Source organism: Rattus norvegicus, chromosome 16 (assembly GCF_021556685.1).
Source record: "Rattus norvegicus strain SHRSP/BbbUtx chromosome 16, alternate assembly SHRSP_T2T, whole genome shotgun sequence".
Taxonomy (NCBI): domain Eukaryota; kingdom Metazoa; phylum Chordata; class Mammalia; order Rodentia; family Muridae; genus Rattus; species Rattus norvegicus.
In genome coordinates, this window is record NC_141549.1 from 16,563,314 (window position 1) to 16,707,492 (window position 144,179).

A 144,179-nucleotide genomic window follows, 5' to 3' on the forward strand; every position below is an offset into this window, starting at 1 on the left:
CATCATGAAATCCTCATCAGAATATCTAGAATGAAACTTAACAGGAAGAATGGGTGGCAAGGCTGGGCAGTGAGGAGTACCGGGCGTCACCACCGCATCTTCATTATGCCGTTGGGCTGTATCAGGAGCTGTGGTTTGAATTGGTAGCTGCTCTGTCTTAACGTGGAAATACCAACTGTAAACTGGAGACCCAAAACTCAGCGCACACCAGTGTCATTCTCATATTCAGATCAGAACTTTTCCATTGGGGAATATGGATTTGCTCTTTTCTGCAAGCAGTCATTGACCCATAGAAAATGATAAGTCACCGAGATAAAAAAGTTGAACAGCCTCGTGTTTTACCCAAACACAATACATTAGAGGATTATTTTTCCTGTCTCTCTTTAATATAAAATATCCACAGCCTCCCCTCACCTTGGTCTTAATCCCTCATAAACTGAGTTTGATCTCCTGTCAAACTTTTAAGGGAAACAAAGCCAGAAGTGGTTGCAATAGTCGGGGGGCAGCCTAATAAAGGGAAATGACTATACAAAGAACTATGGCTATATCCTCTGTATGGGATAAGTTTGTTTGCATCATAAAAACCCCAGGCAAGGGTGCTGTAAGTGAAGACTTCTTTGGTAGAAAATCGATCTTTCCTTAAGCAGTAAAACTTTCCAAGCTCTTCCGGTAGGCAACTCATTCTTCTGAGCTCTGTTTCCTTGGGAAACTTCCAAGTTTCTCTACCCATTTTTTAAAAGCTCTAGGCACAGAAAAGCTATCTCACACCACTCCTTCATATATTAACAACTCTAAGAAATCAGGGAATAATCCCACAACAAACATATTTATCACAAAGGCAAGGGATACAGTTTCAAATAATGATCTTAAATTCTTTGATTCCAAACCAGCACTCTGGAGATGGCCCCGTGTCCTTTTTCTTTACTATTCCTTAACGAGGATTTCATTTGAGTCACTTCTGTTGGCCTGCCTATGAGGATGGGATATAGGGCTTGAACCAGGTCTGGCGACTGCCAGAGCAGAATTGAATGTTTTTGGTTGCTAGGTTACCGGCAAGGCTCTGCAGGTATGAACCGGTCCAGCAGTGAGCTGTTGCTGTCCAGTGCATCGTGAGGACTAGGGAGACTTTTCTCACTATTCCAATTCTATGGCAGTTCCTGTCTGCCTGCACCACACACACTATATGGTCCCTAACTAACAGTCTGGGCTGGTGGCTGACAGACGCTTAGTTCCTTGTGTTTTCAAAGATGTATTCCAGGTGTTGCCTCAGCCTTCATCTGACCTTGAGCACCTGGACCTCTTAGGTGTTCCTGTCTCAAAAATTCTGGGTTTCCCATTGCTCTCTCAAGACATGAGAAACTGCTCCCCAACCCCCAGGTATAGAAAAGTGGTGGATCTCTGCCTGGGTTCTAAGGACAGATAGCTTCATTGTGTTGATAACACTAGCATTCTGGCAGGTGAGTGGATTGCAGGTTTCTGCTGGCTTTATCTGTCTGCAATGTCACCAGGAAAGAGCTAGTAAGAGACAACAGACTTATAACTGAGGTGTGCAGCATTTCTTAACAGCTACACCACTCAGTATTTGGCTTCAGAATTGATGTTTGTTTCTGCCATGTCCTTTCTGTGAAGTTCTGTAGCGATCACCTCCTCCTGGCACATTCTATCCTGAGTAAGAGTAAGAAATCACTTTTTCAGAATCTGTTGTCACTATTTAGGCAAGAGGAAAGATACTTTAAGAGAGATACTTGGGGCTGGAGAGATGGCTCTGCGGTTAAGAGCACTGACTGCTCTTCCAGAGGTCCTGAGTTCAATTCCCGGCAACCACATGGTGGCTCACAACCTTCTGTAATGAGATCCAATGCCCTTTTCTGGTGTGTCTGAAGACAGTTACAGTGTACTTATATACAATAAATAACTTTTAAAAAAGAGAGATACTTTAATGTGTGTGCTTTTCTATTGTCATCAAACATATGAAAAATGGTCACAAAGAAATAAAAATTTCCATGGAAGGTGGACCAAGAGGGGATAAAGTCTAGATTGTTTAAAAGAAAAGAATAAATAATTTAAAAAAAAGAAATAACAATTTCCCCTGAAATTATGCTAGGCAAAGGACAAAGCTAAAGTTATAAAATTGTTGCAGATGTCCTCACGAGAAATTGGAACCTAGACAATGATGACTCAATGACTGGGGCTACGCCTTGGCCACAAGGGTCACACCTTGGCCATATCTATTTAGTTGAGCATTCTTCTCACCTGCTATTTAAATCTAAGCTCCATGTCAGAACTTCATGATAGACTTGGAGTGTGGAGGGTCACTAGACACTTTCATTGACAGGTGATGTACATCTGTACAATACACAAGGTATTCTCTGTACACAAGAGTCTAGCACTGGGGACTTGTTTAGTGACCCACTACTCCTAGGAATAGAATTATCTGTCCGGGCAGGCTGTCTCTTCTTGTATCTTTTCTTTTCTTCAAATGTGTACAAAGCTGTAACTCTCCTTTTGTTTTCCATCCATCTCCCTGTCCCTTTCATTTCTTCAATCCTCGACTTCTCCATCTCATTCACTGCTGCTTTAAACCTTGCCGCCTTCAGTATTCCCTGTCTCAAAATCAAAAAAAAGAAAAAAAAGAAAAAAAAAACCTAGAGAAGAGATGAACAAAATATAATGTATAACAAAGTAAAATGCTGCTGCCATCTTTGCTATTTTAAAGACCAAAATACTTACCTAGGTGGCAGTGTAGACCATTAAGCTTTCTTCAGTATGCCATTTTATGTCAAAACACCTCAAAAATATCTACATATTGGTGAGTATGGGTATACACTTGTGTTTGCTGAATTATCCCTAACACAGCTTCAAGTTGAGACTTGTTATTTAGTTTTCAGCTTGGAGCTGTTGACTTGGAGGTCTGCATCCCCATATTTTACCTTTATGACTGAGAGAAAGGACAGCTACAACATTTCTTTCCACAATTGTTTAATACCTATTCTCCTATTTTTCAGGGTTTCTTGGGTTTGGTTTGAATGATTTGTTGTTATTTTCTTTATTTTTGCTTTGTTCCATTTGAGACAGTGTCATATACGGTATCCCAGTCTGGCCAGAAACTCATGCCAATCCTCCTGATTCAGCCTCCCAGGTACTGAGATCACAGCTGTAAGCCAACATGCTAATCACCCCATTATTTCCTGTGTTGGTGCATAATGATGATGCTGCATCTGCTTCCTACCTGAAAATGATACCAGGTATCCCAAGTGTAGACATAGAAAAATATGTATGCTTTCCAAGTATGTGTGTGTACTAATATACCATTGTGCAAGTCACATTTTAAATTAACAATGTCTGAGGAATGTCTATGGTATTTTCAATTACATAGAATCCTATTTCTGTGAGAAGAAACCTTTTTAATTTCTTGCTGTAACAAAGAATATAATGAACATTGTTTAAAAACTCTTCCTAGGGCAGAGAGATACCCCAAGTATGTTAGGCCATGTGCTGCTTTTGCAGAGGACCAAAATTCAAAGTCATATTAGGCAGCTCATAGTGTCTCTAAACTCTAGCCCCAGGGATTTAATACTATCTCCTGGGACTTTTACTGGGAACTGTGCACATAACCCCACAGAAATACACCAGCATGCATGAAATTAATAACAAAATAAACACTTTGTTTCTAAAAAGTTCTTCATAGTTCTTACTGTGGTAACACTATGTTATGATACAACTCTAAAGATTTAAAATGAATGAGGTAACCGGCTGTTTTAACCTACTTAAGAAAATACAGAGGCCTAGTACATTATATTACAGCATAATTATAATTCCTACTTTGTTACATATTTGGAACAATAACTGATCTATGTGCTTTTGACTCTACGTAGAATGATAATACTTTTAGATGAGAATAAATTGGGGGGAGATTTTGTCCTAAGGTAAAGGATTATTCCAAATTGGAAATAGATAGGGGAAATCAAAATGTGTGTTGTAAAGAATTCGTAAGAATAAAGCTTAAGGGAAGATAACGCGGGCGTAAGTCAGTTAACTATAATTAAAGCTGATTAAATTCCTAATGCCAAAATGCAATTCTCTGAGACAGAATTGTCTGATTTTTCAGTTTATAACAATGAAGTTTTCTAGAAGATGGATCTGCTCTAACTGGTTCAAACAACAAGGAGTCTCTGTTTTATATATTTCTGCAGAAGTGTTTTGAGACTTGTTAATTAAATTTTATCCAAATTCTGTTAATATTTTTCAAAAAAAATCGCTTGCCAAATAACCACTGCTGTAACAGTAGGAAGAATTATTCCTATTTGGAGCACTCCTTTGAAATTACAATGTTTGAGAGACAGGAGAGAAATAAAAATCTTTGTTAGAAGGCAAGCATTTTCTTTGAAACAGTCCCCTTTACTCTCCTGCCCTTTCCTCTCTTCTTGTGGTCTCCTTCCTTTCTTTCCTTTTTTTTTTTCAGGATTGATCTTCCCACTTTAATTACAAGTTTTTGGTACTATTCATCTTTTTTTATTGGTTATTTATTTACATTTCAAATGTTCCCTGTTTCCCCTCAAACCCCATATGCCTTCCCCTCCCCCTGCTTCTATGAGGGTGCTCCCCACCCACCCACTCCTGCCTCACTGCCCTTGCATTCGCCTATGCTGGGACATCTAGCCTCCACAGGACCAAGAGGCTCCCCTCCCACTGATGCCAGATAAGGCCATCCTCTGGTACATATGCAGATGAAGCCATGGGTCCCTCCATGTGTACTGTTTGGTTCTTGGTTTAGTCCCTGCAAACTTTGGGGGTTCTGGTTAGTCAATATTGTTGCTCTTCCTATGGGGTTGAAAACCCCTTCAGCTCCTTTAGTCCTTTCCCTAATTCCTCCCTTGGAGTTCCCATGCTTAGTCCGATGGCTGTCTGCAAGCATCCACATCTGTATTTGTCAGGCTCTGGCAGAGCCTCTCAGGGAACAGCTATGCCAGGCTCCTGTCAGCAAGGACTTCTTGGCATTAGCAATAGTGTCTGGGTTTGGTGTCTGCAGATGGGATGGATTCCCAGGTGAGGCAGTCTCTGGATGGCCTTTCCTTCAGTCTCTGCTCCACTCTTTGTCCCTGCATTTCCTTCTGACAATTGTGGGTTAATATTTTTTTAAATGGGAGTCTATTTGTAAAATTTGACCTATTATATAAAATGAATGTGTGTGTGTGTGTTTATAGTCCTCAGTCTTCTAGATTGATGAATAAATAGACCAATGACACTAATTGTCAAAATTCTCTAAAGCTTTCAATTTCCTTAGGCTAGGACACTCCCTTAGGTTTTCTAAATCTAAGATCTTTCCCTTTTGAAAAAAATCTATTATCTTCTAATCAAAAGAAATATTAATTATCCTATAAAAGTTAAGTAAGACCTTTGTGAGCCATCTCTATAAAGAAAAGCATGTACTATTATTGTAAGTGAGTTTAAAATGTAGTCATTAAAAATCTACAATTGCTTATACAGTATTTCCACAATGAGTTTCCAAGGGGAAAACAAACCTAGAGAAATAAAAATGCAAAACAATTAAATTCATTTACTGGGAAAAACATCCCATCAAAGGCATTCCTCAACCTAAGGAGAAAGGTTGAGTCAGGAACTCCTAATCATGCCTAACTCAAGAGACAAACTCTTGGCTTCATATTTCTCACCTGCCTTCCACCAATTTCTTCTGACAACACATTCTCGAGGACTTCAGGAAAGCTGCATGATAGTCATCTTTAACTGCAATGACAAAGGGGTACCTCAAGTAACTAAACTCGAACTCCTCTCACATTTGCCACTCTCGTTTCTTTAATGTTTAAGTTGTTTTATATTTAAATACTTTGAATTTTTATTTAAATAATGCTTACCTGATTTCAAGGATGACCTATATTTAATCTCCAGATTCCACATAGAGAGCCAGAGTTCCACAAGTGTTCCTCTGATCTTCATACATAGACTGGTATTCACATGTGTGTGTATGCATGTAAACATATACACATACATATAGGGAAAGAGTGTGAGAGACAGAGAGAGACAGAGAGAGAATATCTTGGTTTCCATAAGATTAGGATGATGCCTTACGTTTACATTAATCATATTTTGTTATATGTTTTCCTAGCTGTTGCAAAACCCAATTATCACTACTCAAATTGGCCCAGCGGCAGCTACATATTCCTCCCTATCTGCCCCAATGTCCTAGGTTCCTTAATAAAAGACACACTCACAGCCTTATACTTTAATATTCCTTAAACAACTCAATGGCTGGGCCACTCCCAAACCTCCCTGTGGCTAACACCTCCTCTCCGATATTCCTGAGTTATTACTTACGAAAATCTATATTCCATCATTGTTGCCCTAGATGCAGTCAGGGGCCCCCTGGGGCCACTCTTCCCTGGCTCTCACATACTGGTTGTCTCTCTGTGTCTTTAATTCTCAGGCATGGCAATTACTCCTTTCCTGGCAGTATGGCCAACTCCCTTCCTCTTGTCCAGGAATCCTAAAAGTCCTGCCTCTGTCTCCCTGCCCAGCCATTGGCCACTGGTAACTTTATTTACCAATCAAAACCATCTAGAGACAGGGACCCTCAGCATCTTACTAGCAGACATGCAATTTTGGGGATCCAATTAGCATAATAAAAGTAGCATTTAGGCCACATCCTCAACACCTACCTACCCAAAGCTCCAGCCTCACATAAGCCAGGTTTTCATTTGTAAAAAGGTTCTGTAGACATAGCAGGGGGGAAATGTGTAATCAGCCTGGTTAGGAATATTAGGATACATGCCGAGGATATTTGGAAAATCAGAATGCCCACTGCTTTCATCTGCTGCCTTTCATTTAACATCTTTTTAAATTCTTATTTATTTGTTGTTAATGTGGATGTAAGGGGTTGACTATATCACAGTGCGAACGTGGAAGGCCAAGGACAGCTTTCAGGAATTGGTTCTTGTTTTCAAACCTGTGGGGTCCGGGGGTTAAACTGAGGTCATCGCGCTTGCTGTTATGCAGTAAATTATCTCACTACACCTTCTAACTTCACCTCTATATACAGTGGTTTTGTTTTCTTAAATTGAAAATAGTTTTTTTTTCCATATACTAAATGCTGACTGTGGTTTCCCCTCCCTTTACCCCTCTCGTTCCCACCCTTCCTCCTGGATCCATCTGGATCCATATCCTTTCATGTTTCTCAACAGAAAATAAACATGCTATTAAGGAATATAAATTAACAATGTAATAAGACAACAAGAGACAAATCAGAATACAATAAAACAAACCGAAGGAAAAAAGCTGCCCCCTTTTTTCCAACATTCTCTGTCTCTTCCCTTTGGGTTCCCTAAGAGAAGAGATGTGTGCCCTAAGAGGAGGTATTTGGTGGAGACATCCTGTTTAGTGCGAAGCGCTCTAGGTATCTCACCCATTGCGTATTATCTGCTGTGGGTCCGTGTGCTCATTCTCTTCTGCTGCAGGAGAAAGCTCTTCTGATGACGGTCGAGTAAGGCACTGATCCATGAGAACAGAAGAATGTCATTAGGAGTCAGTCATTTAATTGCTACTTTTTGTTTGTTTGGGTTTTGTTTGTTGTTTGTTTGTTTGTTTGTTTGTTTGTTTAGAAGCATCTTCTTTGGTTTTCCCCTAGGGTCCTGGTACATCTAACCTAATCAGTGTCAAGTACAAGTTCCATGTTGTAGAGTAGGACTTAAGTCAAATCAGATGTTGGTTGGTTGCTCCCACAAGCTTTGTGTCACCGTTGCCTTGGCATAGCTTGTAGACAGCACACCATTGTAGATGATGGTTTCGGGGCTAGGTTGGTGTTTATATTGTACAAAAATGCTAGCACATAGGCATGAAAGCCCTATGTAGTTACCAACTAGACTTCTCCACGCTCAATAACTTCCATAGGTGTTGTCTTCAGCAATAGGGCCCAGTTGTCGGTTTGTGGAGAGCAACCTGTAGCATTGGCTATAACCTGGGTTGTTTAAGGGTTCCATGGCTCCCCTTTAGCCACCAACTCAATTAGACATAACTTAGTCTTATTTTCTTACGGAAAGCTTCATTTGATGACAAGAGATGTCAAGTTGGGACTCTGTCTCTTCTATTATTTGACAGGTTCATTTAGATCACTGTGGTAGTTTGAATAAAAATGGTCCCCAAAGGGAGTGCCACTATTCTGAGGGATGGCCTTGTTTCAGTAGGTGCTGCCTACCAACCTCAGCTCCTTCACATCCCCATGTTTGTCTGCCCATTGGCATATTTTGTACCATGACAATAATTGACTAAAACATTGAATTATAAGCCATCCCAATTCAATGTTTCCCTTTATAAGAGTTGCTGTGGTCCTTGTGTCTCTTCACAGAAATAAAATGCATACACACACACAAACACACACACACACACATTATATATATATATATATATATATATATATATATATATATATATATATATATATATAAACTTTAACTGTAGTAGGCTTCCATACTACCACTCAAATGGCTCTTAGTTTTAGTATTTCCCTCTATTCCATCTCTCCTTCCCTTGTACCCCCTTATCTCCATCTACAATCACTCTCCTCATTAGATCCTTCCATTCCCGTCTAGTACCCTAATCCCATCTATCTATAACCATGTATTCTATTTCCCCCAAACATCTAAGTAGAATCTATCTGCCCAACCCATTCCTTACTCTGCACCTGGTTCTACAAAATGTAGTATGGTTTCCACTGACTAAACAGCTAATATTCACATATAAATTACATGCCATATTTGAGATATGGATTTCCTCACTCGAGGTATTTTTATATTGCCAATCATATACCTGTGAATTCCACATTTCAATTTATTAATGCCTGAGTAATATTCTATTCTTTAAATGTACCACATTTCCTTATCTACTTATGTGTTAACAAAGATCAAGGTTGTTTCCAATTCCTGAGTATATTGAAGAGTGGAAATAAACATGGTTGAGCAAATGTCTCTGGTGTAGGATAAGACATCCTTCAGTTATATGGTGAAGACTGGTATTGCTGGATCTTGGAATAGATCTAATTCCAACTTCCTGAAGAATTGCCACACTGATTTCAATAGTGGCTGAAGAACTTTGCATTCTCAACAGCAATGGATGACTTTTTCCTTTACTCCACATCCTCATCAACACGAGCTGTCTTTTGTTTTATTGAGCTCAGCCAATTTCATGAGTATAAGATAAACTGTCAAAGTAATTTTAATTAGCAATTTCCTGATGACTAAGAATGTTGAACAATTATTTTAAGTGTTTTTCAGCCATTTGAGTTTCCTCTATTACAAAGTGTCTATTTAGATCTGTACCCCAATTCAATAATTTGTTGTTTTGATATCCAAGTTTTGAATTATTCATATATTTTGAATATTAGCCTTCTATCAGATGTGTAATTGATAAAAATCTTTTCTCATTCTGTAGGCTTCTTCATTGCCCAAATGATGGTGTCCTTTGCTGTGAAGAAGTTTCTCAGTTTCATGAGGTTCCAAGCATTAATTGTTGATCTTGGTGCCCGCACTAATGGCATTCTGCTCAGAAAGCCTTCTCTTGTGCCAATGCATTCAAGGATATTCCCTACTTTCTCTTCTGTCAAATTTACTGTATCTCATTTTATGTTGAGGTCTTTGTTGGTTTTTCAAGTTGAGTTTAGTACAAGGTGATTCTTCTAAATGTCATTTAGTTTTATCAGCAACATTTGTTAAAGATGCTGTCTTTTTCCCCATGTGTATTTCTGGCGGCTTTGTCAAAAAATCAGGTACCTATGGGTATAAGGATGTATGTATTTTTCTTCAGTTTTATTCCCTTGTTTAACTTGTCTGTTTTCACGCCAACAACATGCTGTTTGAATTACTAATAACTCTGTAGTACTGCTTGAGGTCAGGATGGTGATATCTCCAACAGTTCTATTATTATTCAAGATTGTTTCAGCTATCCTGGTGTGTGTGTGTTTTTGTGTGTGTGTGTGTGTGTGTGTGTGTGTGTGTGTGTGTGTGTGTGTGTGTCCACATGAAGCTAAAATTGTCCTTTCAGGTTCTGTTGGAATTTTAATGAGTATTTCATTGGTTAGAATGGCAGGTTTTACAAATAATCCTGATCCATTAGCATGAAAGGTCACTCTGTCTTCTGAAATCTTCAATTTCTTTCTTCAATGTCTGAAAGGTTTTATCATGCAAGACTGTCACTTGCTTGGTTAGAGTTTGTCATTTGCTTGGTTAGAGTTAACACCAAGAGATTTTATATTTATTGAGGCTATTGTAAAGGGTTTCCCTGATTTCTTTCTCAGTCCATTTGTCTTTTGTATATAAGAGGGCTATTGATTTTGTGTTAATTTTGTATTTATCTACTTTGCTGAAAGTTTTTATTAACTGTAGGGTTTCCCAATGTAATTTTTTTTAGTTCACTTATATATACTGTCATATCATCTGCAAATAAAGTACTTTGATTTCCTTCTTTCCAATTTTTATCCTCTTGGTCTCCTTCAGTGGTCTTAGTGCTCTAACTAAGACTTCATGTATTATATTAAATAGATATGAAGAAAGTAGACAACCCTTTGTTCCTGATTTTAACGGAATTGCTTTAAGTGGTCTTTCCACTTAAATTGATATTGACTGGGAGCTTATTATAACCTGCCTTTACTATGGTGAGTTATGTTCCTTGTATCTCTAATCTGTCCTGGAGGTTCAGCATGAATAAGTGTTGGATTTTGTCAAAGTTTTTTTCTGCATCTAATAACATGATTATGTGATTATTTTGTCTTCTAATTTGTTTATGTCATAGATTACATTTTTGATATATGTATATATGTTGAACCACTCCTCCATCTCTGGTATGAAGCCTACTTAATTGTAATGGATGATTCTTTTTAACATTTTTTTTATTCAGTTTGCAAGTATTTTATTGAGAATTTTTACATCTATGTTCATAAGGGAAAGTATTTTTATTTCCTTGTTGGACCTGTACGTGGTTTAGAAATAAGAGTATGTATGGCCCCATTAAACAAATTGGGAAATATTCTTTCTGATTCTATTTTGTAGTATATTTTGAAGAGTATTAGCATTAGCTTTTCTTCAAAGTCTAGTAGAAGTCTATGCAAAACCCATCTGGCCCTGTGCTTCTTCATTTTTTTTTCTTAGTAGATTTTTAAGAACTGCTTCTATTCACAGGTCTGTTTAAATTGCTTATCTGATCTTGATTTAATTTTGGCAAGCGATATGTATTAAGAAAATTATCCGGGGAGAGGGTGGCATCTTTATGATGTGTCAGAGACCTAGGATAGAGGGTAGGGAGGCCCCAGTATGTCTACAGAAGTGACTCCAGCTGAGACTCCCAGCAATTGGGGATACAGGTTCTATAGTGGCTACTTCCTCTAATAGGCAGGATTCTCAGTAAAGGGATAAGGAAACCTACCCACAAAACCTTTCACCTTCAAGATGTGCAGGAACAAAGACAACCAACACAAAGAAAAAGAGAATAGCCAACCAAAAACTGGCCCAACTTCAGACCCATCTCATGGACCAGACCTATCCCTGACACTACTAATGATACTGTTACGCTTGCAGACAGTAGCCTAGCATAATTGTCCTCTGAGAGGCTCTACCCAGCCGGCAGTGGAAACACATGCAGAGATCCATAGCCAAACATTAGACGGAGCTAGGAAAATCTTGTGGGAAAGTTGTGGGAAGGATTGAGGGACCAAAGAAGACAGAAACTCCACAGGAAGACCAACAGAGTCAACTAACCTGGAACCTTTGGGGCTCCTAGAGACTGAAGCACCAAGCAGCAAACAAGCATGGGCTGGACCTAGGCTTGCACATATGTAGCAAATGTGCAGCTTTGTCTACTTGAGGAGTCCCCAACAGCTTGAGCCAGGGATGTCCCTGAATCTCTTGCCTGCTTGTGGAGTCTATTTCCATAACTGGGCTGCATTGTCTGGTCTCAGTGGAAGAGGAAGCACCTAGTCCTTCTATGACCTCATGTGCTAGGAGAGGTGATACCTGGGAATTTTCCCCTTCTCAGAGGAGAAGGGGAGGAAGGAGTGGAGGGAGGATCTGTATGAGAGGGGCTAATATTGGGATGTATGTAAAGGGAATAAATAAATTAATATTAAAAGTAAAAAAATTATCTATTGTATACAAATCTCAAAACCTCCTTCGCTATCAACCAGTGGCAGAGGCCTCTGGTTATAGCTTCCCCAAGAACTTATATGATAACTATGTGCTGCTTTTTCCAAAGCCTGGCCAAAAAGCCCCCTTTCTTTTTCCCTCTGTCTCCTTTTCCTCCCGGGACTCATAAGTCCCATGTGTGCCTTCTTCTCAACAATTGGCTTCAGGCCTCCTTTACTGAACAAAACAAGAACCAATTAGGAAACCAGACCTTAGTCTCAGTACCTCCCCCTACAAGTTATTTCAATTTTCTTGTCTCTCTTGAAACTTGTGGTCAATTTGGAGACCTTCCATGAGCTATGGAGAAGGTTTTGTGTTTGGATGAAATGTTCTGTAAACATGTTTGGTCCATTTGGTTTATAATATCAGTTAGCTACATTTCTCTGTTTAATTTTTGTCTGGATGACCTGACTTTTGATGAGAGTTTGGTATTGAAGTCTCCCACTATCATTGTATGAGGGTCAATATGAGAATTGAGGTGTAGTAGTTTTTCTCTTATAAATGTGGTGCCCTTATTTTGATATATAGCTATTTAGGATTACAATATCATTTTTGGTGGAGTTTTTTGATGAGTATGGAATGTCCTTCCCTATATCTTCTGATTAGTATCAGTTTGAAGGCTAATTTGTCAGATATGAAATGGCTATATCATCATGATTTTAATCATAATTTTCTTGGAATACATTTTTCCATCCTTTTATGCTCAGGTGATGTCTATCTTGGATGTTACAGGTATGTTTCCTGGATGTACAGAAGGAAGGATCCTATTTTCACATCCACTCTGTTAATCTGTGTTTGTTTATTAGGGGGTGAGACCATTGATGTTAAGAGTGTCAGTGAGCCCTAATTGTTGATTATTGTTATTTTGTGGTAGTGATGTGGTTTCCTTTTCCTTTTCTTTTGATTTGCTGTTCTGAAATTACTTATCCCTCTTGTTTTCTTGGGTGTGGTTAGCCTTTTTAGTTTGGAGTTTTCCTTCTAGCACCTTCTGTATATAGTGCTTAAATTTGGCTTTCTATAGATAGTGCTTAAATTTGACTTTATCATCTTATTTTCTCCATGTATATTGATTGAAAGTTTTGATGGATATAGTAGCCTTGGCTGGCATCTGTGGTCTCTTAGAGTTTGTAGCTCATATGTCCAGGACCTTATGGCTTTTAGAATCTCCATTGAGAAGTCAGGTTATTATAACAAGTCTGTCCTTATGTTACTTGCTTTTCCTTGCAGCTTTTAATGTTGTCTTTGTGCTGCACTCTCAGCATGTTGATTATTGTATACAAAGAGGACTTTCTTTTCTGGTCTAGTCCACTTATTGTTCTGTATGCTTCATGTACCTTAATAAGCACCCCTTCTTTAGATTAGAAATGTTTTTCTTCTAAAAGTTAGAAAAATATTGGAAAATATTTTTCTGTTCCTTTTATCTGGGTTTCTTCTTCTTCCTTTATTACTAATAGTCATATGTTTGGTATTTTCATAGTGTCCTCAATTTCCTGACTTTTACTGGGTGTATATGCAATAAGCTTTACAGATTTAACATTTCTTTTGTCCAATGCATTTATTTCTTGTATCTTATCTTCAGGGTCTGAGATTCTCTCTCCCATCCCTTGTATTCTGATAGCAAGGCTTGCTTCCTGAGGTTCCTGTCGAAGTTTCTAAATTTTTCATTTTCAGATTCAGTTTAGGTTTTCTTCATTGATTTTATTTCCACTTTCAGGTCTTATTCACTTATTCTTCATGGTTTTATTTACTTCCGTGTACTATTAATTTGTGCTTTTATAGATTTCTTTAATAGGTTTTTTCCTTTTCTCTTCAAGGACTTCTATTTTAATCTGAACGGCTATTTTTCATTTTACATCCAGATTAGTACCCAACTCCTCTTGCCGTCCCCCATCATACAGTCCCTCACCCATTCCTCCATTCCCTTCTCCTCTAAGAGGGTAATGCCTCTCTCTCTCTCTCTCTCTCTCTCTCTCTCTCTCTCTCTCACACACACACACACACACACACACACACACACACACACACACACACCATATTCTCTGATCCTGGCCGATCAAGTCTCTGCAGGGCTAGGTGAATCCTCTCCCACAGAGGCCAGACAAGACAGCTCAGACAGGGGAATAGATTCCATAGACAATCAACAACTTTAGGGACAACCCTACTCCAGTTGTTGGAGAACCCACATGAAGACCTAACTGCACATCTGCTACTTATGTGTGAAGTAGGGGTAGTTGCCTAGTCCAGTCCATGTATGCTCTTTGGTTGGTAGTTCAGTCTCTGAGAGTCACCAAAGGTCCAAGTTAGTAGACTCTGTTACTTCATGTAGAGTTCCTATCCCTCCAGGGCCCTCAGTCCTTCCTCCAACTTTTCCAAGGACCCTCTGTGCTCTGTCCAATGTTTGCCTATGGGTCTCTACGTCTGTTTCAGTCAGCTGGATATGGAGGGGAATGAGAGAGGTTGAGGATCAGGTGTGAGGAGAGTGAGAAGAGAGAGCCAGACAGCTAGGAGAATGAATGGAAATTGATGGCTAGCGTAGGGGGAGTGAAGGCATCTCTAGAATGTGCCAGAGACCTGAGATTGGGGAGGCTCCCAAGAGTCTATAAGGGTGATTTTAGCTGAGACTCCTAATGGTGGGAATATGGAATCTGAAGTGGCCACCTCCTGTAACCAGGCAAGAAGCCCAGTGGAGAGATAAGGACCCTATCCTACCCACAAAACTTTGGCCCAAAATTTATCCCATCTACAAGAAATGCAGGGACAAAGATGGCAAAGAATGAGAGAATGACCCAACAATAACTACCCCAATTGAGACCCATCCCATGGGCAAGCCCCAAACCCTGACACCATTAATGATACTTTGTTATGCTTGCTGAAGAAGCATAGCCTAAGTGCTATTGCTACTTTAAGATCCTTATTTGTGTTTTAGCTATGTTCCATTTTTCAAGGTCTACTAAAGTAGGGCTTCTAGGTTCTAGTAAACATTATCCAGGCTGTTACTAACTGTCCTTTCATGCTGGCATCTGGGCATCTGAGTTTGAAATGGTTGTAATTCTAGGTGCTGATGTCTGTTCTTTGTTGTTTTGGGGGTGGTTGCTTTGTTCCTTGGTTTATTTTGCCCTCTCTAATTCTTAGGAGAATATGGCAGCTATGTGCTACCTGATACAGAATCTTTCTGGGATTCTTCCAAGTATGGCCACTAGGGGTTCTGGATACAATGTGCTTCTCGGTATTAGGAGCTAGTATTTAGGGATAGGGTAGGCCAAAAAGAATGGGGTGAGGGAGTGAACAGGGTGTTTCAACCAGGATCTGCTTAGCCACCTGAAAATGAGGGCAGAGAGTCAGGAGAGGTCATGTGGGCAGTCTGGTATAGAGTTGGGGATTAAGTTAAAGAGCTAGATTTGGGAGAAAGCAAAGAGAGAGAGAGAGTAAGGATCTGAAGCTAGTTTTGCTGGCCTACTTGCTTTTCTGGTAGGCTTGACCAGTGGGTTCCCAGAGAATGCATGCTGGAGTTGAAGGCTGAAATAAAGTGATGAGTCAAGAGGTGGAAAGAGAAGAGCTGTGTGATCCACTGGAAATGGGAGCAGAAAGGGAGGGAGACCACAGAAGATGGTTTATTACAGAGGTGGGGATGATACTAGGGCATTGGATTTGGTGGAGATGGGGTAGAATATGTTCTTAGTTTTTACTTTAAATATAATGTTCCTTTTATATATTTCATGTAAGTGTTGTGTCATATTGGACAGTGGGGAAAAAAAGAGAAACCCAGGCTCAGATCATGATGATTATTATATTTCATATGGTCCAGAGATTTCTTCTTTAGTGGATTTAGCAACTATTTCTGTCTCCTAAAGATGGCTTTCTGCTCTCCTGCCTATTTTGGCTGATTTATTTAGACCAGATTCTTGGAGTCTTCTTAGCATCATGAGACAGAAATCAGAATTTGGTCTGTGCACTCATCGAATGTGAAGCTTGGCCAAAAAGAACTTGTGGCGCACATACAATTCCTCAGTCTCTACAATATTTTCAGTCTAATGAAAACCTCTGTGATTTTGACGACCTAGAATATTATGGGATGGGAACCACGACACATTTCTGTGTGTGACTTAACATTCTTATGGATATATATATGTATATATGTGTGTGTGTGTGTGTGTGTGTGTGTGTGTGTGTGTGTGTGTCCTATTATGCTGACAAATATTGAACAGTCCAATACAATATCTAAAGTGTTCTCTAGGGAACAGATTCAATGACAATTCTGAATAACAGCTATTCAGCCTCAGAGACCCAAGTACTGCCAGCCTTCACTCCTTTTGTCTACGATACCTGTCTTTTATCTAGTTCTCTTGCTTACTCTTCATCTTCTTCCTCTTAATAAGCTTATGTCATTAATTTCTTACAGAATCTAAGAAATGTAATTACAAAGTGTCCTCCACCCATAAGATCAGCACAACAGACCATCATAAAACTCCAGACCCCTGAACCACCAGACTGGGTTGTTTTGTAAATGTTCTTCATTGGGGTCCCCAAGATTTATGATAGGCTTGGGTATAGAAGAGACTCCTTCTGCCTTACTCAGTTCTACACCCCTACTCAGTGCAAAGCAGTTCCAAGAAAACTGACCTTCTGCTTTCAGCTTTCCTATCCAATTTGGGAAAAGTATCTCAGAAGGATTTAGAGAAAGCAAGCATAGGGAATGGCTTCGGTATCTGGGGCTCCACCAGGTTTAGGCTATGCCTACACTCCCCTAGTAAAAATACATAGGTGGCCTGATACCCTTGCCAGTACTTACTCTGCTCATAAGCCACTGCCAAACAAACACCTTGCAACTTGTTAGCAACCTAGAACCCTCACCTGCTTTGATCTGCACACATACCCCACTATGCATAATACAACAAAGCTCTCCTCCCTTAATGACCATAAAGCTTAGACCAGTTCTATAAACTTACACTCCAGTTATTTCCAGGAACAAGAGCATCCAGACTGATTAGCCAGAAGTGATTTGGACTGCATGTGCAATAAGTCAAACTATGTTCTCCGAATGAGATTTCTATTACTCTCATGCCTAAGCAGAGTTGGCTGTGCATATGATTAAAACTCAGATTCCTTATGGGATAGGACTTGGACAGTAGGAAAACCTTGATATAACTTGACTTGTCAGTCAAATGAAAGACTACCATCCCCAGGCCCTTAACAACCTTTTTTCTTCTCTGAACCCCCAATAAGAAAGCTCCTGAGAGTAATCAAGGCCATGGAGTATGTTCATTCATGTGGCCTGCCATCATACTTAATCCTTCATAATTCTTTAATCTGCTCTTAAACTTTGTTTTTAATAAAGTTGTCTTCTTCTCCTCCTCCTCCTCCTCCTCCTCCTCCTCCTCCTCTTCCTCCTCCTCCTCCTCCTCCTCCTCCTCCTCCTCCTCCTTCTTCTTCTTCTGAATTCCATGCAAGTTTTAATTTAATTATCTGAATAAGAGGCAAGGTACCTGAAAACCCAGGCCCAGACACAGACCACCAGTAACTTGCTTTTATCTATGTATAATTTTTGTTTTGAGGATGGTAGCCAAGCCTAGCTTTGTAGGGCTTCCAAGGCCCAGGCTTTAATTCTAACAATTCCAAGCACATTTCACTCTTTGGAATGTGCCACATATGGCTCCATGGGACCTGAATCAAATCTGGAAAGGATAGAACCTGGTAGTGAATGTGGCCTTTCCTTCCTTTGGATGAGAAGCATGTGGTCTTCCTGATATACATATTATGTGAAAAAGTTGAACCCCTTTTACTTTTGCATATAAATTCAAATGTGATTCTATTACAGTGATAAAATTTTTTCCACTTTTTCCATAAGTGAAACTAAAACAAAGCAAAAACCTGTGAGTTTGTGCTCCATAATCAATTCTAAACTTTTCTAGAACTTTCCTTAATACAATCTAAAAGTCTCCAGAAAACGGCCGAAGATTGTTAGAGAATTTTCAAGTATGTCTCTAATTCCATTGGATTGCTAAGCTTGTCATTTATGTCATTGTTAGGAAATCTGATAATTTAATACAAGCACAATGGGTAAAGAGCAAAATAGATCAGTGAACAATTCCTCCTGCTTATGTATCTGTGTGAGCAACTGGACTCCTCTCATCCTTGTCTGTGTCTTTATTGAGCCAAAAATAAGTTGCCATGAACTTGATGTGCTACCGTGCTATGAAACAGAAGCATGTTCCCTTCACCTGACTGAGGTTTACATGGATCTTACTACTATAGCAGGGTTCTGTGTCTATGGCTAGTTAAAAACAAACAAACAAACAAACAAACAAACCCTCAAAAAATGTTTTCTTTTTTTTTGGTTTTATAATACTCTTTTTTATTATTAATTTTTTGAGAATGTTTATAACAAACTACTATATTTATATAATTCCTTTCCTTATCTCTCCCCCTTCAAAAATGTTTTCTTACTGCCAAACTTTTCAGTCTTTTATATTCTATTCCCAGCTTTTTTCAGAGTTTAAAAAATGTGCTGGAACATTCTCACATGTAAGTCTTGATTTATTGTTTTTTAATTGTCTGTGTGTGTGTGTGTGTGTGTGTGTGTGTGTGTGTGTGTGTGTGTGTGTGTTTCTTATATGCATGTGAGTGGAAGTGCCTAAGAAAGCTTGAAGAAAACACTGGATCAACTGGAGCTAGATTTACAGACAGTTATAAGATGCTTGACTTGGGTACCGAGAATTAAACTCAAGTCCTCTGCAAGAGCAGTGTGTGCTGCGTCTCTCCAGCAAATCCCTGTGTAAGTGCATGACTGTATCAAGAGATCAAGGTATATGTGTCTATTCATGTATGTGCATGTACATGTGTGTCTGTGCATGTCCATGGGTATATACATATGTACATATGTTTGTGTGGGTCTATGTGAGTACAAATATGTTTGTGTGCATGTATCTGCATGTATATATAGATGTACATGTGTGTTAGTATACCTGTATGTGAAAACATGTTTATATGTGTTTCTTCATGTGTATGTGCAAATGGATGGATGTAGATGTGCATAAATATGTGTTTATATGTGTCTATGTACATGGGTGTGTACATACATATACATAGGTAGAAGGGGTGTAGTGTGTCTGTGGATATGTGGATTATGTATTGTGTATGTTTCAGAAGTATTTAAGGCACTTCATCTTTCTACTGGGTTAATCTAGTTAAAAAATTCTTTATTTTTTTTAAGAAGTTGGGACTTATTTCTATAAGCAGCAGTATTCTACCTACTTTGCCATTTGTCTTCTAACATTGTTCATGAGTTTGGTTCATATTCATAAATATTAATATGAATGTAGCAAACTTAGTAATCACTTTTATGATTTTTTAATTTCATACCATGTCTTAAAAAGAGCTTTTCCCTCTCAATTTGTATTTTAAGAGTGACTAAGCTGTTATATATAATAAAATAAATTCTATGCAACTGTCAAAAACTGAGATGAATATGTGCTATCATATGAAAAAATCTCTAATATACTAAATTTTTAATCATTTGTTATTTAATTGAATTCCAGGAAAGTTTGATAAAGCTGGCATTTTTCTACACAGCTGATAACAGTGGAGCTGAGCTGCAAAGAGTTAAGTACCTTTTTAATTTAAATTTAATAATGAATGAAGGGGCCAGCATTTAGCCTAGTTTGAATGACACTGAAGTACATCATTAACCAAATCATTTGAGCTTATATTAGTCTTTGTTGTTGTTATTGTTGCTGCTGCTATAATTAAATAACAGACAAAATTTATTAAAACAAAAAAGAGAGAATTTTATTTAACTTGTACTTTTGGAGACTGAATGTCAAACAATACAAAGTTAGCTCTTGTGAGGGTCCCGTGGCCATTGGCAAATTGTGAGATAGAGGTAAAAAGACTCATATCTTAAAGAGAAAACCCAAGTGTTATGTTTGCTAGAACCAGAATGTTACAGCAGCCCTCTTGAGAACCATGAAGGATTTCCTGAAAAATCCTTGCATCCCTTCCAAAGTCAATGCTCCCAGTTGACACAAGGATATTAGATCCCATCTCTCTCTTTTTTTTAATATTTTTATTTCTTGTCTTTGCACCTGTGGTGTATATCCTTAGCTCTTTCTTTATGACCTTAGGTTAATGGTTTTTTTTTTATTAACTTGAGTATTTCTTATATACATTTCGAGTGTTATTCCCTTTCCCGGTATCCGGGCAAACATCCCCCTCCCCCCTCCCCTTCCTTATGGGTGTTCCCCTCCCAACCCTCCCCCCATTGCCGCCCTCCCCCCACCAGTCTAGTTCACTGGGGGTTCAGTCTTAGCAGGACCCAGGGCTTCCCTTCCACTGGTGCTCTTACTAGGATATTCATTGCTACCTAAGAGGTCAGAATCCAGGGTCAGTCCATGTATAGTCTTTGGGTAGTGGCTTAGTCCCTGGAAGCTCTGGTTGCTTGGCATTGTTGTACTTTTGGGGTCTCGAGCCCCTTCAAGCTCTTCCAGTTCTTTCTCTGATTCCTTCAACGGGGGACCTATTCTCAGTTCAGTGGTTTGCTGCTGGCATTCGCCTCTGTATTTGCTGTATTCTGGCTGTGTCTCTCAGGAGCGATCTACATCTGGCTCCTGTCAGTCTGCACTTCTTTGCTTCATCCATCTTGTCTAATTGGGTGGCTGTATATGTATGGGCCACATGTGGGGCAGACTCTGAATGGGTGTTCCATCAGTCTCTGTTTTAATCTTTGCCTCTCTCTTCCCTGCCAAGGGTATTCTTGTTCCCCTTTTAAAGAAGGAGTGAAGCATTCACATTTTGATCATCCGTCTTGAGTTTCATTTGTTCTAGGCATCTAGGGTAATTCAAGCATTTGGGCTAATAGCCACTTATCAATGAGTGCATACCATGTATGTCTTTCTGTGATTGGGTTAGCTCACTCAGGATGATGTTTTCCAGTTCCAACCATTTGCCTACGAATTTCATAAAGTCGTTGTTTTTGATAGCTGAGTAATATTCCATTGTGTAGATGTACCACATTTTCTGTATCCATTCCTCTGTTGAAGGGCATCTGGGTTCTTTCCAGCTTCTGGCTATTATAAATAAGGCTGCAATGAACATAGTGGAGCACGTGTCTTTTTTATATGTTGGGGCATCTTTTGGGTATATGCCCAAGAGAGGTATAGCTGGATCCTCAGGCAGTTCAATGTCCAATTTTCTGAGTAGATCCCATCTCTTAAAAGTTCAACATCCCATCTCAATGCCAGCACCCTAGGGACCATGCTTTCAGCACATCATTGATAAGAGAACAGATACAATCCAAGTCATATAGAACATGAAGGACCTTGTGTGGATTTCTCCAGCTGTCTCCTGGTTTTTAGAAGATTTGACAATTGCAGAGGAACTGTAAAGAGACTGAAGTCTTGTTACAATGTACACAGAAGACTCTTGTTCATGAATGGACATTTCCAGTGTTACTGCAGTACCCACATTAGTAATTTGTAATTTATAATGTATTTTTAATTCATCAGATCTCAAAAGTATCCAGGTAGGTCAGTGTTAAAAAGTATTCTCCAATCTTCTTTGAACTTGAAAGACAGGTTAGGATAGAATTTTGAAGAATTGGTACTCTTCTGAGAAAAAAAATGGGGACAAGGAAGAGAAATGAGGAGGGAAAAATCCATGAATGCACTATGGTATAATAGGTAATAGACATTAGTTTGTCATTCAATTGCAAACTAGGTGTCTCAGACACTGTTCTATTTTTGTGATGAGATACCATGACTTGGCAACTCTTGAAAGAAAAAAAAGCATTTCATTGTGTGCTTGCTTGTAATTTCAGGAGTTAGTCCATTATCACCATGGTGGGTAACATGGTGGCATGGAGGAAAACACAGTGCTAGAAAAGTAGCTGAGAGTTCTACATCCTGATCTTTATTTGGGGCAAGGAGGAGGGCAGGGGGTCTTGCATTGTTTTGTAAGGTTGAAACCTCAGTGGTTATGTCCCTAATACACTTCCTCCAATAAGAGCACACCTCCTAATTCTCTAATCCTTTCAAATAGTGTCATTCCATGGTCACTAAGCATTCAAATATATGAGCCTATAGGGGAAAGGCCTTCTTATTCAAACCACCCCATTCCACTCCCTGGCATCTATAGACTTGTAGCCATATGATAATGCAAAAATGCATTCAGTCCAATTTCAAAAGTCCTCATAGTCTATCATAGCTCTTGCACTGTTTTAAAGTCCAGAATGTCTCTTCTGTTCCTGGAAATCTCTTAACTATAGCCCCATGAAAATAAAAAAAGACAAATCACATACGTCCAACATACAATGACAAAAATATAGTTATTCTAAAAGGAAGGAAATGGAGCATTGTAAGAAAATCCCAGACCAAACCAAGTCTGAAACCCAGAAGAGCAAACTCCAAATTCTCCGTCTCCCTATCTGATGTCAAGGGGCTCCTCATAGTTCCAACCCCTTTAAACTTTGTTGCTGCAACCCACTTCTCTCGTAAACTGGTTCCACAGCCAGTCTGTAACTTTCTCTGGCAGATATCCCACAGCTCCAGCATCTCCAACATCTTGGAGTCTCCAATACAAATCAAGCTTCACTTTCATAGCTTCATGCAATACTGGGCTCCCATGCAGGTGTAAGAGTAACTTTTATTCAACTGATACAACTCTTACCTCAGAAGTTTACTGCCTATGTCTGCTAACCAAGAACTAGTCCTGGAAGTTTCTATCCTCCACACAATTTAATCCAGGCGTAGAATGTTTTCAGCTTCTGAGACATGCTGCTGAATAAGCTCAACCCTTCACAGTTCTTTCTGATCTGTGGTTGCTGATTCTACCCAGCTCTTCTGGCTCTGACTCCTCTCCAAGCTGACTGATTCAATCTGGCTTCTCTCAGCTTCTGAATTGCTCTGCTTGGCCTCATACTAATTCATGCAATCTGTTTTAATCTTTTGGCCCCTCTCATTCTCTGGATCATTCTGTTTTCATCTGTGTCTATATTGTTCTCTCTCTGCAACTGGTCACTGAGCCATACCACGCAAGAAACAGGTTTTTTTCCAGTAAATTACACAATCACATGATTTACAGTGTGATCAAATATCCTGCAACATATAGGGACTCCCTGCCACATGCCTGGCCTCAGTGACTTTCCTTAGGCAAAGAAGGAGATTCCATAACCCCTTTCTTGTATCATTCACTCTAAAACCAGAACCACAGGTCAGAAACTGTCAAGTTCTGATGCTTGATATGGATCATGTCAGGGAGCATGGCAGCATGAATGGCCCTGAAGCAGTAGCTGAGAGTTACGTCCTAATCCATGGTAGAAAGAAAGAAGATCTGAGACTGCTTGGGCTTTTGAAACTTAAAAATCAACTCCCAGTAATATACTTTCTCCAAACATGCTACACCTACTCCAACAAGGTCACACTTTTTAATCCTTCTAATCCTTTCAAATACTGCCACTACCTAATAACTAAGCATTCAAATATATGGGCTTATGGTACCAATGTACTCCTTTTTAACAGTTTAAAGTTTTTTCTATGTTTCATTTAAAATAATAAATATTTAAAGAGTTAGACATGTTACTTAGACTCAAATATCAGATAATACATGTAAAAACAACACATAATTGCCTCTGAAATGTATATCACTTTTGCATGTCAGTTAAGAGTAAATAATAAATAGCATATCAGAAAAAAGAGCAGCAGCATTTTCTTTCCCAGTTTCTTTCAAAAGAATACATGAGCTGTATTACCACACTCATTTCCTCAGAAAATAATGCCAACTTCATTTCTTTTAAGGATATAATATATATTTGAATTAATATTTGACTTTGTCCTTTCACCTCCACCTAAAAAGCAAAAGCCTCATTGTTTCTTTAATTTACTTTTGAAAGTGAGTTATGTTTTCTGAATTTTCATGGCATTCTTATTTAAGCAGTTAAGAGAGTTCTTGTTTCAATTCCAAGCTCCAAGTTATACAGTTTGCAAGGACCACTAATTCTTCTACTGATAATCTGTGTTTTTTATTAATGCATGCCACTGTGGGCAAGGTCCTTCATTCTCCATGAGTATTCCTCCTAAATTTTCTCCCAATTTTCACTTCCACTAACTACTACAAAAGTGTTTATAAGAACAAAATCCAGAGTGGAGGTTAATTACAAGGCAAATGGCTCCCTCAGTGCAGTCTGAACACCCTAAAGATCTTTATGGTTGGGCATGCAAGTCTAGGCCCTGGGGCTTTTTGCAGAAGCTTGTTCATCTGCATAGATCAAAACCCACAGAATTAGATTTGTTTCAAGGTTACTAAGTTCAATGATAAGTTTCCATGTGAACATTCACATTTTTTTCTACTATGTATTTCATTTCATCTTTTTCCTCAAATTTGTCAGAGTCATATTTCTGCGTCCTGCCTGGAGCTAAGACAATTCACAGAAGAATTATGTGAAAGCCAAACTCTCAAAGCAATTCCAAAAATGAGTACTGTAGAAAATCCCATGCTATTAATTTTTTCATTAAATCATTAAGATCTACTACTATAGGATAAGATTCTGGAGTGTTTCAAATAATAAAAATAACACTGTTTGAAAAGAGAGGTGTATTAGAATCTAATGTAGACCCAAAGTCCTGTAGCATGTTTCAGGTTAAGTATCCCTCCCTCATCCAGAGGGTTTGATAGCTAAAGAGATTTTTAATTTATAACTTCATTGAATTTTAGAATCTCCTCACCTACATGAACTGACTCAGGGATGAGACACAAACCCAAATACAGAATCCATTAGTGCCTGACCTTAAACGGTCCCATGAAGTCATTTCTGGAATTGTCTCCTTGCTGTATCTCTGTCATGTCTGTGTTCAATAGGTATACATTTTAGGGTTAAAAGATTATTTACTGGATAGTGCCATATAGTGTGTTTTGATCACATTTACCTCCCCCTCCTCCAACTCTTGTGGGATCTAACCTCACTTCCCTGTCACAACCCAACCCCACCTTGTATCCTCCTTTTTGTTTTCACCCATCAAGTCCAATTTCTGATGAGCGCAAACACATGGATGTATGGATTTCCATTGGAAAGTGGTTGACCCACCCAACACTGGTTGACCCAACTCTTTCAAAGCATCAATTGCTGGTAGGTCCTCTATGAGGAGTAGAGTTGTTGCTCATCTACCCTACATGATTGGATTTGATATCCTGTTCAGATAAAGGACAATGAGTATAATAATTGAAATTTAAACCAAAATCCATGGAACTCAGGAGACAGAATGAGATATAGATATAGACATAGATATAGATATACATATACATATACATATACATCATATACATATACATATACATATACATATAGAGATAGAGATGATATAGATGATATAGATATAGATATAGATACAGATACAGATACAGATACAGATACAGATACAGATACAGATATAGATATAGATACAGATACAGATACAGATACAGATACAGATACAGATATAGATATAGATATAGATATAGATACACACACACACGTGTGTGTATAAGAACTGAGCAGAAAATCTTTCTTTCATTCATTACCCAAGCTTCTGCTAAAGACTTCACTATCAATACTGTCAGTCTTTTTATTCATTTAGACTCAGGGGCAATTCTCATTGCGTTTTCTATCACAAGCAATGTGTGACTGCATACAAGAATATAGTTACATGTCTTAAACCTAAGAGCTTTGAGGTGAAATCTAGCACATTTTCATATGGAAATCTTATGTTCACAGAGACTAGTTCATGTCCATGCAGCTGGCACAGATGTGGCTGAAATCAGAAGCTGACTTTCTCACTAGGGGTCCTTAGATTATATGCATTAATCACTTTAATAGGAGTATCCCAGGGTGTCGGACTGGGAGGACATAAAATATGTCACAGGAAAACACCTCACGGGCTAGTTTTCTCTATTCTCAAGTATTTCAATGTAGGTATAGTCCCAAGATAGATGAGGTAGCTTCCTGTATATATACATATTCATATGGAAAACTATTTTTAATGCTGCAACCTAGTACTATTTCATAGAGAGATAATTTCCCAAATGATTGGAAAAGTCCAGCTGCTGATTATAATGTCAGTCAATGGGATTCTTCATGACCATGATTTATTCCAGCTCTTTGCTGGTCTCATCTAAGACCTAGACACCGGGCTTCACAGCATACACCTGGGGACAAAGAACTTACCTGTATCTTGCATTCAATGTTCTGCTTCTCCTTTCTTTTACATACATCATAGTATAGTATCCTTTGAGTTCGCATTTCAATTGGCCTGCATTAAAAAATGGTGTAGGCACGATTTAAGTAACTGTCTTAAAGAGGAAAAGAAATAAATGAAGGTAATGAAAATTACAACTGCACACTAAGACAAATGAGTCACTCAGGAAAAAACTGCCATTTTATAGCAGCATAGCAGGTGTCCATGATTATCTTGGCACTTACCCAACATCAAAATAAGCCCCTCCAAAGGCTAAAAGATAATATCACTGCTAAAACCTCAACAGCGACAATAATAATTATGATGATTTATTGAACATCTCCATTCTGCTTTAATCATCTATTACCTCATAACAAATTATCCAAAGATTCTGCAGTCTTAACACCTATTTCTTCACAGTTTCTGAAGAACAGAAATTCAGAAGCAGCTTGTTCATGCGTGGGGTCTTTGGAGGTCATAGTCAAAATGTCATCCTGTCATCCCAGTCACCTTTAGAGTTGATTGAAGCTAAAGGCTCCACTTCAAGATAATGCATCAACATTGCTATTGGCTAGAGGTGACAGTTCTCACCATGGTCCTCTCCCCAATTATTGGATATACTACAGCTTCCCTGCCAAGTGATACAAAAGAGGAAGACAGAAGATTAATTGACATTTATGGTGTAGATTCAAGAGTTATAGTCATCAACTCTACTAACTCTGAGAGAAGATAGGAATAAGAGGGTGCCCATTGGAGTGACCATGCAACCGCCTACCATATCTACTTAACATGTCCCAGAACTGTGTCTTTTCAACTCATTTTAGCCCCTCAGGATAAGACTGCTTCATTAGTGACTATTTATGAGCATATGGTACCCATAAATAGATAATAACCATCCATAAATGTGGGAATTAATTCTTAGATCTTGAAAGTGAGCTGAAATGGAAGCTTCTCGATGATAACTGAGCAAGACACTGATCTAGAGAACTTTGCTGAAGAAGGGAAGGAAGATGGTAAGAGCCAGGGGGTGTGGAAGACTCCAAGGAAACAGTGCCTTCCAGACATAAAAAGTACTGATACACAAATGAACTCAACAGAGACTCTGGCAGCATGCACACAGGGCCTGCGTAAGCCTAAGCCAGATGGGGATGCTGAGAAGAGGAAGTTGACATGTTCTCCCATCCCTAACCAAGAAACTCTCCAATCAGCATCCATTTTCAAAGGAAAAGTTAGTTTTCTCCAGTGGAGTCTAACTGGGTATCTAAGCCACTTAAGAGCAGGCCCTACACCCAAAAGTGGGTGGCTAACTCAAAACAAATTCAGCAGTACTTTTGGAGACATATCTTGATTGTTTCTTGATGCTTTGTCAGAGCAGTTTTGCATTATTGAAGTTTTCCTTCTATAATATAGTTTATAATTTTGTGGTTTTGGGGATTTCTGTATGTGCATATGTCTCTTAGTGTGTTATGTGCTTGTCATGCTTTTTCTTTGGTTTTGGTTTTGTTGCTGTCTTCTTGTTTTGATTTTCTCTGTTGGTTTGTTTTGTTTATATTCTGATTTTATTATTATTATTATTACTATTAGCCTGTTTCCCTGTTTGTTTTCAAGAGAAAGAACAAAAGGAAAGAAGGAAGGAAGGAAGGAAGGAAGGAAGGAAGGAAGGAAGGAAGGAAGGAAGGAAGGAAAGGAGGGAGGGAGAAAGGAAGAGAGAAGGCTTAGAATTGGATGGGTGAAGAGATGGAAAGAATCTAGGAGGAGATAGGAGAGAGGAAACTAAGCTCATAACATACTGTACTTAAAAATTTGTTTTTAATGAAAAGAAAAGAAAATTATCCCAAAGTTGACACATAATGTATGTTGAAAAAAGTATTCTCATTTGAGTATTTTGCATGTGTGTGTGCATGCCTGCTTGCATGTATGTATGTATGTATGTATGTATGTATGTATGTATGTATGTATGTGAGAGAAAGGAAGAGAGAGAGAGAGAGAGAGAGAGAGAGAGAGAGAGAGAGAGAGCTCCAAGTACCCGTGGAGGCCAGAGGGCCAGAGGGCCAAAGGAGTATGTCAAATCCCCTGGAGCTGTAATTTCAGGCAGTTGCAGGCCTCTCAAGTAGATTCAAGCAACCAAACTTGGGTCCTCTGAAAGAGCAGCAAGTGCTCTTAACCACTGAGTTATCATTTCAAGCTCCCATCTTTACACTTTGCTGAGGGCTTTCAGTCATGACGGATATAAATCTAGAAAGACAGGTATCACTCTCGAGAAGCAAATTTCTGGTGTGTGGTGCTGCAGAGTAAGCATGGGGTCTGCGCTTGCATGAGTGTTGAGTAGAGAAGAGAGGCAAGGCAAGGGCAGATGAAGGGAGCTTCATCATGGCTATAAAGGAGGACAGAGCATTCATTAGTGAAATGGCCCCCTGGCTCGCCCATTTTCTTGCAACAGTGACTTTATTAATTACCTGGAATCCAGATCACTTGGCTCCAACTACTATCTGCTTTTCCAGGAAGAGCTACTTTCCAGAAAATATCCCTTGGGATGATGGACTTATGTGTTCTGGAACCCACAAAAGGATTCTCCATTGTACGCTAATACATCGAAAACATTCACAATTCTCTGTCTTAGCATGGTCCACATTTGATTGCACACATCTAAGGAAAAGATCTTGCTGATGGCAGGCTTGTGAAATGGCTCAGTGTGTAAAGGTACCTGACCCCAAGATTACCTCCTGAATTCGACCCCTAGAATTCACACAGTGGAAGGAGAGAACCCACTCCCACAAGTTGTCTTCTGAACTATATAGATGCATTATGTCACATGTGCACACGTACAAAAATATAATAAATAAGTGAACAATCAAAATATAATTTTAAATAAATGCTTATATAACTAAAGAGCTCGTTTGTTGTTTGCCAAAGGTCCCTCTGTAAATCTGCCATGAGATTCTAAAGTAAAGAGAGCTAGCTCTAGACAGGAGCTCATGCCCAGGCACTCCAAACTGATGTTTCTGACTTCATAGACAACAGTACTTCTACTCCCAAACCAGAGAATGATGCCCACATCAGAGATTGTGGAGGAAAAAAATGCTCTATTCAAAGACCAAGTAGGCAATCTCCCAGGAGCAATTCTCTCTTATCTGAGCCTATTAAAGAAAATTTACTTTTGAAAAGTAGTTACAATTTCCAAAATCCAGTGTGGCTTTGCAACCTAATCTCTGTCACTTTATAAATAATAGCCAAGCAAGTATGATACAGATGCAAATTAAATGGCAGGAAGGACTAGTGGCTAGAGGGGAAGAGATCCTGAAAGAATTGGTTTATCTCCTAGGTGATGGAGATAATGGACTAGCAGGCATGCTAGTTTGTTCTCTCTTGTGCCGTGGGGAGAGATATGGTGAGCAGCCAGGACACAGCTGTGAACTGCATCCTGCGGCCCATCTATGTGTGTAACCATGGTTGCTCTCCAGATTCCTTGCAGTAGCATTTGCTGACTCTGGGATCGATGACTAGTTCTGTTCCTATTCCCTAGGATGCTGCCAAAGGATGTGTCATCAACTTTCAACTGCTGCCAAGCCTTTCTACGTGACTATCATGTTCTCTAAAAACAACGTTCAAGTTCAAGATCCACAAAAGTAGGGCTATAGTGACGATCTGGATTTTCACAGCGACTCCTCACTGAACATCTTCAATCATGTCAAGGAAGCAGCTGCAGTGTTGCTGGCAGGAACTACAGAATTTGCTACACCATATCGCAAGACACAGCACCAAGACTCATACCATATATACATATCTTGATGGAGAAGGAACATCAGCGCTCTGGGCATGTCTAAATCATAGTAGCAGCAGAACTACTATGATATCGACAATGTTGAACAGGCAATGCTTCATAGGAAAAATTTGTACATAGTACTCTCATCCCGTCCACAAAAATTCACCCAAGAGCCAGTAATAGTTCATTCACGATGTATCTTAGAAAGAAAATGTATTAACATAAATTTATGTCAACAACTGGGGTGAAAGGGTTTAGTAGTGCTGACTGCCTATGAGACATCTGTGACGCGAATATGTGCATTCACCTGAACTCTAGGCTATGCTCTGTAACTTCAAGTTGCCCAGGGTAGTGATGGTGAAGTACGAACTTCCTTCCCCTTCACTCTTTTATCCACGTAGAAGCAGCTTCAGTAGGATCTTTCATATTAACATTCTTCTGTTTCCGCAAGTCCTGAAATATATTTTCTTGTATGCCCTCATGGGTTAGCTGGATGTATGACACTAATTCAGTTGTTTTTTTTTTCCTTTCTTTATCCTTTTGTATCTAGTGTTATGGGCAAGAATTCTAATGTTCTTCAATGGGACTTAACAAAAGACTGGGAAATTTAATTACACAAAGAATTGAAACAAAAGTGTTAATGGGAAGATTTGTATTGCTTTATATTTGTGATGGTTTTTTTTTTAATGTCTGTGTTAATAAAAAGACAGCTGTTGCTGCACTGGATCTGCATCGATCTCACACCTCCTGCAGCCTGTGGAAAATTCCACTGGGCGTTCATGAGATAATGACAGCAAAGAGGCAAAGACTATGCTATCACCACAGAAAATGTTTTACACTCTCCACACTCCCTGAAATAGTCTTGAGGAGCCCCAGAGATCCCTAGATCATTCTTTGAGCACTGTCAAAAAAAGCTTCTGAAACCAGGGAGAAGCAATGTTATTTTAAGAACAATGTTGAACAGGAAAAGGTAATAGCCCTTATGTAACCACCGTTTTACAGCACAAATCCCAGCTCTACCCGTTCCAACAAGCTAGGCTTAGCTGCCTATCCCAAATTGCCAATTAAGAGATGGTTATTGGAAGCTATGGAGATGGCTCTCTAGATAAGAAGCATTCGGTGCACAGGCATAAGGAAATGAGTTCAAATCCCTAGCACCTACATAAACAGTAAGTCATGCCCCTGTGGCTATCATCCCAGTACTGTGAGGAGTAGAGATAGGAGATGGTTGAAGCATGCCGGTTGCCAGTCTAGCTGCAAGTTCAGTAAAACACTGTGGCTGAAGAGAATAGGTGATAGATCAGGACATATTATGTTCTCCTATTGCCCCTGTGTATGCTTATAGGAACATGCATCCTCCTATACACATGAACACACACACACACACACACACACACACACACACTGAAAGAAAAATTGTGGTGAAAGAGATAGGAGATTAGTATAACTAAGCAGTCATGGTCAAGATGTGGTCCCACCAATTATTGGCTGAGCTCTGGCTCTGCAGGATGCAGTAAGAAGTTGTCAGAGAAGTCACCGCCCGAAAGGGCAAATCTACTTCCTCCAAGATGAGGTCTGTGTTGCATCACAGATACCTGTCTTCAACAGGACTGGGTAGGGATCCTGTACTACAAGGCTTGATTGTTCCTGGAATCAAATCAAAGGTGACTTCAGATTTTAGACAATGAGGTCCTTTTGCCTTTATCCTTAAAGGGGTGTGATATGAGTTAGGTAGACACTAGTAAGTGGTCCGATGATACATACTAATTCAGTGACTATTTTGCCTTTGCTGAGTTAACCAAGAGTGCAATCCAAAGTGAAGGAGACACACACACAAACCGAAGCCAAAGATGCTAGAGTTTTGTTTTGTTTTGTTTTTCAGCTTTTAGCAACCTTGTGGGCCCATGGGAGGTGTCAATGCCATTTTCTGAGTGCCTACTACACGTATATGTGTGAAGCAATCCCTAAGCTTGTGAAAGAAAATCCTCAAGTCACAGTTAGGCGTTACTTATTAAACGTGTTTCAAAGCTTACGCAAAAGTTTGAACATTGAGTTTATAGACAGTGCTGTGGGAAAACCCTCCAGCGCTTCAGCATTCAGAATGTGACTTCTCAACAGTGTCCTCAGGGCTGGAAGGATGGGGAGAGTGTACACTGCTCTTGCAGAGGACCTGAGTTTAGTTCCTACTACTCATTTGAAGTAGCTCACAGTTACTATAACTCTAACTACAGCTACAGAGGAATCTGATCACCTCATCAGGTCACTTCAGGCACCTACATGCATGTGTACATAGCCACATGTAGGCCCACATACACAAATGCATATAATTAAAAATAAAATAAACATCTAAACAACATTTTCATCCATGGGAAACCAGGAGTATGCAATAAATAGCAGAGTTCCAGTCTGCAGCAGAAGTGAGCAAGATGAGTCTTGACAAATGTGAGAATGAAAATGTTGAAAAGTATTACTTCGTTCCTAAAGGGATCAAGAGTATAATGAGGTTACCACATATGGTACAATTCCAACATCAATAAGAGTAATAACTCCAATGAATTAAAAGTTTTTAAATTATTTAAATATTATATATTATATATTATGATAGCAATAATAACAAAAATTGATCAGCTATGAGAGATTTGAAACATAGTCAATAAATGGAAGTTAAAACAGCTATCCCTGGCTTTTTATAAGATCTATACTAACTTGTCACCAAACAGAAAAGAAAGACAATTTTCTATTTATAAAAGAACTTCAGATAGTAAGTTCAAGAATAAGCAAATTCTACCACTGTCTAAGTCCAAGGAATTAGCCATTCTAATTGTCAATGACAGTTGATGTGACCAATGGAGGAATAAACATATCTCTTGTACAATCTGACATACAAACCCACTCACTTATGAAGTGCCTCTGGAGGGGAAAAATACTTAATCAAACTGAATATTAAATTTGAGTACCTACTTGTGCAGTTGGCAAGAAATATTTATTTCACAGAGTCAGAAAGTTTCAAAGCTCATGTGCCCCCTACACCAGACTTCCTTACCATGAATACTCCTAACCAGGCAGACTTCTGATTTCAGGGGTTGTCCATTAACACACCTGCAATGGAATTTGACCCAATTATTTGTCTTCCCTTTAACCAGAACAATCCCTTTGACAAAGAGAACTACAAGAATGCTGCTTAACCACTCACTTCCTTATATGTGTTCAGATAAGAGGACATATGAAAATGTCACAAAGGAGTGGTGATATACTGAAAGATCACAAATATAAATCAGGCAAATGACTAAAAAGTGTGTGTCAGAAATTTTGTGTAAGAGCTTCCTAAATTTTGGATTTGATAGCAAAACAATTAATGGAAAACCATTAAATGTTCAATAATGCTACGGAGAAGAAAAAATCCTTGTAATAACTGTATTCTCTGGTGTATACAAACACAGTGATATGGTCCGTCTGTATAAGAAGCAACGAATGACAGATTACTTCAAAATTATTTAATAAAAGATGGTGACTTCCATTTTTAGTGAATCATACTCTCTGTATATGCCTCTCCCCAGACCCTTTCTCTCTCCTTCACCTCCTCCCTTGTCTGTTTCTTCCTTCTTTGCATCTAAGAGCCCATCCTACCTTTACAGAGGAGCAGTCTTCCATTCTCAGTACCTATACTGGATGGCTCACATCTGACTGTAAATCTAACTTTGTAGGATCCAGTGCCCTTTCCTAGTTTCCATGGGAACCTGGACATACGTGACATACATTCACAAAGACACATACACACATAAATGAAAATAAATGTATTACTTTCTAAAAAAAACATAACTCATAGAAATTTATCTAGGGAATTTTGCTTCCAGGTCCCTCTCAAGGTTATAGATAAGCTGTTTGTCAAGGTTGTAGCCATCTCTACATACGTCCTGATCAATCTATTTCAAAGCCCACTCATGCACTTGGCTGATAGGTCATCATTCCTCCTTGAAAATTGTTTAAAGACTTTAATTTCTTTTCTGTGTAGACTTCTCTATAAGGCTACTCACAATATAAAATGGGGAAACACACACACACACACACACACACACACACACACACACACACACACACACACGAGGAAAAAGAAACAGCAGCATCTGAGCCAAATGGAACTTCTTTTTCGCACTGAACGGTATTATTGTCCAATAGCAGATCTGTAAGTGCAGTAAAATGGGGCTGGAGCTTTTCTCAGTCTAATTGAGGAGTCCTAAGGAGAAAGAAAATCTGTTAATATAATATAAAGATGGATGATGAGGATGAAAAATATAAAAATGGATCAAAATGAGTTATGTGATCATTCACCTCTCAGACCCAAAAATATAAAGAAAAGTGGGCACAGAGAAAAAAAGACACAACCAAAAAAATAAAAGGATTAGACTATGGCAGTAGGTGAGGGAAGAAGGAGAGGAAAAAAGTAAAACAAATTAATTAGAAACTGTGGTACTTTGGCGTGGGACGATAACCCTGCATGTCTTGACATGATGTGCTGACTTTTGTTCAAGCTTATGATGGTTTTGGTTTTGTTTTGTTTTGTTTTGTTTTGTTTTGTTTTGTTTTGTTTTGTTTTGTTTTGTTTTACCATATGAAGTACCAAGAGTGACAAGTACCTTAACCTGAAGGTAAGATCCGAAACTGGCAGTGCTTGTTTGTTTCCTGGCTTGAGACTGTAGTGGAGTGGCATGAGACTCTAAAAATGGTATTCTAAATTAGAAACCACGGAAGAACTTTAAATCTCAATCAAGTTCCCAGGCCTGGGAATGCCTTCAGGCTCCCGAAAAATTGAGTGCTTTGGGGGCCTCGGATTTCTGGATCCCTTTCCAAAACATCAAATTCTCTTTGGAAACAGGTCTGGAGGCATCTTGAAGGCTGCTAATTAAGTACAATTTGGGTCACATTCTGAAATGATGTTTCATTGGTGCAACACAAAACCGCTGCTATTAGCCACGTTTATGTCTTATTAACCATACAAAAGCATCAAGGTGACTTGCCGCGGCAGCCAGTGTACTGCTAGCCTCTGTTGCCCATATTAATTACAACACCATCCTTGAAAGGGCAGTATGATAGCTTGGCTGACGTTGAATAGAAACTGGGGCTGTTTTTCTCTTTCTCTCAGTCCATTCTTCATTGAAATCCATTCGGGATGATGCTTGGGTAAATGATGTTCAAGAGTCTCCATTTCTAATGCCCTTAATGAGGCCATTAAAACCCAAAAGGGAGAACCTGTACCTGTTACAGAAAGGAGGCCAGAAGGAATGAATGGCTCATGCCGAGTGAAAAAAATTAAACCCCCAGTGCTTGCTTGGGAAGCCAGGTGTGAGGAAAAGAATCAGCATCCATCTGGACACTTAAATCTTCAAACAGTGTGGAGTGAGACTTCATAGAACTAAAATGAAGAGGAGAGCAACAGACACTAGACTGGGGAAGGAAAGAGTACGACTCTGTACCAGCCTATGAATAATGGAAATAGGACGGCACTGGAATACGGCAGGCCAGTAGCAGATAACTACTAGGGCCTCATTTGTGCATGTGCTCATTGTCGTGATTTTTATTGTTCATAAAGCATTTCCATTTCAGCACATCAGAAAAATCTACTAATTTGTACATTGTCCATCTTTTGATTGCCCTTTTATGCATCTAAAGGGACATTCGAGAGGAGTGTGCACAATGTCAGCAAGGATGATATTGGAGGCTTTTCCTTTTTTTTAAGATATATTTCTTTATTTACTGTATTCCCTTTCCCAGTTTCCTGTCCCTAAGCTCCCATCCCCTCCTCCTCCCCCATATGGGTGTTCCCCCCATCCAGCCCCCCTTACTCCCTCCCCCTGGCATTCCCCTGTACTCGGGGTCCAACCTTGGCAGGACCAAGGGCTTTCCCTTCCACTCATGACCCAACAAGGCTATTCTCTGCTACACATGCAGTTGGAGCCCTGGTCAGTCCATGTATAGTCTTTCAGTAATGGTTTAATCCTTGGAAGCTCTGGTTGGTTGGCATTGTTGTTCTTATGGGGTTGCAAGCTCCTTCAGCTCTTTCAATCCTTCCTCTAATTCCCCCAAGGGGGTCCTGTTCTCAGTACAGTGGTTTGCTGCTAGCAGTGACCTCTGTATTGGACATGCTCTGGATGTGTCTCTCAGGAGAGGTCTATATCTGGTCCTTTTCAGCATGCACTTTTTAGCTTCATCAATCTTATCTAGTTTTGGTGGCTGTATAAATATATGGGCCACATGTGAGTCAGGCTCTGAATGGCCATTCCTTCAGTCTCTGCTCTAAACTTCCATATCCCTTCCTATGGATATTTTTTCCTCTTTTAAGAAGAAGTGGGAGCATCCACATTTTGGTCATCCTTCTTCTTGCTTCCTGTGGTCTGTGGATTACATTTTAGGTAATTCAAGCTTTTGGGCTAATATCCACTTATCAATGACAGCATACCAAAATAGTATGGGTTACCTCAATCAGGATGATATTGGAGGCTTTTCGAAAGAGAGAGAAGGCATGCACAGAGCAGGGACACAGAATAGGCCACATCTATTTAACTTTTGTTTTTCAAATTGAAAGCCAGCTATAACAGAGAGAGAGAGAGAGAGAAAGAGAGAGGAGGAGGAGAAGAAGAAGAAGAAAGAAGAAGAAGAAGAAGAAGAAGAAGAAGAAGAAGAAGAAGAAGAAGAAGAAGAAGAAGAAGAGGAGGAGGAGGAGGAGGAGGAGGAGGAGGAGGAGGAGGAGGAGGAGGAGGGAAGGAGAGGAGGAGGGGGAGGAGAGGAGGAGGGGGAGGAGGAGGGAGAGGATCTTTGTTAAAGATACCATTCTAATTTGTCCCTTCATCCCAAAATGCAGGGCTTCCAAGAGGGCAGAGAAAGAAATGTCATACCTACATTTTGACAAATCCAGACAATGTGTACAGCCTATTATGTTAATTAAATCCAAAGAATTCCAATAACAATAAGTACAGATATTAAAATTGTGCTGGTTAGTTTTTGTCAACTTGAAACAAGCTAGAGTCACCTAGGAAGATGAACCCTCCACTAAGGAGTTGACTTCATCAGATGAGCTTGTGGGAATATCCATGGCACATTTTCCTCATTAATGACTGATGTGGGAAAACACATCTAAAGTGTGTGCAGTCCCTCCATGGTCAGGTGGCTGAGGGTGGAATAAGAAAGCGAGTTGACCAAGCCAGGGGAAGTGAGCAAGTAAGCAGCATTCTTCCATTGTCTCTGCCTGTTTCTGCCTCCAAGTTCCTGAGTCAGCTCCTGCCTTGGCATCTGTCAAAGGTGGGCCCTAACCTGCATGATGTAGTAAACTCATTTCTAACCCGGTTGCATTCAGTCAGTATTTTATGACAGCAACAATAAAACAAACTACGATAGTGTCTTAAGAAAGGTAACATCAGCAGGGCTCGGTAGCACACATCACTAATCCCAGATAGCACTTTGGAGGTGGATTGAGGAGGATTACGAACTCTGTGTTATTCTTGGCTACATACCAAATTCAGTCTTGGTGCGAACATATCTGAGAAGACAAAACAAGAGGGGTCCTAATACAGTGAGATGTAATTTTTTTTTGCATTGTTTAAAAGTATAGCTTTTGTCTTTTCCCTAAAAATTCCAATTTCTTTACCATCTCTGAAAGGTAAGAATAAAAGTCAGCAGACAAATGGAATGCTGAGAATGGAAGCATTCAGTCCAGGAAACTGAACACAATAGGTCAGTGAAGAAGTCTCCATACCCATGGACAGATGGTCAACTTTCCTCACTGCCAGACAAGGTAGACGTCACTAAAGGCTCTTTAGTGAATTCCCTGCCTCAGAGTTTACAGGAAGGAGAGGGTAGCAGATGTTTTAACAGTATGCATTCCCCATGGGTGGTAAGGACAAAATACTCAAGGAGTCAGAATCACACCACCAGAGGTGACTAAGAAATTTATCATGAACAGATGGGTGTTCTAGTGACGGCAAAGGACAGGAAAGCAGACTGTCACAGACTTTAGGAAAAACATTCACCCATCCTTTGATGCTCTAATGCTCTATGTCTTCACATTCTCAAATCAGAGTTATCCAGTCCTTCACAGACTACCACAACCCTGTGAGACAGTCAAGAGCAGAGGGCGATGAACAGGTTTTTGGTCCTTGAACCTAGATTACCTGAATTTTTCACCTTCAACTTAACCGAAAGTAACAGACTCAGCTTGCTATCTTTTGCTGTGGTAAATACCATGATCAAAAATAAGTTGGGGAGGAAAGGGTTTATTTGTCATATGTGTCAAGATCACAGTCCATCACTGAAAGAAACAAGGCAGGAATTCAAACAGGAATGTGGAGGTAGGAACTGTGGAAGAACATTACTTATTGAGGTTGCTTTCATGGCTTGCATAGATAGATAGATAGATAGATAGATAGATAGATAGATAGATAGATAGATAGATAGATAGATAGATATACATACATATACATATAGATTTAGATTTAGATATCTACATATATATGTGTGTGTGTGTGTGTGTGTGTGTGTGTGTGTGTGTGTGTATGTATGTATGTATGTATGTATGTATGTATGTATGTATGTATAAAACACTCAGGACCAATTCTTTGACTAAAGATAATTACCTACAGTTGTCTGGGCCTTCCCAGATCAATCACTAATCAAGATAATTCCCACATAAATTTGCCAATCTAAAAGAGGCAATTCTTCACTTGAGGCTTTCCTAGATGACTTTTGTTTGGCAAGTGACAAAAACCTACCTCATCCCTTTTCTATAGATTAAGAATAGTGATATCCTGGTTGCTGCCTCCGCGGAGAGCTCGTGGGCAGCACCCCGCGAGCAAGCTTGAGCCTCGGGACCACAGGTAAGACCAACTTGTCTGCTGCAAGAAAGCTGCCTGGTGAAATCAGGACACACAGAGGCAGAATTCCTCTAGGACCGGTCACGTCCTGTGTTTACCAGAAGTCCCACACCCTCGGATCCCAGCCCGCAGCAGCTCTCTGCTCCCAGACCCCGTGGGAAAGAGACCTCACCGCCTGGTCAGGTGGGCACTCCTGAGGCTGCAGAGCAGAAGAGACCACCAACACTGCCCACCCCTGCCCACATCCCTGGCCCAAGAGGAAACTGTATAAGGCCTCTGGGCTCCCGTGGGGGAGGGCCCAGGAGCGGCAGGACCCCTGCCTGAGACACCACCAGAACCTGAAGGAAACAGACCAGATAAACAGTTCTCTGCACCCAAATCCCGTGGGAGGGAGAGCTAAACCTTCAGAGAGGCAGACAGGCCTGGGAAACCAGAAGAGACTGCTCTCTCTACATACATCTTCGACGCCAGAGGAAAACACCAAAGGCCATCTGGAACCCTGGTGCACTGAAGCTCCCGGAAGGGGCGGCACAGGTCTTCCTGGTTGCTGCCGCCGCAGAGAGCCCGTGGGCAGCACCCCACGAGCGAACTTGAGCCTCGGGACCACAGGTAAGACCAACTTTTCTGCTGCAAGAAAGCTGCCTGGTGAACTCAAGACACAGGCCCACAGGAACAGCTGAAGACCTGTAGAGAGGAAAAACTGCACGCCCGAAAGCAGAACACTCTGTCCCCATAACTGACTGAAAGAGAGGAAAACAGGTCTACAGCACTCCTGACACACAGGCTTATAGGACAGTCTAGCCACTGTCAGAAATAGCAGAACAAAGTAACACTAGAGATATTCTGATGGCAAGAGGCAAGCACAGGAACCCAAGTAACAGAAACCAAGACTACATGGCATCATCGGAGCCCAATTCTCCCACCAAAACAAACACGGAATATCCAAACACACCAGAAAAGCAAGATCTAGTTTCAAAAATCATATTTGATCATGATGCTGGAGGACTTCAAGAAAGACGTGAAGAACTCCCTTAGGGAAACACAGGAAAATATTAATAAACAAGTAGAAGCCTACAGAGAGGAATCGCAAAAATCCCTGAAAGAATCGCAAAAATCCCTGAAAGAATTCCAGGAAAACACAATCAAACAGTTGAAGGAATTAAAAATGGAAATAGAAGCAATCAAGAAAGAACACATGAAAACAACCCTGGATATAGAAAACCAAAAGAAGAGACAAGGAGCCGTAGATACAAGCTTCACCAACAGAATACAAGAGATGGAAGAGAGAATCTCAGGAGCAGAAAATTCCATAGAAATCATTGACTCAACTGTCAAAGATAATGTAAAGCAGAAAAAGATACTGGTCCAAAACATACAGGAAATCCAGGACTCAATGAGAAGATCAAACCTAAGGATAATATGTATAGAAGAGATTGAAGACTCCCAGTTCAAAGGACCAGTAAATATCTTCAACAAAATCATAGGAGAAAACTTCCCTAACCTAAAAAAAGAGATACCCATAGGCATACAAGAAGCCTACAGAACTCCAAATAGATTGGACCAGAAAAGAAACACCTCCCGTCACATAATAGTCAAAACACCAAATGCACAAAATAAAGAAAGAATATTAAAAGCAGTAAGGGAAAAAGGTCAAGTAACATATAAAGGCAGACCTATCAGAATCACACCAGACTTCTCGCCAGAAACTATGAAGGCCAGAAGATCCTGGACTGATGTCATACACGCCCTAAGAGAACACAAATGCCAGCCCAGGTTACTGTATCCTGCAAAACTCTCAATTAACATAGATGGAGAAACCAAGATATTCCATGACAAAACCAAATTTACACAATATCTTTCTACAAATCCAGCACTACAAAGGATAATAAATGGTAAAGCCCAACATAAGGAGGCAAGCTATACCCTAGAAGAAGCAAGAAACTAATCGTCTTGGCAACAAAACAAAGAGAATGAAAGCACACAAACATAACCTCACATCCAAATATGAATATAACGGGAAGCAATAACCACTATTCCTTAATATCTCTCAACATCAATGGCCTCAACTCCCCAATAAAAAGACATAGATTAACAAACTGGATGCGCAACGAGGACTCTGCATTCTGCTGCCTACAGGAAACACACCTCAGAGACAAAGACAGACATTACCTCAGAGTGAAAGGCTGGAAAACAATTTTCCAAGCAAATGGTCAGAAGAAGCAAGCTGGAGTAGCCATTCTAATATCAAATAAAATCAATTTTCAACTAAAAGCCATCAAAAAAGATAATGAAGGACACTTCATATTCATCAAAGGAAAAATCCACCAAGATGAACTCTCAATCCTAAATATCTATGCCCCAAATACAAGGGCACCTACATATGTAAAAGAAACCTTACTAAAGCTCAAAACACACATTGCACCTCACACAATAATAGTGGGAGATTTCAACACCCCACTCTCATCAATGGACAGATCATGGAAACAGAAATTAAACAGAGATGTAGACAGACTAAGAGAAGTCATGAGCCAAATGGACTTAACAGATATTTATAGAATATTCTATCCTAAAGCAAAAGGATATACCTTCTTCTCATCTACTCATGGTACTTTCTCAAATATTTATTGACCATATAATTGGTCAAAAAACAGGCCTCAACAGGTACAGAAAGATAGAAATAATCCCATGTGTGCTATCGGACCACGGCCTAAAACTGGTCTTCAATAACAATCAAGGAAGAATGCCCACATATACTTGGAAATTGAACAATGCTCTACTCAATGATAACCTGGTCAAGGAAGAAATAAAGAAAGAAATTAAAAACTTTATAGAATTTAATGAAAATGAAGGTACAACATACCCAAACTTATGGGACACAATGAAAGCTGTGCTAAGAGGAAAACTCATAGCGCTGAGTGCCTGCAGAAAGAAACAGGAAAGAGCATATGTCAGCAGCTTGACAGCACACCTAAAAGCTCTACAACAAAAAGAAGCAAATACACCCAGGAGGAGTAGAAGGCAGGAAATAATCAAACTCAGAGCGAAAATCAACCAAGTAGAAACAAAAAAGACCACAGAAAGAATCAACAGAACCAAAAGTTGGTTCTTTGAGAAAATCAACAAGATAGATAAACCCTTAGCCAAACTAACGAGAGGACACAGAGAATGCGTCCAAATTAACAAAATCAGAAATAAAAAGGGAGACATAACAACAGATTCAGAGGAAATTCAAAAAATCATCAGATCTTACTATAAAAACCTATATCCAACAAAACTTGAAAATCTTCAGGAAATGGACAATTTCCTAGACAGATACCAGGTACCGAAGTTAAATCAGGAACAGATAAACCAGTTAAACAACCCCATAACTCCTAAGGAAATAGAAGCAGTCATTAAAGGTCTCCCAACCAAAAAGAGCCCAGGTCCAGACGGGTTTAGTGCAGAATTCTATCAAACCTTCATAGAAGACCTCGTACCAATATTATCCAAACTATTCCACAAAATTGAAACAGATGGATCACTACCGATTACCTTCTACGAAGCCACAATTACTCTTATACCTAAACCACACGAAGACACAACAAAGAAAGAGAACTTCAGACCAATATCCCTTATGGATATCGACGCAAAAATACTCAACAAAATTCTGGCAAACCGAATTCAAGAGCACATCAAAACAATCATCCAGCATGATCAAGTAGGCTTCATCCCAGGCATGCAGGGATGGTTTAATATACGGAAAACCATCAACGTGATCCATTATATAAACAAACTGAAAGAACAGAACCACATGATCATTTCATTAGACGCTGAGAAAGCATTTGACAAAATTCAACACCCCTTCATGATAAAAGTCCTGGAAAGAATAGGAATTCAAGGCCCATACCTGAACATAGTAAGAGCCATATACAGCAAACCAGTTGCTAACATTAAACTAAATGGAGAGAAACTTGAAGCAATCCCACTAAAATCAGGGACTAGACAAGGCTGCCCACTCTCTCCCTACTTATTCAATATACTTCTTGAAGTTCTAGCTAGAGCAATCAGACAACAATAGGAGGTCAAGGGGATACAGATCAGAAAAGAAGAAGTCAAAATATCACTATTTGCAGATGATATGATAGTATATTTAAGTGATCCCAAAAGTTCCACCAGAGAACTATTAAAGCTGATAAACAACTTCAGCAAAGTGGCTGGGTATAAAATTAACTCAAATAAATCAGTTGCCTTCCTCTATACAAAAGAGAAACAAGCCGAGAAAGAAATTAGGGAAACGACACCCTTCATAATAGACCCAAATAATATAAAGTACCTCGGTGTGACTTTAACAAAGCAAGTAAAAGATCTGTACAATAAGAACTTCAAGACACTGAAGAGGGAAATTGAAGAAGACCTCAGAAGATGAAAAGATCTCCATGCTCATGGATTGGCAGGATTAATATAGTAAAAATGGCCATTTTACCAAAAGCAATCTACAGATTCAATGCAATCCCCATCAAAATACCAATCCAATTCTTCAAAGAGTTAGACAGAACAATTTGCAAATTCATCTGGAATAACAAAAAACCCAGGATAGCTAAAGCTATCCTCAACAATAAAAGGACTTCAGGGGGAATCACTATCCCTGAACTCAAGCAGTATTACAGAGCAATAGTGATAAAAACTGCATGGTATTGGTACAGAGACAGACAGATAGACCAATGGAATAGAATTGAAGACCCAGAAATGAACCCACACACCTATGGTCACTTGATTTTTGACAAAGGAGCCAAAACCATCAAATGGAAAAAAGATAGCATTTTCAGCAAATGGTGCTGGTTCAACTGGAGGTCAACATGTAGAAGAATGCAGATCGATCCATGCTTATCACCCTGCACAAAGCTTAAGTCCAAGTGGATCAAGGACCTCCACATCAAACCAGACACACTCAAACTAATAGAAGAAAAACTAGGGAAGCATCTGGAACACATGGGCACTGGAAAAAATTTCCTAAACAAAACACCAATGGCTTATGCTCTAAGATCAAGAATCGACAAATGGGATCTCATAAAACTGCAAAGCTTCTGTAAGGCAAAGGACACTGTGGTTAGGACAAAACGGCAACCAACAGATTGGGAAAATATCTTTACCAATCCTACAACAGATAGAGGCCTTATATCCAAAATATACAAAGAACTCAAGAAGTTAGACCGCAGGGAAACAAATAACCCTATTAAAAAATGGGGTTCAGAGCTAAACAAAGAATTCACAGCTGAGGAATGCCGAATGGCTGAGAAACACCTAAAGAAATGTTCAACATCTTTAGTCATAAGGGAAATGCAAATCAAAACAACCCTGAGATTTCACCTCACACCAGTGAGAATGGCTAAGATCAAAAACTCAGGGGACAACAGATGCTGGCAAGGATGTGGAGAAAGAGGAACACTCCTCCATTGTTGGTGGGATTGCAAACTGGTACAACCATTCTGGAAATCAGTCTGGAGGATCCTCAGAAAATTGGACATTGAACTGCCTGAGGATCCAGCTATACCTCTCTTGGGCATATACCCAAAAGATGCCCCAACATATAAAAAAGACACGTGCTCCACTATGTTCATCGCAGCCTTATTTATAATAGCCAGAAGCTGGAAAGAACCCAGATGCCCTTCAACAGAGGAATGGATACAGAAAATGTGGTACATCTACACAATGGAATATTACTCAGCTATCAAAAACAACTTCATGAAATTCGTAGGCAAATGGTTGGAACTGGAAAACATCATCCTGAGTGAGCTAACCCAATCACAGAAAGACATACATGGTATGCACTCATTGATAAGTGGCTATTAGCCCAAATGCTTGAATTACCCTAGATGCCTAGAACAAATGAAACTCAAGACGGATGATCAAAATGTGAATGCTTCACTCCTTCTTTAAAAGGGGAACATGAATACCCTTGGCAGGGAAGAGAGAGGCAAAGATTAAAATAGAGACTGAAGGAACACCCATTCAGAGCCTGCCCCACATGGGGCCCATACATATACAGCCACCCAATTAGACAAGATGGATGAAGCAAAGAAGTGCAGACCGACAGGAGCCAGATGTAGATCGCTCCTGAGAGACACAGCCAGAATACAGCAAATACAGAGGCAAATGCCAGCAGCAAACCACTGAACTGAGAATAGGACCCCCGTTGAAGGAATCAGAGAAAGAACTGGAAGAGCTTGAAGGGGCTCGAGACCCCATATGTACAACAATGCCAAGCAACCAGAGCTTCCAGGGACTAAGCCACTACCCAAAGACTATACATGGACTGACCCTGGACTCTGACCTCATAGGTAGCAATGAATATCCTAGTAAGAGCACCAGTGGAAGGGGAAGCCCTGGGTCCTGCTAAGACTGAACCCCCAGTGAACTAGTCTATGGGGGGAGGGCGGCAATGGTGGGAGGGTTGGGAGGGGAACACCCATAAGGAAGGGGAGGGGGGAGGGGGATGTTTGCCCGGAAACCGGGAAAGGGAATAACACTCGAAATGTATATAAGAAATACTCAAGTTAATAAAAAAAAAAAAAAAAAAAAAAGAAATACTCAAGTTAATAAAAAAAAAAAGAATAGTGATATCCTTTACAGAAACTCTGACAATATAGGATCTGATCATTCAAAATGTATTTTAATATATCAACTCAATTTTGTTCTTTATTATTATTATTCCTCTTATTTCCTGATGTATTACCTCATGTATTGATGTTTCTATAAAATTCTGCACAGAGTGTTCAATGTAACTGTTTGGGCTGAATGGATTTCTAATTTTAAAACTTCATTTTTAAAGGAAAAGTTCACAATATTTTAAATGACCATTTATGTTTTAGAATATTAGTGTTAGCATATGAGGTGACCTTAAGAAATCTAAACCAAAAATATCCGAGAGAGAAATAACTAGAGAAGAAAATAATAATGAAAAACCCTGATATGTCCCAAATTTCCAAATTTCCCTAGAGGTCTCATAACTTAGTACAAAGCAAGTAGTATATAGAGTCCGTCTAAAGAGCATCTCCCTCAAAATGTACTTGTGCTACTCATCTAGGGTGTCTAGCAGAGGGGATGGAGGCTACAAACATTTTGAGCTTCTGCAAGGCTGAAATGATAGATAGATAGATAGATAGATAGATAGATAGATAGATAGATAGATAGATAGATAGATAGACAGACAGACAGATAGACAGACATGACGGATGGATGGACAGATGGTTGGATGGGTAGATGGATGAATGGGTATATGGATGGATGGATAGATAGGTAGACAGATAGATAGATAGATAGATAGATAGATAGATAGATAGATAGATAGATAGATAGATAGACAGACAGATAGATAGGCTGATAAACTGATAGATAAACTGATCAAAAAGATGCAAGAGAACAAATAGAAAAGAGTAAAGCTGAAACATACAAAATAACTATGAAAATACTACTGGCACACAAATGGGAAAAAAGATGACTCTTCCCACTAGAATCTTCTTAGAGCAATTGAACTGGATGTAGAAACACCTTTAACTACATAATTTCATTTTGTCTTTGGAAATTCTATTTGGGGGCTGGAAAGATGGTTCCATGGTTAAGAGAGCTTGTTGCTCTACAAGATAACCCAGATTCAATTTTCAACACCCGTGTGGCATTCCACAGTAGTGTGTAACTCAAGTTTCAGCCCAACTTCTTTGAGAGTAATTGTTCCAACATGTCAAAGTTAACTTAGAAGCAGCAAGTTTCTAACCGACTATATTCCCCTCTATCCACTATCCCACACTTGTTTCCCCCAGAGACAAAAGGGAATCTCATTCTCTTGGGAATTCTGAGAAAACACTTCATATTTCAGAGATGTGGCTTTTTCTGCAGGAAAATTTAATGATCCCCAGTGAAATTGCTTCTAGCTTTTGATTTCTCTACATTCTCCTTCTCTCAGCCTAGGATACTAGTTGACCTACTTTGGAAGCTGAAGAAAAGGCCATGTAAGAGAAGAAGTCAACTATGAGATGGCACCAGGAGCTCTGAGTTTTAATGAGGCAATGCTAAATCCAAAGTTTCAGATATGATGACAACATCAGATCCTACTGCCTAGGGGCATATGAAACATGTAGACTGATTGGCAGTGTTGTCAAAAACAAACTTGGGATAGAAGCATGTACCTCAATGTCAATAAGATCTTTGAAATAGGCCAGGCCCCAATGTATAGCTCCAACTGATAAAAAAAAAAAACTTGACCCATATAAATTCTTCATAAATATCTCCAGGGACTAAATGGCTAGAAAACTAGATATAACATCATACTTTCTGTGATTATCTGTCCCTGATATTTGTTCTTCACAGTTGACTGGGTTCAAGTCATGGTGCTTCTGTTTCTTAACATCATTCTTTCCAAGCTTCTTTACCTATGAAATAATGGTAATACAATTTACCCATGGGATATATTTAAGAATAAATAAAACCATGCAATTATAGTACATACATGTGTGTGTTTTAAATTTCAGCTTTTCTCATAGGTGTCCTTTCTTTGGATTTGCCAAACCCAACCCCTGAAAAGTGCCTTTCTTCTCAGCTCAATTATACCATGCTTCACAGACCCAATCAATCAAGTCCCAAGTTCCACCGCCCTCTACCACAGGCATCAGAACCACTTGCTGCTGGCTGTTTTAACCTTTGTCATCATCTCTGTTTGTAAGAGTCTTCTAATAATGTTTTCTAAACTGGGTGACTTTAAACAAATAGAACTTGCTGTTTCCCAATTCTGGAAGCTCCAAGTCTGAAATCAAGGTGTCTAAGATTGGCAGTGGAATCCTTTCTTTTATCTTCCCAGCTTCTTATCATGGCCACTGATCTGTATTCATAGTTTAATTGCTACATCACTCCAATTCTCTGCTTCTCTTGCCACACAGCTTCCTATATGTGTATCTGTCTTCATTGGTTTGTATAATTTTGTTTTGTTGTATGAATGCTAATCATGGTGTATTATGGTCCAATCCTAATGACTTTAATGACATCTGTGAAAACCCTGTTTCCAGATGAGGTTATATCTACATATCAGAAACTCATATGATTTAGTGTATTTCAAAGGGGTACAAATCAATGTATAATACCAGGTCCCTGCTTTGTTTGTATATCAATTTTATTAGCTTTTTCCTTATCATGTACCAGGCAATGTAATTGTAAACAAGAAATATTATAGTCCTTACTCCTATGAAAATATCTATCCATACAAGGAGGCAGATATTAAAGAGCTAAAAATGGAATAGATTAGTAGCCAACTGCAATGGTAGTAAGTTGCCAAGGGTAGTGTGAGTACATGTAGCAAGGCAGTCTTGCCTAATACAGAGAGGAGGAAGACTTCTCTTGGAACCAAAAGGCAACTAGGTGACCCAGTTGGGTAGGGCTAAGAACTAATCAATGCACCATAATACATTTGGTGTATGTGTCCTGTATGGACAATATGCACACATTTTCTATGAATAAGGAAGGAGATATAACTTGAAAGAAATTCAAAGCTGAGGATGTAGTCCAATGGTCCAACACCTGCTTACTGGGTTGGATTCCGAGTACCACAAAAGGAATAGAAGCAAATCAACCAAGAAAAACAAAATAAGGCAATATGACCGGGACAGAAATAACAGGGAACTAAGGCATAGGAAAGAGCCAAATAGCTATAAGCAACTTGCTCTGCAGAGCAATGAAATCCATGGTCGAGAAGGCTATTGTTTGTAACTATTTTCATGAGATGGCACCATGAGTAACACCTATGCATAAATATCTTCTGGGGCTCTTAGTAAAGCATTCTCAAACTCTGACTTAGTCTGCTGTCCTGCTATTTTACAGTCAGTGTTGTGATTGGTATCTTCTTGGTTTCTGTGTCCTGCATTTATTTTCTCGCTGTGTGCTTTGATCATGTTAGTCCACTTCCAATCACCAGGACATTGCCTGAGCAGCAAGAAAGAACAGTGAAGGAACATTTGATTTAGGTGTCTTTGTCCTTCCATGTCACTGGTCTTACTGAAAATAATTTTTAAAAAAACCGTACTAAATGAAACCAAAAGAATCAGGCACATTAGTATATTACAAAATTATATATTATATGTAAATGTGTATTAAATTAAATAAGGATTATATAAATAGGTAACCACTTTCCCTTATCTAGGTCCTATATCCTTTTATCTAATAGAGGCTATCAGTTCTGTAACTGTACTGTCCTTTTCTTCCTGTAATCAACTCACAAATAATTGTTACTTGCATATCATTTACATTTTACTAGGTATTGAAGTAATGTAGAAGTGATATGAAGTAAAAGAGGGTTAGAGTTATGTTCAAATGGTACCACACAATTTTATATAAAGGACTTGAGCATCTGGAGTGTAACTGTACACTGACCACCTTCTACACACACACACACACACACACACACACACACACACACACACACACACAGGGGCAGAAGCATTAGAATTAGCCCTTTAGCAGTGTAAATGGAAAATGCGAAGAATTATCAAAGTTGTTTTACACCCCATGGTTAAAGAGGACAAGCTCTCTTCACCTGAGTGGAAATATCATAAGACCTCCAGTCCTATATATTAAACGAAACTGGCCCTTTAAAGATTTTTACAAACTGGTGATACTAGACGCAACGTTCATGCTGTGATGCTTATTTTCCTTAAATGTTCGTCTTTATTGAGTTGGAGACAGAACAAAGTAAAATCTATTTCATTTACAATTGTCAGGCTAATGAAAGAGAAACTGTAGAGATTTGTATAAACATTCACTCTATTCTGAGGTTTGTTAAACGTTTGAGTGCAGTGGGATCCTATTAAATTCTCAGCTCTAAAAAGGAAGAAAAATATTACTTTATTCTACTCTGCGGCCTAATGCACAGTACTTTTTGTTTAATCAGGAATCATAAATACTAGGGATTTAGTTTGAGTTTGGGATCACTCAACGCCTCCAGGATTAATGCCTCCTGGCACTAAGCAAGAATATTAAATTAAGGAAAATGCCAGTCTTATAGCTTTACTAAATGCAATTTATAGCTTAGCCATCATATTAAATCTTTTAATTGAAATTTGTAAAACAAACGGCAGTATTGGTAATTCCTTTATCAGCTTCCAATTCTCTGCCTACTTAACATCAGCCTCCAACCCGAGGGAAATATAATTCCCAAGCACAATCCCTGGACACGAGAAAATGTCATTGAATATCCACATCACCTAACCTTCATGTTCACTGCTCCTACAAGGTACCACTCCTTCATTTATCATACAAATGCCTTCATTTCTATTCTGTGGTACACATGCCCGTTAACAGGGGTTTTCTAGTTTACTGTTATCAAGACTTCCAGCTTAGGCTGTAATTACACAGCAAGAAAAAAAAACAATAGTTCAAGTGGAATCAGGAGCAACCAAAGTGGCTACTGAAGTTCTGGAAAGTCAAAATCCAGGCACCAAACATTGGTAAATCTGTGAAATAAGAGAGATATGTAGAGTGGCATAGACAGTGAGAAAAACTAGACCTGGCAGAAGATCATTATCTTCTTCAAGAATGTTTTCCTACTTTCTATAATTGATGATTTCCGAATGGTACACTGGGCTTTCTTCTATATATTTGGCCATGTGCCTATAGACTTAACAATCCCTTCCTGTTGGAAAGGGGAAGTAAATCCTACCTAGACCTTAAACATCCTTAGCGCACAAACCATTGTGCTACACAGAGCTCAGACAGCATGAGAGTGAGGGAAGAACCCACTCGGGAGACAAGGAAGGAAACTTACATGAGCCCACCACTTCTCACAGGCTTGAAGGGATAGCAGAAACGGTTGCGGAAGTTGTATGAGGGAAGTAAGAGGACTCAGATTTGACCCTGACCCCTAAACAATCTCCACGACTTGTGCAAACACCAGTGACATCCACAAGGAGAGCTGGACCAAGCTCCACCCATATCTTGTTATAAGATCTCAGTGAGTACACTTATCTGTACTAGTCACAAAAGAAGCTCCAACTGAGGGTGGGAGATATCCAAGTGGACCATTGAAGGTGGTTTAAGGCTTCTAATCCTGCCAAAGGACCTATAATATCTGTGTAACATAAAATTATGTATGTCTTCTTAATCAAATAACTGACACTCATCAAATCAGATATGGCACTTCTTCCCTCCCTGCATTGTTAAAGATAAAGAATTTCCTTCCCAGTGCCATACACATTTTCTAGACGAGCTGTTGTTAGCTACTATTTTTGTCAAATCAAGCTACCAGTGGCTTTTGGAGCTTCATCACCCAAAATAAGGAGCACATTCTGCATCTCTCAGCCATGGTTTTTATCAGCTAGTGTCATTTGCTTTCCATTGCTCTCAACATTGTTATAGTTGCAAATAAATGATTGTTAGTTTTAATTGTCAATCCACTGTAGAATCAGTTAAGAAGAGGATCGCAATAAAGGATTGTGTAGCTCAAGTGAGTTTGTGACTGTGGCCCTGAAATAATCGCCTGTATTGCTTTAGAATACAGGTTGGGAAGATGCAGCCACCATGTGTGGTACCATTCCCTAGGTTCTCACTACTGGACTGTGTAAATATAGATACGAGGCTAAGCACAAATAACCACTCACGTGTTAATTGTTCTTTGGTCTTAGCTGTAGTAATGAGCTATAATCTGGAACTGTGAGCTAAAATAAACCTTTGCCTCCCAGGTTGTTTTTGTCAGCATATCTATTACAACAGATGTGGAACTAGATCACTCAGTCTCTCTGCCTTTATTTCTCCTATAAATACTCTTACTCATATCAGCCTGGACTGGATCATACACTTCAATACATACATACATACATACATACATACATACATACATACATACATACATACACTTCAAGCAAGAATCATGGACCCGTAGCTGGATAAGTATGAAATATCAAATTGAAATCCCCACAGTGAGTGCTAGAAACCAAAAGGTGCTTCCCAATGTTCTTCTGAGACTAGAGAGAAATTGTTCTTAAGGGCTGGCTATGGGTCTCTTATCCCAGATATAAAACTCTGTGTATCACTCACAGTGCATTTGACACTTCTGAGAAGGTTCTAGAGCTGCTGAGGCAAGACCCTTCCAGAAGAGCTTATTCCTGCTCATGACTCCTTCCATGAGCAGGGATAAGATGAATTAAATTTTGCCCAACCTTCATCCTGGGCATTCCAAAAACATGACTGTGATATGTTGAATGTTGAGAGAAAGGCCCAGAGTCTACAAAATCCCCTTGTTGTTTTCACCATCTGTGGTGGTTTGTATGTGCTTGGCCCAGGGAGTGGCACTGTTGAGAGGTGTGGCCCTGTTGGAGTAGGTATGGCATCATGGGTGTGGATCTTTGATATCTTTGTCATAACTGATGTGGAGTGAGCATTCTGCTAGCAGCCTTCAGATGAAGATGTAAGACTCTCAGCTACTCCTGCACCATGCCTTCTTGGATGTGGCTATGTTCCTGCCTTGATAATGGACTGAACTTCTGAACCTTTAGGCCAGCCCCAATTAAACGTTATCCTTTATAAGACTTGCCCTGGCCATGGTGTCTGTTCACAGCAGTAAAACCCTAGCTATGATACCATCCGTCCATCTACTAGATTTTCATACAACAGCCTGTCTTCCCAATTCTATCAGCCTCCACTTTCTTTCTCAAGTGTCCTTTCATATCCTATTACCCTTGCTCTGAGAGACTGCTGTTGTAACCTGAGCATTACATTCACAGTGTAGCTCATAGCTTGACATTATCTCATGGTTTCTCTCCTTCCTGGCATCTCTGAGCTTCCTTCTACTTAACTCTCAGGAGATTCTTCCACTTTCTTCTAGAAAGAACACAGAGCTAGTGTTATGTAATCATCTAATTCTGCCTCATTGCTGGCAGTTAAGGGCCCCTCTCTAGGGACATATTTAGTCTCTTCTGGGTGTTTAGTCAATGTCAGATGAACAGGAAACCCAAACGTAAGTCTTTGCATTGATCTTCTACTTCGTTTTCTCATATACAAGAGTAAAGACTATGCTTCCCCAGAGATGTCATGATTTAATTATCCTTAGCTCCTCAAAAAGTAGAGGATGACATTAATATTCTTACTGAATTACCATTAATTGGTTTATCAAAAAATATTTTAATAATCCCAATGTGTAGTCCTTCAGACATGATGGCTTCCTTTCCAAGCTAATATCACATTGAGTAAAACTTAAGAACATTTTGTTTCATCTTCAAAATGAGTTTCCCAAATGCTAAGGTACTGCCTAAGAAATAAGAAGTTCTGAACCCCCAGACTAGCTAATCCTAGGCTACTGCATAATCCAGAAAGTTCTGCACCATTTTGGGGAGTCATTACTGGTAACTTTTCCTGGGATAACATCAACAAACATTCCAAAATATTTGGTTAGGCTCCTGAACCTGTGTTCAGGAAAAGCTGTTCACATCATGATGGAGAGGGCTGGATCTCAGTGTCTGCTGTAAAGGCTTACCCCCAAAGGCCTACTACCTTCATCTCTGAGTCACACTTTATAAAGATTCTGATAGTTCTCTTTAGCATTACCACCATCTAGAAAACAAGTTAAAACATGAGCATGTAGGGGATAACCCAGGTCAAAATACACCAGCAACCCAGGAGTCTCAATATCACATTGGTTTGGCAAAGAAAGAGAGAAAGAAAGAAAGAAAGAAAGAAAGAAAGAAAGAAAGAAAGAAAGAAAGAGAGAGAGAGAGAGAAAGAAAGAAAGAAAGAAAGAAAGAAAGAAAGAAAGAAAGAAAGAAAGAAAGGAGAAAAAGAAAAAGACAGATATAACTGGACACTTTATGTACTATATCAGGAAAGGAAAGAAAAGAAAATATGTTAGACCAAGTTATGAATCATTTCAAATAAAGGTTAATTATGGATTTTGTTGTGTATCTGTTTCTCCTCCTCCACTTATGACATCTTTTTACACAGAGAAAACAGAAGTTGTCACTTCTGCAGAGTCTGCTATAGTCTAACTTTCTCCCAGTGTCCTGCAGGCTTTTCAAGTAGGTACACTAAACTTGTCCATCAGTTTATCTAAAGTTAAATCACAAGTGGCAGATTCAGGTTGAAGTCCATCCTAACACCCTTCTCACATACCATACTCTCCCTTAAAGATGTCACCCAATCTCAGTTCATCATTCAATACATGGATCAGTGATGGCCAAGTTGTCAAGCCGAGGAGACAGCTTACTGCAGAGCACACACTTCTGCACCTCATTCTGGAAGCCTGAGCATTTCTTGTGCTATTCACTAACCAGGTGCCTGACCTTGATCTCGCCCTACAGCTTGTCTGCCCTTCCCTTACTTCCCTGCCTTTTTATTTCAGCAGCTGAATTATTTCTAATGTGTTTGGGAATCTAGTGCCCTCTGATTCCTTTGCAGAAGTGGATGGAGCTCTTTGAATACGTTAATATATTGAAAATCAAGACACAATTCTTTCTGTCTTTTGCCATGATATCCTTCCCTCAAAGAATTCAATTTCCAGGCACTAGCGTTCCTTTCACCACAGATATCACTCCTCTAACAATGCTACTTTATCTGCCTTTAGAGTTTAAAAATCGTCCATCATGAGTGCATTACGAAATCACTCCCAGGCAAAGGTCAGAAAGTGGCTGCTGCGTGTAATGAATTTCTGAAGAGGACATCGGCCCAGTCCTTCTCATCCAGGCACTGCGTCTCAACGATGAAGGGAAGAGGATAATTGGAGACATATCCTTAAAACACATGCCTCATAATCACCCTTCATCTCTGAGCCATCCTGTCAAAATTGAAAAAGGTCTTTTGTGCTTTAAGGAAACTGATTTAGTCTCTTCTTTCAGATTTCATCTTAAAGAAAGGAAACTGTATGAGTAGCCATTGGGTACCAACTGGAACCTCCCCTTACACACTTTGTTGCTGAGGTATACAGGAGCATGGGCAAGGGCAGAAGGAAGTTATGACGTGCTGGGTTTTCTTTATTTGGCATTTAGTGTCCACTGTCAATTAAGTCATTTTCAGTTTTCTTCGTTCTGAGTTTCTATGATATTAGCATCTTTCATCTCCAAGTTCATTGTCATCCCTGGCAAACATGTCCAGAAGAAAAGGCTTCACTATAGGTTTACCAGTTATTTCTAATGACACCTTTTGAGGAACCTGATATTCCAAACAGTACTCAGTACTGCAAGAAGAATGTAGCAGGTATGTAATCAAATTAAATTCTCAAAGTCAATACACTATACATTTCCTAAAGCCATTTGTGGATAGAAACTCACTGAAAACTACCCGGAAGGATGGTGGACATCGTAACAACTGTGGAATGGCACAGCTGGGATGATACATGGGAGGTGAGGGCTACATCCGAGAGGGATTTTAACCTGCCCTGACATATCTTCACAGTACACAAACAAAATAAAAACAAAATTATATGAGTAATACTCTAAGACAAAATTAAAATAACTAGGCATAAAGCGTGTATGACTTCTATCTTTCTCAGAGTGGTTAGAAATATCCTCTGCTTCCCTCGGCACTGATGCTCATGGAGAGATTTGCTCAATTGTCTGCCTTGGGAGTATAAGCTCATCACTTTCCCACTCTCTGATCAATGATAATGCACTCTCTTTTGGGAAAAGAAAATACGACAAGATAAACTCAGACAGAAAGGAGAAAAGACCTTATGGTTCTGTCCAGGGACAAATGACCTCTTACCCAAGCATCCAAGTGCTCCCTTAGATAAAAGAAAGGGACTAAGCACTCCTGGTCTATATCTCTCACCCTCCACCTTCTTCTAAATCTCTACCATATGCACTGACCCTCAGACCGCTAGCACCATGGCAGCCCCATCATCATCCAATCCCATATGCTGGCCCCTTCATCTAAAGATCATCCAGATCCTTCCAATTGGAGTGTGAGTGTTATAAAAAAATTAATTATAAGATAAAACTTTCTGATGCATCTTTGCAAATGGGAAAACATTGAATATGTCCTCTGTTGTTTCAAGAGGATGATCATATGATCTATTATCATCCATGCTATTCAACAACATCCTATGGTCACAACAAGCACATTGAGAATGGAAAAGGTTAAAAGGCAAAGAAATCTGTCATTATCATAGATGATACAATACTGAGTATGGAAAATTCACCACAGTAGTCGCTAGAGAAAAGGCTAGAGCAAGAGTTCAACCAACATGACATTAAATAGAAATGTATTATATTTTATATAGTTATTAAAATAGTTATATATTTTACAAAGTAAAATTTGTATTAGCACTTGACTATGAAGCGCTTAGGGACATTTTTCAAAAATTTGACAAATCCAAAGAGAAAATGGCAAGCAAAAAGTATATAGAATACAAAGTGATGTGGGGGGTCATTGAGTAGTTAAAGATAAATGGATTTTAGAAGAGATGATGATTGTGCTATTTTTCATCATTAATAATAATATGATAGTATGGTGACTAAACTGGTTGTCTACTTAATACATCTGGGAAGAGGAAATCTCATTCAAGGTTGCCTATATTATATTGGCCTGCAGGAATAACTTTGGAACATTTTCTTGATTGCTGTTTGATATAGGAGGGCCCAGCCCACTCTGGGTGGTTTCATTCCTAGGCAGGTGATCCTAGAGTGTGTAAGAAAGGTGGCCTAATGTGAACCTGAGATCAAGCCAGTAAGTAACACTCTTCCATTGGACTTTGAATCAAGCTCCTATCTTAAATTGCTATCTTAGCTTCCCCTTGATGATGGGCTGTAATTCAAGCTAAATGAAGAAACAAAGAAGACCCTTTTATCAACCATGGTGTTTATCATAGCAAAGGAGAAGGAAACTAGGACAGAAATTCTTCAAACAACACCAATGTCAGTAACCTACTACATACTAAATGTAATACCCTTCATTACATGCACACAAAAAAACCTCAAATGCCAGCACAAATATAGTGCATTTCAAATATATGGTGGATAATCAATAAAAATAGTGAAATACAGAAGGAAAGAATAAAAAATAATCAACCAAGATAAAAAGTACTATTACGGTAGTGTGGGTATGTCAGAGTATAGTGCCAACATGAATCACCTGTGAAATATTTAAACTCTACCGCAGCACAAATAATTTATCAATTGGAAAACTTCTCTGTTAATTCAATGACATGAGACAAGTTTTATAAAGTGTCACAAGCTATTAAGAAATCGTGACAGATATGCATGTTATGACCTCAGGCAAGCAGAAGCCCCTTGCCTTTTGTCAAGGATTCTTTAAAGTTTCTGACTAAACCTGCCTCCATCCGTCCCCAAATCATGGGATACTTCTGGATTCCACCACGGTTACATGTTTTTAACTTAAATCAGGATCTTTGTGGAGTATTTTAAATATACACGCAATTTATTAACAAGATAACAAGTGAAATTGAATGTCTTGCCTATTACAAAACTGTTTCATCTTGCAACAGGGAGAAAGTGACATTTTAAGAATGTCAAGCGACTTTGTCAAAGAATCAGAAGAAAAGTCAAAACACTAACAATGTGTAAAAAAAAAAAATCTGTTCACCAAATCTGAATGGGCCATTTTCAGTTTAGAAACGCAGTTCTTTTTGAGCATTTCAATAAAAGTGAAAATAAATTACAGCATCTTAAATCAGACCCATGTAACATGTAGCTCTTGTCACTTTTAAATTTGCTACTTAATGGGAGAGGAAGTCTTAATGAAACTTAATAGACTATCCAAACAAGTGATAAGCATTTGATGAGCAGCACATCAGTAAAAACTACTCCACCATCAAGAAAACCAAACGATAGCAGAACAGCAGCAATAACAACAACGAAGCCTTTAATCTAGGCCAAGAACAGCACATGATTAAGAGAAAGACAAAGACTTGAGATCAAAGTTAGACTAGAGTCTTGGTCAGCTTGAAAATGTAACTAATAAACTAGTGAATTATCTGCACATACTAATAAAATTCAAATAACCTGCCAATTTGACACAAAATACCAACTGAGGTAATATAAAAGCAATTACACTCCAGTGCCACCTGAGCCTCCACAATAAACCGGTTAATGGAGGTCATTAATTTAAGGAGTATTTAAGATGACTTGCTGCCAGGAAAAACTTCATAAACATTGAACAATTTTATAGTTTATAGGTGACAGAAATTTAGAAGACAATTTTCCAAACTTGATAACAATACTGAAAACATGTATGGCATTACCTATATAAATCTTCAAAGATTTTTTTTGTGAGACACCAATAATAAAAGATTTCTATGACCCATTTTGCATACCAAATCATCTTTACGTTCTCCATACAGAAAAAGCTACATTGCAGAAATCACTGTCCTATAAAGAGGCTATCAAAACATATTGAAAAGCAGGACAAGGAAGTAAGGGTTCTGTTGCTTTAAACTGGAACATTGTTTTTCTGAACTTCTGATATTTTTCAACTTTTTAAATTTATAATTTGGGCCAGTGTTAAGTAACAGTTTTCCTCTGAGGTTGAAACATCTCAACCCATAAGGAAGTTCTTTAAGCAGGGAGATAAACTACTCAAAATAGCTTCAGGAAGTCCCTGAAATTGATCGGATTCACTAGGCCCTTCCTTGCCAAAATAAGCAATAAAAGTTGTAAAGATTCTCAGACAAGCCAAAGTTCACAGAAGACTGAGACAAGCCCAGCTTCCTGAAAGAAGTTTAGTTCAATTGATGTACTTAGAAAGGACATTCTACAACCTGTTGAGTTTCCTGCCAGATGGACAGTATGGTCCATTCCCAGCTTTTGTGAACTTCATCTAATGATAAAGCTTTCTTTAAGTCAGTTTTTCTCCTGTAAGCAACCCCTTGCTCATTGTAAGAAAGGGATTCCTGTATTAGGACTTCTCTAGGTAGTCCCAATAAAACCTATTGGGTCACCAAGTTGGACTTGGTGGTTTCTGTACTTTATCTGTCATTGCCTCCCTATCTAAAGTGAATAGAGGTGTGTTTAGCATCTCTGCACAAAGTCGTTTGTCATACAACAGTCATTGAGATGGCTTGATAAACAAAGATGCTTGCTGCTAAGTCTGATGTTCTAAATTCAATCCCTGGCATCGCAGAGTAGTAGAAAAAAAATCTATCCCCACGAATTGCTTTCTAAGCTGCATATGTGCACCATGACAAATATATAGCCCACAAGATATATGCAAATAAATAAATGTAATAATTTTAGATTTATTTTACTTTTTACTTTTAATTATGTGTATATGGGTGTTTCCCTGTGAGTGGCTATGTGTACATGGACCCAGAGAGTTGGAGCTGTGGTTATAGAGAGTTGAGGGTTTCCCTAAGTGGATGCTGAGAATCAAACTCAGAACGAATTCTTCGAGGCTGAAGAACCATCTCTGTGGCACCATATTTATATTGTTGTTTTAACTTAGAATTTTTGTTGGGATCAGTTTACTCCTCAAGATAAATATTCTCTGTTGTACGTAATTACAGTTTCTGATTCTGTGTTTTGTCACCAAGGAACTTACCATTCCAAATAATCACATTTGTGACCCACATCCCTCCTGTAACTAGGCAAACCGAGGGTTGGGTCAGTGGGTGGGGTTTAACCCTTTCCGGTTGGAAGCGCTCTATGGTTCTTTGAGCAGGGCAGGTTTATTTCCGACTCACTCTTACCTGAGACTTGAGACTTAGGAATGTTGCTTTTTTCTGGAGAACATCCTCTTCTTGAATTCACCCTCTATCACCAAGCAAGTGCCTCAAAGATCAAGTTCAGCATCACAACTAGACTGCAGCCAGGAGCTTTAACCCCCCAGGGTACCACCCTCACATTGACCTGGCAACTCTTCAGCACTGCAACTTCGACATGATTTCAGGATTTGAAATTGTTTATACCCAGTGTTTCCGGTTGTTTGGGAAGCAACGGTCGATCCAAACTTGCACATAAGTCTTTGCTTGCCTGTTTTAGATTAGAGTTGCAGGACCCTTCTACCCTAGCAGGCACATGCTTTACGCTTCTGAAAGGCAAAAATGATGCAAAACAATCCTAAGTAAGATTAAATGAGAAATATTTTTTTAAGTACAAAACTAGTTTAATTACAAATAAGCAAATGAGATGGCTGACCTGTGGCATCCTCCCGCTGGGATTTTTCCCAGTTTTAGAGGCCCGGGCAAGTCACCATTTTGAACTGTGTTTTCATTTCTGCTCTCATTCCCAGCACTTTATTGTAAGCACTTTCTCACACCATTAAAAATGCTTAATGACCATTTCAGTTGGTTGTGCAGTAAAAGTCTATGCGTGCTCTAAATTACGTGGTGATAATTTGTGCGAGTCCCTTTATTAACAAATAAGCATTTGAGAGCAATAAAGCATGCATATGCTCACGTACGCACTGCAGTCATGAAGTTCATCTCCATGACACATCCATCGCCAGCCCAAAAGCCAGGTTAGAGCACGCGACCGCAGACTGCTCCTCTCCCGCTTCTCTTCCCGTAGCTAGCCACTTGGCAATTGGAGTAATCCCTCTTCTAAGGGATATCAATTCTAGCTTTACTTGGGGTACAGTGTACCCAGTTCTTTTTCTAATCTTTCCTTCACCCAGGTATAAGTAGCTGTATAAGAAGTAGTAGAAGAGGCTCAGATCCAGAGAATTCCAGAAACATGGAACTGTGGGTGACCGGAACCTGTGTCCCAATGCTATGATCACCCCTACAGAGCCCCCAAATAAACTCTTATCCAGTTTAAGGTGAGACTTGTGGTTTTCCTGGCAACAACTTCTATCCGTTGACCAAATAATTTTCATGTCTCAACCAAAATATCAGAAAGATGATTATTATTAATACCTCCTCCCCATCTCAAACCAAGATGGGGGGGTAGAAGTAACAATTATACATGAATTGTAAAGTCTACTCACCTCTTGACCCTTTTTATGCTAAGACATAGCCATGATACCTGGAGCCCCAGCAGCGTTACAGATGATATGGCCTTAGAAGTACTGGGCTAAAAAAGGTTCTTAGAAGGCAGCTGTGTGTATGCATGGAATCACCATAGCAACACTAACCAGGCTGAATTTGACATAGTTTTATAAGAGAAAGATATAAAATATCCTCTGCCTTGGACTATAGTTTTATGCTATTATTTACATTATGAACAAGTAAGAATGAGCTTAGGTAAAAACAGGATGTGTCTCAACAATACCTTCAAGGAACTTTTATGTATAAATAATTAAAGACATAGGATAGACACAAGCAAAACTTAGTAAGGATAAATGTTGATTAGTACACAACAGAGAGGGCTGGAGAGATGGCTCCGTGGTTAAGAGCACTGATTGCTCTTCCAGAGGTCCTGAGTTCAATTCCCAGCAACCACATGGTGGCTCCCAACCATCTGTAGTGAGATCTGATGCCCTCTTCTGGTGTGTCTGAAGACAGCTACAGTGTACTCATATACATAAATAATTTTTATAAAAGACAAAATCTACATAAGGGAGAGCATGACTGAAACTATGTTGAGTAAACCATGTTTTCAGATCACAGTTATTCATATTTGGCTTCATAATTAACTATATCTTATCCCCTGTGAGGCTAGAGTTGTTTTTATCAGCACCTGTTACAGGTACTTAAATTATTTAACGAAATGATCTCCATTCCATGAATTTTTCCTGAGACTTTTAAGTTGTGAAAAGAAGTTACCTAACTTCTACATATCGACAGTATCTATAATAATTGAATCCCTTGAAAACTTAATACCATCTTCTCTGTCACGATTTTCATATTCAATTGGGAAAGTAAAACAGGGACTTAACAGCTTGAGTAGGAGTACAGAATAGAAGTAACAGGATAAATGACTCACAGATGATGAATGCCATCTTACAAATGAAAATCTAAGGCATAGAAAGTTAATAAAGGGAGGAGAGTAGAGTGGTTTGAGTGAGAATAGCACTCATAGACTTGTACATCTGAGTATGTGGTCCCCAGTTGGTGCAAATGTTTCAGAAAGGGTAGGAGGTGCGACCTTATTGGAGGAGCTGTGTCACTGGGGGTGGACTTTAAATTTACAAAAGCTCATTCCAGTTGGTCCTCTCTGCCTACTTAGATACGGATCTAAGTTCTCAGCCGCTACTCTAGCATCTTGTCTGTCCCCTTGCTGCCACGCTCCCTACGTAATAGTCATAGACTCTAACACTGTGCAACCCAGAGCCCAAAGTTAAGCATTTTCTCTTGTAAGTTGTATTGGCTGAGGGTGTTTCATCACAGCAATTCAAAAGCAGCAGGAGAGAGAACAAACTCTTCTTTCTTAACGTAGTTCAAAACCATACCGTTTGATAGAATTTCTATAACACAAACATTAATGTACAGGGAGTGTTCTCTCTCTAGGGTGGGTAGCACAGTGCCACTTGAATAACATGCCACTTTCCTTTCATACTCTATCACTCTCATCCTTTTCATATATCTTTTCCACAAGGAACAGGTTTGGGGAGAAATATCAGAAATCACATCTGAGGTCAGTCACTGTGAGTTCCCTCTCATCATCCCAATGGAGATAGCAAGCAGTGAATTGCATCTACAGGTCCAGAGTGCAGGGATAACTAGGACATGTGATGAAATGTTTGGTATCACCAGTCTTTAATATATGAGACAGCTATGAGACAGAAAGGATCAGCCAGGGGCTTAACGTAATAAACTGTAATAAGTCTAGGCTTTTAAGGTGGCCTCCCAGGACTGCATTTAGAATTTAGAGAAATGAGGAAATGGTCAAACAAGGGAGACTACAAAAGAATAGCTGATAAGACAGAAGAAAAACAGAAGCATGACATTCTCGCAGCTAAGAGAGATTATTCTAAGAGATCTGTCTTTGGGAATTAGTCAAGTAATAGAGAAGGAGGTCACTTGACTACACTACATGAGTTATTATTGATCCTTGCTCTTTCACCAAGCATAGGAGGTTGAAGTGGAAAGTTCCTGGTGTGAGGTCAAAACAGAGTTTCTCAGAAGTCTGAAATACCATCTAGAGTTTTTCTGAGAAGAGGAAAAGAAAAAAATTGATAACAATATGGAAGCTTTTGTTTGTTCTTTAAATTAACAAAAAGAAAGGTATGTTAACTTGATTTATGTGCATGGTCAAGAAGAAAGGGAAAAACTTTGGTGGTGTGAGAAAAGGGGAAATTACATTAGTGAAGGAATCCTAGGGAGAAATAAAGACTGGATATACAAGAAGAGCACGTGGTTTTGTGACTTTGATCCTACAAAGGAACCTAAGTAGTGACATGATGTTCCAAAGGCGTGTTTACTCCTCCCCTCTTTGAGCTATTAATACAGGGGCCATAAAACAATCAATCTCAAATAATTGAATGATAGGAAAGAAAGGACTCAAGCCTTGGTGCTTAAGAAGGAACTTGCCAGTTCAGTGGTAGAGCGCTTACCTAGGAAGCGCAAGGCCCTGGGTTCGGTCCCCAGCTCCGGAAAAAAAAAGAAGAAAAAAAAAAAGAAGGAACTTGCCTGGGAGGAAGAGATTTCATGGAGTTTAAACAGCTTATGCCACAATTCAACTAGCATGTGCATAAGTCCTGTCTTTTGTTTCATGTTTTCTATGAAACTGCAATACTCCTGCAGGAAAGGCACAAAAAAGCCAGGAGTCTTTCTCTCCCCAGTGCAGCCAAATTACAAATAAATCTATTTTCCTTTACAATTTTCTAGCTCCCAATTTTTATTTTCAAAATACAGGGTAACTGAGTGGTGTATTTATGGACCTAAATGCAGCAACTACATTGACTAAGAATGTGAAGAATTTCAAAACAACAATGATAACAAAGGTAAAATGTAGACTTTAGACACTAATGGAGGGAAAGTCAAGGATGGTGAAGGGAGGTTGTGGGAGTTCACTGATTTACTTGTCTCATGAGCCAAATGATGATCAAGAGAAAATGTTAATTGTAGGTTTAATGTAAGAAGAAAAAGAAAAAATTACCTACCCAAGACCAAGGAGCTGAAAATTAACCTCAAGAATATGATGTGATTTCCTGACAGCTTTAAAGAAGTATTTGAGATGATTGATCATTAGATTACAAAGGAAAAAGTCAATACAGTTATGTTTCACTCTCAGCTTTAGCTCTAATCCATTGTCAGTGTGGTTTCCCCCAGAAGAATGACAAGATAAAGGAGATTAGCATTGTGGGTGTCTGTTAGCCAAGATAAAATGACCACAAATTAAAAGTGTGAGAGGTGAAGGAGAATGTAAATGCAGCCAGAGAGAATCATAGTGAGGGAACTAAGTCAGTGTCAGAGAGAACGACACCATATATTTCCTCTCTTGTGTAGAGTTCCTAGATTTTCCAGTGACGCTGAGAATCATGTGGACATGAAAACTGAAGCAAAAGGACTAATCCAGAAAAACAAAGAGTACTGGTGGAGGGGGGAAGGAAAACGGAAAGGTATAGAGCAGGGAATAGGCTGAAAGTACTTTATACTGTATTTAAATGTCCTTACAAAAGCCACTACCAAGAAACATGCCATTTAAAATATTGATCATAAAAGAACTGATCAAGAAATAGAGTTGAGAGAGCTGTACAAGGGCTTGAATTTGTTATTTGTAAAGAGGTCCAACTGGAAGATAAAAGAGACTTGAATAGAAGTGAAGTCAGGAATAGAGCATGACTGTTAAACAAGAGATTGAGGTTTTCAACATTCCTTGGGATTAGAGAGATGCCTCGTGTACTGGGTCACTCAATTACAGTTTTACTAAATGACAGTTACAGGAAGTTAGCACCTCGATGGTCATGGCCAGGCACCCACAGATGACTGCTATATGACAAGTCCTCATGGAGTATCCTTATACTCTAGTAAGAAGATATAGAATGACTGGGGCTTGCATGGAGGAAACAAAAAACATAATAGAAAAAGCAACAAGGTCCAGAAAAGACCCATTGCCTCCTCTGATACAGTTACTTGGGGGTGGAAGCCACAATAAGATGTAGGGCCCTGAAAGAAAGGGTGGGGCTTGGTTCAGACAAGAACAATGGTTCCCGGCCATTGTGTTTAGATGCACTGAAGCATAACAAATGGTGGAGACAAGAGCAGCAACCTAGGAAATGGTTGTGATAATAAATGTGAAGGATGATGGTGGGTTGTCCCAGGAAGTATAAGATGTGAAGAAGTTGGATAGTGAGTATTTCCAATACATCCTACTTTGCAGTACTAGTTTTAAGGTGGCCCCTATAGAGTTCTTTATAGTATGGCTCACTGTGAGAGCAAATAATTCTGTCAGTGAGACAGTGAAACACATCTCATATGTATGAACTGTATATCGGTTGAATGCAAACCCACTAAAACAGGAACTCTTTTTCAGCAGACTGAATATTCAGCAATGTTTAGGGCTTGCTTTAAAAAAAATTACTCATAGCTGCTTAAGAAAAAGCAAAGCCTTATGTTAACTAGGCTTCACCTGATACCCAAGCTACCTTCTTATTAATTAGTTCCTCTCAGGGAATAACTCCTTATGGCCTGGAATGCTTACTTGATGGCCCTGGATCACTTTAGTTAGTGTCTCCATGTACAATGTGTGATTTGTAGTTAATGGTTCACATCTGATAACTATGGGAAATGACTTAGAATCACCCATGTTACCAATTTAACTCTGTTACTAATGAATATGGCTGCAGAAATAAAATCCCAAAACAGTAGTCTGTGCCAAATGAGAGGTTTAAGATTTTGATTTGTAAGCCCCTTCCTCCTGTGAAATGTCTACCTTGCAGATATTCCTTAGTGGCTCATAATCCTGGCACACATTTAAAACATTTTACAGTACATTTTAAAAATAGTTATCTGCGGACTACTTTCAGGTCTGAGATAATAATCCCTGGAGTGAGGTGAGTTCCAAACTACAGGCTATTGAAAACTTCCAGGTGATTCTAATACACAGCTAATACTAAAAAGTGAGGCACACTCGGAGTTTTCCTCGAAGGTCATGGCCAGGCACCCACAGATGACTGCTATATGACAAGTCCTCGTGGAGTATCCTTATACTATAGTAAGAAGATATAGAATGACTGGGGCTTTCATGGAGGAAACAAAAAGCATAGTAGAAAAAGCAACAAGGTCCAGAAAAGACCCATTGCATGTTGACACATACAGATCAATTCAACGATGATAGACCTTAACTGAATAAGCTCTGCAATGGTGCATAGCAGGATCAAAAATGAATGTGAAATTGTTTTAGAAAATGATTGGCAACGTGTTCCTACGTCTGAGTGTGGTCTTAATTAAAATTTGTTGAAGCCATGTATGGGTGTTCTTATCATTAATAGACACAGATCAATTCCTTTATAATTTTCCTCCTCATATGGCTTATTCCTTTTCATGATTTACATATAGCCTATTGAGATGATGACTCTGTTTTAACCACAATGATTTTATCACCCTTTCACTGACAACCCTCACACATACATATATATGTACTCATATGTATGGCTTGTATCCACTGTGTGGCTTCAGTGTGAAACATTACCCATAGGCTTCAATTGTTTGAATATTTGGTTTGAATGGTGGTATTGGGAAGGTTGTGGGCTTTAGGAAGTAGAACCTTACAGTCACATCATCACAGAATGACAAATCTTGAACCTTTAGAGCCTGACGCCACTCCCTGTAGCAAGCTCTCCTTCCAGAGTGTAGATACAATGTGACCACCCATCTTCCTGCTTCTGCCACCGTGCCTTCCCTATCATGATTGACCCCAGGAACTTTAAGACAAAATACGGCACTTCTCCTCTAAGCCTCATTTCCCAGGGTTCTTTCTTTTCTCATTTTTTGCATTGTTTGCCTACGTGTATATCTGAGTATGAAGAGGCCACAAAAGGGTGTCAGATCTCCTGGGAATTGAATTATGAACAGGTGACAGTTGCCTGTGGGTGCTACGAAGCAAACCCTGGTCCTCTGAAACTATGGTCAGTGTTCTTAAGCATGGGGTGATCCCTGCAGCCCAAAGTGTAGTTTATCATGAGCAATAAGAAAGAAAGCTACAGTCAAAATAGTGCTAGGAGCAGGAATGTTCCTGTGGCAAGCCTGCCAATGGGATTCATAGGTCTTTATTACTGGTTTGTGGAAGAAATGTCATAATTTGGAACTCGAAGCAAGAAAGCCTCTGGTGTTGTGTGCAGAAATTAACAGGTCATTCTGGTGAGAGTTTGAAAGACAAGGGGGCTGAGAAACTCTGGGCAGCAGAGGTCAGGAGGTTTCACAGGGAAATGGTAGTCTATCAGGAACTGTCACTACGGGCACCACAGGATGTTAGAAGCAAGGACCATAGGATGTCCACGAAAGAAAGCTGTAAGCCAAGAGTGGAGGCAGCTCTGGAGAGCGGCTGGATGTGCTCGGGCAGCAGAGCTGGAGAGGTGGGACTGTGTAAGGCCGTCCTTTGAAGTTCGGCCAATTTCATCACAAACTCACAGATCCCAGAAATGGAGCTGTAGGGTTTGGAGATGCTCCTACTGCTACTCTGCCCAATATTCTTTTTTAGAAAAGGAATGTTTACTCTGGGCCATTTACTGTTGAAAGTATGTGTTTTTTATTTTTATTTTACAGTGGGTCATAATTATGAGATTTCCTGAGTCTCAGAATAGGCTTTGGATTTTTTGAACTCTTTTTTTTTCATCTTTATTAACTTGAGTATTTCTTACTTACATTTCGATTATTATTCCCCTTCCCGTTTTCCGGGCCAATATCCCCCTAGCCCCTCCCCCTCCCCTTCTATGTGGGTGTTCCCCTCCCTATCCTCCCCCCATTACCACCCTCCCCCCAACAATCACGTCCACTGGGGGTTCAGTCTTGGCAGGACCAAGGGCTTCCCCTTCCACTGGTGCTCTTACTAGGCTATTCATTGCTACCTATGAGGTCAGAGTCCAGGGTCAGTCCATGTATAGTCTTTGGGTAGTGGCTTAGTCCCTGGAAGCTCTGGTTGGTTGGCATTGTTGTACATATGGGGTCTCAAGCCCCTTCAAGCTCTTTCAGTCCTTTCTAAGATTCCTTCAACGGGGGTCCTGTTCTCAGTTCAGTGGTTTAATGATGACATCCGCCTCTGTATTTGCTGTATTCTGGCTCTGTCTCTCAGGAGAGATCTACATCCGGTTCCTGTCGGCCTGCACTTCTTTGCTTCATCCATCTTATCTAGTTTGGTGGCTGTATATGTATTGGCCATATGTGGGGCCGGCTCTTAAAATACACTTTTCATAATTTGATTGATTGAGGGGGCAATATATGCATGCTAATGTCCAAATATCCCAAATGAGTAATTCAGAAAAAAAAAAAAAACTTGAAGAATTCAGTTGTCTCCTTTCATGAAACTAGGTCATAAAGAAAATGCCACTCCACACTGATTCACTTCTCCACATGGATTCACTTTCCCATATTATCTTAGACTTTTGAGCACTGTCGGAACTTTTAAAGACTGAGGGGACTTCTGAAGTTAACTGAATTCATTTTATATTGAAAGATTACTGCAGTTCCATAGTACCAGTGAGTATGCGTGTGTGTGAGATTTTAATTTAAAATGTTCTCCACAGGCTCCCATGTTTGAAGACATGGTCTCCAGCTAGTGGCACTGTTTAGGAAGGTTGTTGAAGTTTAGGAGGTGGAGCCTCACATAATCCATCATAATTGTCAATTAGATAAAATACTCCACCATCATTCCTAACTTAAAGAATTTATGATTTTATACCTGAATTGTGTTTTGATTTTAGCCTATACTACCATCTGAAAACTATGCTTGAATTCTATATCACATCTTTTAATGTTATGCTTATGAGACTATAATGAGTCTTTAACCCCATCAGAAATCTAAGAATGAATTAAATATTACCTGAGAATATAGCAAGCACCAAGCATAGCTTCTAAAACTTAAATAATTATAGACATAGCTGACTACCTGGGCAGTCCCCTAGTTTCTTACAACATTGGAGCATCTGTCTTCAGAGATTTGGCCCAGAACTGTCTGACAGAGCCAGCAAGGAGTATAAGGTACTAGCTTACCCTGTATTGGCAGAGATTAGTAGTAGACTATCCCATATCTGTTTGTCCTTTTGGACAATATTTTGTCTGCTGATAAAATAGGCAATTTCTTCCCTGTGGATAACTTGCCACAATAAGCAGCCTCACCTGGAGGTAAAGATGCTCAATTGTTCGTTGAAGGAGAATGGGAAAGCTGTCAGGAACAGACCTGTCTCATTGTCAAATGATCCTTAATAATGAAGTAACATTAAATGTCACATTCTATGAACTTCTGATATTTTTGAAGACTATCTATGTAAAGTATATTTGAACTGGAAGAAGGGTGCTGGAACAGCAGGTCAGTTCAGCATCTCTGAGGAGCAATCTTGTCAAAGCTGTACATTCTGTAATATAGAATCTCACAACCAAAATTTTAGTGCCATTAAGATATTCATATGAATTGCGCAAAGTGCACAGATCAGTTAAGAATTAAACTTGGCTCCTTGTTTGAACAGGTGAAATACAACTGTCTTCTTGTAAGTGAATTTTATCAATAACCAATTGTAATAGATCTTCATTTATGCCATGTGAAGGAGGGTACAAAAAAAAATCTTAAGGATTCCATGACCAACAAGATCTAGTCTCATGTTAGCTGAAGTTTTGTACAAAGACACTTTTATATCCAAGCCAGTTACTGGGCTGTTCCCATGCTGAGGAATCAGCAGATCAAATTACTTGTCTTGTTTGATTTTCTGAAAAATTTCAAGATCTTCAAGAAATTAACCCCTGTTGTATCTGGTCAATATCAGTCTGAAAAGTGTCCAGAGTCTTTTCTCCTTTCTAGTCAACACAAGTACAGAACCTCTCTCCAAAAATAGCATGTCCTTGGTCCAGTAATGGGAAATCATTAAAGGTATAGATTTACCTCTCTCCCAGAGGAATTTTTTTCTTTCTTTTTTTTCCGGAGCTGGGGACTGAACCCAGAGCCTTTGCGCTTGCTAGGCAAGTGCTCTACCACTGAGCTAAATCCCCAACCCCCAGAGGAATTTTAATACAACCACCAAACTTAAAATCACACATATTTTAATAATTAAAACAATTCAAAGCAATTAAAGCAATCTAAACCAATATTAAACATTGAGACAGTGCTTCTTCACCACCTCCTGCTTTTCGACTTTCAATTTAAGATCAAAAGCCTCAACATTTCATATATCTATGTATACTTAGTCCTCCCTATTGTGGAGATTAATATCTCTGTGGGTACATATTGTAGTGCCCCTTTTTATTTAATTCTCAGGGACTAAGCTTCTACTGTCTGAGATAGGTTTGGCTTCCTACCCCCTGATTTTAATCTTTTTTTTTAAAGATTGAATTCCTCAATCTTTATACATCTCTGTATTCAACTTTAATTAAATTCCCTTCTACTTTCTGTATAAGCCTGTTTACAGGCTCTAATTTTTGTCATACCAGGCTGACAATCCCAGAAATCCCATGTAAACCACATTGAAAGATCCCAAGAATTCGCCCTGGCAAGACTTTTAAATATCTTCAAAGCACCTGTGCATTCACTCTCCATACCTTCTCCCTTCTGAGGAGCTTACTATCTGCTGAGTCTACTGTCTGGCTCTCTGCCTCTCATTTTCTTCCTCTGAGCAGCCAGCCTGGCTCTTTGCACAGCAGGGGCTCCCAGCTTCTCAGCTTATGCTCTGTGTATTGGTCTCTAACCTCAGGAAGAAATCCCAACCCCACATAACAAAAATCTGTATATTCCCTTCTAACCTTAAAAACAATTAAATCAGATTTATAAACCTCTATCCTTTATTTACCTGGTGGCTGGAGGCAGGCAGCCTTTAATGTTTGCTCCTCCTGTCTTCCTCCTAGCAGGCATCCCTGGGTAAATCCCTGCTGGCAGCAGCTGTGTTCCTTTGTTCCAGTGCTGGAACTCTGTGACTCAGCTCTACTCACTGAGACACCAGTTCTCCCCACTCCTAGACTTGTATCATTTGCTTGTGTGTATTCCATCCCAGAATCCCTACATTATTAAATAGTGTATTCTTGCCCATCATGTTGCATGCCATAAGTAGCACGGAAGTAATGGTAACACATGTACTGAAGGCGGGAAGACAAATCTGCACAAAAAAGCAGAGAACTGACATTCTGTAACGCAGTCACAGACATGGCCTCCTAAGGTAGGCTCACAAAAGTAGGGCCTGACATTGTACAGTGTTTTACAGAAACATTTAAGTGTGTACATTGCCCAAAAGGACCATAGATGGCTACATTTTCATATAAAGAAAAGTCAGTGTGATTTACAGCCATGTACTTTAATTTCTGCATCACTTATGCTGCAGTTTCTCCTGAGTAGGATATTCTCCCAAATCCATTGTAAATAACATCCTGCTTACTAGGAAACCCTACTCCTCTACAACTCCTTGTCTGCCTAATGCAAATTCATCACTCATGCCTAAGCCGAATTCAGTTCTTCACTAAATTCTGTCCCCCTTCTTAATCCAGTCATCCTGTTGAATCACTAGTCACAAGCTCTCTTTTTCTTTCCAAAGCACAACCCAATTCATAATTATGTGTTTGCTTCTGTTTCTGCGTAACATCTGCCTTGAAACACTGGGGAGGTCCAATAAGTAACTGTTGAATAAATGAACTAACGAAATACCTGAAATAAAATCTATTCAATCTGTGGCATTGTGTTTGGATGCTGAAGCTTGCAAAAGCCTGAGCTTTAGCTGTTTTTCACATAGAATAAACAGGTCAAGCAAGGCACTGCTTCCTAATGTTCTGTATGTTGCAAGGACAAGTCATATGGACTTAGACCATTCTTATAGCTAGAAAGAAGCTACCCTTTTCTCCACTAAAAGGCTAGGTAAAACTAATAAAATCCATGGGAAATGCATGAAGTCAAGTTTACATTGAACCATAGAAGAGAAAGGGACCGTAACATTTGTCAGGTTGGACATTACCCATCTTACTAAGAAATAATGTGCATTTTGTCCTGAGAATCCTCTGTACGACTCAGAAACTTCAGCAAGGACAGCACATAAGCAGGTGGCGCTGAGGCTTGTGGGTAGGAATTCTATCTGTCTGCTTCCCCAGATTATTGCATCTGACATGTGAGATAATGTGGCAAGCCAAGGTAAGTTAATGATGAGAGGTTAAAATATGAGACACTAATTTAGTTAATCGTAGTACCTTCATTTCCAAGCCATTTGTGATCCATTCATTTCCAAGACGAGGCTATTTCAACAGCACCATAGCTCATCGTTAACATCTGTGAAAAGTCAGTCTCCCTAATGGGGTCAGCTGGGATACGTGGGGAGAAAGCAGCACCTTTTGCTGGCTCCATGTCCTGTTGGGTAGAAACATTTTCCCCTCTCTAATCAATTTTTCAGCCATAGTCAGATGACTGGCATCAAAAGAATTTCAAGGCCGTAAATTTGTTATCTGGAATCCACAAGGGTTTATTTCTATTTTCATGATAGTTGAAGCTGTGTCCTTGGAAAAATTACCAATCAGGTAAGCTTGAAATTACAGGGGGAAGGAAGCATGCATATTAGTCAGAAGTCAGTATTTTCCAAGTCAACCAGGGAGATGTGTTTGCACTTGTCCAGTGTTGGGCACACAGAGAGACAAAGATTATGGAGGCAGAGCAGCTCATGATCTGCTGTCTGAAAGCTGGCTATGGTTCAGTCTAAGGTTAAAGGCCTAAGCTACAACAGCTAATGGTGTGAATCCCGTTTGCAAAGCAGCTGCTAAAATGATCCAGCTCAACCAATGAAGCAGGCAAAGAGGACAGGCCACACACTCCTACTACCTCTGCATTTTGTTCTATTTGAGTATCTGTGCGTTGATGCTACCCATCCACATGAAAAAGGATGACTACTTACCTGAGTCCCATGTCACAGTGTTAATCTTTGGAAAGAGCCTCACATCACTAATGAAGACAATGTTCAATATGGACACATAAACGTAATCATACTGATGTGGATAGGAATTGAATAGCACGCAGAGAAATGAAAAGAAAACACGAAATCAGGAACATTCTTGAACAAGATTGAGAGTGAAGTTATTGTGCATATCTGAATTTTGTTGATATGTAAACTTTTAAAGAGATATCTCATCAGAAGAGTCCTCTTCCATGATAAAAAGGAATTACTTTCTAAGTACATTTCAGTGGGATAATTCTTATAACTATTTTGCTTTCTAAGATAGGAGGCTGCATATGGGGCCCTGCCTCAAACTACCCTTTAAATATTTATTATTTTTATGCCCATAAATCAGTGCTATTGCTAAGTTTGGTCAAAAGAGTGTCTTTTGATGGTAGCCACAGAACTTATAAAACTGGTCTAAGTGCGTAAAATAAGTGACTGTTGAATGCAGAGTCCTACATGGTGGAGGTCCCACAAGTCACTAATGCTCCATGAAGTTTTGCAGGCTGTTAGTGGCTTCTGAAAGAAGGAGAGACATTTCTACACCGCTTAACTACTGTAGGGTTCCCAGTCTCCTATAAATAATCTCTTCTTTATGGACCTGTCAGTAAATCTAAAGGAACTCATTGGGTCCTCCCTAAGGACAAGACAATGGAAAGGAGGTTAGTTAGGAAGATAAAGGGATTGGTGTGAATGGGAGGCTGAGAAGAGTGGGTAATAGGATGAATATAATCAAAATTTGTTATATATATATATATATATATATATATATATGAAAATGTCATAATGAGATCAATTGTTGAGTACCCTCTCCTCCCTCTGTTTACTTATTAATTTTGGGAATGATTTGTCATTTATTATAGCTACTGACATTGTGTTTTTTTCTTTTTTCATTTTTGTTTCTTTTTAATTTTTATTTACTTTTACACTCCAGATTTTATTCCCCACCCAGTCCACCCTCCAACTGTTCCACATCCCATACCTCTCCCCAACCCCACCCACCCCCATCTCCATGAGGATGTCCCCATCTCCCACTCCCAACCCTACCAGACCTCTAAACTTTCTGGGGCCTCCAATTTCTTGAGGGTTAGGTACATCTTCTCTGACTGAACCCGGACCCAGGAGTCCTCTGCTGTACATGTGTTGGGGGCCTCAACTCAGCTGGTGTATTCTGTCTGGTTGGTGATCCAGTGTCTGAGAGATCTCGGGGGTGCAGGTTAATTGAGACTGCTGATCCTGCTACAGGCTTGCCCTCCTCCTCAGCTTCCTTTAGCTTTTCCCTAATTCAACAGAGAGCTCAGCAGCTTCTGTTCATTGGGTAGGTGCACATATCTGCATCTGACATTTCAGCTGCTTGTTGGGTCTTTTGGAGGGCAGTCATGATAGGTCCCTTTTTGAGAGCACTCCATAGCCTCAGTAATGGTGTGAGGTCACGGGGCTTCCCCTTAAGCTAGATCCCACTTTGGGCCTGTCACTGGACCTTCTTTTTCTCAGTCTCTTCTCCATTTCCATCCCTGTGTTTCTTCCAAACAGGAAGAATTATAGGTCAGAGTTTTGACTGTGGGTCAGGAAGACCCTCCAGATCATACCAGAGACCTGGGAAGTGAGAGATTCTCAGGACTCAAAGGGAGGAACTTAGATGAAATGCACTACAGTGGGGAGAGGGAACTTATTGAGTCCACCTCCAGTAGAAAGACAGAGCATCAAATGAAAGTTGCTATCCTTTATCTTTCTTGAGATGGCATCTCATCCTGACATCCTACTTTGTTTCAAATTCTCAGATATAAGCAATTCTCCTGCATAAGCCCTATAAGGACTAAAGGCTCATGCCATCACAATCATGCCTCATGACCCAATCCTTGTGTGAATGTATGCCTTTTTAGAAGTCCAAATGGACAAGGCTTTAAAGCTTTTATTTAATCTTTGAAAATTCTAAGAAAATGTAGAATAACAGAGGTCCCAGAATGAAGTTATTGAAGGGTTTTATCTGCATGCCACATCTATATAATAAAACTAGGAGAACTGAAAAAATGGTCAGCCAAGGCTCATGTCAGTAGATGCCATCTAGAAACTGCTTCTGCACAATAGCTTGGTGAAGAAGAGTCAGCATAATAAAGAACAGAGTTTGAAAGAAAGAGAAAGAACTTCAAGATTTCACAAAGATGCTGACACAAAAGGGGGAAAGCACCAAGAAAAGGATAGAGGTTACTCTTGGAGAATAAGACAAAGCAAGTACAGGTACAGCTGTGCCGCTCGCCAGGTGAGGGGAAGCAGAAGCTTTATCCAGCATGAAAGCCACGCTGTCCTGCTGAGACAAGACTTGGAACATACACTCAGATAACCCAGGCTTCTCACAGCTTCAAATGTACCTGTGGAGTTCAATGAGACAGCCAAGCCTCTCGGAAATGGACTTAAACTCCCAAAGTTCCCCAATAAGGACTGTCAGAAAAGCCCTTCAACCCATCTCTGCTTCTGACCAAAGAATGAAGCAAGGGTTTTAGCTACTTGTTTTCTATCAGCTCGGAATACATTCTACATCTCTTTTTGAAGTTCATTGATTTAAATGAATATTTTCCATGAATATGCCAGTGACCATGTACTTCAAGGTTTTATTTTAAGGTCAAGTTGTAGGATCATATCCAATCAAAGCCTAAGGCTGAAGAGGACATGGGCACAGGAAGGCACATATTTTCGTGGCTTCTCTATGTGAGCATATTGTTAAGCTTCCCACTTTTGTTTACACCCATTGACTAGGGTGCCCTTAGCCTTGGTCAGAGAGAGAGCAGGAATTTATGCAAAGATCCCTGCCTGGTCAAAGTTCTGAGGAAAAGTGATGAGCACTGAGCCCTAAGAAGTTCATCTACATCTCCATCACCAGCCACCCAAGGCCCAGGGAGCAGTGAGGAATGGGGTCTAGAAAGAATTTAGGAGTCTCAGGCTGGAGAGGAGTACAATGAAATGCTGGTGTTCATATGTAATATGGTTCCACAGCCCTACCACTCTGAGCACAACCCATCTCATCAGATATAACATTGGCTGTTGCAATCCTGAACATACCTGCACAAGACTGGATCCTTTAGCATTCTGCCATGAGTGAAGAAGGTGCACAGCACACTCAATCCCTTGGAGGTGGTTGCTGAACCATAAAAATGGGTGTCGTATGCTTTAATAGTATATCCATTAGGCAAGTAGTTGGGAAGAAAAAGAGTTCTGAGGGAAAGCAAAGGTGATAACAGAGAGTGTGATGTTGAAGGAATTAAATTAGGAGAATAAAATTTATTTTGTTTTTCAGACTCCATTTTAAGTTAACTTGCCCTTAGAGAGGCTTGGCCCCCATCCCTGAGTTCCGATAAAAACATGAAATGTCCCTGATAGTTGCAAAATGGACATAGCAGCTGCAACTAGCTGATAATAACAGAGTGGGCTAAGAAAACATAAGTCGTTCCTAGGTCAAGATGCTTCTTTTGATGCATGGACCTTCCTTTTGGGTTGGCTAGATATTGTGAACTAATCAGCTTAAAAGCCAACCTTCTTTTACCATCTCATGCAAAGCTTGGAAACTCCCAATTGTGGTTTTTTTCCTTTATAAATCCTCTTCCCCTAGACCTTGGGGCCTCCTCTTCTATCCTGTTGTATAAGGAAACTTTGCGGCCCAAGCTCAAGCTTGAATAAAGACTCTCATGTGCTTGCATCGGAGTTGTGGCTCCTGGTTGTCTCTTTGGGGTTTTCATGATCTGGGCAGGAAAATATAAGTGAGTATAAATAGCAATAGATTATATATATCAATGAAACTATATAAAATAAAGCATTTAAGAAAAATGTTGACTCTTCTGTAACATATGCACCATTCTCTTCTCTGGGTCTGTGATGAGCGTTTCACACAAAGTTCAAATTCTGCTTCTGAACTCTGGACACCGAAACAGTTGTGGGCTTTCCTTTTGCTCATTTCCATGAACAATTCATAGAATTCTAATTTCAAGAAGTAAATATAAGTTCTAATTTGATATCACCACATATAGCAAATGCATGGACACTCTTGTGGCAAGGACCTTCCCCTAATGAATAAAGATTTCAGGGACCAATCACTAGGCAAGGAATAGACAGAACTTCCAGGTCAAAGGAGAGAAGAGAGGAGGAGAAAGTGAGTCTGAGGTTTTGGGGATGGAGAAGAGCTAGGGTAGAAGATGTAATAAATAAAGGGTCCCAGTTGGGTGGCAGATCCACCAGGATCTGCCGCTGGAGGATTTAATCTAGTATGTCTTACTAATTAGGATGTTAGTAGTTGAACCCAGAAATTGAGTTACCTGATGATTTTAAACTAAGTTTGTGTGATGTTTTCCTTTGTGCAGTGACTCAACTGAGTACAAGAGAAAGGTACAGGGCACAAGGAATGTAGATGTATGGGGCTGGCATGGTAGTGACCTGCTGAGGGAACTTAGCATGTTGGGTGGAGAGTTTTCAAAGCAAAGGATCAGAGAGTCTACAGAGTTGAGAACACTGCGCTGATGCCATGTGGCCCACTGGTGCCCAGTGATAGCATGGGACACTTCTCCTTTTCAAATATTTCTCATTACATAGTCTCTTTAATGAGAGGGCTGAAGTCGAATGCTAACTGCTGTCTGATAATTACACATTTTGTCCAATTAAGTTTCCAAAATGAACAACAGATGATAGAATATAGGGGTGTCAAAATCCCCTTAAGATAAACATCTAGAGTATGATGTGTTTGGGGACCAGATAGAATTGAGATATCCTGATAGTTAAATTTTCTTCATAATAAACAAAATTTTACTAGTCTGTATATTTTTATTTCTGAGTGTATTTTCATAAGTAAAAAAGTAACAATAACAAGAGAACTGTTCACATTTTGCCCAAACAGCCTACAGCAGAGATTCTCTTGTATTTATCCATTATTACAATACATAAGAAATGTCAGCATTAAAATTACATTTCTAAAATTACACAAAGTGCTTGAGCTGCATTTATTTTCTGCAGTATTTTTTGGCACATCTCAAAAATTATGCTTCTGGGTAGTACTTTTCTAAAACACGACATTAAGATTTTATTATAAATAGTTTCTTAGACCAAGAATGTTTCCTTCCTTCCCTTTGACCCCTGGGATTAAATTTTAGATGTAACCTTTCTTATTGAATCAGTAATATATGTAAAATGACATTCATAATAACTGGATACAGTATTTCCTAAATAATAAGTGAGAAGTAATCATTTCAGGAAAGAAGAACTCAAAACAACTGACTTACATACTTTCTAGATAGCTCTAGACCATGTAGCAGGATAGTTCTTATGCCCTCTACCTCAGGTAGGCAAAATTTCAACATGACACTGCAAGCTCATATTCATCAGTGATTGATGACATGAAATATACCCTTCTAAGACGCCAATACTCTCAGATGTCTAATGAGCAGTCGGTACTGGTGAGATTCAAATTTTATTAATCAATGACTCTCAGCCTCCAGGCTTTCCCTGCTAAAAGTAGCCTGTCTTCACTTTAGTTTCATCTATCTAAAGTCCTGGCAGCAAGTGCAGAAACTCACAATGCATCAAACACAAGGAATAAGTGTTAGTGGGGTGTTCAGCCACAACTGGGGCATCAATATCACACACCCTCTAAAGGTCAGAGGCCATCACTGAAGAAAGGAAAAACAATTACAAGAGGCAAAGGTTGAAGAGAGCAGAATGAAGCAGTATCATCAAAACATGACAGAACACATACATGCATGAACTCCCAGCAGCTCTGATTATCTACATGATACCTGTACAACATTAAGCCAGTCAGCATTTCAGTTTTGTAGAGGGGGAGTCACAAGCCCCCATTCCTAAGTGAGGAGCTAATGACAGTTTATGGACTGTAGGGGAGAAATGGTTTTCTGTAAGGGTGCGGCCCCTTGGTATGTCAGCAATTCTCCCACAGAAAACCCACAAATTGGACTATGAGTTATAAAAAGGAATATATGAAGTTTTGAGTAAGGGGTAGATCTGGGGAAGTTGGGGTGACTGGTAGATAATAAGACTAAAATACATGATAGACATTTATGAAATTCTCAGAGAATTAATAGTTATTTGTAAATAATAATATAATTATATATAAATAGATGTTTATGAATATATATTTTATTTATTGTAATATTTATAAATGTTTATTTTTATAAATAAAAAGTTAGGAAACTCTGGGGAAGTGGATTTCTTAGAAATGATCATGAGAGGATTGAAGTGGTCTTGGGATGTCTCTGGCAGATGAGCTCTTGGATGACCTTGAGGAGGCAGCAGAAGAGGAAGGAGGAAGCTACGGAGAAGAGAAGGAGCCAGTAATTGAGGATATACAGGAGGAGACACAACTAGATCTTTCTGGAGATTCAGTCAAGAGCATTGCCAAGCTATGGGATAGCAAGATGTTTGCTGAGATCATGATGAAGATTGAGGAGTGTATCAGCAAACAGCCAAAGCTTCAGAAGTGATGGGACCAGTGGAGGCAGCCTCTGAGTACCGAGTCATTGTGGATGCCAACACCCTGACAGTGGAGATAGAAAACAAGCTGAACGTTATCTATAAATTCATCTGGGATAAATACTCGAAGAGATTCCCTGAACTAGAATCCTTGGTGCCCAATGCTCTGGATTACATTGGCAACAGTCAAGGAGCTGGGCAACAGCCTGGATAAGTGTAAGAACAATGAGAACCTCCAGCAGATCCTGGCCAATGCTATCATCATGGTTGTTAGTGTTGCAATCTCTACCACCCAGTGGCAGCAGCTGCGGGATGAGGAGCTAGAGTGGTTAGAGGAGGCCTGTGACATGGCATTGAGCTGAATGCCTCCAAGCACCACATCTATGAGTACATGGAGTCCCAGATGTCCTTCATTGCCCCCAGTTTGTCCATCATCATTGGAGCATCCATGGCTACCAAGATCATGGGTGTGGCCGGAGGGTTGACCAGCCTCTCTAAGATGCCTGCCTGCAATATCATGCTGCTGGGAGCCCAGAGCAAGACACTGTCTGGCTTCTCTTCTACCTCAGTGCTGCCTTACACTGGCTCATCTACCACAGTGACATCGTGCAGTCTTTGCCCCCAGATCTCCGGTGGAAGGCGGCCCATCTACTGGCTGCCAAGTCTACACTAGCAGTTCGTGTGGACAGCTTCCATGAGAGCACAAAGGGAAGGTGGGCTATGAACTAAAAGATGAGATTGAGTACAAGTTTGACAAGTGGCAGGAGCCACCACCCCTTGATGGACAGTGGTAAAAGCGAGGGGGACGAAGGTACCACAAGATGAAGGAATGGCTAGGACTGATGGCGATCTAGATGCAGACCAACTACATGAAATTTGGAGAGATTGAGGAGGATGTCTATCAAGACCTGGGCTTTAGCCTGGGCCACTTGAGCAAATCAGGCAGTGGGTGTGTGCAGCAATCACAGGAGAATGAGGCCACCAAGGCCAAGATCTCCAAGACACTGCAGCGTGGTTTATGGTGGGAAGTCAACAATTCATGACGGCTCCTCAGGGACTGCCTCCAATGAGCCTTCACTCCACACCAGGGTCTGGAGATTGTGGACCCACAAACAACCAAGAAGATGGCAGAGGCCAACTAGAAGTATTTCTCTAGCAGGGCCAAGTTCCTCAAGCTCAAAGGTGAGAAAAATGGCACCATGTCTACCTGAAGGAGCCCACACTGCAGGTGACCATCCACTGAAAGGACATAAAGGACTGGAGCTTCTGAAGTCACAGATATTCAGCCAGGAAGTTGTAGTGTGGTGGAGGTAGCCTTCCATGCTCTCTCCGTGGCCCAAGGCCACAGCATCCAAGGAAAAGGATGAAGAACATTAGACTGCCAACCCCAGCACCGATGCTGCTGCTGCCCCAAATGGGCAGAAAGGTCTTCCTCACACTCAGCTTTTTTACTTACAGGGGGAAAGGAAGTGCTTTTTTAGAACGAGTACAATTAAATGCATAGTGTCGAGCTCTGAAAAAAAAGTTCTATATTTCAAAAATAGTGAGGCCTAATTTTGGAACCTATAAATTTCTTCCTATAAAGTAAAGAGATAACATATAATTAAAATTTTGAGATGATCCTTTTATTCAGTCATACAACTCAAAAAAATAAAAAGGCAAAAGACTATATCACATAGAAAGAGGAGGGAAAAACACACATGGGAAGATGATGTGAAAAATGGAGGGATAATTTAAAAATAAGCCAAAGACTGAAACAACCAAGCAAAAGCTGGAAAAGGCAGAAAAGGGATTCTCTCCTTATACTTCCTAAAGGAATACAGCTCTGTGACACCCACACTGACACTCACATGTGCCTGTCACACTTATACCACTCAGAAATATAAGAGATTAAATATATGATGTTTTAAGGCACCAACTTTACATTGATGTTTTGCAACATCCTGTTCTGCTTTCCTTCTTATTGTTGTGATAAAACACTAATTTATCTCAAACTTCCAAGTCACAAACCATCACTGAAAGAAATCAGGGGAAAAGGCCAAGAAGAAACTATGGATGGTTGGCCTGTCTTCTTGCTCATAGGCTCATACTTAACTAGCTTTCTTATACAGCTCAAGACTACAAACCTAGGGAATAGTGCTGCCCACAGATGGCTAGACCCACCTACATCAGTTAATAATCATGATAGTCTCCCACGGAGATGTCCCCCAGGAAGTACTTTAATTGAGACTCCCTTCTCTGGTGACTCTAGGCTATGTCAAATTGACAATTAAAGCTAACTAAGACACAGCCACAGAAAACTAGATGGGATCTAAGTTATATTAATCAAGGGCTCATTGAATAATTGAGTGAAATTAATTGTGAAAGTGCAGGGTTTGTGGTAACAAATTTTCATCGCCACTTCTAAGAAGTGAAGAAAAAGAAACGGCTAGCCTCCTGAACTCAAAGAAGACCTGTGTAGAGAAGCTCCCAACATGAGCTTTAGTAAAGGGAGTCTGCAATAAGAAGGAGAGTACAGAAAATATCTCATCCTCATCCTTTATCTTCCCAGGCAAGGAAACTTTTAATAAATTTCTCAGGTGACATAGCACAGAACAAGGAGATGTTGGCAAGATGTGTATCCAAAGAATAAAGCAAAGGACATCAGAAAAACGTGTCATCCCTTGCAATTGCAGTGACTCCTTCAATCACTGGATTATTCTACCCTGTTTCAGTCCCCAGGAACACTCATTGCTGTGTATCCTATTCTTCGGGCATGGTGTGTGGTACAGGCAAAGAACTTCATAAATGTTTATTGTACAAAAATTAACCATATTTTTCATAGGAAAATTAGAGATTCTGGACTCCTATTTCCATGGTTTTTCCACAGTTTCCTTTTATGAGCCTTTCTCTGAGGGGCAGAATGTAATTGTTACTAAGCACGGCCTGCTCTCCTCAAGTCCTCAGCTCTTACATACATTTCCCTTGAAGCAGTAAGACTTTACTGTAGTGCCCTGCTGCTATGCACGTTCATGTTGTAACCCAACTTGAAGACCATAATTTCTCTGAGAGTTGCCTCTATCTTGCAGAATTGTGCATCTTAAACAGAATTTAGCCAATTCCTTACAAAAATAGGAAAAAGTTCATTTGTAGGTATTCTCAGTTAAACTGAAACCTTTTTGTTAATTTATAGACTTCGTGGTCACCTATTTGCTCCTGTTTTTCCTATAAATAATAATAAAATCTTCCTTGAGTGTCATTTAATACCATGGTTTCATTATTTAATAGAAGACAGTATTCAAGACTTGCAAATGAAGTCTGGGTCTGCATTCTTGACTTACATTATTAACAATTCATAAATGTGTTGTATGCTGTGCTATAAGACATAATAAGAAGGATTTGCCTGATGGATGCTAGAAGATAATGGAGGATAGTAACAGGTCCTCAGGAACGTCTGTTACAGCTCTAGTTTTCATCTTTAATTTGCTAGTTTGTGGCATTCTTCAGGGCTTCAAGTAAGTTAAAATGATGTTTTAATATAGCAGAATATAGAAAAGAAAAAAGAGACAGGATATTGTAGTAACATGTACACTAACCAGCTTCTATAACATTTTAATAAAGGCCATATTAGGGGAACAAATGTTAGATTCAAGAAAGCTAAAAGGACACCTTTTGCTGCAAAGTTATATGCCTCTAAACATCAGGATCAACATCTAAAATAATCCTTAGCCACGATTATGAGAAATAGCTAGCTACACCTGTTACAGGTTTTGAAATTTACTGTCCCATTTCTATGGTATCACCATAAAAGGGAGCAGTGAGCTACATATCTCTCCCCAAGGATTATTATAAGGGATGTATGAATGCCTAACATATTGGCTTTATTGCTGTCAGAAATAAACACATACTTTCATACATAAAAGCTAGAGAGTTCAGTAACTATATTTTGCAAATAACTGTAGAATCATAATGGCATCCCAGAAAGAAAAAGACCTCATATATGAGCGCCTTTAGAAATGCTCGAGCTCTTAAATATTTGAATTGCTTATAAATGTTTATCTCTGTTATGTTTTTCTTCCAAATGTACCAAGCTTACTTCAATGCAAGGCATAAGTCAATATTTGCATATGGATGTGAATAAACACAGCTTTGCCGCTGGTTCATTTAGATGCAATGGACAGGATAAAATATATATTTTCTAAAGGAACATCCTCTTGGCTATTCACGGAGAGCTCAAAAGCAAATGGATGTTCAATGTTTCATATCTATTTAAACCAGTGGAGACTTAATAGCTGGATTCTCAAGGAAGTAACAATATTTGAAAATGAAGAACCCAGTGAATTATGCAGAACTGAAGCAGCCTGCCATTCTCTGAGTATGGATTCACCACACTCTCTGCTTTGGAAGGCCTCCTTCACCGTTAGAAAAGCAAGACTTCTAATTCTCAGCACCCACAGCACTTTTCTCTCCCCAAAGTGACCCACAGAGGTCACAGTAGATGCTACCTAGAACTAAGTCAACTCACTGAATTAACAGAGAGACACAGTAAAATGGTAGACTTCCGACTCTCTCTCTCTCTCTCTCTCTCTCTCTCTCTCTCTCTCTCTCTCTCTCTCCCTTCCCTCCATCCCCTTGATCTCTCTTACTCTCTCACTCTCTTTCTCTGTGTTGGGGGAAGACAGGGGAACACATACATATGCCAAAGTTTGTTTGTATAGATCAGAGGAGAGCCCAAGTATCAGTCAGTCTTCTTGCACCTTGATTGGGACAGGTGAAGTAGGGTCTCACTGTTTTTCACTGATGGTGATACATGAGCTTCTAGGGATTCTCATATCTCTGCTTCTCACCCCAGTGCGCAAGTCTTGGGCTCACAACCATGTCCTCTTGCTGAGATTTTACATGGATTCTGAGACTTCAAAGTCGGATCCTAATATGTGCTTGGAAAACACTTCACCCATTGAGCTGTATGCTCAACCCCTGCATCTTTGTTCTTAAGATTCAAAATTGTCTGACTTGCTAGTGATGCTGGCACACCTAATCCCATAAGGAAAAGCTGAGGCAGAATGACATTCACTCTGGTCATCCAAGACTATGTAGTGAAGATTTCAAAAAAAAGAAGGAAAGAGAGAATGAAAGAAGAAAGAAAGAGAGAGAGAGAAAGGAGGGAGGGAGGGAGGGGAGTGGAGGGGAGGGGAAGGAAGGAAGGAAGGAAGGAAGGAAGGAAGGAAGGAAGGAAGGAAGGAAGGACTGATTGATATTCAAAAACAAAAGCAAGCAAAGGATTTAGAACCAAGATAATAATAACACAAGGGACTAACAGACATGTTAATACATTTTACAAAGTGAATGAGTCTGGTTTGGAATTTTAAAATAACATTGAACCCCTTGCAGCAAAAGAGAAATGAATGTTTTCAAATTCTCCTGCATAGCCCAACAGTTTTCGCTTTCGTGTTAGCATTAAGCTTCCAGATCCATAGTTAACAGCAAAAAATGGAGATCAGAAGTAAATTCCTCACTTCAAAGCTCCCCAACCTACCAGGAAGCAAAGAAGAAACATAACAAGGCATGAATTTATATACAAAGGAGACTACGATGACTACAATTCGATGTGACTCATCCCACAAGGCTTCATCAAGAATCAAGTGGAGGTAGGCCAGTGATAAAAAGTTCCTGGGTTCATGGGACGACAAAAAGATTATTTTACACCAAGTGTGAGTAACAGAGTAAGAGTGGCGGTGCATATAGGGAGCAATTATCTTAGCTCTGAAACTCAGATGGGCAAGAACTCTTTTCTTCATGCCACACATGGGCTCCAAACTCTGACATTGGGGTGGGAGGGGGTGGCTCATGAGAAATTCAGCCCTAATCATTCCTGACCCACAGTCCTTCTTCTTCAGGTTTGTGACAAGGATCCCAGGCCTTAAAACTTCCAGGGCATTGAAGAAGACCCCTAAGTTTCAGGTCTCATCCTACTGACCTTGGCATGCACAGTTAATATTGCAGAACAGCGACGGAAGGAACGGTCATTCAGAGTCTGCCCCAAATGTGGCATATATATATATATATATATATATATATATATATATATATATATATATATATATATATATATATATATCCACCAAAACTAAATAAGATTGATGAAGTTAAAAAAATGCATGCTGAAAGGGACCGGATTTAGATCTCTCCTGAGAGACACATCCAGATCATATCCAATACAGAACATCTCATCTGGGGCTGCCACTGCCCTTTCTTTCTGTGTTTCTGATGCACTCTCCTTTCTGTTGTGCTGCAGCTGATGTCAGGGCTCATACATCCTCCCAAGCGCTCTGCCACTGAGCCAGTCCCCAGCCCTTGGCTCAGCCTCTGAAGAAACTGGAATCAACTGCGTAGTTTGATAATGGCGGGATTTTTCCCAAGTTCCACAATACTGCAGGAATCGCCAGGAGAAGACAAGTTCCTACTGTCAATAAAAGCCAAAGACTCTCTTCCTCCTAAAGCTTATAACAGAAAGTGCTTCCTTTTCTCCACATTTCCATCACACTTTTAATCATTTTTTTTAAAGAACCATTTCCTATATTGCCTTGATCCATTTAAAGCACAATCCTACATGTTTTCCCAAAGTCTCTGAACAAGACTCCAATCCTGAAGCCGGAAGAATAGAAGGCACCGTATCTAAGAGCGAATGTCTCTCTACAGTAACTGCCATACTTCCTGCATGAACTGCTTGTGCGCCTGTCACCTGATAATCACCTCTCCTGTCCCATGGGGACCTTCTCCTCTTAGCTTTACAGATGAATGACATTAGATAACCTTTTCAAGTTCTCAAGGCTAGCAAAGGACAGAACTAAGATGATCCTGCCTTCAGACCTGAACTGCATCCACTTCCACTATAGATAGAGGATCCAAAAGAGGAGGCCGGGGAGGGAGGTATAGTCTGACAGGTTGGAAAAGAAACAAAAAGTAACAAGTGATGGAAAGGTAAGTAAAATAAGGACATAAAAATCAAGGTTGAGGGAAAATGAAGTCACAGAATCTGTCATTGTCACAGAATCTGAAAAAAGTGACAAAACATACTTTATAAAGATGACTAATACAGCTTCATGACACAAAGTTAATGTCCAAGATAACATGCCTATATACCACCAATAAGTAAACAGATCTTGAAACTAAAAGTATAATATCACTTATATTAGCACTATATGAGGAAAACTGTGCCATAACATGAGAAAGTCAAAAGAAATAAATCACGATATTGTCTTCCTTTAGAAATTGGAAGATATAATGAAAGTCATCTGTTCTCTCTCCCATCACTGATCTGTAGATTCAGAAACCATCTCAGTCACAATCTCAGGACTTTATTCAGTGAATACTACCAAGCTAATTCTAAAATTTATGTAGAGAGGATAAGAAATAATATCGCCCAGCGTAACAGCACTGGCTGTCCTGGAACACACTTTGTAGACTAGGCTACCTCGAACTTGCAGACATCTTCTTGCCTCTGCCTCCTCAATACTGGGATTAAAGACTGGTGCCACCATCACCTAGCAGCAGATTCTTTTCTGAAATCTGAGCAAATAAATAAATATCTGAGCACAAGAGGCATTAGCCACAAACAGACAGAAAAGTCACTACATAAAATATTATAGTCAAAACTCTTAAAACTACAAAACAAAGAAGCAATATTAAAACCTTCAAAAAATCCCCACTTACTTACACAAGATTAGGAATGAAAATAGAAACCCTAAAGCCAGGAAACCATGGCATTTTACATTTCATTGGTGAGATTAAGGAACTGCCAGCCAAGATGGCTACATCCAGCAAAGTTAACTTGCAAAATAGATGGAGAAATAAACAAATTCCAAGTCAAGTACAAACTGAAACAAGTCAGGGGTGCCAAGCCTTGACTGCAGAGATAAACACAGAGAGGGAAGAATGATGCTTTCAACCCCACAAGCGAAGGAAAGAATTAATTTCATCACAAGGATAGATGAATAAGGAAGAAGTCTCTCAAGTTCATTTTCTTGTTACTATGCAAAAAAAAAATTCTTACGAAAACACTTAAGTAAGCAAAGGTTTATTGGTTCACGGTGCACTGGTATGGTCCAGCATGGCAAGAAACTTAAGGCTGCTGGTGTGGGAAGCAGCTGGTCACATCACAATACATCAATAATCAAACATAGACAGCAATGAATGCCGCTAAGCAGAGTCCAGGACCCCAGTCAGGAAAAGTCTGCACCCATAATGGGTGGGTATTCCTCTTCCAATTAATGTGATCAAGGTTTGCTCCAAGGGCACAGCCGGAGGCCCATAACCCCGGTGATTAGAGAGTCTGTCAAGTTAACAACAAACGATAGAATCGATCATTTCTAAGTCAATAAACCAACCAACTTCAAACTCAAACGAGGAGAAAGAAAAGACCAAGCAATAATTCCAATAACCAGGAGAGCAGCCAACCCAGTGGAGGATCAGCAAAGCCTTCTAATTAATAACACTTAAACGCGAATGGTCTTAAGTTTTCCAGCTAAATGGTGAAGAGAGCTGACCAGATTTTTACAGAGAGAGATCTAAGTATTTGTTACCTATCAGCATCAGTCAACTAAACACAGATTTGGAAGGAAAGGCTGGGGTCAATGCAGCGGGCAAGTGCGAGCCTCAAAGGGGTAAGGGTGGCTACACTTCTATCTACTGCCTCAGACTACAAGCCAGCATTAGTCGAAGGGGGTAATCACTCTGTATTACTAAAAGGGACAATCATCAGGAAGACGCCACAATCATAAATACATTGCTGTACCCAATTTCATAAAACAAACACTACTGGGCATGAGAAGACAGAGAGGTCCAGATATACTCGAAGCCACAGACTTGACTGTGCCAGCCATACAAAACTCAGCAAAGAAACTTCAAGATTGAATTGTACCATGGATCAGAGATGTGACAACAGCCACAGAACATCCCTTCCAAGTGAAAAATACATTGTTCCCAACAGCCCTTGGAACCTCATTTAAATCGATCACCTGGCAGGCCTAAAAGGAAATTATTAAAACGGATTAACTGGAACAATTTCTTGTATCTTTGCAGATCACGATAGAATAAAATCTCAAGCCAATAGCAAGAAAAATAAGAACACTGTAGGAATGCTTAGAATGTGAACAAGACTCTTGAACGTGGGTCATCATTGCGGTTTGAATAAAGTTCAATGCTTGAAAATGTTGTGTCCAGCTGGTGGCTCTGTTTGAGCCACTCACAGAACCTTTAGAAGGCATAGCCTCATGGAGGAAATGTGTCCCTGTAGCCTGGCTTGAAGTATTTGCAGCCAGGAGGGTCTTAACTGCTTTCGGCTGCTTGCTCTGCTTGCTGACTGTCAGGCTTGTTTCACACTGCCTAACTGCTATGCCTTCCCCACCATGATGGACTGTAACCCATCTGGACCTCTGTGCCAAAGTAAACCCTTCTCTCCTAAGTTGCTTTTTGTCAGGGTATTTTATCACAGTAAGGAAAAAAAACAATAAGGCACTGCAGAAACCAGTGGAAAAACCTGAATATTTCTCATTTTGTCTTTTTATACTACCTCTAAGAGTATTTTGTCTATATCCTGTTTCTAATTCATTTTCACCCTTTTTAATGCTATATCTATACAATTTTGCTTTTGAAACTTTTCCTTTTTCTAATCCTTTGCATTTTCTTCTCTCCTCCATAAAATTATCTTCATCTCCTTTCTCCCTTTTTCTTTATTTAATCTTCCTTCTCTTCTCTTTCCATTTTTCCATACTTCCTTTACCTCATTCAAAATTTTCATGTTTACTCAAAATGGTCCCTACTCCCAAATAAAATTCATTACACTTATCTCTTGCCATTTTATGGTTATTGGTGATATCAAGTGCTAGGATTAAAATTATTTTCAGTATATTTCTCCATGTTGTAAAGATGGATGCTGCTGCTGCTGTAGTAGAAGGCTGCTTTCTCTTCTCTGAATGTCAGTGGGAATTAAACCATAGAGGATAGGTTTCCAAATAAGGTCCATAAATAACAAAGAAGAGATAACTGTAAATTTAACTTTTATTTGACTAATGTAACAGTCATCTTGGAGACTTACTACTGAATAAACTCATCCCATCTAGCTCTTTTTGAACTCTGGCTGGCTGGTTCAACTCAACCATTCTGGCTCAAACTCCTTTCTCTCCAAGCCAAATGTTTCATTGGCTTCTCTGAGCTTCTGGATTTCTCTGCTTGGCCTCAAACTAATTTTGGCAGTTTGCTCCATTCTTCTGTCTCTTACTTATTCTCTGGCTTTAATTACCTCTGCTGACCTGCACTGAGCTGCATGAACTCATGAACAAACTCAATTCCACTGCACTGCACTCACTGCACTAACTCCAAACTGTCTCCCTGCACTGGACTTAGCCTCCCTTTCCTGTCCGTTCTCATAAGATTTGGGCATATCTTATCTCTGACTCATCCTGTCAAGTCTTCCTCTGATTTGTTACTGTGTCATCCCCTGAATTATATAATACTTTCAAGCACGGCTACCTCCTTCTATAAACTAACTTTAACTTAAAGGTGTGTACTAAGAGCATGTCTGCATTCCAGCTGTATCACACAGATGTAGGTCTTTGGATGTGATCCCTTGCTAGAGCAGCCATGTTGCTGACTTACAATTCTACAGAGACAAAATGAAGACATGTATAGATCCCAACACAACAATGCTAGGAGCATGAAATTCTGAACAGAACACAACAAAATATAGTAACTCCCTAACTACTGTATATAAAATATTGGATTTGACAAATTGTTGGACATAGATTTCATTAGCTTACAAGTAAAAAGCCATGAGTGATTTAGAAGGTGCTACCACAAAGATACAATTTTCCATCTAGGACCTAAAGCCTCTCACATCCCAGGTCTCTGAGACATTCTAGATGTTCCAGCATCCCCACTCCTCATCCCCCATTCCCAGAAGTCACATATTTTCATTCATTCTCCTGGCCCTCTTGACTTCTCTCCTGTCTTGCCCATACCTGATCTTTTTCCCCTTTTCCCCTCCCCCTCCTTTCTCCCACCCAGATCCCTCACTCACTCTTCCTCCTGTGATTATTTTGTTCCCACTTCTAAGTGTGATTGAAACATCCTCACTTGGGCCTTCCTTCTTGTTTAACTTCCTAGGGTCTGTGGGGTATATCATGGGTATTGTGTACTTTTTGGCTAATACCCATTTATTCATGAGAACATTATATGCATGTCCTTTTGGGTCTGAGTTACCTCACTCAAGATGATATTTTGTAGTTCCATCCATTTGCCTGCACGATTCATGATGTCCTTGTTTTAATAGCTGAATAATATTCCATTGTGTAAATGAACCATATTTTCTGTATCCATTCTTCAGTTGAGGGTTGCTTCCAGTGTTTTGGCTATTACAAATAAGGCTATTATGAACATAGTGGAGCACATATACTTGTGGTATGGTAGAGCATCTTTTAAGTATGTGCTCCGGAGCAATATAGGTGGGTCTTGAGGAAATAGAACTATTTCCAATTTTTTGAGGAACTGGATTTAATAGAAGAGAAAGTGGGAATACCCTTGAATGAATTGGTTTAGGAGACAAGTCCCTGAACAAAACACTAATGGCTCAGGCTCTAAGATCAACAATTGATAAATGGGACCTCTTGAAACTGAAAAGCTTCTGTAAGGCAAAGGACACTGTCATTAGGATGAAATGGCAGCCTATAGACTGGGGAAAGAACTTCACTTACCCTACTTCTGGCAAAGGGTTAATATCCAAAATATATAAAGAAGATAGATTCCAATAAATTCAATAACCCAACTAAAATGTGGGGTTCAGAGCTAAACAAAGAATTATCAACAAAGGAAATTAGAATGGCTGAGAAGTACTTAAAGAAATGTTCAATATCCTTAGTCATCAGGGATATTGAGATTTTAAAAGTAAAAACAAATAGAAAATTTGACAGTAAAAAGTTCAGTGAATCAAAATTAAAAATAGTAAAAAATTAAATAGTCAAAAAAATCACCAAAAGACTTGACCAAGGGGGGAAAAAAGAATACCAGGATATAGGACTGCACAGAAGAAATAATACAGCAAAATTTCATGAGAGAAAAGTAATAATCAAAATGTCTAGGACCTTTAGGATAGTATCAAGAAACCAAACCTAAGAATTCCTAGAACATATGAAGGAGAAACATAAAAACTTGCAGACTTATTCAATGAAGCTTTATCATAAAACTCCAAATCAAAAAGAGAAATGGACATTCATTGGACATTCATTTAGAACTTCAGATAAACATGAGGATGGGTGAAGGAAAAGGATAGGATCAAAATATAGTATATGTAAAAAATAGATTAATTTTTAAAAAAGTAAAAATAAAATAAAACAAAAAGGCAGACAATCCTCCGAGTAGGGGAGAATGACCTTTTATATTACAGAATGACTATGTAATCAAACAAGTGTTTGGGGGCCATATACAGTCCCACAAATTGCACACATCTACAAGAAGTAGCAAAGCTTTTTTTTAATGTGTGGTTTAACAAAGAGCCTCTCCATAACTTGTCACAATTAAGATTTCCAAATTTTGAAGCAAAAACACAATAGTAAAACTATAAGGGGGAAATTCAACTTAAAAGACATATATTGTAGAATAATATCTGATTTCTCACTAGCAACTCTTGGCTAGAAAAGCACCAAGGAAGGAACAGCATACCTTTAAAGTAAACACCTATAAACCCAAATTGCTATATCCAGCAATGGTATCATTTTTAAAAATGATAGAGAAATAAGAACACTTCACAGAAGGTACAAGAAAAGGAGGTTTGTGAACAGCATGCCAACATGGCAGAAGATTCTTTTTTTTTTATTTACTTATTTATTTATTTTTTTTATTAACTTGAGTATTTCTTATATACATTTCAAGTGTTATTCCCTTTCCCGGTTTCCGGACAAACATCACCCTCCCCCCTCCCCTTCCTTATGGGTGTTCCCCTCCCAAACCTCCCCCCATTGCCACCCTCCCCGCATAGTCTAGTTCACTGGGGGTTCAGTCTTAGCAGGACCCAGGGCTTCCCCTTCCACTGGTGCTCTTACTAGGATATTCATTGCTACCTATGGGGACAGAGTCCAGGGTCAGTCCATGTATAGTCTTTAGGTAGTGGCTTAGTCCCTGGAAGCTCTGGTTGCTTGACATTGTTGTACTTTTGGGGTCTCGAGCACCTTCAAGCTCTTCCAGTTCTTTCTCTGATTCCTTCAACGGGGGACCTATTCTCAGTTCAGTGGTTTGCTGCTGGCATTCGCCTCTGTATTTGCTGTATTCTGGCTGTGTCTCTCAGGAGCGATCTACATCCGGCTCCTGTCGGTCTGCACTTCTTTGCTTCATCCATCTTGTCTAATTGGGTGGCTGTATATGTATGGGCCACCTGTGGGGCAGGCTCTGAATGGGTGTTCCTTCAGTCTCTGTTTTAATCTTTGCCTCTCCCTTCCCATGGCAGAAGATTCTTAAAGGAATATTATACACAAAGGTGGAATAAAAAAACTCTCTCAACCATGAGAGCACAGAAAAAATAAGAATAAATTTCATGAAGGGACTAGAAGAATAAAGGAGAATTAGGAAAGAATTATTATGTTCAAACAATAAAACTAGAAAGTCTACACTACTAATATGGGAGGAAGAACGAAAAGAATCTGACCAAGCAGAAAAACAGTCAAATTATAGGGGTTATTAAATACCTCTCAATATTCAATATACCTTATACGTAAAGGGCTCACACTCACAAAGAAAGGTACACACTAATGACTAGATTTAAGGACATGAACCAACTGTCCATCATTTCTAAGAACCATTTCTCAACCAGTAAAGACATAAGGAGACAGAGAGATCAAAGGCTAGAGAACAATCAATCAAGTGACCAGGGGCTGAAATAAGCTGTCACAGCAAGGCTGACATGATAAAGTACATTTGAGATCAAAACTAGAAGCGATCAAGGCAGCCAGTGTGCATTAATAAGTAGAAAAAATTAATCAAGAAGAGACAACAATGGCTGGGGAGATGGCTCAGTAGACAGACCAGAGTGATCAGGTTGTCAGTACCCACATAAATACTCTGTAGGTGTGGTAGTGCACCTATCAGTCTAGCACTATACATCAGACAGGAGATCCTTGGAACAAAGTTTAGCTAGACTAGCAATATAAGCAAGTGCTGGGTTCAATTGACCTTGTTCAATGAATAATGTAAAGAAAGACTAAAACAGATGCCCCACATTTACCTCAGCCTATAATTTATGACATGCACGCATATGCACCACATACAGAGGCACATGCAAAGAGAAAAGAAGAAGCAATAGCAAGTACCTACATATTTAATGGTGAAGCCTCCAAATTCATTTTTAAAGGACCCTTATGCATATAAAGCCTCAACCGCTTTCGGGTACAATCATAGTTGGTGATTTTAATACCACACAGTCACCTTTAGATGGGACAACCCAATAAAAGCAAACCAAGACACTTCAGAAGTGAATTATACTATATGTCAGATGGGTTTAACAAATACCTATGGAGTATTCTATCCAATAAATAGAGAATACACATTATCTCAGGACTCACAGAACCCTCTCTAAACTAGACCCCATTACACGTGAGAAAGCCTGCCTTATGAAATACAAAAGGATTCAATAATATCTTGTGTTGTATTAAATAATAGTGAGCTACACCCAGAAATTAGTAATAAAGGAAGCTACCAGCACTACACAAACAAGTAGGACCTGAACAATACATTCTTGACTGACAAGTGGGTTGTCAAAGAACTCAAGAAGGTAACTTTCAAATCCCTAGAATAGAATACAAATACAACTTACCAGAATTTTGGAATAATGATGAGACATTTGTGAAAGGAAAGTTTATTGCTAAGTAGTTACATTCAATATCAGACAGAGCTTAAATAAATAAGCCAGTTGTGAACCCCAAGGTCTTAAAAAGGCAACAAACAAAGCAGTCGGTGGCAAAACATAATAAAACATGAGGTCTATATTAATAAAATGCAGACTAAAAGAACAATTCATAGAATTGATGCAACAAAAAGGAAGTTCTTTGAACAGACAAGGTTGCTAGTCTAGTTTCCTTTGTGTCTTATACTTAACTTATTTTCTTTTGTTTATTATTTTTATTTCTTTTTTCAGTCCAGTGGTTACCTGACTCCCATTCTGCCCTCCCACAGTTCCTCATCCCATTCCTCTTCCCCCGTCTCCAAGAGGATGTCCCCGCACCCCATTCCCTGAGGCCTCAAGTCTCTCGAGTGTTAGGCATGTCTTCTCCCACTGAGGTCAGACCGGGCAGTCCTCTTCTATATATGTGCTGGAGGCCTCAGACCAGCTTGTGTAATCTACCGGGTTTGGTGGCTCAGTGTCTGAGAGATCTCAGTGGTCCGAGTTAGTTGAGACTGCTGGTCTTCCTATGTGGTCGCCCTCCCCTTCAGCTTTTTTCAGCTTTTCCCTAATTCAACCATAGGGGTCCCCAGCTTCAGTCCAGTGGTTGTGTTTAAGTATCTGCTCTGTCTCCATCAACTGCTTGTTGGGCTTCTGGAGGACAGTCATGCTAGACTCTTGTCTATAAGCACATCATAGCATCAGTAATAATATCAGGCCTTGGAGCCTCCCCTTGAGATAGATTCCAAGTTAGGCCAGTCACTGGACATCTTTTTCCTCAATTTCTTCTTCATTTTGTTCCTGCAGCTCTCTTAGATAGAAACAATCCTGGGACAGAGTTTATGACTGTGGGATGGCAACCCCATTCCTCCTCTTAATGCCCTGTCTTTGTACTGGAGGTGGACTCTATAAGTTCCCTCTCCCCACTATTGGATATTTCATCTAAGGTTCCTCCCTTTGAGTGCTGAGAGTAAGTGACAAGTCTATTACTGATTCAGAGCAGAAGTCAAGCAAGATACAAAACCATAATCAAGGAGGAATGTTGCTTACCTGTTTGTTCTCAGGGTCACATACAACTATCTCTGTTACACCTGCTTAGGAATGAAACTACCCACAGTGGATTGGACCCTCCCACATCAATTACCAACCAGAAAAGATGTCCCACAGACATGTCCACAGCCACTCTGAAGGAGGCAGGTTTTTCTTTCCGTTTTTTCTTTTTCTTTTCATTAATTAATTCATTTATTTAGTTTACTTCCAGTAACAAACTCTCATTTTCCCAAAGCAACCTCCTTCCTTTCTCTTCAAAGAGGGGAAGCATCTCCCGGATATTCAGCCTCCTTGGCATATCAAGATGCTTTAGGACTAGGCATATCTTCTCCTATTGAGGCTAAACAAGGCAGCACAGAAAGGGATTCAAAGGCAGGAGTTAGAAACAGCTCCTGATGTTAGGAGACCCACATGAAGACGTAGCTGTACATCTAGAATCTATGTGTAGGGGGCCTAAGTCATACCTATGCATGCTCAGTGGTTGGTGGTTCAATCTCTGTGAGCCTCTGTGGGCCCAGGTTAGTTGATTCTGTAGGTTTCTTGTGGTGTCCTTGACCTCTCTGGCTCCTTCAGTCCTTCCTCTCCTATTCTACAAGATTCCCTGGGCTCTACTTGACATTTACCTGTGGGTCTCTGCATCTGTTTCCATCTGCTGCTAGGTGAAGCCTCTCAGATGACAGCTATGCTAGGCTTCTGTCTGCAAGTATAGCAAATATCACTAATAGTGTCAGGGGTGGGCTATTATCTCATGGAATTTGTCTCAAGCTGGGCCAGTCATTAGCTGGTTATTCCCTTAATTTCTGCTCAATCTTTATCCCTGAATATCTTGTAGGCAGAAAAAAATTGTAGATGGGAGGTTTTGTAGCCAAGTTGGTGTCCCCATTCCTCTATTGGAAATCTTGCTGAGTTATAGGAGGTGACCATTTCAGGTTCAATATCTTCTATTGCTAGTAGTCGTACCATGGGTCACCCTCATAGATTCCTGAGAGTTTCCATTGTCCTAGGTTTCTAGCTTGTTCCAGAGATGCCCTCCCACTAACTCTAGTTCTCTCTCCCTGTTTTCTCTCCCTCTGTCCTTCCTAGATTTGAACAGTCCTGTTCCCTCCCCTTCTCCTCTCTCATCCTGTTCCCTCCTTTCATCCACGCTGACCCAAGTATCCTCCCTTGAGCTTGCCTTGTTACTTAGTTTCTTTGGGTCTGTGGATTATAGCATGGTTATACTATAACTCATGACTAAGATCTACTTATAAGTGAGTACGTAGACCATGTTTGTCTTTCTTAATCTGGGTTACATTACACTGGGTATTTTCTAGTTCCATCCATTTGCCTACAAATTACAATAGCAGAGTAATATTTCATTGTGCAAATTTTCTTTATCCATTCGTCAGTTGAGGGACATCTGGGTTATTTCCAGTTTCTGGCTATTATGAATAAAGCTGCTATGGCTGTAGTTAAGCAAGTGTCCTTGTGGTATGGACATCTTTTAGGTATATGCCCAGGAGTGGTATAGCTGAGTCTTGAGGTAGAATTACTCCCAATATTCTGAGAACCCACCAAATTGATTCCCAAAGTGGTTTTCCAAGTTAGCTCTCCCACCAGCAGTGGATGAGGGATGTTCCCCTTACTCCACATCCTCACCAGCACGAGCTGTCACTTGAGTTTTGATCTTAGCCATTCTAAGGGGTTTAAGCTGTAACCTCAGAGTTGCTTTGGTTTGAATTTCTCTGGTGACTAGGGATATTGTGCATCTCTTTAAGGGCTTTCGAGCTATTAGAGAATCTTCTGTTGAAATTTTTCCGTTTATCTCTGTACCCCATTTTTAAACGAGGTTATTTGGTTTATTGATGTCTAATTCCTTGAGTTCTTTATACATTTTGTAAAACAACCCTCTGTCAGATGTAGGGTTGTTGAAGATCTTTTCCCATTCTATAGACCTGAGATGTTGGTGTTCTGTTCGGAAATGGTCTCCTCTGCCAATGCATCCGAGACAATTTCCCATTTAGATTTCGTGTATCCCATTTATGGTGAGGTCTTACAAATTCCACTTAGATTTGAGTTCTGTGCAAGGTGATACATATGGATTTATTAGCATTTTCTACATGATGACATACAGTCAGAGCAGCACAATTTGTGGAAGATGATTTCTTTTTTCCATTGTAGTGTTTTGACTTCTTCATCAAACACCAAGTTTCTGAAGAAGTGTGGGTTTACTTCTGGGTCAGTCTGTCTGTTTTTGTGTCAATCCCTCATGGTTTTTATTACTAGTGCTCTGTAACACCATTTGAAATCAGGGATGATGATATTTCCAGAAGTTCTTTTGTTATACAGGGTTGTTTTAGGATTCCTAGGTTTTTGCTAGTATGCATAAGTGACTCCAAATTTTTACCAAAGAACAGCTACAGCTGATGTATACTTTTGGCAAAGTGAGTGGATACAAAATTAACTCAGTAGCATCCCTTTATACAAATAATAAGTGGGTTAAAAAGGAAATTAGGAAAACAAAACCCTTTATAATAGCCACAAATAATATAAAATATCTTGGTGCAACTCTAACCAAGCAACTAAAAGAAATGTTTGAGAAGAACTTCAAGTCTATGAAGGAAATATTTGAAGAAGATATCTGAAGATGAAAAGATCCCCCTTGCTCATGGATCAGTAGGATTAACATAGTGAAAATGGCCATCTTACCACAGTCAATCTTCATATTCAATGCAATTTCCACCAAAATTCCAACACAATTCTTTACAGACCTTGAAAGAGTAATATTCAACTTCATATGGGGTCAGGTTTTTCAGCTGAAGTACTCTTTTTCTCATGGATGCCAAATTGACAACCAAAATTAGCTGCCAGAGTAGCCAAACCTCTACCCAAACTAACCAAAAGGGAGAAAATGTCCAAATGAGGAAATGTAGAAATGAAAGAGAGGAGGTCACAAGAAATTCTGATGATATCCAGAATACCACAAGAAAATATTCTGAAATGTTTCATCCTGGAAGAAGTTGATAAGTCCCCCTTACCTACAAAATTGAACCAAGAAGATATAGATGCCTTAGAAAATCCGCAACGATCAATGAAATGGAAGTAGTAATAAAAAATCTCCCCATGAAGAGGTGGCCATTGCCATATTGATTCTCTGCAGAATTACGCTATACCATTAAGGAAAGCAAGAAAGTTACCCTCGAATGATTCGACAGAATCTGAAAGACAAGACATACTGTCAAAATGATTCTATAAACAAGTATTTCAATGATATCAAAATTGTATACAGACACAACAAATAATCAAACAAAAATACAACTAACATCTCTTTTGAATAGAACTGCAGAAGAAGAATGGGAATCTAATAATGAAATACTAAAAAGACACTGCAGGCACCAGGAAACTTTATCCTAGTAATGTAAGGGTGGTTCGGTAGTACAAGTTGATGCATGTAACATAATGTATAAACATATCTAGGACAGAATTCACATGATCATCTCCACAGATGAAATAAAGGACATTGGCCAAGCTCCTCATCTTTTCCTTGTTTTAAAAAAAAAGCCCCAAACAGAAAGTAAAAAAAGCAATGTTTCTTACCATAATAAAGCCTACTTATGACAAATCTATAGCCAGCAATCACTGTATCAAATAGGCAAAAACTGAAATCATTTCCTCTAAAATAAGAAATGAGGCAAGGATATTGTCTTCTTTCTTGTTCAGTTCACTACTCAAGGTCTTAGCCTGAGCAGCAAAACAAGGGGAAAATGGATACATATAGTTAAGGAAGAATTCAAACTTTATTTGTAGACTACATTATCATATACTTAAAACATCCTAGAGACTCCACCAGACATCTTCCAAACCTAAGATACACATTCAGCAAAATGTCAGGATAAAAAAAGTCAAAATACAAAAATCAGTAGCATTTGTTTATACCAATATAAACTTGTAGAAAATAAATTGAGGAGAGGGATTCATTACACAGTAGCTTCAACATTCTAGGAAGAACTTAACAAAAGAATTGAAAGACTTCTACAATAAAAATATTAAAATATTGAACAAAAACTGAAGAACATAATAGGAGATGAAAAGAGGTCCCAAGAGAAAATTTGTTTCAAAAAACAAAAAAAAAGAAAAGATGCATTTGTTTTAGGGTGAAATGTTCTGTAGATATCTGTTAAATCCATTTGGTTCATAACTTTTGTGAGTTTCACTGTCTCTGTTTAGCTACTGTTTCTATGAACTGCCCATTGGTGAGAGTAGGGTGTTGAAGTCTCTCACTATTATTATTGTTGTTATGCATGGTTCACTGTGTGTTGAGTTTTAGTAAGGTTTCTTTTACGAATGTGGGTGCCCTTGTATTTGGGGCATAGATGTTCAGAATTGAGACTCTATCTTAATGGATTTTTCCTTTGATGAGTAAGAAGTATCCTTCCCATCTCTTTTGATTACTTTTGATTGAATGTCTATTTTATTGGATATTAGAATGGCTACTCCAGCCTGCTTCTTGGGACTTCTCCTTGGAAAACATTTTTGTAGCCCTTTCTTCTGAAATGATGTCTATTCTTGTTGTGGTGGTGAATTTCTTGAATATAGCAGAATGATGAATCCTGTTTATATATTCAGTCTATTAGCCTGTATCATTTTATTGTTGAATCTAGTCCACTGATGCAGAGAAATATTAATGATCAATGACTGATAATTCCTGCTCATTTTTGGTGGTGGTGGTGGTACTATGTGAGTGTGATTCTCTTCTTGTGTATATGTTGTTAGGAGTTTAATTTCTTAGGTTTTCTTGTGTTTAGTTGCCCTCTTCATGTTGGAGAGTTTTTTTCCTAGTATCCTCTGTAGGGATGGATTAATAGAAAGATATTGTTTGAATTTGGTTTCATCATAGAATATCTTTGTTTCTCCATCTATGATGATTAAGAGTTTTGTTGGGTACAGTAGTCTGGGCTGATATTTGTGGTCTCTTAGGGCTTACAAGTCATCTCTTCAGGATATTCTGGCTTTTAGAGTCTCTGTTGAGAAGTCGGGTGTGATTCTGATAGGTCTGCCTTTATATGTTATGGGGCCTTTTTCCTTGCCCCTTTCAATATTTTTCTTTATTCTGTATATTTAGTGTTTTCATTATTACATGTCACAAGGATTTTCTTTGCTGGTCCAATCTATTTGCTCTTCTGTACACGTCTTGCACGTTCATGGACATCTCTTTTTTCATGTTAGAGAAGTTTCTTCTATGATTATGTGGAAGATGTTTTCTGGGCCTTTGAACTGGGAATTTTTCACCTTATTCTATTCTTATTATTCTTGGTTTGCAACATTCTCCAAATTGACTATATAATCTGACACAAAAGAAGACCCAACAGATACAAGAAGATTGAAATAACACCTTACATTCTATCAGATCACCACCAACAAAACTTTCACAACAGGAAGCCCACATACTCATGGAAACCAAATAGCTCTCTACTCAGTGATAACTTAGTCAGGGAAGTAATAAAGAAAGTAAAGACTTTCTAGAACTTAATAAAAATGAAGGCACAACATACCCAAACTTATGGGACACAATGAAAGCAGTGTTAAGAGGAAAATTTATAACATTACATGCCTTCATAAAGAAATAGGAGAGATCCCATACTAGTAACTTAACAGCACACCTGAAAGGTCTAGAACAGGGGGCTGGAGAGATGGCTCACTGGTTAAGAGAACTGACTGCTCTTCTAGAGGTCCTGAATTCAATTCTTAGCAACCGCATGGTGGCTCACAGTCATCTGTGATGGGAACAGATGCCCTCTTCTATTGTGTCTGAAGACAACTACAGTGTACTCACATACATTAAATAAATAATTCTTAAGAAAAGTCTAGAACAAGAGGAGTAGAAGAAAAATTTAAAGCTCAAATTCAGGGCTGAAATCAACCAATTATAAACAAAGAAAGCAATGCAAAGAATCAATGAGAGGCTGGAGAAATGGCACAGTAGTTAAGAGCACTGATTGCTCTTCCAGAGATCCCAAGTTCAATTCTCAGCAACTACATGGTTGCTCACAACCATCTATAATGAGAACTGATGCCTTCCTCTATTGTGTCTGAAGAGAGCTACTATAGTGTACTTATATACTCAAAATAAATAAACAAATCTTTCTTTTAGAAAGAGTAAAGCTGAATAATATTTCTTAGAAAGGGTCAACAAAACCAAGAGCTAGTTCTTTGAGAAAATCAACAAAATGTATAAACCTTTATCCAAACTAACTAAAAGGCAAAGAGATAATATCCAAGTTAACAAAATCAGAAATGAAAAAGAAGGCATTAACAACAGAAATCAAGGAAATTTTTAAAAATCGGTTTGCACTTCAAAAGCCTAGAAAAGCTAAATGAAATGGATAGTTTTCTAGGCAGATATCACATACAAAATTTAAATCAAGATCAGGTAAACTATGTGAACAGTCCCATAACCCCTAAGAAAAAAGAAGCAGTCATTAAAAATCTCCCAATGAAAGAGAGAGAGAGAGAGAGAGAGAGACAGAGACAGAGACAGAGACAGAGAGAGAGAGGGAGAGAAGAAGAAGAAGAAGAAGAAGAAGAAGAAGAAGAAGAAGAAGAAGAAGAAGAAGAAGAAGAAGAAGAAGAAGAAGAAGGAGAAGAAGAAGAAGAAGAAGAAGAAAGCAGAAAGCAGAAAGCAGAAAGCAGAAAGCCACCAGCCAAATGGTATTAGTAAAAAATACTATCTGACCTTCAAAGAAGAGTTTATACATACTAATAGAAATATTTCCACAAGGGCTGGAGAGATGGCTCAGTGGTTAAGAACACCCGACTGCTCTTCCAGAGGTCCTGAGTTCAATTCCCAGCAACCACATGGTGGCTCACAACCATCTGTAAAGAGATCCGGTGCCCTCTTCTGGTGTATCTGAAGACAGCTACAGTGTACTTAAATATAATAAATAAATAAATCTTTAAAAAAAAGAAATATTTCCACAAAATAGAAATAAAAGGAACACTACCTGATTTATTCTATGAGGCCACAGTCACCCTGATACATAAACCACACAAAGACCCAATAGAGAAAGGGAACTGCAGACCAACTTCACTTATAAACATCAATGCAAAAGTACACAATAAATTTTTCAAAAACCGAATCCAAGAGCACAACAAAAACATCATTTGCCAAGTTCAGGTAGGATTCATCCCAAAGATGCAGGGATGATTCAATATATGAAAATCCATCCACTATACAAATAAAGTCAAAGAAAAAAATTAAATGATCATCTTATTAGATGCTGAAAAAGCCTTTGAAAAAATCCAGAACCCTTTCGTGTTTAAAGTCTTGGAGAGATCAGGAATTCAAGTCATATACCTAAGCATAATATAAGCAATATACAGGAAACCAAGATTCAACATTAAATTAAGTGGAGAGAAACTTGAAGCAATTCCACTAAAATGAGAGGTAAGACTTGAAGCTCTAGCTAGAGCAATAAGACAACAAAAAGAGATTGGGGAGATATAAACTGGAAAGGAAGAAATCAAAGTATCACTATTCACAGTTGATATGATAGTATACATAAGCAATCTCAAAAAAATCTACCAAAGAACTCTTACAGCTCATAAACAACTTCAGCAAAATGGCTGAATACAAAATAAACTCAGAGAAATCAGTAAACCTCATTTATACAAATGAGAAATGGTCTGAGAAAGAAATTACAGAAGCAACACCCTTAATAATAGCCACAAATAATATAGAATATTTTGGTGTAACTCTAATCAAGCAACTGAAAGATCTGTATGACAAGAACATCAAGCCCTTGAAGAAAGAAACCAAAACACCTGAGAAGTTGGAAAAAATCTCCCATGCTCATAAATTGGTAGGATTAACATGGTGAAAATGGCCACCTTACCAGAAGCAATCTTCAGATTCAGTGCAATTTCTATCAAAATCACAACTCAATTTTTTATAGATCTTTAAAGAGAAATTCTCAACTTCATATGAAAAAAAAAAAAGAATCGCTGAAACATACCTGTACAACATAAAGAACTTCTGAAGGTATTACCATCCCTGACTAGAAAGTTTAGTATAGAGCAATAGTAAGAGTAATTGCATGGTATTGGTCCAGAAACAGACAGGATGATAACGGCAATAGAATTGAAGATTCAGAAATAAATCCATACAACTATGGACAATTGATTTTTGACAAAAATGAAAAACATACATTGGAAAAAAGAAAAATAACTTCAACAAATGATGCTGGTCTAATTGGCAGTCTACATGTAGAAGAATGTAAATTGATCCATAAAGAAATTAAACAGAGATATAGAAAAACTAACAGAAGTTATGAAACAAATAGACTTAACAGATATTTAGAGAATATTTCATCCTAAAATAAAACGATATACCTTCTTCTCAGCACCTCATGGCACCTTCTCCAAAATTGATCATGTAATCAGCCACAAAACAGGCCTCAACAGATACAAGAAGATAGAAATAATCCCATGCATCCTATCAGATCACCACGGACTAAGGCTGGTCTTCAATGACAGCAAAAATGACAGAAAACCCACATACACATGGAAGTTGAACAATGCTCTACTCAATGATAAATTGGAAAAAATAAAGAAAGATATTACAGAGCTTTAGAATTTAATGAAAATGAAGACACAACATATCCAAACTTATGGGACACAATGAAAGCTGTGCTAAGTGGAAAACTCATAGCGCTGAGTGCCTGCAAAAAGAAACAAGAGAGAGCATATGTCAGCAGCTTGACAGTACACCTAAAAGCTCTAGAACAAAAAGAAGCAAATACACCCAAGAGAAGTAAAAGGCAGGAAATAATCAAACTCAGGGCATGAAATCAACCAAGTAGAAACAAGGACTATACAAAGATTCAACAAAACCAGGAGTTTGTTCTTTGAGAAAATCAACAAGATAGATAAACCCTTAGCCAGATTAACCAGAGGGCACAGACAGTGTGTCGAAATTAACAAAACAGAAATGAAAAGTGAGACATAACAACAGAATCTTAGGAAATTCAAAAAATCATCAGATCCTACTACAAAAGGCTATATTCAACAAAACTGGAAAATCTGGAGGAAATGGACAATTTTCTAGACAAATGCAAGGTACCAAAGTTAAAGCAGGAACAAGTAAACCATCTAAACAGTCCCATAACTCCTAAAGAATTAGAAGCAGTCATTAAAAGTCTCCCAACCAAAAAGAGCCCAGGTCCAGATAGCTTTAGTGCAGACTTCTGTCAGACCTTCATAGAAGACCTCATACCAATACCGTCCCAACTATTCCACAAAATAGAAACAGAGGGAGCATTACCAAATTCCTTCTATGAAGCCCCAATTACTCTTATACCTAAATCACACAAAGACCCAACAAAGAAAGAGAACTTCAGACCAATTTCCCTTATGAATATTGACATAAAACTACTCAATAAAATTCTCACAAACCAAATCCAAGAACACATCAAAATGATCATCCATCATGATCAAGTAGGCTTCATCCCAGGGATGTAGGATTCAATATACAAAATCCATCAACATAATTCACAATTTAAACAAACTTGAAGAAAAAAAAACCACACGATCATTTCATTAGATGCTGAGAAAGCATTTGATAAAATTTAACACCCCCTCATGATAAAAGTCCTGGAAAGATCAGGAATTCAAGGTCCATACCTAAACATAGTAAAAGCAATATACAGAAAACTAGTAGCCACCATCAAGCTAAATGGAGAGAAACTTGAAGCAATCCCACTAAAATCAGAGACTAGACAAGGCTGCCCACTCTCTCTGTATCTATTCAATAAAGTAGTAGAAGCCCTAGGCAGAGAAATCAGACAACAAAAGGAGGGCAAAAGGAAACAAATTGGTAACTATTTGCAGATGATGTGATAGTATACTTAAGTGACCACAAAATTTCTACCAAGAATTCCAAAACCTGATAAACCTTCAGCAAAGTGGCAGGAAGTGGTGGGATATAAAATTAAATCAAACAAATCAGTAGCCTTCTCCACTCAAAGGATAAACAGGCTTAGAAAGAAATTAAGGAAATGACATCATTCACAATATTCACAAACAATATAAAATACCTCATGTGACTCTAACCAAGCAAATGAAAGTTTTGTATGAAAAGAACTTTAAGTCTCTGAAGAAAGAAATTGAAGAAGATCTCAGAATATGGAAGGATCTCCCATGCTCAGGGATTGGCAGGATAAATATTGTAAAAAATAGTAATCTTATCAAAAGCAATCTACAGATTCAATGCAATCCCCATCAAAATTCGAACTCAATTCATCATAGAGTTATAAAGAGCAATTTGCAAATACATTTGAAATAACAAAAATCCCAGGATAGCACAAACTAGCCTCAACAATAAAAGAACTGCTGTGGGAATCTCCATCCCAGACCTCAAGCTTTATTACAGAGCAATAGTGGTAAAAACTGTATGGTATTGGTACAGAGACAGACAGGTAGAACAAAGGAATAGAATTAAAGACCCAGAACCCACACACCTATGGTCAATTGATCTTTGACAAAGGAGCTAAAACCATCCAGTGGGAAAAAAGACAGCATTTTCAACAAATGATGCTGATTCAACCTGAAGTCAGCATGTAGAAGAACGCAAATCGAACTATTCTTATCACCCTGCACAAAGCTCAAATCCAAGGGGATCAAGGACCTCTACCTAAAACCAGATACACTAAAACTAATAGAAGAAAAAGTGGGGAAAAGGCTTGAACATAGACACAGGGAAAAATTTTCCTGAACAGAACACCAATGGCTTATGCTATAAGATCAAAAATCGACAAATGGGACTTCATAAAATTGGAAAGCTTCTGTAAGGCAAAGGACACTGGCATTAGGACAAAATGGCAACCAATAGATTGTGAAAATATTTTTACCAATCCCACATCTGATAGAGGGCTAATATCCAATATATACAAAGAACTCAAGTAGTTAGACTCCAGAGAGCCAAATAACCCTATTAAAAAATGGGGGAGAGGGGGCTGGGGATTTAGCTCAGTGGTAGAGCGCTTACCTAGGAAGCGCAAGGCCCTGGGTTCGGTCGCCAGCTCCGAAAAGAAAAAAGAAAAAAAATGGGGGAGAGAGCTAAACATAGAATTCTCTATTGAAGAATATCAAATGGCTAAGAAGCACCTAAAGAAATGTTCAACATCCTTAGTCATCAGGAAAATGCAAATCAAAACAACCCTGAGATTCCACCTTACCATAGTCAGAATGGCTAAGGTCAAAAACTCAGGTGATAACAGATGCTGGCAAGGATGTGGAGAAAGAGGAACACTCCTCCATTGTTTGTGGGAATACAAGCTGGTACAAGCTGGTTCCATCCCATAGGCAGACACCAATCCCCGACACTGGACACCAATCCCCGACACTATTACTGATGGATGCTATATTGTGCTCGCAGAAAGGAGCCTAGCATAGCTGTCCTCTGAGAGGCTGTAACCGGAAGCTGACTGAGACAGATGTAGATACCCACAACCATGCATTGGATGGAGGTCAGGAACTGATATGGAAGAGTGATGAGAAGGATGGGAGACACTGAAGGGAATGCCAGCCCCACAGACAGAACAAAAGGACCAACTAACTTGGACTCCTGGGAGCTCCCAGACACTGGACCACCAACCAAAGAGCAAACATGGGCAAGTCTGAGGCCCCAGCACATATGTAGCAGAGAGGTGCCTTATCTAACCTCTGTGGGAGAGGATATGACTAATCTTGTAGACTTGATGTCCCAGGGTAAGGTGTATCCTTTCAGAGGTAAGAAGAGGGAGGAGGGAAGAAGAACTTTGCAAGAGGAAACCAGGAGAGGGGCTAATATTTGGGTTGTAAATAAATAAAAGAATTAATAAAAGAGAAAGAAATGTTAATTAATTTAATGAATGATTCTCAAAAGAAGAACTTCAAGTGAGCAATAAATATTTGAAAAATGTTCGGTTTCTTTTGCCATCAAGGCAATTCAAATTAAAATTTTGCTGAAATTTTATGAAAAGGGAATTGAGGCAGGAATCTCTTAAAGTGGGCTATTTCCAATCACTACTCTATAGGCAGGAGGCTAATGGTATAAAAGGGGACAGGAAAAAGAGCCACCAGGATACGCATGTATTCTCTGTCTCTCTATCTCTGTCAACCTCTGTCACTCTCTGTCTCTATCTGTCTCTGTCCCTCTGTCCCTCTGTGTGTCATTATCTCTCTCTGTCTCTGTCTCTATGTCTCAACATTTCTCTCTATATCTATCTCTCTGTCTCTCTGAGTCTCTGTCTCTCTCTGCATCTCTGTGTGTCTCCCTACTCCCAGTTTGCCATGAGGTAAAGGCCTTTACTAACATGCTGCTATGGCTAGAGGCAAGAACTATTTAATCATTGCAACCATGACCAAAAACAAACACTTCCTCCCTAAAGCTGTTTATGTTAGGCATTTTTGTCACATTGATGGTGTCTGACTGACACCAAAACTTAATACATGGGACTGCTGCCATTATCCTGTCATTCGGAAGCCTATAACCAGTTTTCAAGAGGATTTTAAAAAATTTGAAGTTGCTGAATAGAAAAAATCAGTTTAATTGATTCTTGAGAGTTCTTAGAAAATCAGAATACCACTGGGAACATGGACAGAAAAGATTATACTCATGAATCCAGATGAGAACAGAACTCTGTGTGGGAACTGGGCTAAAGGTCATTAATGCTATACCCTGGTTAAACTATTGCCTATATTTTGTTCCTGTTGAAGACTTTGTGGGAAGCTAACTTTAAAGTTGATGGACTAATTAAACTGATAGAGGAAATCTTAAGTTCTTCCAACATTTAGGCTGTCAGCTGGATACTGCTGGCTGCTTTTCATAAAGTTTTAAGTTAAAATTGGGAGAAAAAGCCAAGTAGAAAGATTTGGAAACTTGCAATTTGCCCAGAAGTAGAGAGCATGCAAAGTTGGAGTCCAGGGGGTTGGGGATTTAGCTCAGTGGTAGAGCGCTTGCCTAGGAAGCGCAAGGCCCTGGGTTCGGTTCCCAGCTCCGAAAAAAAAAAAAAAAAAAAAAAGAACCAAAAAAAAAAAAAGTTGGAGTCCAGAAAAGTTTGGCTGCTTAAGAAGAGAGTGTTTAAAAGGTGGTGAGTGCTTTGTACCAGGATGATAGGAAAGATACCTCGAGTGCATTTGAGGGATTGGCTAGATTCTCCCAGCAGAGACTCAAGAGCATACAGTTTAAACTCATCTGAAAGATTCCACTTTAAGAAGACAACTCCAGGGCTCCCTGCCCACACATAGCAGCCTAAGTGTTTCCCTGCATTCAGCTATCGAGATACACAGAGAACATTACAGCCAATGGTCCAAGCAAACCTGGCTACTGCTCAAACTAGTAGAGCTCCAAGTCCTTCACGATATGCTGGTTTTGTGAGCACACAGAATGTAACAGTTGCTGTTATATGTAAGCTTTCACCAATCTCTCAAAGGAAATCCTGAAAGGCCAGGAAATGTAAGGCAGGGTATGAATTCCTCCTGCCTTCCTTCCTACTCACACTCCCTCTCTCCTTATCTTCCATGAAGTGAGTAGCATCTACCATATGTTCCTATGACCATGATGTTGCCTCTCTAAAGGCTCATAATCATAGAGTCAAATCACAGACTAAAACATCTGAGGTCATGATTAAAAGTAAACACTCCTTAAAGGTATTTATGTCAGAGATTCTACTGAAGATTTTTATAGACATGGAAGTGATCTGTGTCCTCATCCAAAGATTAACCAGAAACCTAGTATCCAATAAGAAGGGGAACTAGAGATGAAGAAGAAAGAACGATTCCCAGGCAATTGCTCAGTGAGTGAAGTTATGTGAAGAGAAAAGAATACACTGATGATATTACTTACCAGGTTTAACATCTGGTTAGAGGCCTCCATTCAAAAATGAGGGTGAGACAACAGGAAAGGAGGACAAAGTCCTTGGAAAATAGAAAAGTAATTGTTCCATGAGAAGAAGCATAGAACAGTAAAAGCAACAGGAAAAAGAAGAATCCAGCACCATCCTGTAATTTAGTTAGGGCACATTCAACAAAACAGCGATCTAGGACTCCAGGGAATGGCCTAGGCCACATGACTGTAGTAATACTGTAGTGCATACAGAGCATAGATAGCTGAGAGACTTTACAAATGATCTCAATGACTGACTAACAGGCAGCAATCTTCCACTGGGCTCTGCAGCTAGCTTCCTGGAAACAGCAGGCAAGGCTCTGAAGGCACCAGTTTCTTGGCTTTAAGGAGAGAAAATTGGTCAAATCAATCATAAATAGCTAACCCAAGAAGGAGCACTCAGAGAGAAAGCTGTGCTGTCTCAAAGAAGAACACGGGCTTTAAATCAAAGACATGGGTATCACGTACAATTTCTTCTACTTAATAAACTTGAACCCAGAATAAGTCACTTTCTCTTCCAGATTTTTTTCTTACTCAATATATGAATATGTATGTATGCCTTGGGATTACCATGGGGGGGGTGCTCTATGTTAAAGAGCTTTGTAAAATGCTATGCAAAAGTGAATGGTTTAGAGTTACTTCTATTCAGAAGTATGAGATTCCCTTAATTGCAAGGAGATTCTACATGGAAAAGAATTCAGGAAAGAAGGAAATAATTTCATACTTGCCAACACAGTCTCAAGTTGTTGAATTATTGCATACATTTTGCAGCTTTCTCTAACCCAGCACACACCTTTGGAAACCAAATAATAAAAGACACCACTCCTGACTACTACTCATAACAGGATAGGGTCAGAGATTGTCTAAGAATTGGCCATTTTGCAATTTGGAGGGATTTGTAAAATGTCCAAGAATAGCTATTTAATAAAGGTCCCTAATTCTTGGACAGAAAGATTCTCTAAAACTATTAGTGATTTGGGACTGAAATTCTAAATTAGTACCCAGAAATTAGCACTGAAAATGACTGTCACAACTGCTGGGGCACTCCCATAGTGATAACTTCTTTAACAAAGAGAAGCAAGCATAAGCTATCCCTTACAAAGCATGCTTTTGAGAGCAATATTGTTTTCTGGTCATTGAAAATGTAATAAACACTATGAATTCAAATCTGGTAGGGGAGATAGCTGGACTCTCAGAAGTTCAGACAATCCTGAGAGCTCAGGGGAGATCACAACTTTAGCTCACATTCCTGGCCCAAGAGGAACCTGCCTAGCGCCCGCAGGATACAGGAACATAGGAGAAATCAGCAGCAGGAACCTTCTGGTTTCTCCCTGTGCTTTGAACTGAACCAGTCCCAAAGCTCTCTGTACCCAAATCCCATGGAGGAAAGAGCTGGACTTTCAGAAATGTTGGCAATCCTGAGTGCTCAGAGGAGACAATTACTTCTACCCACATATCTGACCCAAGAGGAACCCACCTAGTGCCCTCTCTACCCTCTGGGCACAGGAAAATAGGAGCAGTCAGGGGCAGGACCCTTCCAGTTTTTGCCTGAGCCCAGAGCTGAAAGACCGTTGCCTGGAGAGATGACACATCTGAGAACAGAGGTAAGATCAACCCTTCTGCTCCAAGTGACCCTCCCGGATGCTACAGGACACACAAACCCAGAAGCAGCTCTCAGTTCCCAGATTCAGCTGAATGAAAAGAGATCTACATGAGTAATGACCCTTAAGGAGGGTTAAGCCACTGTCAGAGACAGCAATACAAGCTAACACCAGAGACAACCTGATGAAAAGAGGCAAGCACAGCAACCTAGGCAACAGAAAATGAGACTACTTGGCATCATTAGAGCCCAGTTCTCCCACCAAAGCAAATATTGAAAATCCAAACACACTGGCAAACCAAGATTTGGATTTAAAATCACACCTCATGATGATGATATACTATGTTAAGAAGGACATAAATAAGTCCGTTAAAGAAAAACAAGATGGGGAGGGAGAGCTAGACCTTCAGAGGGGCAGGCATGCCTGGGAAACCAGAGGAGACTACTCTCTGCCCACATTTCTGACTCTAGAGGAAAACACCTAGTGCCATCAGGGCCTCATGGGCACAGGGACCCAGAAGTAGGGGCAGGCACTTCTGGTTACTGCCCTCACTGAGAGCTGAAACCAAGCCCCAATGAGCAACTTCAGACCCAAGAGTTAAGATCAACTTTTCTGCTCCAAGTGACCTACCTGGTGGACTCAGGACACACAAAAGAAAATTCCTCTAGGACTGGACACTTCCACTTTCTAAATGGTGCCCAAACCTCACTGATCCCGGCCCACAGCCCCCACACCCAGGGGGAGAGAGAGCTAATCACCCAGACGTGTGGGCAATCCTGAGACTGCAGGGCAGGAGAGACCGACACCTCTGCCCACCTTTGCCCACATCCCTGTCCCAAGAGGAAACTGTATAGGGCCTCTGGGAACAGGAAGATAGGGGCAGTCAAGCTGCATGAGCCCTGTGGTTCAGACTGCACACAGATCTGAAGGGACCCGTCAAACAGCTCCCTGCACCCAAATCCCATGGGAAGGAGACCTAGACCTTCAGTGGGAAAGATGCACCTGGTAAACCAGAGGAGACTACTCTCTGCCCATATTTCTGACTCTAGAGGAAAACACCTAGCGCCATCAGGGCCCTGTGCACACAGGGACCCAGAAGCAGGGGCAGGCCCTTCTGGTTGCTGCCCTCACAAAGGGGTGAAACCCAGCCCAGAGGAGTGACTTCAGGCCTGAGACCAGAGATAAGACCAACTTTTCTGCTCCAAGTGACCTGCCTGGTGGACTCAGGACACATGCCCACAGGAACAGCTGAAAGCCAGGGGACAGGAACAACTACACGCCTGAAAGCAGAACACTCTGTTCCCATTACTGGCTGAAAGAAAACAGGAAAAGAGGACTACAGCACTCCTGACACACAGGCCTATAGGATGGTCAAGCCACTGTCAGAAATAGCAGAACAAGGTAACACCAGAGGCAACCTGGTGATGAGAGGAAAGCACGGGAACCCAAGCAACAGAAACCAAGACTACATGGCATCATCCGAGCCCAATTTCCCCACCAAAGCAAACACTGAATATCCAAACACACCAGAAAAGCAAGATCTAGATTTAAAATCACATTCGAACATGGTGATGGAGAACTTTAAAAAAGACATAAAGAACTCCCTTGGAGAAATGCAGGAAAACACAAGTAAACAAATAGAAGGAAGCCCTTAGAGAGGAAACACAAAAATCCCTGAAAGAATTACAGGAAAACACAATCAAACCGGTGAAAGAATTGAAAATGGAAATAGAAACAATAAAGAAAGTACACAGGGAGACAACGTTGGATATAGAAAACCAAAGGAAGAGACAAGGAGCCATAGATACAAGCATTACCAACAGAATACAAGAGATAGAAGAAAAAATTTCAGAGGCAGAAGATTCCATAGAAATCATTCACACAACTGTCAAAGATAATGTAAAACGGAAAGAGCTACTAGCCCAAAACGTACAGGAAATCCAGGACACAATGAGAAGATCAAACCTAAGGATAACAGGTATAGAAGAGATTGAAGACTCCCAGCTCAAAGGACCAGTAAATATCTTCAACAAAATCATAGAAGAAAACTTCCCCAACCTAAAGAAAGAGATGCCCATAAACATACAAGAAGCCAACAGAACTCCAAATAGATTGGATCAGAAAAGAAACTCCTCCCATCACATAATAGTCAAAACACCAAATGCACAAAACAAAGAAAGAATATTAAAAGCAGTAAGGGGAAAAGGTCAAGTAACATATAAAGGCAGACCTATCAGAATAAAACCAGACTTCTCACTAGAGACTATGGAAGCCGGAAGATCCTGGACAGATGTCACACAGACCCTAAGAGAACACAAATGCCAGCCCAGGTTACTGTATCTAGCAAAACTCTCAATTAACATAGAAGGGGAAACCAAGATACTCCATGACAAAACCAACTTTACACAATATCTTTCAATGAATCCAGCCCTACAAAGGATAATAAATGGTAAAGCTCAACACAAGGAGGCAAGTTACACCCTAGAAAAAGCAAAAAACTAATCGTTTTGAAACAAAACAAGAGAAGACAAGCACACAAACATAATCTCACCTCCAAATACAAAGATAACAGGAAACAACAATCACTATTCCTTAATATCTCTCAACATTAATGGGCTCAACTCCCCAATAAAAAGACACAGATCAACAAACTGGATATGTAATGAGGACCCAGCATGGAAACACACCTCAGAGACAAAGACAGACACTACCTCAGAGTAAAAGGCTGGAAAACAACTTTCCAAGCAAATGGTCTGAAGAAGCAAACTAGAGTAGCCATTCTATTATCAAATAAAATCGATTTTCAACCAAAAGTCGTCAAAAAAGATAAGGAAGGACACTTCATATTCATCAAAGGAAAAATACACCAAGATGAACTCTCAATCCTAAATATCTATGCTCCAAATACAAGGGCACCTACACACACAAAAGAAACCTTACTAAAACTCAAAGCACACATTGCACCTCAGACAATAATAGGAGGAGATTTCTTTTTTTTTTCTTTTTTTTTTTTATTAACTTGAGTATTTCTTATATACATTTCGAGTGTTATTCCCTTTCCCGGTTTCCGGGCAAACATCCCCCTAATCCCTCCCCCTCCCCTTCTGTAGCCGTGTTCCCCTCCCCATCCTCCCCCCATTGCCGCCCTCCCCACAACAATCACGTTCACTGGGGGTTCAGTCTTAGCAGGACCCAGGGCTTCCCCTTCCACTGGTGCTCTTACTAGGATATTCATTGCTACCTATGAGGTCAGAGTCCAGAGTCAGTCCATGTATAGTCTTTAGGTAGTGCTTAGTCCCTGGAAGCTCTGGTTGCTTGGCATTGTTGTTCATAAGGGGTCTCGAGCCCCTTCAAGCTCTTCCAGTTCTTTCTCTGATTCCTTCAACGGGGGTCCTATTCTCAGTTCAGTGGTTTGCTGCTGGCATTTGCCTCTGTATTTGCTGTATTCTGGCTGTGTCTCTCAGGAGCGATCTACATCCGGCTCCTGTCGGCCTGCACTTCTTTGCTTCATCCATCTTGTCTAATTGGATGGCTGTATATGTATGGGCCACATGTGGGGCAGGCTCTGAATGGGTGTTCCTTCTGCCTCTGTTTTAATCTTTGCCTCTCTATTCCCTGCCAAGGGTATTCTTGTTCCCCTTTTAAAGAAGGAGTGAAGCATTCACATTTTGATCATCCGTCTTGAGTTTCATTTGTTCTAGGCATCTAAGGTAATTCAAGCATTTGGGCTAATAGCCACTTATCAATGAGTGCATACCATGTGTGTTTTTCTGTGATTGGGTTATCTCACTCAGGATGATATTTTCCAGTTCCGACCATTTGCCTATGAATTTCATAAAGTCATTGTTTTTGATAGCTGAGTAATATTCCATTGTGTAGATGTACCACATTTTCTGTATCCATATAGGAGGAGATTTCAATACCTCACTCACATTAAGGGACAGATCATGGAAAAAGAAATTAAATAAAGACATAGACATACTGACCGAAGTCACGAACCAAATGGACCTAACAGATATTTATCCTAAACAAAACAAACATTCTATCCTAAACATTCTATCCTAAAACAAAAGGATATACCTTCTTCTCACCACCTCATGGTACTTTCTCCAAAATTGACCATATAATTGGGCACAAAACAGGCCTCAACAGATACAGAAAGGTAGAAATAATCCCATGCATCCTATCAGACCACCATGGGCTAAAGCTGGTCTTCAATAACAGTAAGGAAAGAACGCTCACATATACATGGAAGTTGAACAGTGTTCTACTCAATGATAACCTGGTCAAGGAAGAAATAAAGAAAGAAATTAAAGACTTCTTAGAATTTAATGAAAATGAAGGTACAACATACCCAAACCTTTGGGACACAATGAAAGCTGTGCTAAGAGGAAAACTCAAAGCTCTGAGTGCCTGCAGAAAGAAACAGGAGAGAGCATATATCAGCAATTTGACAGCACACTTAAAAGCTCTAGAACAAAAAGAAGCAAATACACCCAAGAGAAGTAGAAGGTTGTAAATAATCAAACTCAGGGCTGAAATCAACCAAGTAGAGTCAAAAGAACTATACAAAGAATCAACAAAACCAGGAGCTGGTTCTTTGAGAAAATCAACAAGATAGATAAACCCTTAGCCAGACTAACCAGAGGCACAGAGAGTGTATTAACAAAAATCAGAAATGAAAAAGAAGACATAACAACAGAATCTGAGGAAATTCAAAAAATCATAAGATTCTACTACAAAAGCCTGTATTCAACAAAACTTGAAAATCTCAATGAAATGGACAATTTTCTAGACAGATTCTAAAAACCAAAGTTAAATCAGGATCAGATAAACCATGTAAACAGTCCCATAACTCCTAAAGAAATAGAAGCAGTTGTTAAAAGTCTCTCAAACAAAAAAAGCCTAGGACTACATGGGTTTAGTGCAAAATCTATCAGATTTTCATAGGAGACCTCATAACAATACTGTTCAAACTATCCCACAAAATAGAAATAGATGGAGCACTACCAAACTCCTTCTATGAAGCCACAATTACTCTTCTACCGAAACCCAGAGACTACAAAATGGACACACCCGTGGCTCTAACTGCATATGTAGCAGACAATGGTCTTGTTGGACACAAATGGGAGGAAAAGCCCTTGGTCCTACCAAGGCTGGACACCCCCAGTGTAGGGAAATGTCAGGGTGGGAAGGCAGGAAAGGGGTGGTTGGGGAGGGGGAATATCCTTATAGAAGATGGGAAGGGGGATGGTATAGGGACCTATGGACAGGAAACCTGGAAAGGGAGTAACATTTGAAATGCAAATAAAAATATCCAATAAAAAAGAAAAGGTAATAAACACATCAGCATGTAGCCATAGAGACCACACTCAAAGACTCATTGAATGAGGACCATTTGTTGAAAATGCTGTATTTTTTCTTCTGGATGGTTTTAGCTCCTTTGTCAAAGATCAAATGAACATAGATAGGTCTGTGGGTTCATTTCTAGGTCTTCAATTCTATACCATTGATCAACCTGCCTGTCTCTGTACCAGTAGCTAGCAGGTTTTATCATGATTGTTCTGTAATACAGCTTTAGGTCAGAGATGGTGATTCCCCCAGAAGTGTTTATGTTGTTGAGGATAGTTTTTGCTGTCCATTATTCCAAATGAATTTGCAAATTGCTCTTTCTAACTCTGTGAAGAATTGACTTGGGATTTTCTGTTCCTGATTTACCTTTGGTACATGGTATCTGTCTAGAAAAGTGTCCATTTCCTCCAGATTTTTCAGATTTGTTGAGTATACGCTTTTGTAGTAGGATTTGTTACGTTTTTAATTTCCTCAATTTCTGTTGTTTTGTCCCCCTTTTCGTTTTTGATTTTGTTAATTTGGATACACTTTCTGTGCCCTCTGGTTAGTCTGGCTAAGGGTTTACCTATCTCGTTGATTTTCTCAAAGAACCAGCTCCTGGTTATGTTGAATCTTTGTCTAGTTCTTCTGTTTGTACTTTGTTGATTTCATCCCTGAGTTTGTTTCCTGCTGTCTACTCCTCTTGTGTGTTATTTGCTGTTTTTTTTGTTCTAGAGCTTTCAGGTGTCCTGTCAAGTTGCTAGTGTATGCTCTCTCCAGTTTCTTTTTGGAGGAATTTAGAGCTATGAGTTTTCCTCTTAGCCCTGCTTTCATTGTGTCTCATAAGTTTGGGTATGTACCTTCATTCCCCTTGAATTCTAAAAAGTCTTTAATTTCTTTCTTTATTTCTTCCTTAATTAAGTTGTCATTGAGTAGAGAGCTGTTCAGCTTCCCTGTGTATGTTGTTTTGTTGTTATTGATTACCAACCTTAGTCCATGGTGATCTGATAGAACGCATGAGACTATTCAAATCTTCTTGTATCTGTTGATGCCTGTTTCATGACCAAGTATATGCTCAATTTTGGAGAAGGTACTGTGAGGTGCTAAGAAGAAGGTATATTCTTTTGTTTTAGGATGAAATGTTTTACAGATTTCTGTTAAATCCATTTGGTTGAAAACTTCTGTTAGTTTCACTGTGTCTCTGTTTAGTTTCTGTTTGCATGATCTGTCCACTGATGAGAGTGGGGTGTTGAAGTCTCCTACTATTATTGTGTTTGGTGCAATGTATGCTTTAAGCTTTAGTAAAGTTGTTTTTTTTTTTAATGAATGTAGTGCCCTTGCATTTGGAGCTTAGACATTCAGAATTGAGAGTTCATCTTGGTAGATTTTTTCTTTGATGATTATGCAGTGTCCTTCCTTATCTTTTTTGAAAACTTTTGGGTTAAAGTCCAATTAATTCAATATTTGAATGGCTATGCCAGCTTGTTTCTTGGGACCATTTGCTTGGAAAATTGTTTTCTAGCCTTTTATTCTGAGGTAGTGTTTATCTTTGTCACTGAGGTGTGTTTCCTGTATGCAACAAACTGTTGGATCCTCTTTACATAACCAGTCTGTTAGTCTATGTCTTTGTATTGGGAAATTGAGTCCGTTAATGTTAAGAGATATTAAGAAATAGTGATTGTTGTTTTCTGTTATTTTTGATGTGAGAGGTGGAATTATGTTTGTGTGTCTCTTCTTTTGGCTTCATTGCAAGAGACTACTTTTTTGCTTTTTCTAAGGTGTAGTTCCCTCCTTGTTTGGAGTTTTTTTTTAATCTATTATCCTTTGTAAAGCTGGATTTTTAGAAAAATATTGTTTAAATTTGTTATGGAATATCTTGGTTTCTCCATCTATGTTAATTGAGAGTTTTGCTGGATATAATAGCCTGGGCTGGCATTTGTGTTTTCTTAGGGTCTGTATGACATCTGCCCAGGATCTTCTGACTTTCATAGTCTCTGTTGAGAATTCTGATTTAATTCTGATAAGTCTGCATTTGTATGTTACTTGACCTTTTTCCTTCACTGCCTTTATTATTCTTTCTTTGTTTTCTGCATTTAGTGTTTTGACTTTTATGTGAAGGAGGAATTTCTTTCCTGCTCCAATCTATTTGGAGTTCTGTAAGCTTCTTGTATGTTTATGGGCATCTCTTTCTTTAGGTTAGGGAAATTTTCTTCTATAATTATGTTGAAGATATTTACTGACCCTTTAAGTTAAAAATCTTCTCTCTCTTCTTTACCTATTATCCGTAGGTTTGGTCTACTCATTGTGTCCTGGATTTCCTGGATTTTGGGGGTTAGGATCTTTTTGCATTTTGCGTTTTCTTTGACTGTTATGTCAATGTTTTTATGGCATCTTCTGCCTATGAGATTCTCTCTTCAATTTCTTGTATTTTGTTGATGATACTTGCATCTATGACTCCTGATCTCTTTCCTAGGCTTTCCATTCCCAATGTTGTCTCTCTTTGTGATTTCTTTGTTGTTTCTTTTTCCATATTTAGTTCCTTGATAATCTTTCAATTTCTTTACCTGTTTGTTTGTGTTTTCCTGTAACTCTTTAAGGGATTTTTATGTTTCTTCATTAAGGGCTTCTACTTGTTTACATGTGTTCTCCTGTGTTTCTTTAATTGAGTTGTTTATGTCCTTCTTAAAGTCCTCTTTCATCATTATGAGATGTGATTTTAAATCCAAGTTCTGCTTTTCTGGTATGTTGTAGTATCCAGCACTTGCTGTGGTGGGAGAACTGCGTTCTGTTGATGCCAAGTAGCCTTGGTTTGTGTTGCTTAGGTTCCTGTGCTTGCCTCTTGTCATCTGGTTATCTCTGATGTTAGTTGGTCTTGCTGTCTCTGACTGGAGCTTGTCCCTCCTGTGGGCCTGTGAGCCTGTGATGTGAGCACTCCTGGAAAGTCAGCTCTCTCTGGGCAAGTTTTGGGTCCAGGGGGCTATGTGACAGCCTTAGCGCTGGGCACAGATGGAGACCAGAAAGGTCCAGTCCCACAGTGTTCCATGGTTCCTATGTGTTCATGGTGGGTCCCTCTTTGGACAGTTAGTGGAGCAAAAGTAATTTCTCACCTGTGCACTTAGGAGTGAGATCTCTCTTGGGAGACCAGCTCTCCCCAGGCAGGTTTTGGGGCCAGAGGCCCATGGGTCAGTCTTTGCTTTGGGCACAGATGGAGACCAGAAGCCAGTTTCTAGCTATTATGAGAAAATTGATATGAACATAGTGGAGCTTGTGACCTTGTGATATGGTTGAGCATCTTTTGGGTATATGCCCAGCAGTGGTATAGCTGGGTCTTTAGGTAGAAATATTTCCAATTTTCTGAGAATATAACAGATTGATTTCCAGAGGAGTTCTACCAGTTCATAATCCCACCAGCAATGGCCAGCATGTGCTATCACTTGGTTGTTTGTTTTTTTGTTTTTTGTTTTGTTTTGTTTTGTTTTTGTTTTTTATATCTTAGCTATTAAGATTGGTGTAAAGTGGTATCTCAGGGTTGTTTTGATTTGCATTTCTCTGATGAACAAGGATTTTGAACATTTCCTTAAGTGCTTCTTGGCCCTTGAGGTTTTTCTGTTGTGAATTTTCTATTTAGCTCTGTGCCCCATTTTGTTTTATTGAATTATTTAGTTTGTTAGAGTTTAATTTCTTGATTTCTTTCTACATTTTGGATATCAGCCCTCTGTTGGATGTAGGGTTAGTGAATATTTCAGAGACAAGTTTTTGAAAATTACTATTTTTGTGGTATAGAAAAATTTTATAAAATTCATATTGAGGTTCTAAGTAAAATAAATACCTTTATTTTCTCATTGTATACAGATGTCCCAAGCACAGCAGTAAAACTCAATCATTGCTTTTGAAAGCCAAAGCCCTCAAAGCCTGCTTGTTATTATGTCCTAAATAAAAAATATTTTTAACATCCCTTCTCCAATTTGCTTTCCAGAGCCTAACAACAGAACATTTTTGGTTTTGGATTTTTTTGGTTTGGTTTTGTTTTGTTTTGTTTTGATGGGGGGGGAGAAGATGTCTGCACTATCAAGTTCAAGCTACTTGAAATTAACCTAGATCCCGCTCACCTTTTGATAGGAGTAATAACTGCTCTAAAAAGAAAAAGTGTGTTTACACTTTTAGTTATTCCTTATTTTAATTTTCAGAAATGGAATAGGTAAAAAGAAGAAAGCACATTTTAAAGCTTTTGATCCATACTTTCAGAATGGATATGAAATCACTTAAAATATAATTTTAAGCCCATTTTTAAAAAAATAGCTGTTGCCATTGCATTGCATTGCATAAAACTCCCTTGGTGTGGAGTTTTTCCATTTTTTCTCTTCAAGCAATGCTTGGTCTCCAACTAAGATAATGGTTTCATCTTTCCTTTCCCTAGGGATATGAAGAAAATACACTTACACTAACTTTTAATTTGTTATTATTCACCTTTAAGTGCAAAAATAAGACAATTTATTACAGAGTGTTGTTTAATACAAACCATTATGGCTGACTTCTCAGGAGTCATCACTCCCTACCCAGATCTGGCTTACACACCTGGAAAGGATAGAACTCCCCCTGCCCCACTCACTCTGCATTCTGTTTTTCCTGGCTTTGTCAGCAATACACTTCTTTTTTTTTTTTTTATTAACTTGAGAATTTCTTATTTACATTTCGAGTGTTATTCCCTTTCCCGGTTTCCGGGCAAACATCCCCCTAATCCCTACCCCTCCCCTTCTGTAGGGGTGTTCCCCTCCCCATCCTCCCCCCATTGCTGCCCTCCCCACAACAATCACGTTCACTGGGGGTTCAGTCTTAGCAGGACCCAGGGCTTCCCCTTCCACTGGTGCTCTTACTAGGATATTCATTGCTACCTATGAGGTCAGAGTCCAGAGTCAGTCCATGTATAGTCTTTAGGTAGTGCTTAGTCCCTGGAAGCTCTGGTTGCTTGGCATTGTTGTTCATAAGGGGTCTCGAGCCCCTTCAAGCTCTTCCAGTTCTTTCTCTGATTCCTTCAACGGGGGTCCTATTCTCAGTTCAGTGGTTTGCTGCTGGCATTTGCCTCTGTATTTGCTGTATTCTGGCTGTGTCTCTCAGGAGCGATCTACATCCGGCTCCTGTCGGCCTGCACTTCTTTGCTTCATCCATCTTGTCTAATTGGATGGCTGTATATGTATGGGCCACATGTGGGGCAGGCTCTGAATGGGTGTTCCTTCTGCCTCTGTTTTAATCTTTGCCTCTCTATTCCCTGCCAAGGGTATTCTTGTTCCCCTTTTAAAGAAGGAGTGAAGCATTCACATTTTGATCATCCGTCTTGAGTTTCATTTGTTCTAGGCATCTAAGGTAATTCAAGCATTTGGGCTAATAGCCACTTATCAATGAGTGCATACCATGTGTGTTTTTCTGTGATTGGGTTATCTCACTCAGGATGATATTTTCCAGTTCCGACCATTTGCCTATGAATTTCATAAAGTCATTGTTTTTGATAGCTGAGTAATATTCCATTGTGTAGATGTACCACATTTTCTGTATCCATTCCTCTGTTGAAGGGCATCTGGGTTCTTTCCAGCTTCTGGCTATTATAAATAAGGCCAGCAGTACACTTCTAAGCCACATCAGGAAACATTCATCTAATTCCTTCCTTTCATGCATAGAAGAGTTTATAGAATTCTGGGCATTTGTAGTATTTATGTGGTTCACTATGTTTTTACCAGATATCTGACTCTGAGAGACCAAAGAAAATTTAGATGCCTTGTTCCCCATATCATATTAATAATCCTATCAAATCTCGAGATCCACTGACTCAACAAGAGAAGTAAGGCTCTCTAGCCAGGCCCAGAGTGGAATATCTGTGGCAATACTTACCTTTCTCTAAAGGGTAGCCATAATTGATGATGCCACTGTTGCTCAGTTTAGTGTCTCTGAAAATTAATAGGAAAGTTTTATTAGAACGTTTGGCTCATGGTGGCTCCCTCTATGGTATTTCAGAATCTATGCAGACTTTTCTACTTTCAGAGGCTTTCTTGGAGGGAAGCATGTTTAAAGACTAAATGATATGTTTATAATGTATAATATCTTCTATGCAAAAACCCTTTCTTCTGACAGTAGAAAGTAAAGACTACATCCACCTATTGATGGCTTGGCCAAGAGCAAAATACTTTATTCTTCTGTGTTAGCAAGCCCCACTTCTGTCCATTCCCACTGGATTGGGTTCCAGTTTGCTTTAAATTTTCTGCAGTGTCCTTTAGGATACTTGCAGGTGTCTTCTGTGTGGGTATCATCTAAACTAGCGGCCTATATGTAAGAGATGGGCATAGATGTTACCTTACATGTACATTATAATCCAAAAGGAAAAGAACACAGTCTGAGATTGAAACTGTGGAAAGAAGTCCATGCCAAGTCCAAGGATAATCCAAACTCCCAGACAAGTTCATTAGGCAGGAGTCCAGAGAGACAGAGAATAGTGGGAATGAGAAGCAGTCAGAAACAGAAATTCTGACTACAGTGAAGATGGCTGCCAATTATGGAATGTTGGAAGACCTGGACTATCTTAACAACAGAGTAATGAAGGACCCAAAGTTTCAGCTTCACCTGCTCTTTATCTAACTCCAAGAGTAATTCTGTAAATCTCAGTGAGGAATAAAGTCTATCACTCTCCTTCTTTATCCAGATGCTGTAACAAAATGTCATAAGCCAGATCTAACATAATCAACAGAAATTTGTTTCTCAGAGTTCTGGGAGATAAAAGTCCAGTATGACATGACGTCACCAGCAGATATGCCTCAAAGGTAGCTTCTTCCAATTATGTCCCTAACATGATAAGCATGATAAGCATGCTCACCTCATAGCATCAGCACCATCCAGGTGAAGGTTCTATGTGTGAATTTGAGGGAAACACCGATACACAGATAATAGTGATCATTAAAGTCAAAACTCAAAAATTTATTGCAAGACTTTTTTAAAAAGGTTTTCTAACTTCTCTGGGCCATGTGCGAATTCTATGTTTACTTATCCCAGTGTATTTTTTTAAAGGCTGAAAAGAAAAGCACCACCTTTGAATTCACTCAACAAGTTAAGTGTGTACATTAGAGCCAATTATTAGAAGTGATTAACATGTAATTGTTCTGCATAAGATTCTAAACCACAAGTGCCCCTAAGTTTCTTTGAGAGCGAAATATAATAGTAAATACCCCACAGGCTTGCTGAAGGCCTGATGAAACACTGCCCTCTCAGACTCAGTCAACACCATGATAGATGATGGAGGTGATCTCTGAGACTTCCCTCTTACTAAGGAGCTGCTCAGGGAGGAAGAATCATTCTTTATTGAGGGTGTGCCCATGAGTAGGTCTCTGCGCACCAGTGAATGCCCGCATCTGTGTACATATGGGCAGCACTAGCTGGACTTGGTGTGTTATCAGAAAAGGAAGTTGAAAGTGGAAATGTCTGCGAGTGTAACAGGAAGCATGAAAGGGGGAAAGGGGAGCGGATATGATCCTATTTCCTAACACACTGTAGACAATTCTCAAGAATAAAAACTGTTCTTTAATTCAAGCCAGGTAAAACTCTGATGTCTATCAAAGCCACAATCTATGATCCATTCTCTCTCTCTCTCCTCCCCCCCCCACTTCACTCTCCCCTTCCTCTCCTCTCTGCTCCTCCACAAACTAGTTGTGAAATATTATAACCTTTGACAAATAGTTTTGTATTGTGTGACCCTTAGACTAAGGTGACATCAATGCCATGGGCTCCATTATAAGCAAAGTGAGACTTGGTCAGAAACAGAATCATCTCACCACTAAGACTTATCCACTTCAACCATCTAAAAATCCTCTTTGCTTTACTTTTCAGTGTATCTTCTAAAGGTTTTCAGAGAGAGGTAATGAGGAAGATCCTTAAGAGTTTGCAGCATGACTCATGAATTAACATTTATGTTACATACTTATGTGAAATGTTGCGATTGGATCCGCTATTCTGTATGCACTAATAAAAATAAATTTATAATGAAATTAATGCTCTAATGATAATAAACCATCTTACATTGAATGAAGAACAATATACACTACTAATTGTTTTTTTCCAAGGTAATTATGTAGCGTTTGGAAGGAAAAATTCCAAAAGTTACTTGAACTCCACAATTTGGAATTCACATTAAACAAAGGCTTGCAGCTTAATATGCAGAGAAGCAAAATTATTGCATTGACTTTAGTATAACTGTATTATAATCTCAAAATTAAAAAATGGTTTTTAAAAGCTAATAGAGTGCTGTAAAGGAATACTTAGATACTAACATTTCACTTAAGGAAAGGGTTTTGTTGAAAGCAAACCAACAAAAATACAGGGGGGCATTCTCCTACTTGTCTCCCCATCATATGGAAGCCAAGGAACTGAAGGCTTAGAGAATGCACCTGAAAATATTGTAGGCTTTGATTAGGTGTACTCTAGTACTCTAGTTTCATGATGGGGCTCCTGATTTTTTATTTAAATTGACATAACTGCTGACCTCAAACCTAAGACTCTGTTAGTATGGGACACTTAGTTCCATCTGGCCCTCAGTGTCATTTTCAAGTCAAGCTTCAAAGTTAGACACTAGATTCTATGTCGTGAAAAACAGGACGTGAAGTTACTTGTGCACGTAATTCAAGAATTCGTGGCCCTGGGAGTCAATCTAAGAGTAGGGCTTGATCTCCAAAAAGATAAAGTAGACAAGATATAAGATTGTTCCGTTTGTGACATTATCTCTGTCACAGATTAGTCATGGGTTGTTAGAAGAGAAGAAATGGCCCTGCTGTGTGCATGGTCTCCAACTTCAACCCATTCATCTCATAACCTAAGGTCAGTATAAAATATCAGGGTGTGTAGACAAGGCTGAAGGAGGAAAGGCTTTTCACAGAGCACTTCCTGAAGCTTCTTCCCACATGCACTCACTAGAAAGGCCTGGGGGAAACTTGCTGAAACAAAACATTTAGGATCAGGACTTTTCTCGACAAACATTCCAAACAAATGAAACATTTAGGATCAGGGCTTTTCTCTAATATGAATTTCCACAAATGTATCAAATATTCCCTAAACCAGGGAAACAATTCATAAAAATTCTCTCAGACACCATTCCCTTAATCTGGGAGTTAATTCTGTATGGTAAAAAAAAAAAATCTGTTTCTAAATAGGAACATACAACTCTCTCAATGTGGTTTGGTGAAAAGATATTCAATCTTCAAAGAATGGTCATCAAAATTTAAAATGCAATATTTCTATTTTTATCTGTTTCTACGATAGTGATCTATGTCTCTGAAGTTTCACTATTATTTCCATGAGTAGCTTCACCTGTATCATAAGTCTTACAAAAATATATTTATATCCTACGCCTTTTACATTTCTCGGCAAGTATTCAGATGTACTTGTAAATCTTCTCTCAGATGAATAATAAGAAGGACAAGGAGAGAGAAGGAAGAGGGGGGAGAAGAAAGGGAAGGGATAATGGGGAAAATCAGGAGGAGAAGGAAGAGGAATGGAAAAAGGAGAGAGAAGAAGGAAGAAAAGGGAGACTAGAGGAGGGAAAGAAAAAGGTAAGAGGAAGAAAGGGGAAAGGAAACGGGAAGGAAGGAAAGAGTGGCTCGAAGAGTAAAAAGAAGAAAGGAAGGAAGGAGCCTTGAAGGAGGATGAAGCAGCAGGAGAAGGAGGTGGTAGTGGTGGGGGCAGCCTCTAGAATCTTGAAAAGATAGGTATTAAATCCATTGTTCAGTTTAGGAATAATAGTCATATACCAGGACTATATTGTTTAAACCATAAAAGTAGAATGTATCTCCTTTTATGTATTTTTAGTTGTTCTCAGTCATATTGTGAGATTTGTGTGCATATGTCCTCTACTTCTTTTGATAAAAAATATTGATAGATACTTCCGTCAGTTTTTGCTGTGAATTGTACTGTACTCTTCATTTCCTCTACGGATGGCAGCAAAACATCTTTTTTTTTTTTTTTAGATCTAGATGTTTTTAATAGCTGCACAATCAACAATCATCAGATTACAAGGAAGATAGAAAAATATGTGTAACAATTTTTTCAAAAGCTAAAGATTTCCATTTTACCAAAAATTCCATTTGCCTGATACTTGAGAATGAATTCACAATGAACATATTTGCATGACAGAAGTGTGTGAGTTTATACTGGTGTTTATCCTTTGTGAGCAATCATAAGGTATGCTGTGACTTTAAACACTTTAGTAGGTAGGTCTGTGTAAATCAGCCATATGATGAAGAAATAAGCCAGTAAGAAACCTGTAGTCTTGTTTGAACTACAATAGAAAACACGTATTACTGATCTCCTGATTTTAGACATCACAATCTGTGACATCTGAGAACAAAATATGAGTATCTCAAGGCAGGCTTCGTTAGTTCCCTCTGTGAGAATTCAGTGTTTCAGGCACATCCAGCTCAAATAGAACTAGGACTCTACACAGATATAATTACTCCACAGCACACCAATACCTCCTGAGTGTTTAAAATATGGTACTCAGCAGCAGCAAAACATCTTATTTCAGGGGAGATAGTGAAATGAGAGATGAAGTTCCTACCACATTCAAGAGAAAGACCTATTGAATATGCCAAACTTTCAAAAATATTGTGAGTTTAAATATATGTTAAAATTCAAAGTAACCTTAAAGATTTTTAGAATAGAGCATATAATTTCTGAATTATCATTAACAACAAAAAGGGACTGGGGAAAGACCTTTTAAAAATTATGGAAAATAATTTTTAAAGAAAAAATTAGTAAGAAACAGTGAATAGATATTTTCTCCTTAAGGTCCAGAATGGCAAAGGGTTTATACTCTTATCTCTCATATTCAACATCTAGCTGGAAGAAAAGAAAAATCAAAGCTATACTGATTGGGACAAAAAAAGATAACAAAACAGCAAAAGTCAAGACATTTGCAGAAAAATGGATGGAAATGAAGATTATTGTATTAAGTGAAATAAACTAGACTCAGAATAACAACTGATTTTCACTCACAGGTAAATTTTAATGTGGTGTGTGTGTGTGTGTGTGTGTGTGTGTGTGTGTGTACCTCTCTCTCTCTCTTTCTCTCTGTGTGTCTCTCTCTGTGTGTGTCTGTGTGTGTCTGTGTGTGTGTGTGTCTGTGTGTGTGTGTGTGTCTGTGTGTGTGTAAAACTAGAATAGTTCTATTAGACTGTACGGTGCAATCTGCAATCCAGGACAAATCACGTCAAGCCGCAGGAGGTCTTCTATTGTCAGAGTTGGCCTCTGGTGGGGAGTTGGGGGGAGAGAAGAAGGGGCTGCAGGCCAGGGGGTGGGGGTGTCCGCAAGGGGTACAAGTATTTTATCAGGGCTGTGAAACATGTGATGCATGTGCAAAGGGATATGTGGCGATGCAAAGGGGATGGACACAGGAGCTGCGCTGTTGTCTAGAGATGATGTGTCTCATTGCTGGGTCTGAGAGCTGGCTGTAAAGACATTTCTAGCTATACATGGATACGCCTGATGCTGTCTCCTGAGTGGCTCTGCCAGAGCATAACAAATACAGAGGCGAATGCTCGCAGACAACCACTGAACTGAGAACGTGGTCCCCAGTGGAGGAATTAGAGAAAGGACTGAAGTAGCTGAAGGGGTGTACAATCCCATAAGAACAATACCAGAGCTCCCAAGGGCTAAACTACTGCCCAAAGAGTACACATGGACAGACCCATGGCTCCAGCTGCATATGTAGCAGAGGATGGCCTTGTTGAGCACCAATGGGAAGAGAAGCCCTTAGTCCTGCCAAGTCTTGATGCCCCAGTGTAGGGAAATGTCAGGGCAGGGAGACGGGAAGGGGTGGGTGAGTAGGAGAACACCCCCATAGAAGAAGGGGGGAGGGAATGGGATGGGGATTTATGGACGGGAAACCGGGAAAAGGGATAACATTTGAAATGTAAATAAAAAATATCCAGTAAAAAAAAGAAAAAGAGAAAGAGCATAACGAAGGGGCAAGAGGAATTTTTTTAAAAAGGAGTGATAGAATGCTTGTGACATAAAAACAGAAAGGAGAACCTTTTGAGAGTAGGAAATACACCAAAAAGAGAGTGGGGGACAAGATATGAACAGTAGGATGATATATGAGTATTAAATGCCAGAATGAAACCTAATGTTTTGCATGACAAAATTTTAAAAAGTATTTTTAAACTCTTTTTAAAAAGAAAGAAGTATCATAAAATTGACACCAGAAAAATACAATCTGAGAACCAAGGATCAAATAGAAAAGGAATAATTCAGGGCTGGAGAGATGAGTCTGCTATGGCAGATGACCAGAGTATAGGTCACAACAACCAAATCAGGAGACTGACAACCTGTTGTCACTTCAGCTCCAAGGGTCCATTGCCCTCTTCTAGCCTCTGTGGGCCTCTGTTTTTAATGTACTCATACCTTCACACATACATATACAAACATACATAAAAATAAATTAAATTATTACTTCTCAAAAGAAAAGTAATAATCATACTGTAAAGTTTAAAGAGGAAAAAAGAAAACATGATAATATTTTTTAAATTGTAGCTCTAGTATGAAGAAATCAAAAATTCACTGAAAAAGGAGAAGTCAATTAGAGAAATGACTAAATTTCAATTATCAAAAGATTGATAAAAATTCTAATAAATTCATTGATATTTACACAAAATGAATGTTTTTTTTTAGAACAAGAAGCATGTGGTTCTTTAAGATAGTACAAGGTCTAAGAGTTTTTTAAAAGTAAACTCAAACTTAGAAACATCTGAATCTTTCAATGTCACACAGCTCTTCTGAGAACACAGGAAAACACCAGGGGGGAATAAAACACTCTTTATTTCATCCTGAGAGAACAGAGTAACTCAATGTGCCTTGAATGAAAATTAGAACAGGACGAGGATGGCAATGAGAAGAATACAGAATGTCACAACCTAGAAAGTGTCACCGTCCGAATGAACGGCCAGCAAAAGAACATTGCAGATATACGAAGACAGTTCATTCCAGATAAGGAGCTAAAGGAGTGACTATCATTATGTTTAAAGAGTGTTTTAAAGCCTGAACACAAACAGTTGAATAAAATAAAGAAGTCGTTCGAGAAATAAGTGATGATTTCCATGAAGAGAAATCTAGAAGGAAAACCAAACTGAGGTGTTAGAGAGATGGCTCAGCTGATAAGACTACTTGCTGCTCCTCCAGAGGAATCAAGTTTGGCTTCTGCATCCACATCAGAAAATTTACAACCACTTGAACAACATATTTTGCTGACCACCACAGCTCCTGCTGTGAAAATATATATATATACACTCATATACACACAGAGACACCAAGACGCATAAATAAAAACATGAAAAAAATTTCACCAAGAGTTCTCCAGAGTCAGTCTTCTGTCTGCCCTTATATGCAGGGATTTTGTCTGTTATGCTCTTATGCAAGGCTTTTTAGGATGATATAACCACTGTATGTTCTTGTATGTAACTGTCCTGCTTTTATTCTTTTTGGTGACTACTTGATTGTAGTCATTTATTACCTCTGACCCTTAGAATACTTGTGCCCCTCTTCCAATATGATTTCTAAGCCTAGAAAAGGAAATTTGGGTTTCTTTATCGGTGTTGGCCACACCCGTTGATGCACACTGGACTTTGTAGGATTTTATACAAAATCAGCACACAAAGTCTATTGGGTACAATAATGAGAGACTGAGCTGGGAGAAACTGGATTGGTTATAATCAAAATGTAACGATATGAACACCCAGTTTATGAATTTTATGACAGTAAGGTATGTTTAAAGTGCAGTTGCCCAACATCATGAAAAACAGTCTTAAAGCTTTCCCAAATATTCCCATAAGAAATACTAAACACACTGGTCATGAGTCTTGACACAGCATCAAAATTGAAGTTCTTCACAAAGTCTACTGGTGTTGTAAAGCCGAGCTTTGAATCTTGAGTAAATGCCAATGTCTCATGATTGCCGAGATCTCTTCAACAATTGTCTAGCTGGGTATGCAAAAACAAGAAATTGGTCCTCATTAACACCTCCACCCAAACATCAGTCCCTTTCTCTGTGTATCTATAGGCTTCCACTCTGATGAGCAACCCCATAACTCCTAAAGAAATAGAAGCAGTCATTAAAAGTCTCCCAACGAAAAAGAGCCCAGGTCCAGATGGGTTCAGTGGAGAATTCTATCAGACCTTCATAGAAGACCTTATATCAATACTATCCAAACTGTTCCACAAAATTGAAACAGATGGAGCGCTACCGAAATCCTTCTATGAAGCCACAATTACTCTTATACCTAAACCACACAAAGACACAACAAAGAAAGAGAACTTCAGACCAATTTCCCTTATGAATATCGATGCAAAAATACTCAATAAAATTCTGGCAAACCGAATCCAAGAGCACATCAAAACAATCATCCATCATGATCAAGTAGGCTTCATCCCAGGCATGCAGGGATGGTTTAATATACAGAAAACCATCAACGTAATCCACTATATAAACAAACTGAAAGAAAAAAATGCATGATCATTTCATTAGACGCTGAGAAAGCATTTGACAAAATTCAACACCCCTTCATGATAAAAGTCCTGGAAAGAATAGGAATTCAAGTCCCATACCTAAACATAGTAAAAGCCATATACAGCAAACCATTAGCTAACATTAAACTAAATGGAGAGAAACTTGAAGCAATCCCACTAAAATCAGGGACTGGACAAGGCTGCCCACTCTCTCCCTACTTATTCAATATAGTTCTTGAAGTTCTAGCCAGACCAATCAGACAAAAAAAAGGAGATGAAAGGGATACAGACTGGAAAGGAAGAAGTCAAAATATCACTATTTGCAGATGATACGATAATATATTTAGGTGATCCCAAAAGTTCCACCAGAGAACTACTAAACCTGATAAACACCTTCAGCAAAGTGGCTGAGTATAAAATTAACTCAAATAAATCAGTAGCCTTCCTCTACACAAAAGAGAAACAAGATGAGAAAGAAATTAGGGAAATGACACCCTTCATAAGAGTCCCAAATAATATAAAATACCTCGGTGTGACTTTAACCAAGCAAGTAAAAGATCTGTATCATAAGAACTTCAAGCCTCTGAAGAAAGAAATTGAAGAAGATATCAGAAGTTGTAAAGACCTCCCATGCTCATGGATTGGTAGGATTAATATAGTAAAAATGGCCATTTTACCAAAAGCGATCTACAGATTCAATGCAATCCCCAGCAAAATTCCAATCCAATTCTTCATAGAGTTAGACAGAACAATTTGCAAATTCATCTGGAAAAACAAAAATTCCAGGATAGCTAAAATTATCCTGAACAATAAAAGGACTTCTGGGAAAATCACTACCCCTGAACTCAAGCAGTATTACAGAGCAATAGTGATAAAAACTGCATGGTATTGGTACAGAGACAGACAGATAGACCAGTAGAATAGAATTGAAGACCCAGAAATGAACTCACATACCTATGGTCACTTGATTTTTGACAAAGAAGCCAAAATAATCCAATGGGGAAAAGATAGCATTTTCAGCAAATGGTGCTGGTTCAACTGGAGGTCAGCATGTAGAAAATTGCAGATTGATCCATTCTTATCACCCTGTACAAAACTTAAGTCCAAGTGGATCAAGGAGCTCCACATCAAACCAGATACACTCAAACTAATAGAAGAAAAACTAGGGAAGAATCTAGAACATATGGGCACTGGAGAAAATTTCCTGAACAAAACACCAATGGCTTATGCTCTAAGATCAAGAATCGACAAATGGGATCTCATAAAACTACAAAGCTTCTGTAAGGCAAAGGACACTCTTGTTAGGACAAAACAGCAACCAACAGATTGGGAAAAGATCTTTACCAATCCTACAACAGATAGAGGCCTTATATCCAAAATATACAAAGAACTCAAGAAGTTAGACCGCAGGGAAACAAATAACCCTATTAAAAAATGGGGTTCAGAGCTAAACAAAGAATTCACAGCTGAGGAATGTCAAATGTCTGAGCAGCACCTAAAGAAATGTTCAACATCTTTAGACATCAGGGAAATGCAAATCAAAACAACCCTGAGATTTCACCTCACACCAGTGAGAATGGCTAAGATCAAAAACTCAGGTGACAGCAGATGCTGACGAGGATGTGGAGAAAGAAGAACACTCCTCCATTGTTGGTGGGATTGCAGACTGGTACAACCATTCTGGGAATCAGTCTGGAGGTTCCTCAGAAAATTGGACATTGCACTACCTGAGGATCCAGCTATACCTCTCTTGGGCATATACCCAAAAGATGCCCCAACATATAACAAAGACACGTGCTCCACTATGTTCATCGCAGCCTTATTTATAATAGCCAGAAGCTGGAAAGAACCCAGATGCCCTTCAACAGAGGAATGGATACAGAAAATGTGATACATCTACACAATAAAATACTACTCAGCTATCAAAAGTAATGACTTTATGAAACTCATAGGCAAATGGAGGGAACTGGAAAATATCATCCTGAGTGAGGTAACCCAATCACAAAAAAACACACATGGTATGCACTCATTGATAAGTAGATATTAGCCCAAATGCTTGAATTACCCAAGATACACAAAACACATGAAACTCAAGAAGGATGATGAAAATGTGGAAGCTTCACTCCTTCTTTAAAAGGAGAACAAGAATACCCTTAGGAGGGGATAGGGAGGCAAAATTTAGAACAGAGACTGAAGGAACACCCAGTCAAGGTCTGCCCCATATGTGGCCTATACATATACAGCCACCAAACTAGATAAGATGGATGAAGCAAAGAGGTCCAGGCTCACAGGAACCGGATGTATATCTCTTCTGAGAGACACAGCCAGAATACAGCAAATACATAGGTGAATGCCAGCAACAAACCATTGAACTGACAACAGGACCCCCATTGAAGGAATCAGAGGAAAGACTGAAAGAGCTTGAAGGGACTTGAGACCCCATATGAACAACAATGCCAACCAACCAGAGCTTCCAGGGACTAAGCCACTACCCAAAGAGTACATGGACTGACCCTGGGCTCCAATTCATAGGTAGCAATGAATAGCCTAGTAGGGGCACCAGTGGAAAGGGAAGCCCTTGGTCCTGCCAAGGCTTGACCCCCAGTGAGCAGGATTGTTGGGGGAGGGCGGTAATGGGGGGAGGAAGGGGAGGGGAACACCCATAAAGAAGGTGAGGGGGAGGGGCTAGGGGGATGTTGGCCTGGAAACCGGGAAAGGAAATAACATTTGAAGTATAAATAAGAAATACCCAATTTAATTAAATGGGAAAAAATGAGGTCATGAAAAAGTCTTGGAAAAATGAAAGTCTAAAAAAGAACCTCCTCATCATTGCTCTCAGAAAGCTTGAGCAAGCAGTCCCATCCCCCAGGGAAGGCAAATTCCTTCCTGAGTGGAAAGGAAAACGTCACCTAGTATTTTCAGCCTAATTCTAATGGTGTTTTGCCATAATGAATCTTTGAAGCCGATAAACCAGTACAGTATTTGAATATTTCTGTCAACCCTTCAAAGTGAAAGACATGAAGGCACAGCCCTTATCAGACAACAGAATGTTTCCCAAGTAACATATCTCATGGATACAGGGCAGGAAGCAATTTGAAATACCCAAATCTATATTTATAAAAAGCCAAATACTAATGCAAGAAAAAAAGAGCTTTTAATGTTAAAAAATAATCTTGCTCACACTGTGAGCTTATTATATTATTAGCATTTTTCTTCAAGAAAAAAAAGTCTTTTCTGCTGGAGATGGGTTTTAGGTGGCAAGGCCCTAAACAGAGAAACTAAAGCCAAAACAAAGGAGAATGCCAAGAGACCCAGGCATTAGCAGTTATAATCATTTTTAAAAGGGGACCTAAAAGAAGGACTGTTGATCTCACCCTTAGGGCCACTCCCTACTTCTTGAAAGATCTGGCCATCTATGCTGCTCTATACTCTCCTAACACAAGGGGGAGAGCCACATTCTCCAATTATGAATGGAATATTAGAAATTATTATTAATATTCTCCACGTCATTTCATATATCATCTATTGTTTTCCCACTCGCCAATAACAGAGTGCTACATTGTCCTCAGCATTCCAACCCTTCAAATCTCTATATTGACCTTTATCTTACAAACAACTTGAGTTCTGAGTAGTATGCACTAGACAAGCAGTACTAATTGGCTTCTTCTAGACTAACCCCACATCCTGTAGCTCCAACCTTCTTTCAGTCCCTATCTGAAGAAGTTTGTGGCTGTGCAAAGAATATATCACTTTTTTAACCATCACCTGACCCACTGGTCTGTCTTACTGTCTTTCTCAGAACTCTTTTTTTTTCTCCATCTTTATTAAACTGGGTATTTCTTATTTACATTTCGATTGTTATTCCCTTTCCCGGTTTCCAGGCCAACATCCCCCTAACCCCTCCCACTCCCCTTCTATATGGGTGTTCCCCTCCTCATCTTCCCCCCATTACCGCCCTCCCCCCAACAATCCCGTTCACTGGGGGTTCAGTCTTGGCAGGACCAAGGGCTTCCCCTTCCACTGGTGCCCTTAGTAGGCTATTCATTGCTACCTATGCAGTTGGAGCCCAGGGTCCTAAGTTGCTACTCTCTGCAGTTCCTTTGAGAGACATTCATATGCCTCCTATGATTTTAAATGTGGTTTTCTCAAGCCCCAGAAGACACTGCTGGAAATGGGATCAGGAAAGATGAGGCGTCCTCCTTACAGTTTCAGTAAAAAGTTCGCATCTTCCCATCAATGGTTGCTGACTAACAACTGAACACAGCAGTTTAATCAACTCTAATAAGTCCCCACTCAGTCACCTCCCTTCTCCATTGTTCTCTTCAAAATGCCCACTCATTGCCACATATTACAAACACCTCCTTCCCTGCTGCTCAGCGTTAAGAGAACAAGCACAACTTGTACCACTTTTAACTAATGTCTGGCTCAATTTATCATTGCCAACACACGCGCGCGCACACATACACACACATACACACACAAACAGTGTGGTCAAATTGAATCAGCTTTCCTCTTCATTATCTCTTAGACTTGACCCAAATTACCACCTCTATCCTTTCTCACTTTGCCCAGACTCCTTGCTGATTTCAAAGCTTCACTAATTCCATTAATTTCCTTCACTTTTCTCCCCATTTTAAATCTGTCTCACAGACAATCTACTTCAGGTCTCCTTCCCAGATCCAGATTTCATCACATCTTTTCTTTATTCAGAAACATCTGCAGTGTTGACAAGCTAATTCCCGTTTAACACTCTTCACTAGCTGATCTAAACCCAATGACATTTATATATGTGAATTAACATGTCACGGAATGCAGAGCCAAGAAGAGTCTGGCCTTCCACACATTGTCCCATGTTGTTGCAGAATGATAGCATGTATTGTTCCAAAAGAGCACACAATTAGCTGTTCACAGAGAGGTCCATCTCCAACCCAGCCACTAACTGAAAATATTCCCAGATATAAGAGCCATTGTCCCGCAGAGCCATCTCAGCTCACACAGACCAGAATGGTCCCATTTCATTCCAGGGTATAAGACAAAGTTAATGATGTTGACAGTAACCATAGATAAAGTACCTTCTCTGGACCAAGCATCTTGCTGTTTACCTGAATCCTCTCGCTTAATCCCTGAAGCATAACCATGAGGATATGAGGAGAGCCAAAATACAGAAGGAGGAGGAATAAACAAGAAGCTTACAGCCAACTGTGTCTGGGCACCCTTTGGGACATGTCACTGTCTATATGGCAGAACCAGACACAACCATGCTTTAGTTGATAGCATTTACTCTCAGATGATGTGGTTTGCAGTGTTCTTTGATGTAGGCAATAAGTACTTCCCGTCCTGAAAAGCCAGGACCTCCTTGTATTTAAGAAAAAGAGCTCTCCTTAAAGAGAAAATAAAGGTTCACAACTGAAAGAAAACTAGCATAATCCAAAAGGCAAGAAGAAATGGCCCACCTGAAGACATGCGAGAACGTTGGAGAAATAACTGTCCCTTAATGATCTGTGTCTGTAAAACCTTAAATGCACCACACCTAGAGGAACAGCTCAGTCATCTTTTTATCTCAATAAATGTAGCTTTCAAATTCACTCCTTCAAGTTTCCTCATCCCCACAGCTACCCAGGTACAGCTTCCCACCTAACCACTCCTAAGATACCCAACTCTTTCAACAATTGTCTTCAAGCCTTCCCAGAGTCGCTCTATAAATTTTTTCATCACCATAACCAAGGACATGAATGGGAATCAGAGTCCCTCCAGCAGTAGTAAGTACTATTAGCTCCATTTAACAGTTGAAAATACCGAGGCTTCACATATACCTTTATCTTCTCCTAAGAAATGCGCCCATCAGAAGTAAAACTTGGACATGAATCCTGGTCTCTGTGTTCCAAGCTTGTCATTAACTGTACATGACCTATTGACAAGCATACAAATACCATTTTGTTTTTTAATTCATTTATGTTATTTGTGTGTGTGTGTGTATGTGTGTGTGTGTTTTGACCTGGATATATGTATGTATGTATGATGTATCCATGTATGTATGTATGTATGTACGTACGTACGTATGTGTGTATATCATGTATGTGCCTGGCACCAAGTAGAGGTCAGAGGAGGAGTGAGTTACCAGAAAACTGGAGTTGTAAATAGTTCTGAATCACTGTATAAATGATGGGAATCAAGCTCAGGTCCTCTGCAAAAGCAGCAAGTTCTCTTACTCATTGAAAAAGTATCTCTTCAGCCCCTTATCTTTCATATTTTTAGGGCATGGTCTCACTATATAGTCCAGACTAGCCTCAAGCTCTATGCTTTCTCAAGACCATGCTAGCAATGACAGACACAGTACTCTCGGTCATCTTATCAATGATGGTACACAACTTCAGGCCTGCAAGTCATCACAAGTGGTTTTTTTCCTTAGTGTTCCATCTGGCCACATTCTAATGACAAATTTGTTTTTGAAAATTCCCGTAGTAAATTTGACAAAAGATAGCATTATTTCTAGTAAAAGAATGGAAGAAAACAGAAACAGTACTCAAAGGTAAACAACATCACGTTGCAACCAATTCTTTAAGAATAGACATTGAAAAAGAAAAGAAATCGAGTCCAATCAGAGAGCTGTTACCACCAAGGTATGTGTCCCACTATTGCAAGGTTAGGTTATCATGCTATACTGGTCATTGATTTTCTTCATAGGCATCACAGCTGGAGAGAACTGGTCATTATCTCCCTCCTTGGGAAGCCCCAGTGAACTCATCTACAAAACCTCTCTCACCTAAGGCTCAGGAAACCTTGTGGAGGAGGGAGCAGAAAGATTGTAAGAACCAGAGGTATGAAGTTTTCTATGAGAGTGTGTCTCCTGGTAATATCAAAAGCAATACCCATAAGGCCTCATTAACATGGCTACCCAAACATGAACTGAATGAGGATAACACCAATAGGTTGGCCAAACTGGTCAGGGGAAAGTCTACAAGGCCTCAACCCTACACAAAGAGCTATAAGCAACTGGTGAAGTGGAAGCAAGAGAGGCCCTGGAAACAAAGAAAAGTAATATATAATGGGGACGGGGGTTTAAGACAGGGTGTTTCTGTGTGTAGCTTCGGCTGTCCTGGAACTCACTCTATAAACCAAGTTAACCCCAAACGTACACAGATCTGCCCTGCCTCTGCCTCCTAAGTGTTGGGTTAAAGGCATGTGCACCACTATCTGGCAAAAAAAAAGTAATATTATATAAACTGAACAGGTTATATTTGCAAAGATACATGCAAATACACATATATGTGCATATAATAACAATTAGAAAAAAGAGGCCTGAATTTGAAGGAGAGAGGACAGGGTATATGGGAGGGTTTGGAGGGAAGAAAGGGAAGAGTGAACTATTAAAACTATAATCTCAAAAAAAAATAAGAAAGATAGTATAACCCTCTAAAAAGAAAAGAAATTGAGAAATTCTGAACACAAGCTTGGCCTACGTAGAATCACTGCCATTCAGTCAAAGGCCAACATAATCCTACATTTTGATTTGTGCCTCTTAGTCTGCAACTTAGATTTCCACTATTAAAACATAATTAGTGAGTCAATTATGAAGCAATTTAGGCACTGTTAGACTTTATCCTACTTAAGAAATAAACTAGAAAAATGGTGGCTCTGTTTGCACATCATTTATATTCTGAAGCTTAAGGTAATTTGCAAAATGAAAAGATGAGTACCTATGACTTGATGTTCTTTTTTTTTTTTTTTTTTTTGGTTCTTTTTTTCGGAGCTGGGGACTGAACCCAGGGCCTTGCGCTTCCTAGGTAAGCGCTCTACCACTGAGCTAAATCCCCAGCCCCTCTTTTTTTTTTTTTAGTTTAATTTTTTATTGGATATTACCTTGACTTACATTTCAAATGCTATCCCCTTTCCTGATTTCCCCTCTGGAATCCCCACATCCCTTTCCCCCTCTCCCTGCCTCTATCAGAGTGTTCCCCCACCCACCCACAAACTCCATCCCATCTCCCCGCCCTGCCATTACCCTACATAAGGGGCATTGAGCCATCACAGGGTCAAGGACCTCGACTCTCACTGGTGCCTAATGAGGCCATCCTCTGCTGCATATGCAGATGGAGCCATGGCTCCCTCCATGCGTACTCTTTTGTTAGTGGTTTAGTCTCTGGGAGCTCTGGTTGATTGATATTGTTGTTCTTCCTAATGGGTTGAAAACCCCTTCAGCTCCTTCAGTCCTTTCTCTACATTCTCCATTAGGGACTCTGTTTTCAGGTCAATGGTTGGCTGTGAACATCCGCCTCTGTATTTGTCAGACTCTGGCAAAGCCTCTCAGGAGACAGTTAAGTCAGTCTTGTGTCAGCATGCACTTCTTGGCATCCACAATATTGTTTGGATTTGGTGACAGTATATGGGATGGACCCCCAGATGGGACTGTCTCTGGATATCCTTTCCTTAGGTCTCTACTCTACACTTTGTCTCTGTGTTTCCTTCTGTGAATATTTTGTTCTCCATTCTAAGAAAGACTGAAGTATCCACTCATTTTGGTCTTGCAACTTCTTGACCTTCATGTGGTCTGTATTGTTATCTTAGGTATTCCCAGCTTTTGGGCTAATACCCACTTATCAGTGAGTGCATATCGTATGTGTTCTTTTGTGATTCGGTTACCTCACTCGGGATGATATTTACAGTTTGATCCATTTACCTAAGAATTTCAGTAAGTTATTGTTTTTAATCATCACATATTCTCTGCCCATTCCTCTGTTGAAGGACGTCTAGGTTCTTTACAGCTTCTGGTTACTATAAATAAGGCTGCTATGAACATAGTGGAGCATGTGTCTTTGTTGTATGTTGAAGCATCTTTTGGGTATATGCCCAGGAGAGGTATAACTGGTTGTTCAAGTGGCGCAAGGTCCAATTTTCTGAGGAACCTCCAGACTGATTTCCAGAGTGGTTGCACCACCTTGCAATCCCACCAACAATGGAGGAGTGTTCTTCTTTCTCCACATCTTTGCCAGCATCTGTTGTCACCTGAGTTTTTGATCTTAGCCATTCTCACTGGTGTGAGGTGGAATCTCAGGATTCTTTTGATTTGCATTTCCCTGAGGACTAGGAATGTTGAACATTTCTTTATGTGCTTCTTGGCCATTCGATATTCTTCAGTTGAGAATTCTATGTTTAGCTCTGTCCCCCATTTTTAAATAGTTATATGATTCTCTGGAGTCTAACATCATGAGGTCCTTGTATATATTAAATATTAGTCCTCTATTACATGTAGGATTGATAAAAGTCTTTTCCCAATCTGTTGGTTGACATTTTGTCCTAATTACATGTAGTGTCCTTTGCCTTACAGAAGCTTTGCAGTTTTATGAGGTCCCATTTGTCAATTCTTGATCTTAGAGCATAAGCCATTGGTGTTTTGTTCAGGAAGTTTTCTCCAGTACCCATGTGTTCGAGATTCTTCCCCACTTTTTCTTCTATTAGTTTGAGTGCATCTGGTTGATGTGGAGGTCCTTGATCCACTTGGACTTAAGCTTTGTACAGGGTGATAAGAATGGATTGATCTGCATTCTTGTACATGCTGACCTCCAGTTGAACCAGCACCATTTGCCAAAAATGCTATCTTTTTTTCCATTGGATTGTTTTGGCTCCTTTGTCAAAAATCAAGTGACCATAGGTGTGTGGGTTCATTTCTGGTTCTTCAATTCTATTTCAATGATCTATCTGCCTGTGTCTGTATGAAGACCATACATTTTTATCGTTAATGCTCTGTAATACAGTTTGTGATCAGGGATGATGATTCCCCCAGAAGTTCTTTTATTGTTGAGAATAATTTTGGCTATCCTGGGTTTTCTGTTATTCCAAATGAATTTGCAAATTGCTCTTTACAACTCTATGAAGAATTGAGTTAAAATTTTGATGAGGACTGCATGAAATCTGTAGATTGCTTTTGGCAACCAGTTTTACTATACTAAACCTGTCAATCCATTAGCAAGGGAGATCTTTCTGTTTTCCAAGATCTTCCTTGATTTCTTTTTTCAGAGATTTGAAGTTCTTGTCATACAAATTTTTCACTTGTTTGGTTAAAGTCACACCAACATATTTTATATTGTCATTTCACTAATTTCTTTCTCAGCCTGTTTATCCTTTGAGTAGAGGAAGGCTACTGATTTGGTTGAGTTCATTTTATACCCAGACACTTTGCTGAAGTTGTTTATCAGGCTTAACAGTTCTTTGGTGGAACTTTTGGGGTCACTTAAGTACACTATCATATCTGCAAATAGTGATATTTTGACTTTTTCCTTTCCAATTTGTATTCCTTTGACCTCTTTTGCTGTCTAATTGCTCTGGCTATGACTTCAATTACTATATTGAATAGGTAAGGAGAGCATGGGCAGCCTTGTCTAATCCCTGATTTTCGTGGAATTGCTTCAAGTTTCTCTCCATTAAGTTTGATGCTGGCTACTGGTTTGCTGTACATTCCAATACTTTTAACATGAAAGGGTGGTGAATTTTGTCAAGTGCTTTCTCGGCATCTAATGAGGTGTTGATGTAGTTTGCTTTTTTTTTTTTTTTTTGAGTTTGTAATATAATAGATTACATTGATGGATTTCTGTATATTGAACTATCCCTGCATCCCTGAGAGGTAGCCAACTTGATCAAGATGGATGATCATTTTGATGTGTTCTTGGATTCAGTTTGTGACAATTTTGTTGAGTATTTTTACATTGATGTTCACAAGGGAGATTTGTCTGACTTCTCTGTCTTTGTTGGGTGTTTGTGTGGTTTAGGTATAAGCGTAATTCTGGCTTCATAGAAGGAATTGGGTAATATTCTTTCCATTTCCATTTTGTGGAATAGTTTGAAGAATATTAGGTCTTCTTTGAAGTTCTGATAGAATTCTGCACTAAATCCATCTGGTCCTGGACTTTATTTGGTTGGGAGACCTTTAATGACTACTTCTATTTCTTTAGGGTTATGGGATTGTTTATATGGGTTATCTGATCCTGATTTAGCTTTGGTACCTGGTATCTGTCTAGAAAATAGTCCATTTCCTCAAGATTTTCCACTTTTTTGAGTATAGGCTTTTGTAGTAGGATCTGATTTTTTTTTTAATTTCCCCAGTTCCTGTTGTAGGGCACTCTCTATGTGCCCTCTAGTTAGTCTGGCTTAGGGTTTATCTATCTTGTTCATTTTTTTTCTAGGAAACTGTTCCTCGTTTGTTGATTCTTTGTATACTTCTTTGTTTCTATTTGGTTGATTTCAGCCCTAATTTTAATTGTTTCCTGCCTTCTACTTTTCTTGGGTGTATTTGCTTCTTTTTGTTCTAAAGCTTTCAGGTGTGCCGTCAAGCTGCTGTTGCATGCTCTCTCCAGTTTCTTTTTGGAGGCACTCAGAGCTAAGAGTTTGTGTCCCATAAGTTTGGGTATGTTGTGCTTTCATTGTCATTAAATTCTAAAAAGTCTTTAATTTCTTTCTTTATTTCTTCCTTGACCAGGTTGTCATTGAGTAACACATTGTTCAGCTTCCGTGTGTATGTGGGCTTCCTGTCATTTTTGTTGTTACTGAAGAGCAGCCTTATTCCATGATGATCTGTTAGGATGCATGGGATTATTTCAATGTTCTTGTATCCGCTGAGGTCTGCTTTGTGACCGATTACATGGTCAATTTTGGAGATGGTATCATGAGGTGCCGAGAAGAAGGTATATTCTTTTGTTTTAGGATGAAATGTCTTATAGATATCTGTCAAATCCATTTGGTTCATAACTTCTCCTAGTTTCACTGTGTCTCTGTTCATTTTCTGTTTCCATGATCTGTCCATTGATGAGAGTGGGGTATTGAAGTCTCCCACTACTATTGTGTTTGATACAATGTATGCTTTGAGCTTTAGTAACGTTTCTTTTATGAATGTAGGTGTCCTTGAATTTGGAGCATAGATATTCAGGATTTAGAGTTCATCTTGGTGGATTTTTCCTTTGATGAATATGAAGTGCCCTTCCCTATCCTTTTGGATACCTTTTTGGTGAAAGTCAATTTTATTCGATATTAGAATGGCTACTCCAGCTTGTTTCTTGGAACCATTTGCTTGGAAGATTGTTATTCAGCCTTTTACTCTGAGGTAGTGCCAGTTTTTATCTCTGAGGTGTGTTTCCTGTAAGCAGAAAAATGCTGAGTCCTGCTTAGGTATCCAATCGGTTAGTCTATGTCTTTTTATTGGGGAATTGAGTCAGTTGATGTTAAGAGATATTAAGGAGTAGTGAATTTTTTTCCTATTATTTTTTTGTTAGAGGTAGAATTTTGTTTCTGTGGCTCTCTTCTTTTGGGTTTGTTGCAAGAAGTTTACTTACTTTATTTTCCTAGGGCGTAGTTCCCCTCCTTGTGTTGGAGAATTCCATTTATTATCCTTTGTAGGGCTGGATTTGTGGAAAGATACTGTGTAAATTTGTTTTTGTCATAGAATATCTTGGTTTCTCCATCTATGTTTACTAAGAGTTTTGCTGTGTATAGTACCCTGTGCTGGCATTTTGTATTCTCTTGGGTCTGAATGACGACTGTCCAGGATCTTCTAGCTTTCATAGTCTCTGTTGAAAAGTCTGGTGTAATTCTGATAGATCTGCCTTTATATTACCTGACCCTTTTCCCTTACTGCTTTTAATATTCTTTATTTTGTGCATTGGGTGTTTTGACTATTATGTAATGGGAGAATTTTTTTCTGGTACAGTCTATTTGGAGTTCTGTAGGCTTCTTGTATGTTCATGGCCATCTCTTTCTTTATGTTAGGGAAGTTTTCTTCTATCATTTTATTGAAGATATTTACTGGCCCTTTAAGTTAGGAATCTTCACTCTCTTTTATACCCATTATTTTTAGGTTTGGTCTTCTCATTGTGTCCTGGGTTTTTTGGATGTTTTGAATTAGTAGCTTTTTGCATTTTGCATTTTCTTCGACTGTTGAGTCAATGTTTTCTATGGTATCTTCTGCACCTGAGAAGCTGCCTTCTATCTCTTACATTCTGTTGGTAATGCTTGCATCTATGGTTCCTAATCTCCTTCCTAGGTTTTCTATTCCAGGGTTGTCTCCTTTTGTGATTTCTCTATTGTTTCTATTTCTGTTTTTAGATCCTGGATGGTTTTGCTTAATTCCTTTACCAGTTTGGTTTCTTTAAGGGAGTTATTCATGTCCTTCTTAAAATCCTCTATCTTCATCATGAGATATTACTTTAACTCCAAATCTTGATTTTTCAGGTGTGTTGGGGTATCCAGGACTTGCTGTAGTGGGAGAACTGGGTTCTGATGATGCCAAGTAGCCTTGATTTCTGTTGCTTATATTCTGCCCTTGCCTCTCACCATCTGGCTATCTCTAGTGCCTGCCCTAGCTTTCTCTGACTAGAGCTTGTCCTTCTTGTGATCCTAGTTGTGTCAGAACTCCTCAAAGTCCAGGTATCTTTGTGATCCTGTGATTCTGGGTTCCTGGGATCCTGAGTGTGTCAGAGCTCTTTGGAGTCAAGCTGCCTCTGAGATACTGAAGTCCTGGTGTGACCAAGCTCC

The 144,179-nt window shown here is 39.4% G+C and overlaps 1 long non-coding RNA gene and 1 pseudogene across 2 annotated transcripts; one reads left to right on the top strand and one right to left on the bottom strand.

Annotated features, from left to right (window-relative positions):
• Positions 1-19,938: 19,938 nt before the first annotated feature.
• On the bottom strand, positions 19,939-60,971 carry LOC102546921 (uncharacterized). Of its 2 annotated transcripts, XR_015639717.1 has the most exons (6): positions 60,884-60,971; positions 59,646-59,986; positions 47,306-47,406; positions 26,745-27,008; positions 26,368-26,452; positions 19,939-21,781 (listed from the first exon to the last, which is right to left on the bottom strand). It is a non-coding gene; the product is annotated as an uncharacterized LOC102546921 (long non-coding RNA). The 2 variants fall into 2 exon arrangements; XR_015639716.1 differs by lacking the exons at positions 19,939-21,781; positions 26,368-26,452; positions 26,745-27,008 and adding an exon at positions 33,623-34,374.
• Positions 60,972-79,104: 18,133 nt separating this feature from the next.
• Prpf31-ps1 (pre-mRNA processing factor 31, pseudogene 1) lies at positions 79,105-80,562 on the top strand (annotated as a pseudogene).
• Positions 80,563-144,179: the final 63,617 nt, after the last annotated feature.